This window comes from Bos grunniens, chromosome 7 (assembly GCF_055505025.1).
Source record: "Bos grunniens cultivar Pamir isolate PY7600 chromosome 7, Bosgru_T2T1.0, whole genome shotgun sequence".
In the NCBI taxonomy this organism is placed as follows: Eukaryota; Metazoa; Chordata; class Mammalia; order Artiodactyla; family Bovidae; genus Bos; species Bos grunniens.
Genome location: NC_141171.1, coordinates 92,179,364 through 92,323,542, shown reverse-complemented (window position 1 = coordinate 92,323,542; position 144,179 = coordinate 92,179,364). Strand labels below are relative to the sequence as shown.

Here is a 144,179-nt window from a genome sequence, read left to right as displayed (position 1 = left end):
TCTATGGGGAAAGATAGGGTTATAAATAAACAGAAATTTAAAATATATATGGAAGGACTCTATATTATTATATAGAAAATTGTCCACTATTTTTTCAATTCAGCTGTACCCACTAAATATATAAAGTCCTATTTCAAGCAAACATTCACATATCTGAGTATTAGAATTCTAAAACTCACACAATACCGTAAGTGTTAATTATGAGATAAGAATTTGGGGTTCTGAGAATCTTGACCCACAGAATTAAATACACAGGTACAAATTGGTTGCGTCATCTTTAGCATGAGCTGCCTATCATTTCCATGCAGTTCAACTCTTAGATCTTCTGTTTTCATGCTTTGGTTCCTTAAAACTTACCTGTAACTCTTGCGGTGAAAAATAAGCCAATTTTAATGCCATTTCTGTTTAAAACTGCAAATGACTTATACCTGATAACAGAATCTAGGTGCTATAGCTCAAGATATGATATAAAAGCCCAAATGAATACTTTTCATTTTGGAGGAGAAAGAAAAATTTTGAGGATGTTAGGTGTTAAAAGTATGCAAGGACATAGAATTGAGAGCATTAAATTTTTTAATTCAAATATTAATTTAGTAACTGATTTTTATATACAAATTAATTCACTGATATTTTATTATTGTGTTTTAGATCCATTCTTATTAAAACCAATCAGATCGGATCAGTCTCTCAGTCATGTCCGACTCTTTGCAACCCCATGAATAGCAGCACGCCAGGCCTCCCTGTCCCTCACCAACTCCCGGAGTTCACTCAGACTCACGTCCATCAAGTCAGTGATGCCATCCAGCCATCTCATCCTCTGTCGTCCCCTTCTCTTCTTGCCCCCAATCCCTCCCAGCATTTGAGTCTTTTCCAGTGAGTCAACTCTTTGCATGAGGTGGCCAAAGTACTGGAGCTTCAGCTTTAGCATCATTCCTTCCAAAGAAATCCCAGGGCTGATCTCCGTCAGAATGGACAGGTTGGATCTCCTTGCAGTCCAAGGGACTCTCAAGAGTCTTCTCCAACACCACAGTTCAAAAGCATCAATTCTTCGGCGCTCAGCCTTCTTCACAGTCCAACTCTCACATCCATACATGACCACAGGAAAAACCATAGCCTTGACTAGATGGACCTTTGTTGGCAAAGTAATGTATCTGCTTTTGAATATGCTATCTAGGTTGGTCATAACTTTCCTTCCAAGGAGTAAGCGTCTTTTAATTTCATGGCTGCAGTCACCATCTGCAGTGATTGTGGAGCCCAGAAAAAGAAAGTCTGACACTGTTTCCACTGTTTCCCCGTTTATTTCCCATGAAGTGGTGGGACCGGATGCCATGATCTTTGTTTTCTGAATGTTGAGTTTTAAGCCAACTTTTTCACTCTCCTCTTTCACTTTCATCAAGAGGGTCCTTAGTTCCTCTTCACTTTCTGCCTTAAGGGTGGTGTCATCTGCATATCTGAGGTTATTGATATTTCTCCCGGCAATCTTGATTCCAGCTTGTGCTTCTTCCAGCCCAGTGTTTCTCATGATGTACTCTGCATAGAAGTTAAATAAGCAGGGTGACAATATACAGCCTTGACATACTCCTTTTCCTATTTGGAACCAGTCTGTTGTTCCATGTCCAGTTCTAACTGTTGCTTCCTGACCTGCATACAAATTTCTCAAGAGGCAGATCAGGTGGTCTGGTATTCCCATCTCTTTCAGAATTTTCCACAGTTTATTGTGATCCACACAGTCAAAGGCTTTGGCATAGTCGATACAGCAGAAATAGATGTTTTTCTGGAACTCTCTTGCTTTTTCCATGATCCACCAATAGCGCTCACCTATGTTTTCAATCTCTGATTATATAGACTCACTAGAAATTTGCAATTGTAAAAGTATAAGATCTTGTTTAAGTCCAAGAAGATTTCTATTTTTCAAAGGATTGGGTTTCTTTTTCCCATTTAAAAATGGAAAATAATGCCTTATGTTTTATTTTCTCATGCTCCTCTAAACTAATAATCATCTAGGACAGGAATGAGTGTGATCTATAAAAATTAAATTGTACCCCTGAAAACCAGTCAGTGGCAATTAGTATCTCACTGTTTCATAAAGTTATATTTCTTTTTCTCCATTTTTTTTTTTTTTTAACCCTTCAGCTGTCAAAGCCCTGGTTTCCGCAGCAGAGCCCCGCCCATGATGCTTAATGGTGGTGGCGCTGGGCCACCCCGCCCCTGTCCAAAGTTACATTTCTGTGAATTCTTGCCAGAGTGAAAATTTCACATTATTGCTTTTTGCAATTATATGACCGATTTCTAAGTACCCTCAATAAGGCATCTATAATCTGTCTGCTTGGCAGTAAGGGGTGGGAGGTGGGAGGGAGGTTCAAGAGAGAGAGGACATATGTATACCTATGGCTGATTCATGTTGATATATGGCAGAAACCAACACAATATTGTAAAGCAGTTATCCCCCAAGTAAAAATAAAATTTTTTAAAATGTCAACTATATTGTCAAATAAAAAAACAGAATTGTTATTAAACCTTTCCTGTGTCTCAAATTGAAATTATTTGCTTTAAAAAGAATAATTAAAGAGACTCAGAACAGAAAATTGGTTACCAGGTAAGAGGGAAGGCAATGAAGGTATGATTATAAAGGGACAGCATGAGAAGTTCCTTTGTGATGAATAAACAGTTCTGCATCTTGACAGCAGGGGTGCTTATGAAATCAGTACATGTGGTAATGTGCCATAGAACTATATATAAAAACATGCAAGAATGACAAAATTCAAAAATTCAAAATCTATTTCTGGTCTAGTTAATAGAATTGTGCCATCCATTTCTGGTTGTGATAATATATGGTGGTTAATAGAAGATGTCAGGGTTGGGGAAAGCTTGGCAATGGAAACTGAGGACTTTTCTGCAATTTCATATGAGCCTAAATTAATCTCCCAATTGAATTTTTTAAAAGTAAACAAATAAGCTTAAAGTGAGGCAACTTTTATTGATTTTGTTTTTAGTAAACCGTCACCTAATACCTAACAAAAAATGAATTTATGTATCAAGCAGAAATGAATACATAAATGAATCATGTATATTTTTGAAGTTGACTTCCTACATTTTGATTTTAGTGATCTTATAATTTCATACGTGTTTATATTCAGTGTTCGCTATCACATTATGAGAGAAGATAGCATTTCCCATGTTCCCACTACTTTATCCATCTACATGTATGAGACCACTTCAGATGTGAAGCCATTTTCCCTAAAGAAAATAAAGAAGCACCTTGTTCGGCTGCTAAGTCGTGTCCGACCTGAGGCTCCATTCGATGCTTTTTCAAAAGCCCCCTGACTACTTTCACAGCACCTTGGTGCACAATGACGTAATTTATGGGAAATCATTCCTGTCAAAATTCAACGGTGTCTTTTCTATGTACATTAAGACAATGAATAGGTAACACCTATTGTGTACTTGTTATGTTAACAAGAACAATGCTCAAATCTTTATAAATTGCCTCATTTGACATCCATTCTAACCCAATGGGCTTCCCTTGTGGCTTAGCTGGTAAAGATTCATTTTGATATTTGGCAAAACTAATACAATTATGTAAAGGTTAAAAATAAAATAAAATTTAAAAAAAAAAAAAAAGAATCTGCCTGCAATGCCCAAGACCTGGGTTCGATCCCTGGGTTGGGAAAAACCCCTGGAGAAGGGAAAGGCTACTCACTCCAGTATTCTGGCCCGGAGAATTCCATGGACCGTACAGAATATGGGGTCGTAAAGAGTCGGACACGACTGAGCGACTTTCACTCACTTTCACTCACTCACTCTAACACAGTGAGGTAGATTATCATCATTCTGGTTTTACTGCTGCTGCTAAGTCACTTCAGTCGTGTCCGACTCTGTGTGACCCCATAGACGGCAGCCCACCAGGCTCCCCCGTCCCTGGGATTCTCCAGGCAAGAACACTGGAGTGGGTTGCCATTTCCTTCTCCAATGCATGCAAGTGAAAAGTGAAAGGGAAGTCGCTCAGTCGTGCCTGACTCTTAGCGACCCCATGGACTGCAGCCTGCCAGGCTCCTCCATCCACGGGATTTTCCAGGCAAGAGTACTGGAGTGGGGTGCCATTGCCTTCTCCTATCAACCTAAATTTGTCAGAGGCGGCTTTCTTTCTAAACGTGGTACTGATGAATACTGGCTTGAAAATTGTGTTTACTATTAATTTGTATCTATGTAAGTGTACACTTTGATCTTAAGACTACACTGTCAATTCTGAGACGCCCTCATCTGCTCAGGCTAGGCCAATACCCAATACATACACTTTTCAAAGTTCTCTAGATTTAACACTCAATTTAACTTATCAAATTCTCCCCAGTCATCAAGGCACATAATACACCAGCCCAGTTTGCAGCTCATACTCTCAGAAGAAAGTGCCAATGGCAGTGCCAGCTCCCAGAGACAGGATATACTGCATATACTAGTTGAAATTTCTGCTTTTGCGCTAAGGGATTAATGGGATTTGCATATTTGTCACGATTTATAAAAAGCAATTTATTAATCCAGGCTTCAGGAGGTTAGTGATATTCCAGTTTAGTGTTGCATGATTAAGGCAGGTTTTGAAGCACAAAACAAAAGAAACAAAGACTGCCCCAAACTTCCAATGTATAGATTCTCAAAACTATAAAAGATGGTGATGATGATAATGGGGATGATACACAAAAGACAAATTTACTTTTGGTGAGGAATTTATTGATTCACCTATAGAGTCTGTATGAATTAGGTTTTGGTGGCTGATTTGAAAGAATATCATCAAACATGCGGCAACTAATTAAATTGCGCTGTTTCTTGATAGTATTTAACCTTAATCCATCTTTCAAAGGTTAACTTTTCATAAGTTTAGCTCTTTAAAGTTTCCTGAAAGCAGACCCATGTGATTTACATTCCCACAGTAAGGACCCAGTGAAATATGCAATAAATTGATGTTTGGAGACAAGAAGTGCAACTGATTTAAAAACAAACACTATAATAAATCAAAACCATTCAAATAAAACTGAATCATTTGTTTTCCTTCAAATTGTCACTTATATTAAGTAAATTTTTATTCACATTTCTATTCTTATATGTTTATACATGTTATGTATGATATATTCGATAAATTTAAATAATACTTTATATATATCTGTATATGCATTCAACTGTCTCATCAAAATACTCAAACTTTTAGTAGTTTCAACAGACAAAATTGGCCATTATACTTATTTTTAAGAAGATTTTGAGATTTTTCCAAATTTATGTTTTTTTTACCTTTTATATAAATCAGCATAAAGGGGATAAGTAAGCAGAAAATAATTGTCATACAAATTATTTAACTGAGGTCTAAACTTTTAAACAAATCTGTTATCTCGTCATTTTATATCAAGCCCCATTAAAAACAGTGCTACTATCTAATTACCTCCTACCTCAATTGTTAAAGTATAAGTGCATACAGAAATATACATGGAAGAAGTAAAATGCACTCAGAATCTCAGCATAGTGAGATACTTGCTATTAACTTGTGGGCATGTATATAATGGCCCCAAACTGGAAATAACCTAAATATCTATTAACTAGTGAATGGACAGATAAAATGTGGTATATCAATATAATGGAATATTATTTAGCAATAGAAAAGAGAAACAGTGACAACTTGAAGTCATGATTGAATGTCAACCACAATAAAAGACAACATACATGAGTCTATTTATAGGAAAGGTCCAGAAAAGGGAATTTTATAAAGATAGAAATTACATTATCAATTGCTAGAGGCTGGGAATGGGAAGGACAATTAACAGTAAATGGGCATAAGGTATCTGATTGGGGGTATGAACTAAAATGGATTTATGGTCATGGTTGCACTTCTCAATAAAGTTACTAAAACTCTTGAATTGTATACTTGAAATGGGTGAACTTTACAATATGGAAAAATAAGCCCACTAAAGGTTGTTAAAAAAACATATGTTGGCATAACACTTTCCCAATTTTTTTCTAATTCATATAATAAAAAGGATCCTAATCTATGCTCTGACTTAGAATCTTTTTTAATTGAGCTTAAATAATAGGCATTTTTAAATTCAGCAAGGAGTTATATCATTTTTGACAGGCTATAATAATTTATTGTATGCTTACGACTGAGTGACTGATCTGATTTGATCTGATATTGTAATTATGAATTGTTCTAATTTTTATTTATATACATATGTGTGTGTGTATGTATATGTGTATGTACCTTTATACATTTGATTTGATTTTTTTTACATAGACTAAATTATAACTAGAAATTTGGGGTTTTGAGTCCAAAAATTTTATATATAAGTACATAATCAAGTATATGTATAAATCTATTTCTATCTCTTTAAAATCTATTTACATGTAATTCTCAGAAATACTGTATCAATTTATACTTTCATCTTAAATAATGGGAATACTCATTTACCCTTACCATTCACAGCAATGTTACTAATCCAAGTCAATATTAAAAAAATATATAAAACATTATTAATTCGTAGTATCTACATGGTAAGGTTAACATCTCTTCATCTATTACACATTCATTTGTATTTCTTTTTTGTGACTTGCCTATTCATTTACCTTGCTTGTTTTTTCAATTGACTTGTTCGTGTTTAATCTTAATTGATAAAACTTATTTACTTATTAACATTACTAACTTGTCTTTCTTATACTTTGCAAATATTTCAAATAAATTTTTCTGTGGTTTAAAATATTTTATGCTTCTTCGTCATATAAAACCTTTGCTTTTTTGTAATCAAATCTATAAAATTATCTTTATTGGTTTCTCCTTTTCATGCTATGGTCATGAAATCTTCTCCTCCTCAAGATTATAAAATTATTCACCTAAGTTTTTTTCAGTACTTCTTTGATTTTAATTTTAAAATTAAATATTTAAATCATTTGTAATTCCATTTGGTATTCATAGTATGCTAAATATGGCACTTTCTTTTCAACCTTATGACTCCTCAGTTGCACCAACAATAGTGACTTTATAAACTATTCCTTCCCTAGTCTAGTTTGAAGTTGGTCAATACCACTCAGGAGTACTAGCAATGGATTTCAGCTAATTTTGAAAAAATACACATATTTGTTACAAGTATTTGGCATAGTATTCTCATTCCTGACAATTTTACAGTCTTTAGCTATTGTTGCTATTTAGTCGCTCATTCATGTCCAACTATTTGTGACTCTGTGGACTGCAGCCTGCCAGTCCCCTCTGTCCATAGGATTTCCTAAGCAAGAATATTGGAGTGGGTTGCCATTTCCTTCTCCAGGGATCTTCCCAACTGAGAGATTGGACCCACATTTCCTGCATGCATTTCCTGCGTTGCAGGCAGATTCTTAACTGCTGAGCCACCAGGGAAGCACCTTTAGTTATTACACATCACCAGATCAATTAAAATTGGGATAAGATCTGTTTCCTACTTGAAGATGAATTAGGAACATTGTCCTTACAGATGCATATTGACACAGTCAGCTATCTGAAAGGACACACATCTTGCCCACTTTTGTTTGTCTGTCTGTTACTTCCAATAAAATTCTGTTTCATCATTGACTTCAAGTGAATTCTCTTCATTTACCTCTCCTTTCTGGATAAAGTATTTAAATTAAAATGAAACTTAAAAATTCCTATAAATTATATATATTATATAGTTTATATAATAATATATATTATATATATATTCCAATATAAAACTGTAAATAGAAAATAAAATATTAGAATCACAGCACCAAAATATAGCATTTAGAGTGTGCACATGTTTCTATGATTTAAAATGCATCATAAAATACATATAGATATTTGGAGGTAAATTTTAAAGAAAACTTTGAAGAAAGCACTTTCTTTTCAGCCCAGTGTAGGATGGACACTTGGCTTGAAATAATAAATATTGCTATCTATGGAGTGTTTTCCATTTGCTAGGAACTGTTTTAAGTAATTTATAAATATTGAGTGCTTTTATGTAGGAGACCTGTGTTCGATCCCTGGGTTGGGAAGATCACCTGGAGAAGGGAAAGGCTACCTACTCCAGTAATCTGGCCTGGCGAATTCCATGGACTGTATAGTTCACAGGGTCTCAAAGAGTCAGACACAACTGAGTGACTTTCACTTTGATTCTCACAGATTTAAGTTTCAACTTTCATACAAAAGGGCAAATTATAGACCATCTTCTTCACAGAATAACTATGAGGATCAAATGAAAATATAGGATATACTGTTAACATATCAAAGCACAATGAAAAATGAGTTTTTATAAACATTACAAATTTCCCGTTCATTTTAACTATTCACATAGGAACCACAAAGTGACTCTAGACTCTGCTTATGTACACTTCATGGAATCATTCAACCATCATTTAGTCAAATAATAAATATATAACAAGCAGTTGTTATGAGTCAGTCTTTGTAAGTGTTGGGAACACACTGATGAAGAAGATAGTGGAGTTTCCTACTTTCAAGGATTGTTCAAGAGTTTGGAGGTAGCTAAGAAGGATTTTGCAGAAAATAAGCAACATTTTAGGAGATGTAGAGTTCCAAGATGATGCTAACAAAATTAGTCCAAAGGAAGTATAATTTTCTGTACTTTACACTGTGAAAATCAATTCAGCTGAAGAAACATTTCATGAAATCCTTTTCGGAATTAAAACCACACCATGTTAGAAGGCAGAGTAATTTTAAACATATGAAATCAATTATTATTTTAATGCTCTTACTTTTCAAATCATTATTGATGGAAGTTATATCAATCTAGAAAAAGTGATTCTTAAGAACAAAACTCAGATTGAGTACTATAGAATACACAGTGTATAATTCATTTTATTATTTTGGGCCTGGGTTTTTAAAAGCTAGTATTCCCTGGTGGCTCAGACAGTAAAAATTCTGCCTGCAATGCAGGAGACCTAGGTTTGATTCCTGGGTTGGGAAGATAACCCTGAGAAGGAAGTGGCAACCCAATCCAGTATTCTTGCCTGGAGAATTCCAGGGACAGAGAAGCCTGGCAGGCTACAGTCCATGGGGTCGCAAAGAGTCGCAAAGAGATGACTGAGTGACTAATACACACACATTTGAAAACTAAGGTTTTGAGACTTACAACAAACCCAGGATAGCAGCAACTAAGTAAAAACTTTCGCTTTCCAATTTCTGAAGGGAGCGTACAACAGAGTATCACCAAATATACAATTTAGCATATTGTCAATACCTGAGAATTAAATACTAGAGTTAATTAATCTTAATAATTAGCCAGTAAAATCAGTAGCTGCTGCTGCTGCTGCTGCTAAGTCGCTTCAGTCGTGTCCTACTCTGCACGACCCCATAGACGGCAGCCCACCGGGTTCCCCCATCCCTGGGATTCTCCAGACAAGAACACTGGAGTGGGTTGCCATTTCCTTCTCCAATGCATGATGGTCTATCAAATTGGATAAACTGAAAGGATTTGTTATGCCAGGAGTTTTTTTTTTTTTTTTTCTAATCATGAGATCAATAAGCCAAGACATTAATGTAAGCCCAGTCTTTAGCTTTACTTTCGCTCTTATCTCTTGGGTTAGGCTGTGTCCCAAAGCCAATGGGACCAGAAAAGGAATAAGGTCAAAATAGAAACCTTGCTCCAAGGTGGATTGTAAGATGTGAGCTACTTTTAAATATGAATATATTGTTAAGAGAGATCCTGATGATGATGAGAGCTTCCTCTCAGCCCTTGATGGGCTTCCTTATAGTCTTTTTTCAATAATGTTTTTTTTTATGTACTTATTCATTTTCCCCCAGATACAGTAATATCTTGGCATCAGAGCCTCATAAACAAAGCTAAGTTGTGAATTTCTAAATTTTAATATGAAACACATTCCACTAACTCACCTAAAACCACCCCAAATCCCAAATATGCCATTATTTGAGTCAGATAGGCTGAGCCAATTTCTTGCAAGATGCCAAATTTCTGCATCTATCCTTTTCATATTCTTTGACCCTCAAATCTGAGTAAATTATTTCCTTCATTTGATATCCTAGTATTTTTCACTTTCTGTGGTCTTGACTTTTGACATTTTCTACTAGAATGCCAATGCCTCTGAATATGAATAGTGTCTTTTTATTACCATTGTATTAATATCTTACAGTAGGGCTGTATATCAATACAATGGGTTTCCAGTAAATGTTTCATAAAAATTTTGAAAAAATATATTTCTAGTACTCAGACCAGTTGTTTAGTAGCCAAAATGACAAATAAGTTGAATCTGATAAAGTAAGTAAGAGATTTCAATATAGGAAGAATAACTTTTGAAATGTTAGAGTTGTATGTACTTAATTTTTATAAACTTTTGCATTCACATGATGTATGGAATTCTGTTTAATGAATTACAGTGTTTCCATCTTAAAGGTCCAAAGTCCAATAAATATGATATTTATTAAAACACTTAGATTGTTGTTGGCACTAATAGTCACTCCTCTACATGTACACACACCAGTGGAAACCTAGTATTCACAATCTCCAACCATTTTAATGATGCTAAAAGTTTTAGGAGGAAGCTTTTCAGAGACGGAGCATGTAGAAACTTTATTCCTGTCTCTAATCAAAAGAAGGATTCACTTCCAAACGCTGTCCATCTGGTTCCTTTCATGAACTCTAAATTTACATGATAAAAAAGCAGAAATATAATTAATATATTTTTTTCAATAAGAGACAGCTTTAGGCATACTTCAGCAATGACTTGTGAAAGGTTTGACACATCTAATTTTGAAACCTATGTCTCCACCCTGGGAGAAGAGGAAGGAGAAGGCCTTCTCCTCCTGCAGCCTTTCGCTTATAAGATCTTTTTAGTGATCGATAGTTGCAAACCATGGGAAGACAGTTTCCATTTTGCTCTTGAAACATGTATCAAGCCCTGTTGCCAACACATAGTCTTTCCTGTCTTGCATTTTACTGATTCTAAATCAGCACAGGAGCTATCTTCTTGCAGCACTGCTGCATTTGAATCTCCTCTCTCAAATCTAATCTGCAGTTGCTGGACCTGGAAATCTGCATCCCCAAAAAAGGGCTAAGACTGCAGTAATATTAGGCCCTTGAAGTAGAGTGATGAAAACAGAAACTTCTATAGTGGAGGGAGAAGAAACTGTGGGAGAATCCCACAATATGCTTTCTAAAGTGCAAAGTCTGGTGGGGAAACAAGACCAGATTTTCACTCTTTAGAAGATCAAATGCATTGATTGGATTCACTCCAGAGGTCCAGGCCAACACTATCAGTGTGGGGCAGATTTTACAGAAAGAGAAAGTGTGTAGTTGTTGGAAACTCAGTATCTCTGAGTCATAAATACTACGTACACTAATCATTTTGTGCGACAAACCATTTAATTTCTGTACACATTTTCTATAAAATATTAGACGTGGGTTGACTCTGTCTAATGAAGTTCTTGTGATTAGTGCCTAAGCTGGCAGCTGGCAGGATCTTACATGAAGAAGGCCTATGGTTTGAGGGGTTTATTCTGGCTCTTTTTCCATAGATAATGGATGTCTATAAATTGAAAACTAATCATTCTTACTGTATAGCCCTTCCAAATCTCGCCAACATGGGTGCCCAAATACCAGGAATTTCAGAGATGTGTTTTTTACTGTGATTCTGTTGGAAATTTTCACATAAACATATAAGGCACATAACGAACCCGATTCTTTTTCATTGGGTGGTATAGAATGGTACAAAATGTATGAAGATAATAGTATTGTTAGAATATGTTCATGAAAGTACTGTGAATACCATCTATTCACACAACCCTACACAACCCTCTCCAGTATTCTTGCCTGGAGAATCCCCGCGGACGGAGGAATCAGACAAGACTGAAGCGACTTAGCACAGCACAGAAAGAATTAATGTATAAAGAATAAGACATTGCTAAACACAAACTCATTTTGCATATTAGTAAAGCCATCTATTGAAGAAACGGAAGTTTGTTTTTTTTTAGTTTTTTCTAATGGTGTTTTAAAATCTCTTTGAAAAATCAGATGTAGATTAATGTACACATTCATACCACTCCTCTGTCAACATGTGATCAGCCTTGTCTGTCTTGAAAGGCCTAATACAACTTTTTTTCCAAAATTGCCCAAACATAAACATTACTTTAAATTCTCTCTCTCTCTCTCTCTCTCTCTCTCTCTCTATATATATATATATATATATATATTCTTGGTTCCCATTCCATACATATTGGAACTGAATCCCCAGGGAAGGGTTTGGAAATCTGTGTTTTTTTTAAAAGAGAATCTCAAGTGATGTTCCCAGATATGTTTGGAAACCATAATCCCAAACTATTACCTGAACCTAAGCCCTTTTTGCAATATCTATGGGCGGTCAGAATTCCATATATTGATTAAACCATATTTACTTTTCTATTTCTCATTTTGAAGGCAATGTAGAGAGCTAATTTATTCTAGGTAAGTAAGTGACAATCTATGTTAATGATAAAGTTGAAGACCATCACAAACTCTGAATAATCTAAATTATTTGTGCAAATCACAGGAAGAATAATTAGGGAATATTTCAACTCACTATGTATTTTTTAGTATATGTTCTAAGGACTTGCATTTCCACAGTTAACCAAATTACTTGAAAAATGATAGATTAGATTGATGGTTTGTCATCATATTTTAATAGCTCTTACTATACTTCTGGAATAGTTTTATAATCTTATGTTAATTACTAACTATCCTATTCTTAGAAGAAAAGAACTAAGAAAATGAGAATGAAGAATCATCTAGCAGTTTTGGCATTTAGTCAGAATCAGTCTGATTTTGATCCAATCTGACCTTATGATGGAAATACATTTATTTACCCTAATAAACAGATTTTTAGAAGTGGTAAGGTGGAATTTCCTCTTTTGATAAGCTATTTCCCAAATTAACTTCGAAATATAAAATTTTCCAATGTTGACTATATTTACTTTCAAAAAATTCTCAGTATTTACCACATGATGGAATTATTTACGGCTCAAATTATTGGTTAATTGAATAGATAATTGCAAATCTGTGGTAGGGGGCAAATGAGTCAGACTTGGTGTTTATCTCCCTGGAACTGATAATAATGATGAAATCAGGTTGGAGTGTAGGGTTTATTCCAGACTTGCAAAAGCCCAGACACTAGAAAGAAAATGGTACTCTCACCCGATTCCCAGGTCTATGGATGGACACGGCTGCAGATGCAGGAGGAAGCATCACTTGGAGGCTGACCTAACTCCCTGCTCCCAGTGAGGGACATTTCTCCTTGGACCGGGCATCCTTGCTTATCACACATTCGTGTGGTTGTCTCAGTCTTCCAGGTCATTAGTTACCAGAATAAGCAGCCCTACCACACTGTGCCCATTCCACCATCCAGGGCTTCCTCGTTTACATGCTCTCATCTCAGGGACCTCTAATCCACGATGGTCACCCTTTTCAGACCTGGCTTCAGAGGGACATAGCCTGTGCAGTTCCACAGGAGCTCTACTGAGACATGCTGGATGCTTGGTTTAGTGCTTCATTGTCACCATATTGGAATTCTTAGTGATTTTAAAACAAGGACTTTTGCATTTTGCTCAGGCCCTGCTAGTTTTGTAACCCACTGTGATGACCCATGGCAGTCTTACATCTTTATGATTTGCAGTTATTTCTGCTTGAAATTGTTAATTCAACTTGAAATACTGGTCCAGTTTATTGAGATCTTAGCAAAAATTTCACCTTCTCATAGATGCTTTTAACCACCATTTCTAAAAATAGTCTCTCACTTACCTTCACCCATGTCACTGCTTATTATCGTTACAGCAACCATGATAATACGGAACTATCTTATTTGTTTACTTATTTGTCTAATATCTGTATACTCTTTTCAGGGAGAAACCTTATTTTCTTTCTTGCTTGCTGTCTTTTATAAGTGAAGTAACATTAGCTTTTTAACATTTTAAGTTTCATGCATACAACATTATATTTCTACTTCTGTATATCCTATAGCATGCTCACCTCCAAAATTTAATTTCCATACATCATTGTACAGCTGATTCCCTTTACCTATTTCATCCCCCTCAACCCCTTCCATTCTGGTAAGCACTACTGTTCTCTGTATCTACATGTTTGTTTTTGTCTGTTTTTTAATTTTATTTCACATTTGACTGAAATCACACAGTATTTCTCTTTTTCATTTGACTTATTTCACAGCATAATACCCTCAGTGTTCATCTGTATTGTTGCAAATGGCAAGCTTTCCTCTTTTTTACACTTTCAAAATTGGCCTTATTCAATATTTTACCTCCATGTCTTACAATGTTGAGTCAATATTTATTGAATGAATAAGTAAATTAATGCATGAAATTCAGTGAATATAAGCATAGAAAGCAGGAGGGAGAGTGTTATAAAACAAAGTTGGTGAAATAAGGAAGGACCATGAGTTGCTAATGCTTGTTTTTGTCCTCTGAAAGGAGGAGAGATGTAAATTGAGGTGTAGAATATTTTTCAGTATAAGAAAATTTGATATTGCATTTCCGTTTAAAACTGACTTTCCTGAAAAAATGTGTTTCTCATTACAAGACATCATGTACACAAATATTTTACTTAAAGGAAAAAAAAAATAAGAATAAGTGAAAAAAAAAAAAAAAGAATAAGTGATGCTTTTTAGTTTTTTGGACTTTAAAATATTTTAATACTCTCCTTAAAAGTGAAACAAACACTATATACCAACTATTTAGATAAAATAGACTAATTATCTTCAGTTTGGTACAGGTGACATCACCCTTATGGCAGAAAGTAAGAAAAAACTAAAGAGCCTCTTGATAAGTGTGAAAGAGGAGAGTGAAAAAGTTGGCTTAAAACTCAACATTCAGAAAGCTAAGATCATGGCATCTGCTCCCATCAGATCAGTTCAGTCAGTTCAGTTCAGTCTCTCAGTCGTGTCCGACTCTTTGCGACCCCATGAATCGCAGAACGCCAGGCCACCCTGTCCATCACCAACTCCCGGAGTTTACCCAAACTCATGTCCATCGAGTCGGTGATGCCAACCAGCCATTTCATCCTGTGTCATCCTCTTCTTCCCCTGCCCCTAATCCCTCCCAGCATCAGGGTCTTTTCCAATGAGTCAACTCTTCACATGAGGTGGCCAAAGTACTGGAGTTTCAGCTTTAACATCAGTCCTTCCAAAGAAATCCCAAGGCTGATCTTCAGAATGGACTGGTTGGCTCTCCTTGCAGTCCAAGGGACTCTCAAGAGTCTTCTCCAACACCACAGTTCAAAAGCATCAGTTCTTTGGCACTCAGCTTTCTTCACAGTCCAACTCTCACATCCATACATGACTACTGGAAAAACCATAGCTTTGACTAGATGGACCTTTGTTGGCAAAGTAATGTCTCTGCTTTTTAACATGCTATCTAGGTTGATCATAACTCTCCTTCCAACCTGGTCCCATCACTCCATGGCAAATAGATGGGGAAACAATGGAAACAGTGAGAGATTTTATTTTGGGGGGCTCCAAAATCACTGCAGATGGTGACTGCAGCCATGAAATTAGAAGACTCTTACTCCTTGGAAGAAAAGCTATGACCAAACTAGACAGCATATTAAAAAGCAGAGACATTACTTTGCCAACAAAGTCTGTCTAGGAAAAGCTATGGTTTTTCCAGTAGTCATGTATGAATGTGAGAGTTAGACTATAAAGAAAGCTGAGCACCAAAAAATTGATGCTTTTGAACTGTGGTGTTGGAAAAGACTCTTGAGAGTCCCTTGGACTGCAAGGAGATCAAGCCAGTCCATCCTAAAGGAAATCAGTCCTGAATATTCATTGGAAGGACTGATGTTCAGGCTGAAACTCCAGTACTTTGGCCACCTGATGTAAAGAACTGACTCATTTGAAAAGACCCTGAAGCTGGGAAAGATTGAGGGTGGGAGGAGAAGGGGATGACAGAGGATGAGATGACTGGATGGCATCACTGACTCAATGGACATGAGCTTGAGTAAATTTTGGGAGTTAGTGATGGCCAGGGAGGCCTAACGTGATTCAGTCCTCGGGGTTGTAAAGAGTCAGACACGACTGACCAACTGAACTGAACTGGTGCTACTTAAAAAATGTGCTGCCGTTTTGTCAATATTCCTATCTTTTTTTCTAAGGGAGTATAAAGAGGAAGGAGAAATAACACCTAAATTAAAATCTTAAGGGTTACTTTGTGTATTATAAATGTTTAGGTCATTCATCACAAAAGAGTGACAGTGAAAAATTGTTTTTCTTGAGAACATCATTTTTTTTCTGGGCATATATTCTTTTCACTGAAAAAATTATACATTCAGTTAAAATGATCTTATAATCAAGTGAGTAGGTGTATAGAAATGTCAAATAGGAATGATAATATTTCCCTCCTACCTGCCTTCACAGGATGCTGTGAGAATTGATATGAAAATGTCTTTGAAGTGTTTTGAACTGCTTAGAAGAAAGATATGATCCAAATACAGAGCTGTTTTTGGAAGTATGATTCCAATGGTCCCTATGATAAATCCTCTGACTTTGGAGTTAGAAGAGAGAGTTACCTTCTTGTCCTAAGTCTTCTATATAAATTTGAAGCCCAGAGAGCTAAATATCTTTGGTGCCACTAACTATATAAGACCTTATTTTTCAAGCAAAATTAAACATAGATTGAGTGAACATTTAGCATTCATTTCATAGTTTTGGGCATTGAAAGTGATGTCTTGGTAACAGTGCATTCGTTTGATGGGCAGTCACAACAAGATACCACCCGAATTTATTAACAGCAGAACTTTGAACAACAGAAATTTATTTTTTCACAGTTCTGGAGGCTAGAAGTCCAGGATCAAGGTGTTAGCAGGGTGGGTTTATTCTGAGGCCTCTCTCCTTGGCTTTTCTTGTGTTTCGTACCTGTTTATATCTCAATTTCCTTTTTTTATAAGGACACTGATCATAATTAAGTAGAGCCCATCTACTTATAATGATCTCATTTCAAGTGCCTTTTTAAGGTCCTATCTCCAAACACAATCACATTCTGAGGTACTTGGGGTTGGCACTTTAACATATAAATTTGGAGGGGACATAATTCACCCTGTAACACTCAGATACTTGTGTTTGGACCTAGCATGAAGTTACCGACTAGTCATTCCACACATCCACATTTATATGCTTTCAATACTTCCACTGCTGTTTTCAGACGTTCTAATCTTCCTTCTCGGAGAAGGCAATGGCAACCCACTCAGGTGTTCTTGCCTGGAGAATCCCAGGGATGGGGAAGCCTGGTGGGCTACCGTCTATGGGGTCGCACAGAGTCGGACACGACTGAAGCGACTTAGAAGCAGCAGTCTTTCTTCTAGTTCTGAAAACATGTCCAACCCCTGCTCTCCTTGTTTCTTTTTTGTTTTCTTTTTTAAGTTTTACTCTTTAGAAGATGTTTCTCTCTCTCTTTCCTTTCTCTTCTCTGTATTTGTTTGGTTGCTTCAGGTCTTCCTTGAATCGCTCAGGTTCTCTATTGCTTCGCGCAGGATCTCTGTTGCTTCGTGTGGGATCTTTCCTTGTGGCACACAGGATGTTTGGTGTGGTGCAGGGGCTCAGTAGTTTGTGGTGCGCAGGCCCTAGAACACGTGGGCTTCAGTAGCTGCAGTAGGTGACTGTATCTTTTCTAACTCCAAAGTCATAGGATTTATCATAGGGACCATTGGAATCACACTTCCGACCAGGGAAGGAAGCGGTTTTTCCCTGCATTGCAAGGCGGATTATTAACCACTGGACCATCAGAAAAGTTCTTCTCCTCAGGTCTTTGCACTTGCCCTTGCCTGGTAGGTTCTTTGTAAATCTCATATCACTATGTGTCAGGTCTTGGCTTAATGTCATCTTCACAAAGTTGTCTTTTTTGGCCACATTATATAAAATTATCCTAGTGATACTTGTTATTTTATCTTATTTATTTTCTGAATATTCTGTAAGGAAAAAAAAAAAAGCTGCCCTGGGGACTGATAAGACGTTTAAACCTAGACCTCAATTTCAATGTCATTAAAAACTGATCTCCCTTTTACAGCTGAATCATGTTCTCCTGCTGAGTATGATCCCACAGAACATTCCCATCAGCAAGGTCTTCACACAACCCATAGAATAGCCACCTTCCCCCTCTCTTATATGAGTGACCTAGAGCTTTTGAAAGCCAGTTACAGCTTTATCCTTGCCTTAATATGCCTTCTCTATAGATAAGGTTTATTGAGATATCCACTCATAGAACTGTTCCTTTCCAGAGCTCCAACGCTGTGATCCTTCTTTCTAATGCCCTTGCTAAGATACACTACACATTTCCTAAGGTATGTGTTCTCTCTCCTTGCAACCAGTTGCAGATACTTGTTCAACTACAGGTGTTGCTGATCGTCTTTGGCTGGTCCATTCTCTCGATGATTACTGTCTGTCTCCTCCAGGAGGGGGTAAGCTACAGGAGGGAACATTTCTGGGCTTGCCTCATCATTTCTTCATTACTAGCAGCTTTCACAGAAATGCTCACTGTGCCCACACATTATAGGCACTCAGTTAGTGTTGGATGAACAAATGAATAAACCAACACCAGGATGTTTATGGCTATTTTATACCTTTTCAAGTACTTCTCTTTAGAATGTTTTAGGGCCTTCCTGGGGTCGCACAGAGTCGGACACGACTGAAGTGACTTAGCAGCAGTGATATTAGAGATATATAAGAAGGAACTTTGTCCCTAAGTAGGGAATGGAATGTCACAAATGGTATGTGATGAAGATTTTATTTTGCCCAAAGAATTATAAATTAAAATTACTATTATTATGGGAAGAGAATAAATATTATTGTGTTAGGTAATGAAAGTTAGGTTTGTGATGGATACATGGATAAATTGAGCTTTTAAAAAAATACACCACATAACAGTGTACCTTGAAAGTACATAGGTTCTAAGGAGGCAAAGTAATAAGTTAGACAAAATAGGTTCAAAATTGTGAGTCTCCAGAATTTTTGTTAGGTTTCAGTCATTGTTCACATTAAGTATTCACTCTTTGTACCTGCAATGGAAATCTATTTAAAATGTCAATTGTTTTCTTAGTCACTGTAACCTTATCTTATAAAAATGGTTTAAAGAGTATGTATACTTTGTAAAGCCATTTTTATGGGGAATGAATAGACAAATTGTATTAGATCTTTACACTTTAAGTCATTATGTAAAAAACATTGGGTAATTTGCGTGTCATATAGTTCTTGGTTTCAAAAATCGATTGCTTTAAAAAATCTGAATTATAGATAAACTATTTGTGGAAAAGAAGCAACCCACTTAAAACATCTGATCCCCAATTTAAAGATCTTTTAGATACTGGGTAAGTAGCCATATTGCATCAAGTATGAAATTGATATTTATAGAAAACCAATTTCACAAATAGTTTTAAGAGCTATGTTTTTGTAAATAATGTGCAGTGTGAGGACTGCAAAGATAGAATAAATTTATTTGCTTTGTATCTGACTTATATAGTTAATCCATGCAGTAAGTTACAGTTCTAAATTTCAAATCTACTGCTTCAATGCATTTAGATAATCCTACAGAAATAGACAGAAATAGTATTTTATGATTGGATTTTATTTTGCCCAAAGAATTGCAAATTTTTGAAAGATAATTATAAATAATGAAAGATGCATATTATTTTATCTATTCATATAAAATATTCCATTTCTATAAGTAATAACAATGTGTATCTAGATATTTCCAGTTCCACATAATCCTGTTTCATGCTTCACTCAAAACAAAATATTCTGGTTACTAAATTTAGCTATAATTCTATACGGAAACTATTGCTTAAGTAGTAAATAGTATTATATTTATGCTTTATAAGAATTGAACAAAGACTTACTTACGAAGCATCCTTTTAGAATTCACTATTTTTTTCCTTTTAATTTGTGAGATCAAATTATTTTAAGTGGCCAATAATTACAACCTGAATACTTTGTCAATTACATATCTCCTAATGTGGATGTCCAAATGTTTCATTTCTAAATATTTAAGATGAAAGCTTTAATGCTACTTTTCTGCGGTTTAAGTTTTTTTGACTTTTAATCTATGAGCTGTTGTATTTGATTTAACGTCTTTAACTCTTTTGAGTTCTGAGTTACACATGCACATCTCTGGCAAAACATAAGCTTAAATTCCATTGTTCTTATCAGAACGGAAATTTTATTTTGCGGAGTGTGAACAGCTGTGCTAAACACTCATTGTTAGAATTACATTGAGAACAAAAGTTTGAAGGTTTTTGCTACCTAATTAAAAAAAAAAGTCAAATGCTACCCTCAAAATGTGATGAGGCTAAGTAATTAGCCTCCAATTAAAATAAATAAATTTATATTAAAAAATTTAAAAAAATGTGACAAGGCAACAAAAGTAAGAAAAAAGAAAGAGTAGAGAGTAGATGTTATTGGAGAACAATCCATCACAAAGAATTGGAATATCCCACTGTGTGGGCTGTCTCTTAGCATAGTTTTGTTAATATATATCTCTACATACAGCATAATGTACTTAAGTGTTTGTTTATTTTTAATCATTTTTTCCCCAAGCTAGTTAGGTTACTGGTACTCCCATAGCTAAAAATTTGAAGGAGTAGAAGAAGGATTCTGTTGTGACTTTCACATAAAGAGACAAACTTCAGGCAGCATCAAGGGAACACTCAAGTGTTTCTGGCAGGAATTGACCTTGAATGAAATGTTCATGGTCTCTGAGCCCTCTTATTTTGAAATTAGCACAAAGAGCTCCTTAACCTGGGAGAGAGCAAAGTTATGGTGAAGGGAGAGCTTTAGAGATGTCTCTTCTCTTCGACGTCTCTCTAGACGATGAAGTCTATTATTTGTTTTCACCAAAATATTAGGCAAAAATGGTTATAAGAGGGAAACTTTGTTTTCTCTTGTTTCTCCAAGGTTAAGCATGGAGCATCCAAGACCTAAATCTGGGCAGAAGGTGTCAACTTTCCCCTTGATCCTGTTTTCCTTTCAGACCTCAGGTACTTTGGGGAAAGAATAGCCAGTAGCCTTTATACCTATGACTCAGAGTGTTTGTTAGAATTAAAGCCAAAAATATTTATTATGATCTATTTAATCCGATTAAAAATATTGGTTTCAGGTCTTACATTTAAATCTTTAATCCATTTTGAATTTATTTTTGTATGTGATGTGAGGTAATGTTCTAATCTCATTGTTTTACATTTAGCTGCCTTGTTTTCCTAGCACTGCTATTGAGAGTGTCTTTTTTTCATTGTATATCCTTACCTCCTGTGACATGGATTAATTGACCATAGGTTTTATTTCTGGGATCTCTGTTCTGTTTTTGAGATCTGATACCATAAAACTCCTCAGAGAGAACATAGGCAGAATATACTTTGACAAAATCATAGCAATTTTTTTTTTAGATCTGTCCCCTAAGGGAAAAAAAATAAAACAAAAATAAACAAATATGATCTAATTAAACTTAAAAGCTTTTGTACAACCAAAGGAAACCATTGACAAAACAAAAACACAACCTATTGAATGGGAGAAAACATTTACAAATGATACAATAAAGGGTTAAAATGTATCAACAGTTCACATAAATCAATTTTAAAAGCCCAATTTACAAAAATGAGCAGAAGACTTGAATAGGTGTTTTTTCAAATAAGACATATAGTGGGCAACAGACACATGAAATGATGCTCAACATAGCTAATTATTAAATTCAGATCAAAACCACAATGATGCATCACTTCACACCACTCAGAATGGCTGTTATTAAAAAATCTACATATAATAAATGTTGGAGAGGATGTGAAGAAAAAGGGAACCCTCCTATTTGGTGCTGGGAATGTAAATTAGTGTAGCAACAATGGAAAATAGTATGGAGGTTCCTCAAAAAATTAAAACAAGAACTGCTATATGATCCAGACATTCTAATCCTGTGTAAATGTTGAAAAAAAAATGAAAACGTTAATTCAAAATGATACTCGCACCCCCGTGCTCATAGCAGCACTATTTACACAGCCAAGATATGGAAACAACTCAAATGCCCATCAACAGACAAATGGATAGAGAAGATATGGTGTATATGGCCTTCCCTGGTGATTCAGATGGTATCTGAATCTGGTATGGAATGGAATGGTATGATGGTATGGAATCTGCCTGCAATGCAGGAGACTTGGATTTGATCTCTGGGTCAGAAGGATCCCCAGGAGAAGGGAATGGCTACCCACTCCAGTATTCTTACCTGGAGAATTCCATGGACAGAGGAACCTGGTGGGCTAAGTCCAAGGGGTCACAAGAGTCAGACATGACTTACCAACTAAACCACCACCATACACACACACACATACACACACACATACACACACATACACAATAGAATACTACTCATCCTCTTCCTTCTTGTGTATTGCCACCATTCTTGCAAATGGATTTTTAAATAAAATTAAATATGCATTTCTGAAGCATAATTCTTTAATCATTGGGGATATATAGGATGGTTTCTTAAAATGTTCATGCTTGTGATTTACAAAAGGAACTAGAGTATTAGTAAATAACATTTTCAACTACACATTTCATGATTCATGGATATTCATCCCAATATTAATCTATTTTATTAGACCTGATGAATCTGTGTACTTACTTGGTTTCTTTAGTTCAACAGGTTTTTTTTTTTTTTTTTTTAATCTGCTGGTAGCTCAGATGGTAAAGCGTTTGCCTACAATGCCGGAGACCAGGTGTTCAATCCCTGGGTCAGGAAGATCCCCTGGAGAAGGAAATGGCAACCCACTCCAGTATTCTTGCCTGGAAAATCCCATGGACTGAGGGAGTCCATGGGGTCGCAAAGAGTCGGACACGACTTCACTTTCACTTTTATTTGCTAGTCATACATAAATTGTTAAGCTATACTTTATGAAATGAAAAAAGCAATCTCCTTTAGACTTAATTCTCTGTATTGTATCATCAAAATTTACACATTCTTTCCAGTATTTATGTGACGTTTTGGGATGATTCTAAAATCAAGAATGTATAAGGAAGTTTGTCTATTGTGTCTTTCTGCTTCATCTAGTATTTTATAAGAAGTCTATTAGACAGTCGAAGAGCAAGTAAAATATTTTTGGCATCTATACTCAGATAAAGTCTGGATGAAAACCACATATTTGATAATGGCAGAGGAACTAAAAAGGCTCTTGATGAAAGTGAAAGAGGAGAGTGAAAAAGTTGGCTTAAAACTCAACATACAGAAAACTAAGATCATGGCATCTGGTCCCATCACTTCATGCGAATTAGATGGGGAAACTGGAAACAGTGTCAGACTTTATTTTTTGGGGCTCCAAAATCACTGCAGATGGTGATTGCAGTCATGAAATTAAAAGACGCTTACTCCTTGGAAGGAAAGTTATGACCAGCCTAGATAGCGTATTAAAAAGCAGAGACGTTACTTTGCCAACAAAGGTCCGTCTAGTCAAGGCTATGGTTTTTCCAGTGGTCATGTATGGATGTGAGAGTTGGACTGCGAAGAAAGCTGAGCACCGAATTGATGCTTTTGAACTGTGGTGTTGGAGAAGACTCTTGAGAATCCGTTGGACTGCAAGGAGATCCAACCAGTCCATTCTAAAGGAGATCAGTCCTGGGTGTTCTTTGGAAGGACTGATGTTCAAGCTGAAACTCCAATACTTTGGCCACCTCATGCGAAGAGTTGACTCATTGGAAAAGACTCTGATGCTGGGAGGGATTGGGGGCAGGAGGAGAAGGGGACAACAGAAGATGAGATGGCTGGTTGGCATCACCGACTCGATGAACATGAGTTTGGGTGAACTCCAGGAGTTAGTGATGGACAGGGAGGCCTGGCGTGCTGCAATTCATGGGGTCGCAAAGAGTCGGACACGACTGAGCGGCTGAACTGAACTGAACTACATTGAATCAGCATATTATGGAAAATTACAAAATGATATTTACTATTGCATTTGACCCTTGAACAACACAGGGGTTAGGGACACCCACTCTCTGAGTGAAAATCTTTATAACAACTTTACACTTGGCCCTGCTTATCCATGGTTCTATATCTGCAGAGCCAACCAACTTCAGATAGTGAAGTGCTATAGTAGGTACTTAGTAAAAAAAAAAAGTGCATGTAAGTGGACTCAGAGAGGACGAGTGAACTCCGGGAGTTGGTGATGGACAGGGAGGCCTGGCGTGCTGCGATTCATGGGGTTGCAAAGAGTCGGACACGACTGAGTGACTGAACTGAATGAACTGAACTGAAGTGGACTCATGGAGTTCTAAACCCCTTTAATTCAAGGGTCAACTGCATTGTTGTTATTACTCCTCTATTTTCCATTACTTTAGAGGAATCTGATTTAAATGGTATAAATCATTCACATGAAGTCTCAAGATGCCTTATATAGACTAGATGGCAGAACAGGATGAAGTTGGCTCAAATTTCTAAAAACCATTTATTTCACTTTATGACAATGGAACTAATCATCTCAAATTTATAGCTCTTGATTTGTGTAACAAGATACCTAATCATTCCTACTGAATTGTGGAGAAAGAGTAACAAATGGGATTTGGTAAATTTTGCAGAAATATGTGCAAGGAGGAAGAAAAAGGTTATTTTTAAATCATAAAACTTTTCATTGAGAAAGAGTCAAAGACACACAAAAGTCAGCACTATCTCCCCCTTACAAGATAGTGCCTGGAGGAAAAGCATATCCTTGAAATGGAAGAGTTGATTACATCTTAAGTAGTATTAGACTGTGCTAGTAGAGAAGGCGATGGCACCCCACTCCAGGACTTTTACCTGGAAAATCCCATGGACGGAGGAGCCTGGTAGGCTGCAGTCCATGGGGTCACTAGAGTCGGACACGACTGAGCGACTTCACTTTCACTTTTCACTTTCATGCATTGGAGAAGGAAATGGCAACCCACTCCAGTGTTCTTGCCTGGAGAATCCCAGGGACGGGGAAGCCTGGTGGGCTGTGGTCTATGGGGTCGCACAGAGTTGGACATGACTGAAGCAACTTAGCAGCAGCAGCAGCAGTAGCCTAAAAGGTGTTTGCCCAAGGACATTTTGGCCTTTTTTTTTTGCCATGATTTTCACAGGTTTCTGATGTACTCTTGAAAACTCAAAGTTTTGTTCAGTATTTGATATTTGTTGTTGACTGTGTAAAAGATAAAGCAAACCATTAAACTAATTTCCTTATAGCTTTACAATATTCTGTATTAAAGTGTGGTAATTCTACACACTATAGTACTGTATTATTGCCTTAATAGTAATATACTATTGCCTTAATTTCATTAAATGAATTTCCACTTTAAAATTTCATCTTTAGCCTTCTTCACTTTTCAGCCCACTCTTACACACTACTTTTCTTTCTGTAACAGCACCTGCCATGCCCCTTTCAGAGATTTTAAAAGATAAAAGTGATTAAGAGTAATTTGGAGCAGGTATAGAAATGACCTAGTGAAGTTAAGAATCAAACTCTAGTATTAGCTGACTTTTGCAGCCCTGGCAATGTGCAGGAAATCATTGTGTACCATAGACTTTTCTTTTATTAGTCAAATACCTTGAGTTTATTACTTATCTGCCCATCGCTTTGACCTTCTCTAATTATTTGTTCCCCTCTTCAGTGTATAGGATAAAATCTTATTTCTACTAAAATTGTACTATGTATGTTATTAGTTGTGCTTAGTTATGAGAGGGCTAAGTGAGAAGGTAAAAAGCAATACCAGTAGAGTAATAGTTTTATTAATAAACAAGACTCATAAACAATAACCTCTTTTTTGTTTGGAGAAAATTAGAAATTAAAAGACCAGCTCTCCACTCCAGCAACTGATGTGGAAAAGCTACGATCAGACTTGCCTTTAGAGTCTTTTCCAAACACCATAGAAGGAACTACTACCAAATAACTTAAGCAACTATCAAACGTATTTCTGTCCCTTTGCTTAACAATGCTCAGAATATCACCATAGGACAGGAAAAAGCTGTGTGGGTTAAGTCCTGATCCTAGTCCCTCTATGATGTTGAAGAGTCATGTACCTGATGGGTATCAATTTAGTCATTCTACAAGAAGCACTTTGCATTAAGAGCCCAATCAACACAATCCTTGAAAAATAATCAAATTTCTCCTTATTTAATTGGGAATATAATTTTTAAAAACACAGGAGAAAATAAAGGTCATCAATAGGTGAGTTAAAGCTTCAAGTGAAGAACTCTGCACTGGAGACAAATTATCAGACCTCATGACTTCCTTAGAACCTGCTTTTTTATCTCAACTAATGTGTGCTCAGAGGTTTTTGTCAGATGGGTAAAATTACAAAGAGCAACATTTACGTGACATAATAATTTTTTTCAGTTTCTTTTTTTTTTTTCATTTCTGATTTCTTATATAATTGCTCAACTCATAGGAAATCTGTAAATTAAGATATTACTGTATAGCATCAAAGGCCATCACCATAGAAACAAAATATATAGAGAGAAAAACTAATAATATTTAATTATGTATTTTAGTGTAGAAAGGCAATTTGTGCTTTCTATTAAAATATGTATAAACTTAGTAGTTAAATTTGATGATAAATGCTTCCTTAGCTGCCTCAGATACACCTTATTATAAAAATTATATGACCATCAATGGAGATGTCAAGTTGCTGAAAAATGCAAGTAGTCTAAATGTGTTTTTTATCACACTGAAAATTTGTCTAAGGAGTCATTTGAATGACATGAAGCTATTTGGAAGGATCATATATGTTTGTATTTAACAGTAAATAAAATATTGAAATGAAATTCAGTGAGTTCAGCATTTAACTGCATTTGAAATTAATGTTCTTACTCATGTAATTAAGTTAAAAAGATAGAAGATAAATGTATAGGGAGGAGCTGGAAAGGGAAAGACAAATGTAAATTTGTTTCAGAATATTTTATTTTCACAATGGTTATGGAATATTCCAAAGAGAATTATATCAATATGTTTATTCTATTACTTAGGAACTACAATTAATTCCACTAAAAAGTAATTTCCCTTTGTACCGTATTTTCCAATACATTGCTTTTTAATCTCAAAAATACATCTCATTTGTAAACTGAAACTGTGACAGAGCTTGCTTTTCTTTCATTGTGGCGGTTCAGAGACTTGAAATTACCCTGACGCGTCTGGCAACTAAGAGAAAAAGAAGTAAATGCAATCAAAGTTTCTTTTTTCCTGAGGTTTACTTTCCTGATGTATATTCTCTTTCTTCCAGTTCTTAGCTCGCTTCTAGCTGTAGAGGGGTGGCCATTTCCAATGAGTGGTCATTTGTGAAAGTACGTTGTTTTGTAAAAAGACAGTATTTGTTAGAACAGAGTCAGTAGGTGGGGTGAGATAACTTCATTTATTGGCATATTTATAGTTTTCAATGGAAAAGTATGGGCAGTTGTTCAATCTGCACTAGGAAATGAAGCATAATTAGAGGTCAAACAACATTTTCATTGATGTGAATATGAAGGAATCCAGAAAAGCCTCAGGTTATTTCTTTTTATGTTTTATTGCTATTTTACACTGTTAATATGTGTCTTTAGGTTTCTGACAGAAAGAGGACCCTTGCAGGGATCAGAAGGTAGTATTCCACAGGGGAAATGTATTTTATACTCAGCAATAGCAATTTACTTTGAGTTCTATGGAGAAAAAGGTTTACATATTGATTCAACTGACCAGCTAGCTTGTTTGTTTTTTTTTTTTTTGTATGAGACTAAAAACCTAACCAAGGAATTCAGCTTTTGACTGTAGTGGGTAAAGGGCTGTTACTAGGAACAAGTTAATTTTTTAAAGTGAATTCATTTAGGAAAAAAATAACCCTCATAGAAGCTCTTTATTCTACATGAGAATTAGTCATTGTGTTTTCTCTCATGATGTACTGTGGCAATAAGAACTCACGTACCGATTGCACTCAGCTTTGCTAATGTTCTATCACTCTGGGACCTGCAGATGTAACCTATAGAGATAGTGTGACTTTTACTGCCAAAATCAAGTTTTCCCTAAAAGCACACATCATGTTTCCGTCTTCTACACTTGGGTATTTCCTTTCTAGAAATGTACCCCTAATGAATATTAGAGATTTGAATATTACAGCAGTTAAAAATATATTGTTTCTTTTCAGATCGTTTCTATAGGGACAAAGAGAGTGTGTCAATTTTCCTTTTTTTTTTCTTAAAATTAATATTAGCTGAATCCCTGTGATCAGCATGCAGTCAAATAAACAAATCAATCAACAAGGAAATTAACTGTAAGACAAATGTGATGTAAACCATCACTATGAAAGGCCAAAGCAGAAATCATTTTATGCAGACTTCAAGCAACTTGATTTCTGAAGGATGGCTTTAATGGTGGCCTTAACTAAAATATATATTTTAACAAGGCATATTTATAGCACATAATAAATGTTTAAATTAGATTAATTAGTATGTATCGTGGAGGCTTTCTTACTGTTTAGAATTATTTGCCTTGCTAACATAGTAAATCTAGATGAGCTGAGCATTCAAATCATTCTAATAACAACACTTGGCATTTGTACAGTGTGTTATATTTTCTAAGTACTTTATAATTACAGTATTAATTAGTTAAGTGACAGAGTGATCTTGTGAAAAAGTCTGCACCGTTATCCCTTTTCACAAATGAGGAAGCTTAAAATGCAAAGGACAGTAATTCACATTGCAAGCAAAATCAGGTTACAACTAAAAAACATTTTAAATGACTTGTGCATATCTAATGCTGCATGATTTCTTGTTCTTTGGATGAAGAGGTAAAAGTTTCATCCCATATGCAGATTTTCAGAAAGCCCGCAGACTAAGGAAAGAATAGAAAAGAGAGTTCTTTAGTTCCCATTGCGTTCTGTCTCCTATACTAAACTTTCATTATATCCTTGAGGCTGAGCTGTTGCACCTAGAACCATGAACTTGGTGAACTTGGTAGCCTCCTGGAGGATCCTTAGTTGCCTACAGAGGAAGCATTGTCTGTTCTTTACCGAAGCATCAGTAGTGCTCCATGTAGGGCAAAGGGGAACAATAATTTCAAAGGCTAATGAGGCTGGGAAATTCACTTGTCTCTTTGGTTTATAATCTCAATGCAAATTAAGTAGGATTTCCAAAATATTATAGAATAATATTAGATTATCTTAAGCAACTTCAACAAGCATTAATTAATTGCTTATTTATGTTCTGGCTTCTAAAGGAATACCCTAAATTAGTAGAACAAAGTTTCTGTACTAAGTGACTTATAGTTTAGCAGAAGGATATAAACATGTCAACAAATTAAAGCAATATGAAACAAATAGTTGTTAGCCACTTGCCAACCATTAGGCATAATTTTAAGGCCACAACAGTGAACAAAACAGGTAAAAACCCCGGCCTTTATCTAGCAGATATTCCAGTGAGTTAATAAAAAAACTATTAAAGGTAGTGTGGTATCAGAGGGATAGAGTGTGCATAGATGAGACTCGCAAGAAAAAGGTAGCCAGTACTTACATATCTGTAGGACATTGATGAAGTGCCATTTGATTTAATATTGTTAAATGAGTAAATGTTATTTTGAGAGTTAGAGAAGACGATAGGACAACTGATGGGATTGGAGGATGGAGGCTGACCGAAGAGAGAAAGGGTTAGGTGTGGAGAAAATATACTAAAGAGAGAAAGTTTGGTGGACAAAGATTTGGACATATGAAAGTCTGATAGATTGCGAGTAATTAGGCAAGGCTGAAACTCAGGGCGTATAGGCAGTTGGGTTCAAAGATTAGTAGAAAAAGTACGCTCAGTCGTGTCTGACTGTCTGTGACCCCATAGACTGTAGCCCACCAGGCTTCTCCATCCATGGGATTTTCCAGGCAAGAGTACTGGAGTGGGTTGCCATTTCCTTCTCCAGGGGATCTTCCTGACCCAGGGATTGAACTCAGGTCTCCGGCATTTGTAGGCAGATGCTTTACCGTCTGAGCCACCAGTCAAGTCCCCAGAAAAAGTGTAGACCCACATAATCTGGAAAATTAAGAATGCTGTAATTACGGCTGTGTAGTATACTGGCAGACAAGATGGCCAAGAGAGATGGTGCTGGAGCTTCTTGGCTTGGTGGTAAAGGAGGATGAGAACATTAGTTCTAGGAGAGGTGAGAAGGATCAGAGGCTTCCATCTCTATTTGACTTCCCAAAGGAAGCTCTAACTAATTTGAAAAGTGAAAGTGAAGTCATTCAGTCGTGTCCGACTCTTTGTGATCCCATGAACTGTAGCCTATCAGGATCCTCAGTCCATGGGATTTTCCAGGCAAGAATACTAGAATGGGTTGCCATTTCCTTCTCCAGGGGATCTTCCCGACCCAGGGATCAAACCCGGGTCCCCTGCATTGTAGGCAGACGCTTTACCATCTGAGCCACCAGGGAAGTAATCAGATAATAAAATAGAAAACCAAACAATAGGCACCAGAACAAAAACTTGTCTCATATTTGACCCTTTATTTGATTGGTCCTCTATTATCTTCTCTGCCACCCCAACTACGTGTATTAAATGATCAACTGAGAGATTACTGAAGGCAAAACAAAACCAAACAAAATCCCCTTGAAATCCATATATTAACATAAACAAAAGATTCAAAATTAGGTAAAGGGGTTGCAAAAGAGTCAGACGTCACTTACTGCCTGAACCACAAGAGCAGCAGCAACAAATGTTATGTTACAACTACCTTATATGAAAGGGAAGCAAATGGCAGACTGTTTTCACAAGTTTCTTAGTCTTACAGAGAAAGGAGTTGATTTGTAGAAAAGTTGAGTGGTTTTCCAAGTCTTTGCAGTATATGGAGACTTCGCTTTATTCAGAAATGTAACAAACTTGGTTTGATGTTGTCACTATGGCTACCAGTATTGTTCCAGCAACTATGGAGCCTCTTTTCTTCTTATACTTATCTATTACCTAGTCAAAGTGACTAAGTTCACTTGCTGAATGACTTGTAGACAGGTTTCAAAACTTTTCTTAATAAAAGTACTGATGCTGAAAAGTACTCATACTGATGCTAACGGGAGATTAGCAGTCACATGAGTTTTTCTCTCCTTATGCATTACCTATTGGAAGAATTGTGAGGGAACTATTGGAAAGGGAAAAGCAAAACATTTGTGAGGAAATGAATTTCGAGGCATGCTCACCTAAGCATTTTCTGTATCAGTGTCCTCATGAGGAGGTAGAACTGTTTGAGTGTTTAACATTCTCTTAATCTGTAAAGTATCACATTTGCTTGTGAAAATCTGGTTCTACAAGTCCAGAAACTCCTGCCTATAAATAACATCAAAATCTATGGTACATGACTTAAAATACTCAAGTATTTTTCCCTCCCCAAGAATAATATAACAACAATAACTAGAACAAGAACATCATCATTATCAACAACAAACAACAAAGGGATTGATGAGCTATGACACGATATTTTCCTTCTCTGAAAATAGTTTTACGTATACCTTTGAGTGAGAAACAATTTGTCTGGATCTCACTTTTCTCTCATGTACAAAAGAAGGGTACCAACTAACCTTACTGTTTTAATAGTGCTCTTCAGAGTACTAGGTAATGCAGTTAGATGAGAGGAAATTATAATGTGAGTGTTGAATAAGAAGAAAATATTATTTTCAGATAATATGATTTTATGCCAAGAAAGGTCAAATTATTTTTTACCACAAAACTCTTAGAAACTTTAAGATAAAATATTGAGATTGCTCATTACAAAAGCAGTGGTGGTGTTTGAACTCTGATCTGGGAAGATCCCACATACTACGAAGAGTCTAAGCTTGTGTGCCACAGCTATTGAGTCTGTGCTCTGGAGACCAGGAGCCTCAACTGCTGAAGCCTGTGCACCTCAGGGCCTGTGCTGGACAACAAGAAAGAAGCCCCCACACTGAGAAGCCCAGGCACCACAACTGGAGAGTCGCCCCTCCTCAGCACAGCTAGAGAAAAGCCCAAGCAGCAACAAAGACCCAGCATAGTCAAAAGTAAATAAATAAAGTAATTTTTAAAAAGCAATACAAAACGTTCACGTCCTTTCTATAAAAATAAAATTTTTTTTTAAATCCCATTTTTAATAGCAACATAAAAGGTAAGTATGCTATGGGCTGAATTTTGACTCTCCAAATCCATACATGTGATTGTACTTCCCCAATGTGATTGTACTTGAAGCAAAGAGATAATAATGGTTGAGTGATATAATGATTAAGAGTGGGGACTTGATCCTTTAGATTTTGTGTTTTTAAAGAAGAGCAGCCAAAGAAGTTGTCACTCTGCTACTTGAGAACACAGCAGGAAGTTAGCCATCTGTCAGGCTGGAAGAAACCTCTCAGCCACAACAGAACCTTAATGGAGCCTTGGTCTTGGACTTTCCAGCCCCCAGAACTGTAAAAATGTAAATTTCAGTTGTTTAGGTCACTCAGTTTCTGGTATTTTTATAGCAACTTAAGCTAATGGATACAGATTTTGGTTCTGAGACGTATATGTGTGGGGGTGCTTCTGCATTAAATAATTTAAAATGTGGAAGTAACCTTGAAACTGTATAAAGTAGCTTTGAAACTATAATGAGAAGAAGCTGGAGGATTTTTGAGACACATGCTATAAAAATACTATAGACCCAATAATCCCACTACTGAGCATACACCCTGAGGAAACCATAATTGAAAGGCACACGCATCCCAATGTTCATCATAGAGCTATTTACAATAGCTAGGGTATGGAAGTAACCTAGGTGGGGGCTTCCCTTGTGGCTCAGCTGGTAAAGAATCCGCCTGCAATGCAGGAGACCTGGGTACAATCCCTGGGTTGGGAAGATCCCTGTGGAAGGGAAAGACTACCCACTCCAGTGTTCTGGCATGGAGAATTCCATAGATTGTATAGTCCATAGGGTCACAAAGAATTGGACACAACTGAGCAACTTTCACTTCACTTAGATGTCCACCAATAGATGAATGGATAAAGAAAGTTGTGGTCCATATACACGATGGGATATTACTTAGCTATAAAAAGGAACACATCTCAGTCAGTTCTAATGGGACAGATGAACCTAGAGCCTATTATACAGAGTGAAGTAATTCAGAAAGAGAAAAACAAATATATATTAACATGTATATATGGTATCTAGAAAGATGATATTGATGAACCTTTTTGCAGGGCAGCAAGGGAGACACAGATATAGAGAAGAGACTTGTGGACACAGTGGGGGAAAGAGAGGGTGGCACAAACTGAGAAAGTAGCATTGAAACGTAAATATTACCATATGTAAAATAGTAGCCAGTGGGAATTTGCTATATGATTCAGAGAGCTCAAATTCGGGGCTCTGTGACAACCTAGAGGGATGCGATGGCATGGGACGTGGGAGGGAGGTTCAAGAGGGAGGGGACATATGTATACCTATGACTGATTCATGTTGATATATGGCAGAAATCGAAACAATATTGTAAAGTAACTAACCTCCGATTAAAAATAAAGAAAACATTTAGCCCTGAACAATAATAAAATTATAATTTCAAAACTGAAAAAAAAAATCCCACATTACCCATAACAGATTTTTGATAGAAATATGACATTAAAGGTCATTTTGATGAATCTCAGATGGATATGAGGAACATGTTCCTGGAAACTTTTGGAAAGGCAATCCTTGTCACAAAGCAGTAAAGAAGTTTTGACAAGGATTTGGAGAAATTGGAATGCTTGTGCACTGTTGGTGTGAATGTAAAATGGTTCAGTTGAAAATAGTTTGTCCCCCTTCCACTCAGCAAATTAGAAATAGATTTACTGTAAGATCCAACAAGTCCAATGTTAATAATCTACACAGTAGAGTTGGAAGCAGGGTCTCAAAGACATATTTGCACACTCTTGTTCATTGCAGTACTATTCACAATAACCAAAAGGTGGAAGCAACTTAAGTCCAATGAACGAATAAATAAAATGTGGTATGTACATACAACAGAATATTATCTAGCCACCAAAAGGAAGGAAGTTCTGATCTATGCTTGAGGACATATACTAAGTAAAATAAACCAGGCAGAATAAGACAAATACTATATGATTCCACATAAAATGGAGACAGAAAGTAGAATGACAGTTGCCAAAGACCAGGAGGAGAGAGGAACAGAGAAGTATTTAATGAGCAGAGAGTTTCAGTTTTGAAAGATGAAGAGTTCTAGAGATTGAATGCACAATAATGTGAATATATTTACTACTGAGCTCTACATTTAAGAATGCTTAAGATGGTAAATTAATGTTATGTAATTTTACCACAATTTAAAAATTGTTTAAAAGGTTAAAAGAAGCAATGGTCCCACAAGATACTGACCCAGACTGCCCATGAGTGTCCAGGAGTCTCCAGTGGAGGCGTAGGGCAGCAATGGCCTGTGCAGAGTTGGGGACCTGAGTGTGGCAGTGCATGCATGCGACCTTTTGAAGGAGGTCCCATTATCTTCATTACCTCCACATAGTTTGGTCTCAGGTAAAATAACAGGGAGGGAGCACTGCATCAACAGAAAATTGGATTAAAGATTTACTGAGCATGGCCCCACCCATCAAACAAGACCCAGTTTCCCCCTCAGTCAGTCTCTCCCATCAGGAAGCTTCCCTAAGCCTCTTATCCTTCTCCATTAGTGGGCAGACAGAATGAAAATCACATTCACAGAAAACTAACCAGTCGGACCACATGGACCACAGCACTGTCTAACTCAATGAAACTATGAGCTATGCTGTGTAGGGCCATCCAAGACAGACGGGTCATGGTGGAGAGTTCTGACAAAACGTGGTCCACTGGAGAAGGGAATGGCAAACCACTTCAGTATCTTGCCTTGAGAACCCCATGAACAGTATGAAAAGGCAAAAAGATAGGACACTGAAAGAGGAACTTCCCAGTGCAGTAGCTGCCCAACATGCTACTGGAGATCAGTGGAGAAATAACTCCAGAAAGAATGAAAAGACAGAATCATAGCAAAAACAACACCCAGTTGTGGACGTGACTGGTAATGGAAGTAAAGTCTGATGCTGTAAAGAGCAATAGTGCATAGGAACCTGGAATGTCAGGTCCATGAATCAAGGCAAACTGGAAGTGGTCAAACAGGAGATGGCAAGAGTGAACGTCGACATTCTAGGAATCAGTGAACTAAAATGGACTGGAATGGGTGATTTTAACTCAGATGACCATTATATCTACTACTGTGGGCAAGAATCCCTTGGAAGAAATGGAGTAGCCATCATGGTCAACAAAAGAGTCTGAAATGCAGTAATTGGATGCAATCTCAAAATGACAGAACAATCTCTGTGCATTTCCAAGGCAAACGATTCAATATCACAGTAATCCAAGTCTATGCCCCAGTCAGTAATGCTGAAGAAGCTGAAGTTGAACGGTTCTATGAAGACCTACAAGACCTTCTACAACACACACAAAAAAGATGTCCTTTTCATCATAGGGGACTGGAATGCAAAGTAGGAAGTCAAGAAATACCTGGAGTAACAGGCAGATTTGGCCTTGGAGTACAGAGTGAAGCAGAGCAAAGGCTAATAGAGTTTTGCAAAGAGAACACACTGGTCATAGCAAAAACCCTCTTCCAACAACACAAGAGAAGACTCTACACATGGACATCACCAGATGGACCATACTGAAATCAGATTGACTATATTCTTTGCAACCAAAGGTGGAGAAGCTCTATAAAGGCAGCAAAAACGAGACAGGGAGCTGACTGTGGCTCAGATCATGAACTCCTTATTGCCAAATTCAAACTTACATTGAAGAAAGTAAGGAAAACCATTAGGCCATTTAGGTATGACCTAAATCAAATCATCTATGATTATACAGTGGAAGTGAGAAATAGATTCAAGGGATTAGATCTGATAGAGTGTCTAAAAAACTATGGACAGAGGTTTGTGACATTGTATAGAAGGCAGTGATCAAGACCATACCCAAGAAAAAGGAATGCAAAAAGGCAAAATGGTTGTCTGAGGAGGCCTTACAAATTGCCGTGTAAAGAAGAGAAGAGAAAAAAAAGGAGAAAAGGAAAGATATACCCATTTGAATGCAGGTTCCAAAGAACAGAAAGGAGAGATAAAAAAGCCTTCCTCAGTGATTAATGCAAAGAAATAGAGGAAAACAATAGAATGGAGATCTCTTCAAGAAAATTAGAGATACCAAGGAAACATTTCATGCAAAGATGGGCACAATAAAGGACAGAAATGGTATGGACCTAACAGAAGCAGAAGATATTAAGAAGTGGTGGCAAGAATACACAAAAGACATGTACAAAAAAGATCTTCATGACCCAGATAATCATGATGGTGTGATTGCTCACCTATAGCCAGACATCCAGAAATATGAAGTCAAGTGGGCCTTAGGAAACATCACAATGAATAAAGCTAGTGGAAGTGATGGAATTCCAGTTGAGCTATTTCAAATCCTAAAAGATGATGCTGTGAAGGTGCTGCCCTCAATATGCCAGCAAATTTGGAAAACTCAGCAGTGGCCATAGCACTGGAAAATGTCAGTTTTCATTCCAATCCCAAAATAAAGGCAATGCCAAAGAATGCTCAAACTACCGCACAATTGCACTCATCTCACACACTAGCAGAGTAATGCTCAAATTTTTCAAGCCAGGTTTCAACAGTATCTGAATCATGAACTTCCAGATGTTCAAGCTAGATTTGGAAAAGGCAGAGAAACCAGAGATCAAACCAGATGATCCACTGGATCATTGAAAAAGCAAAAGAGTTCCAGAAAAACATGTACTTCTGCTTTATTGACTATGCCAAAGCCTTTGACTGTGGATCACAATCAACTGTGGAAAATGCTGAAAGAGATGGGAATACCAGACCACCTGACCTGCCTCTTGAAAAATCTGTATGCAGGTCAAGAAACAACAGTTAGAACTGGGCAAGGAACAACAGACTGGTTCCATAAAGAGAAAGGAGTACGTCAAGGCTGTATATTGTCACCCTGCTTATTTAACTTATATGCAGAGTACATCGTGAGAAATGCTGGGCTAGATGAAACACAAGCTGGAATCAAGACTGTCGGGAGAAATATCAATAACCACAGATATGCAGATGACACCACCCTTATGGCAGAAAGTGAAGAAGAACTAAAGAGCCTCTTGATGAAAGTGAAAGAGGAGAGTGAAAAAGTTGGCTTAAAGCTCAACATTCAGAAAACTAAAATCATGGCATTTGGTTCCATCACTTCACGGCAAATAGATGGGGAAACAGTGGAAACAGTGGCTAAGTTTATGTTTTGGGGTTCTGATGGTGACTGCGGCCATGAAATTAAAAGACACTTACTCCTTCGAAGGAAAGTTATAATCAACCTGGAAAGCATATTAAAAAGCAGAGACATTACTTTGTCAACAAAGGTCCATCTAGTCAAGGTTATGGTTTTTCCAGTATTCATGGATGGATGTGAGAGTTGGACTAGTAAGAAAGCTGAGCACTGAAGAATTGTTGCTTTTGAACTGTGGTGTTGGAGAAGACTCTTGAGAGTCCCTTGGACTGCAAGGAGATCCAACCAGTCCATACTAAAGGAGATCAGTCCTGGGTGTTCATTGGAAGGACTGATGTTGAAGCTGCAACTCCAATACTTTGGCCACCTGATGCGAAGAGCTGACTCATTTGAAAAGACCATGATGCTGGGAAAGATTGAGGGCAGGAGGAGAAGGGGGTAACAGAGGATGAAATGGTTGGATGGCATCACTGACTCAATGGACATGAGTTTGGGTGAACTCTAGGAGTTGGTGATGGACAAGGAGGCCTGGCATGCTTCAGTCCATGGGACCGCAAAGAGTCGGACACGACTGAGTGACTGAACTGAACTGACCTGACCTGAGACGAGATAGCATGTTAAAAAGTAGAGACATTACTTTGCCAACAAAGGCCCATCTAGTCAAAGCTATGGTTTTTCCAGTAGTCATGTATGGATGTGAGAGTTGGACTATAAAGAAAGCTGAGTGCTGAAGAATCGACGCTCTTGAACTGTGGTGTTGGAGAAGACACTTGTGAGTCCCTTGGACAGCAAGGAGATCCAACCAGTCCATCCTAAAGGAAATCAGTCCTGTATATTCATTGGAAGGACTGATCCTGGAGTGGAAGCTCCAGTATTTGGCTACCTGATGCGAAGAGCTGACTCATTTGAAAAGACCCTGATGCTGGGAAAGATTGAGGACAGGAAGATAAGAGGACAAGAGAGGATGGGATAGTTGGATGGCTTCACCGACTCAATGGACATGAGTCTGAGTAAGCTCTGGGAGTTGGACAGGGAGGCCTGGCGTCTGCAGTCCATGGGGTCTCAACGAGTCGGACACAAATGCGTGACTGAACTGAATTGAAAAGGTTAAATAAATGAAAGTTGCAGAATAATAGTCATTTCTATAACATCATTTACACAAATAGATAAATAATAATTTGAAATTTTAGTTTGGGCACAAAACTAACTTAAGATAACAGAGTACTAGGAAAATTAATTCTGGTTTGATTTTTATCCTTGTATTTTGAAATTTTGTCCACAAGTTATATTATCTTTACTTTGAAAGAAGTATTTAAAAGGTAGAGTGATATAGATAGGTAGATAAATAGATAAGCAGATGGACAGATGGGTATATATTCAAGATGGATCATATGAAATTTCTGATATTTGATCAATTTTGATCCACAAATATGGCAGTCTCATACAATTCAATAATATACAGGAATTAGTAAAAGAAAACAAAGGTAAGTTAATATTTATAATCCTTTCCAGTTTTAGTTTTATGAAACCCTGGAGAGATAGCTCTAAAAATAGTCTTAATATAGTGTTAAAAACTTAAAGTTCTACTGAGTTTTTGATATTATAATCCAAATTGCTTTATTTGAAAGTTTGCTTGCAAGTATTGATGTTTGTGAAAAATTTAGCCTATTGAATTTCTAAGGTTAGAATTTAGGCTTTTACAGCATTGTCTATATATAATCCATTTATTCAGACTTAAATAATACGGACATATGTAGCATCTTAAAGAATATTTCTAGACAAGTCAACTTTCAACTTTGTTGATTGATTACCATAGAATGTTTTTCATGTATTAGTTATATCAAGAGAGAGTATTTTAATGTCACAGAAGTGGAATTTCCCTTTTTGAATCCACATCAACATAAAAGATAGAGAAGAGGAAAACCATGATTATGAATGAGAAGAAGCTTATAGTGTTTGATTCAAAAATCTTTCTTCCCCGGTGATGGAGGTCACATTCCTTAGGCAGATAATGTATACTAATAGTTGAAGCATAGAATAAATATCCTTTCTTACTAATGTATTACATTTTATTAGCTAGATCAATATTGCTGTAATTTCCACCCATTAGCATCTCATTGCTGTAAAGTATTATACATAAAAATATTTACATTAACACTGATCAAAATTGCAACAGCATGTATTAAAATATGAATGACATATAATCAGAATTTTCTGTTTCTACTGCCTCCAGTTATTTGTGACCCCAGATACGAAGTTCAAGTTTATACTTAATAGCACAATTATGTAAATCTGTAATTCTAACACTGAATTAAAGCTGGTAATGATCAATAATTATATTTATGTATGATGTGAAGTTAATACTGCCACCATAGATTAATGTAAACAACAAAATTATTTCTGCAGTTGAGAGCTAACAAATCATCATAAACAAAGAGAACTAAAACAATCCCTTCAGTGCCTAATTTCTCCAGCAGAGTAAACCGATTTTTTTATTCCCAATGAATGTAAGCCCCGATTAAAAAGAACACAACTCTGCCATAAATATCATGATGGCTGAGTATTTCACTACCTCCAGAAAAGTGAAGATATCCTGAAGTATCTTCATTGGGAAGACCACTGGGAAAAAGAAAAAAGTAGAAATTCAGTCTAGAAAAATATAGCCAGTCAGTTTAGCAAACAATTTGGAAAATATGTATCTCTTTCTGTACCTTATAGAGTACCAGGTCTTTCCATTAAAAAAGTAATCTTTGCAAATATATCAGAAAATTGTATATAGCTATTATGTCATTTGGCCCTTTCTTGAATAGTGCCATAGTTGAAAGAAACAAAAGCTTGAAATATCCCATATAGAATAAACTTCAATTTTCAACAATTAGGAATGCCTGAACAGAGGAAAAGACATGGGAATCACACTATACATCTTTGTGTTGCTTGGCACTGTGTAAATAGTAGAGATGAGCCTGACTGAGGCACAATGGAAAGAACTGAAGAATAGGTGCAGTCTTGTGAAATGATTATGCTCCTTGCTAAGACTAAAATCAATGTCATATTTTCTATTTCATCAACTAGGTTAAACTAGGAGGAATTTGCTATAGCAAGATAGGCATTTTCCATCTGTTTTATTTATCATCATTCACTGACTTTAGCTAACATTTAATATACTGTTGCCTTTTGACAGAGGATGAGATGGTTGGATGGCATCACCAACTTGATGGACATGAGTTTCAGCAAGCTCTGGGAGTTGGTGATGGCAATGACAGGGAAGTGTGGCATGCTGCTGTCTATGGAATTGCAAAGAGTTGTATACAACTGAGTGACTGAACTGAACTGAATTGAACTTCCTTTGCTCCAGCCACCGTTTTAGGTAGCTTGTATTCAAGAACTTATTATTTCTCATAATTACTCTATGAATTAGGTACTATTATCTTCATTTTACTTATGAGAAAACTGAGACACAGAAGGATCCAAATTCACATAGATAAAAAGTGGAAGGGGGTAGGATTTAAACCAGTTTAACCTGAAATTAAATCATGTTCTTTGCTTTATGTCACACTGCATAATCAAAATTATCAGTATTATCTAGTGGAACTCTGTTAAAATACAATTATCGTCTTCCTAATTCAGCACAAGATAGTGTATTAAACACCATTCCATTTCATTTCAAGGTTTCTCATATTTGTCATTATTGACATTTGGGGTTCACGTGATGCTTTGTTTTGGAGACTGTCTATGCACTGTAGAATGTACAGGATCATCCCTGGCTTCTTCCCAATAGAAGCTGCATGACAAAGGCAGCTTCCCACACACTTATGACAACCAAAATATTACATGGGAAGAAAAATCACTCCCCCATTTAGAACCACTGAATCTTAATCAAATCCTAACTCCTGCATAGAATAAAACACATTTTTCAGTATATTCTTTTCAATAACCTAGAACACTTGTCCAATAAAAGTCAGATAGCCCTAATCCACATCCCTGGAAGGAGCAAGACAGAACTTAGTTCTCAGAGGACACAGAACTCCAATGAGAACTTAAAAGAAAGGTGAAATACTAGGCTCAGAAAACTATCCAGAGACCAATGATTAAATCTGGGTTACAGATTACAGTATCGCAATATTGTGGCTTATAAGTGGCTTCCCTGTTGGCTCAGCAGTAAAAGAATCCACCTGCTATGTTGGAGCCACGGGAGATGTGGATTCGATCCCTGGGTCAGGAAGATCCCTTGGAGGTGGGCGTGGCAGCCCACTCCAATATTCTTGCCTGGAGAGTCTCAGGAACAAAGGAGCCTGGTGGGCAACAGTCCATAGGGTCACAAAGAGTTGGACACAATGAAAGTGACTTAGCACTCATGCATGCACCTTGTTTATAATAAATACATATTTGGTCATTCAGATGTTCAATCACATATTTTTCACATGAATTTGATCTTCGTCTGTAGTTCCTGGCTCCCAGCTCCCCAGGCTCTTGGAATTTCCTGAGTGATAAGGGGAAGATCTTTTGTACAATATTTAGTCTGTGGTCTTCAGTTCCTGAAAATGCTTCAGAGTCATAAAGGCAAAGGATTAGTATTCATAACAAATCCCTAACCACCATAACTTGGTTTACGTTAATGAGGTGACTTTTGGAAAGCACCTAAGTGTGGGGTGGGTTGCCAGGTGAACAAAGTACAGAGGGATAGAACTTTCAGCCCCATCCCTTAATTTCTGGGGAGGGAAGAAGGGGCTAGATGTTCAGTCAATGGCCAGTGACTAATGATCTAATCAATCATGCCTGTGTAGTGAAGCCTCTAAAAACCCAACAGGAGCTGGGAATTTCTGGGTTGGTGGAGGTGTAGAACAGTGGCACAGCCAGTAAGGGCCTGGAAGCTCTGTGCCGTTTCCCCACACCTTGCCCTGTACATCTCTTCCATCTGGCTGTTCCCTGAGTTATATTCTGTAATAAACCACTAATCTGGTAAGTGAACGGGTTCCCTGAGTTGAGTGTGACTCTAGCAAATTAATTGAGCTGAAGGGTTGAGTGGGGTTTTGGGACCCTCTAATGTATAGCCAGCTGGTCAAAAGTGCAGGTAGCAACATGGACTTGAGACTGGCATCTGAATGAGTGTGTGTTGGGGTGGGAGGGTCCCAGGGTAAGGGGAAAACCCGCAACCTGTGGAATCTAACTCTATCCTAGGTAATGTCAGAATTGAGTTAAATTTAGGACTCTCAGCTGGTGTCAGGATTGCTTGTTGGTGTGGGAAACACCCCTGACTCCTATGGTGGATATTGGGTTCCAGAACCCTATTAAAAAAAATCACAAGTCTGACTTTATGTAGAATTACCATACCATTACTCTAGAGTAGGCATTATATCCTCTCCTTGACAAGAAATAGGAATTAACTTAACAAGTGGGGCAGCATTGATTGTTAAATTGCCCCAGATGTGCAAAACGGAAGTTTGCAGAATGGTCTAATTTTGTCTTTCTGTTATTGAACACACAAAATGTAAGTTATTTTGAAAAAAAATCATTGTATTTCTAGACTTTGTATATTACTTCATTTTGGCCAAAGGATTGTAAAAATTGTGAATTGTTTACATGATTCTCTAGTAAACGTATAGTAGATTATAGTCTCTGTGGTCCATGAAAGGAGAAAGTATTTAAGGATTGACTAACAGAAGAAGAGACGGATATTAAAAATATTATTAACTTTTTTAGCTACACACTGGAATTTCACAAAAATGTAACAGTGGTTAAGTAGTGGTTAAATAGTTGAATTTGGAATGGCAGACAATTAGAAGAAGCAGCTGATAGGTGAAAGACTAAATTGTCTGTAAGGATATATGTGGTTATGTGACAAAATGCTTTGAACCAAATCTACAGGTAATTGATTATGAATAAAAAGTGACAGTTAAGAGAGAAACTGAGTCAAGGAGAAACTCTCCAATGCCACAATCAATCTATTACATTTTTCTTGATAGAAAAGCAAACACTATAGGAACCTCTAGAGTCACAATTCCATCAGTCACTTCATGAATGTTGTTTTCAATGAAACTTTTGCAGAATCCTGGAACATTATAGGAATATTTATTGTAATTACATGGATGTACTCACCAGTATTCAGGATCAGAAACATTTATACCATGGTATCTTGGTTGATAATCTGTATGAAGTTCAGACTAGGAATTGAACAATTAGTGATAGGCCAAGATTATTCTGCAACTAACAGATCAGTTTGAGAACTAGAAGATTAAAATTTGTTGAGAGGATAAAACCAGTGGCCGGGAGGAGCAACCCCACGCCCGAGGCCAGGGGCAGCGGCCGGGAGGACCAACCCCACGTCCAAGGAGCTATGGCTGCACGGGCACAGGATGGCCTAGAGAAGCTATCCTACGTTGAAGGTCAGGAAGGGTGGCAGTGAGGAGATACCCCTTGTCCAAGGTAAGGAGCAGTGGCTGTGCTTTGCTGGAGCAGCCATGAAGAGATACCCCATGCCCAAGGTAAGAGAAACCCAAGTAAGATGGTAGGTGTTGCAAGAGGGCATCAGAGGGCAGACACACTGAAACCATACTCACAGAAAACTAGTCAATCTAATCACACTAGGCCCACAGCCTTGTCTAACTCAATGAAACTAAGCCATGCCCATGGGGCAACCCAAGATGGGTGGGTCATGGTGGAGAGACCTGACAGAATGTGGTCCACTGGAGAAGGGAATGGCAAACCACTTCAGTATCTTGCCTTGAGAACCCCATGAATAGTATGAAAAGGCAAAATGATAGGATACTGAAAGAGGAACTCCCCAGGTCAGTAGGTGCCCAATATGCTACTGGAAATCAGTGGAGAAATAACTCCAGAAAGAATGAAGGGATGGAGCCAAAGCAAAAACAATACCCAGCTGTGGATGTGACTGGTGATAGAAGCAAGGTCCGATGCTGTAAAGAGCAGTACTGCATAGGAACCTGGAATGTCAGGTCCATGAATCAAGGCAAATTGGAAGTGGTCAAACAAGAGATGGCAAGAGTGAATGTCGACATTCTAGGAATCAGTGAACTAAAATGGACTGGAATGGGTGAATTTAACTGAGATGACCATTATATCTACTACTGCAGGCAGGAATCCCTCAGAAGAAATGGAGTAGCCATCGTGGTCAACAAAAGAGTCCGAAATGCAGTACCTGGATGCAATCTCAAAAACGACAGAATGATCTCTGTTCGTTTCCAAGGCAAACCATTCAACATCACAGTAATCCAAGTCTATGCCCCAACCAGTAACGCTGAAGAAGCTGAAGTTGAATGGTTCTATGAAGACCTTTTATAACTAACACCCAAAAAAGATGTCCTTTTCATTACAGGGGACTGGAATGCAAAAGTAGGAAGTCAAGAAACACTTGGAGTGACAGGCAAATTTGGCCTTGGAATATGGAATGAAGCACGGCAAAGACTAATAGAGTTTTGCCAAGAAAATGCACTGGTCATAACAAACACCCTCTTCAAACAACACAAGAGACGACTCTACACATGGACATCACCAGATGGTCAACACCGAAATCAGATTGATTATATTCTTTGCAGCCAAAGATGGAGAAGCTCTATACAGTCAGCAAAAACAAGACCAGGAGCTGACTGTGGCTCAGACCATGAACTCCTTATTGCCAAATTCAGACTTAAATTGAAGAAAGTAGGGAAAACCACTAGACCATTCAGGTATGACCTAAATCAAATCCCTTATGATTATACAGTAAAAGTGAGAAATAGATTTAAGGGTCTAGATCTGATAGATAGAGTGCCTGATGAACTATGGAATGAGGTTCGTGACATTGTACAGGAGACAGGGATCAAGACCATCCCCATGGAAAAGAAATGCAAAAAAGCAAAATGGCTGTCTGGGGAGGCCTTACAAATAGCTGTGAAAAGAACAGAAGCGAAAAGCAAAGGAGAAAAGGAAAGATATAAGCATCTGAATGCAGAGTTCCAAAGACTAGCAAGAAGAGATAAGAAAGCCTTCTTTAGCAATCAATGCAAAGAAATAGAGGAAAACAACAGAAGGGGAAAAACTAGAGATCTCTTCAACAAAATTAGAGATACCAAGAGAACATTTCATGCAAAGATGGGCTCGATAAAGGACAGAAATGGTATGGATCTAATAGAAGCAGAAGATACTAAGAGGAGATGGCAAGAATACACAGAAGAACTGTACAAAAAAGAGCTTCACAACCCAGATAATCACGATGGTGTGATCACTCACCTAGAGCCAGACATCCTGGAATGTGAAGTCAAGTGGGCCTTAGAAAGCATCACTACGAACAAAGCTAGTGGAGGTGATGGAATTCCAGTTAAGCCATTCCAAATCCTGAAAGATGATGCTGTGAAAGTGCTACACTCAATATGCCAGCAAATTTGGAAAACTCAGCAGTGGCCAAAGGACTGGAAAAGGTCAGTTTTCATTCCAATCCCAAAGAAAGGCAATGCCAAAGAATGCTCAAACTACCGCACAGTTGCACTCATCTCACATGCTAGTAAAGTAATGCTCAAAATTCTCCAAGCCAGGCTTCAGCAATATGTGAACCGTGAACTTCCTGATGTTCAAGCTGGTTTTAGAAAAGGCAGAGGAACCAGAGATCAAACTGCCAACATCTGCTGGATCATGGAAAAAGCAAGAGAGTTCCAGAAAAACATCTATTTCTGCTTTATTGACTATGCCAAAGCCTTTGACTGTGTGGACCACAATAAACTGGAAAATTCTGGAAGAGATGGGAATACCAGACCACCTGATCTGCCTCTTGAGAAATTTGTATGCAGGTCAGGAAGCAACAGTTAGAACTGGACATGGAATAACAGACTGGTTCCAAATAGGAAAAGGAGTACATCAAGGCTGTATATTGTTACCCTACTTATTTAACTTATATGTAGAGTACATCATGAGAAACGTTGGACTGGAAGAAGCACAAGCTGGAATCAAGATTGCCGGGAAAAATATCAATAACCTCAGATATGCAGATGACACCACCCTTATGGCAGAAAGTGAAGAGGAACTCAAAAGCCTCTTGATGAAAGTGAAAGTGGAGAGTGAAAAAGTTGGCTTAAAGCTCAACATTCAGAAAACGAAGATCATGGCATCTGGTCCCATCACTTCATGGGAAATAGATGGGGAAACAGTGGAAACAGTGTCAGACTTTATTTTGGGGGGCTCCAAAATCACTGCAGATGGTGACTGCAGCCATGAAATTAAAAGACATTTACTCCTTGGAAGGCAAGTTATGACTAACCTAGATAGCATATTGAAAAGCAGAGACATTACTTTGCCAACAAAGTTCCGTCTAGTCAAGGCTATGTATGGATGGTCATGGTCATGTATGGATGTGACAGTTGGACTGTGAAGAAGGCTGAGCACTGAAGAATTGATGCTTTTGAACTGTGGTGTTGGAGAAGACTCTTGAGAGTCCCTTGGACTGCAAGGAGATCCAACCAGTCCATTCTCAAGGAGATCAGTGCTGGGATTCTTTGGAAGGACTGATGCTAAAGCTGAAACTCCATTACTTTGGCCACCTCATTCGAAGAGTTGACTCATTGGAAAAGACTCTGATGCTGGGAGGGATTGGGGGCAGGAGGAGAAGGGGACGACAGAGGATGAGATGGCTGGATGGCATCACTGACTCGATGGACGTGAGTCTGAGTGCATTCCGGGAGTTGGTGATGGACAGGGAGGTCTGGCGTGCTGCAATTCATGGGGTCGCAGAGTCGGACACGACTGAGCGACTGAACTGAACTGATTCTAATCAAAGCATAATGAAGACCTATGTATTTGTGTGTGTGTGTGTGTTAGTCACTCAGTCTTCTCCGACTCTTTGTGACCCCATGGACTCTAGCCCACCAGGCTCTTCTGTCCATAGGCTTCTCCAGGCAAGAATATTGGAGTGGGTTGCCATTTCCTTCTCCAAGGTATTTGAGGACTTAAATTTAAAATCTTCACCAATCCCCAGTTGAGGAAAGCTTGGTAGTTAGCTCCCAAACCACAGGACATGTATACTTCAAGATTTTATAATTTCTGGTATGTCAGTTAATATCTATTACATTACATATTTATTGTTAAATTATTTATTTAGTTAATTCTCTGTAGTTAAGGTATGAATTTTGTCTTTGTTTATTCATCTTTGTATGGCCATTTTTAAGTACAGAATTAACCTTTTTTTTTTTAAGAAAGAGGAAATTTACTGAGTAAATCTGACTGATATATAAGGATTCCATTTTGGTACGTACAGAGAGCAGCAACCCAGAGAAGGAGGTAGACAATAAACAGGACAGGTACAGGGCTAGAAAGATAGATCCCTGGGTGAGATCTCTTTACCATGGCTGCACACCAGGAAGATGGGGCAAAAGTTATCCTCAAGTTGTGTTTTAGTAATAGATATTTGAAAAAAAGCCAGAACTAAGTTCGGTGGCCCAAAGACAAGTCATCAATCTGGGAGTCTACTGTGAGAGAGGAAGATAAGGTACTAACTACATCAATTGTCTTCCTCACAACAAGCCAACGTTAAATTGTATGTGTTAAAACAGGAACCGTTTACCATTCATCCTGAGTTGGGAACTTTCTTTGTTGATGGTTTGCCTCTTGGTTTGCCTCTTGCAATTCTCAGGAAATTACATTTCACTGGAGAATATGATGGGCTAGAATGTCCAAGATGGCCGATGGTGTAGACTGTTGGCTGGAGAGTCTCAGTACTTCATGGACTGTTATCAACAGTCGTTTAGACTGGCTCCTTACATGTCAGTCTTAGGGCAACATTGCCAGAAGCCAAAGACTTGAGGTCCAGGGTAGAGTAGTTTTACAACCTCAATCCTGTCATATTTTATTCATTAAAGCAAATCATAAAACTAGCCCAAATGCAATGGCTTGGGAAATAGACCCACTCTCCTTTGGGAGGAATTGAAAAGAATCTGTGGACATATAGCTGACCAGAGTCACTGAATCAACAGTGGGTGTTGAAATTAGAGACCCAAGAGCATTTTTTTTATCAGAATTAGAGAATAGAAAAGTCTAGAGTACTTTTCAAGGCAAAGTGTGAGTGCCTATAGTAAGTGAAGATATTTGAAATATTATTCCTGTGCATGTTTGGTATATGTTTAAATATGTCTGTGGGAAGAATTCACTTACAGAATGAGGCCTAAATAGGGATTTTTCAGCAGTAGAGTGATTTCATATATGTAACAGAATTATACACCGTCTATATATATATATAGAAAGTTGAAAGTGTTAGTTCTTCATTTCTTTTGCTATGTTGTTGCTGTTGTTGTTCAGTCGCTCAGTCATGTCCAACTCTTTGTGACCCATTGTCTGTAGCACATCAGGCTTCCCTGTCCTTCACCATCTCCAGATTACTCAAACTCATGTCCGTTGAGTCACTGATGCCATCCAACCATCTTGTCCTCTGTTGTCCCCTTCTCCTCCTGCCCTCAATCTTTCCCAGCATCAGGATATTTTCCAATGAGTCAGTTCTTCACATCAGGTGGCCAAAGTACTGGAGTTTCAGTTTCAGCATCAGTCCTTCCAATGAATATTCAGGACTGATTTCCTTTAGGATGGACTGATTTGATCTCCTTGCTGTCAAGGGATTTCAAGAGTCTTCTCCAACCCCACAGTTCAAAATTATCAATTCTTTGGCACTCAGCTTTCTTTATAGTCCAACTCTTATATCCATACATGACTACTGGAAAAACCATAGCTTTGACTAGATAGACCTTTGTTGGCAAAGTAATGTCTCTGCATTTTAATATGCTGTCTAGGTTAGTCATAACTTTTCTTCCAAGGAGCAAGCGTCTTTTAATTTCATGGCTACAGTCACCATCTGCAGTGATTTTGGAGCCCCCCAAAATAAAGTCTCTCATTGTTTCCCCATCTATTTGCCATGAAGTTTTGGGATCGGATGTCATGATCTTAGTTTTTTGAATGTTGAGTTTTAAGGCAACTTTTTCACTCTCCTCTTTCACTTTCATCAAGAGGCTCTTCAGCTCCTCTTCACTTTCTGCCATAAGGGTGATGTCATCTGCATATCTGATGTTATTGATATATCTCCAGGCAATCTTGATTCCAGCCTGTGTTTTATCCAGCCCAGCATTTCACATGATGTGCTATGCATATAAGTTAAATAAGCAGGGTAACGATACACAGCTTTGACATACTCCTTTCCCAATTTGGAAAATTGGAACTCCTTTCCCAGTTCATTGTTCCATGTCCAGTTCTAACTATTGCTTCTTGACCTGCATATAGATTTCTCAGGAGGCAGGTGAGGTGGTCTGGTATTCCCATCTCTTTTAACAATTTTCTGCAGTTTGTTGTGATCCACACAGTCAAAGGCTTTAGGGTAGTCAGTGAAGCTATAATAAGCTTTTAAGTGGTTTGTTTACAAAATAACCGAACTCCTACTGGACTTCCTGTCCTAAAGCTATATGAACTGGGAGTGTTTCCTCCCAAGTAATACTACATACTTTCACTGAGAAACAAACTTCAAAGGATTGATTTTTCAGGGTCATGAGCAAAAGCCAATTATGCATGGATTGCAAAATCCTAGGGTATTTTTTTCTTATGTGTTGGAGTCAATTTTATCTTGGATTTATCTAGTTATCTGGAGTAGGAAATGGCAATCCACTCAAGGATTCTTGACTGGAAGATTCCATAGGAAGAGGAGTCTGTCGAGTTACAGGTTCATGGCGTTGCAAAAAGTCGGACACAACTGAGTGACTGAGCATACATCTAGTTATATCTTAGATTTTTGTTTTGTAAGTGCTACTCAAGAGGGCAGAAAGGTGAGAATATAGAATTGTTCTTGTGGTGATCCCAAGAAGAGAATCATAGTTCTAAGACTTTCTTATTTTAAGTGTCAATCACAGATTTATATAACCACATGAATTGAATTAAGGTGTGGCCAGTTTGGTTTGGCATTTCCTATTGTCCACAACTGATTAGGCTTGTCTCCATGTGGTCATTAGATTACAATACAAAGATCACACATCCCACATACTACGTTTAATGAGTGGGAGTGATTATCTGAGTTCACTCTTCAGTTGTCTAGTGTATTCATAGGGTGGTCTAGATATTTTATCCAATGAGATCTTCACTTATTTTAGTTTTAATTTTTATTTAACTTCTTAATTATGGCAGATAATATCAGAAAAATATGGTTAAATTGTACTTCTGACCGAAGTACCCTTTTTCACTTACTGGAGAACAGCATAAACAATGCCTATACTTCCACTCAAGCTAAATTATGAGGTTCCCCCCATTGCGCAAAAGTGAGGTTTAGTTCTCTTTTGTATTTTTTTTTTTTTTTTTGAACAGCAAGCACACACCACTTCCTATATTTAATATGTATTACTACTTGCATCAGATTTAGGTTTAGTTTCATATCATACCTATTCTAAATAATCATAAGCTAAAAAGTTAATTTTTCTCTGGTGTCTAAAATTCCTTAAAGTAGGCAGAACAGGGCTGGTCTGGCAGCTCCAAAACTGTTTCAGATATTAAGTTCCTTTTAGATCATTCTTTATCACCCCTAGGATGTGCCCATGGATTCCAGGGTAGCTAGTGGAATTCCAGTTCATATGTATGTTCTAGAAGTCAGCATAAGAGATGAAGAGGTAAAGAATGACTCCCATTATTCAAGTATATAATACTGAATTTTCATCTTACTGACTCAGTCATATAGCTACATCTGCAAAGGAAGCTGGGAAATGCAGTCTTTAACTGAAAGCATGATAGCCCATCAAAAATTGGAATTCTATTGTTAAAAAACAAAGGAGGAATAAATATTGAGAGACAACAGTTTTTTTTTACAGTACTTCCTAAGAATTAATTGAATTAAAAAGAAATGAATATGTAGAGATTTTTGTTATATGCTTTGAGAATCACCACTTGGCAAGGTGTCCAAAATCACTTGACATCTCATTAATAGGTGCATTGTGTCATTTAAAGTGAAACTTGAATTTAGATCATCAGAAGATGCTATAACCTCTTCAAGTATAAATCTATCTTCAGTTTCTGCACTGATGACAATAGCTGCATCTTACCAACGAACCCCCATCTGATAGAAACATGTGTCTGATTTCTATTTTAGTCCTGGCATAGTAACTGTGAAAGACTTTGGTTGGCACTTAGTTATATTGCTAATATGTCACCTACTATTATTGCTGCTGAACCAGTTTTTCTGTCACATCTCTTATCTTGTACCATATCTGTAATCCCCATAAGTAAGCTAGAATTACATCCTTTTACAAAAATTTCCATCTTAATTCTATGCCTAAATATATACACACCCACTGACTTGTGCACTTCACAATTTCACTCAAATTCTAATACCATTATTTAAAAATTGTCAAACAATCAAGAAAGACTGAAAAGAAGGAAATCAACTAGAAAATTATATACTTGGCAGCACTATGTAAAAAATCATAAAATTGTACGTATTTATTACTTTAAAAATGAGATGATTATTTTGTTTGCTTCCTTTTGATTTCTTAGAACGTTAAATCTTAAAATTCTTACCTAACTCAAAATGTGTTAGCTAAAGCATTGCTGGTATCCAGAAATCAAAATGCAGGGTGGTTTAACAATTTTGTAACAAAATGTTTTTCACAGGTAATTATATTTATCACAGAACTTCCTAAGGCTATTTAATAATTATGATCATTTCAAGTTGTTATTGTTGTTTTTGAGTCATATTTCAGGTAGACAATCCCAATGGTCAAATCTAACTTTCTTTGTTGATTCTTCCATTTTCCATCCACCCCATTGGTCTGGGGTTGTATTCTGCTCCTACAGTATCCATTTTTTTTAAAGTGATAGCTTTCAGTAAAGTATAAAATGCATACAGTAAAGTAAAGTATCTTAAACGTCTATCATGAACTTGTGCAAAATGAGCACACCTATGAAACCAGCCCCAAGATTAAGAATTAGAACTTTACTAAACCCCAGATACCACTTGCACCTTTTTCTAGTCACTGCCCTCCCTCATGACTTTAGCACTAAAGATTGCAAATATCCATTTTTAAACTTTTTATACAAAAATGCAATTATGCAGAACATATAAAAATATGTCTTTAGACTCAGACTTTTGTGTGTGTGTCTGGGGTGCTTCTAACTTCATTTTCACTGCTGATTAATTTTCAGTTGTCTTTGCTTTAGAGCAGTCTTCTTAGGGTGTTCTTTGGTATAACTTTGTAATTATTCTGCATGGTATTCATAAGACTTCTCAAATTTAAGGGCTGATGTCTTTTATGTTTTGGAAAATTTGTAGCCAATGTCTCTTCAAAGATTCTTTGTCTCCCATTCCCACCCCCATTCTCTGCCCATCCCCTGCCCCTAATTTCTTGTTCTCTCTCTCTCTCTCCTCTCCTTCTAGGAGCCCAGTTATTTATATGCTAGAGTTTTTTCACTTTTCCCACATTCTTCTTATGCCTTTTCTAGTCTTTAATGTATCTTTCCTCCTCCCTGCTTTTATTTGTCATTTGGATATATTCTGCTAACCTGCACATTTTCTTTCTGTCGAACAGTTCTCTGCTGTCTCTAACATTCTGTTGATACTGTTTAATATGAATTTCAGATATTTTATTTTTCAGTCCTAGAAATTGTGGCCCCATTCTCTTGGCAGGTCTCATACTCTTTCATTTTATGAAGCTGATAAAATCCGCAACCTACTTTTCAGAGATTTTATGCTTTAGCTTTTAATCGCCTACTCTGTAAAGCCCCAGAATTTGGTCAGTCCTTTGAGGTAAAGCCCAGCCATATACTTTAGCCTCCCGTGTGAATCTTAATCAGAAGCTCTTTTGGTTTTTCTGTTTCCTGGAAGTGACACTCTATTAGTTCAAAACCTCAATTCTCAGTGTCCTGCTCAAGCCTAGCGTGGGCAAAAGCCCCATAGTAAAAGCAGCTGCGAAAGTCAGCTCATTCTTTCAAGGTTCTCCTCTCTCTGGAATTTTAGACCCTCCAGTTCTTGGTGCCTCAGCATCTCTCCAATGTCTTCAAACAAATGATTTATATGTTTTATCACTTTCTCCCAATTGTTCTCCATGAGACCTTTGAACTGCCAGAATCAACTTAATTCCACCTGACAGGACCTATTTTTTTAACTGACCTACTCACTTTATTTTAAATACTATATTATATGGATAGCTTGGAAGTTTACACTCTACCTTTGTTGTCTGTTATTGATAAGCTTTAACTATCAAAGATCTGAATGTATACTTATAGTATATAGGGAGTGGTGTATCACTTTATGAAATAAAACATATTAGAAAAAGATTGTCACAAAATATGTAATCCTAATAAATACACTTAAAATTCTTAAATGTCATCCAACTATGTATTCTATAAAATATTTAAAATTAGCTCTATAAGATATATACACATTCAGAAAAAATTTTCAAAGACTTAGAAAAGTTTATCTGGCAGAATTGGAAGAGGGGAAGAGGGTATATGCTGTGTGTTTTTTCCCCTCCTCATTTCTAAGATTATTTTTTAATGTTTATCTGATTTGAATTATGTACTTAATAAAGCATATGTTTTTAGAAATTATGATAGATCTTATATTTTCTAATTTCTGTCTATAGCTCTGTTTCTTTAAGAAAGCTCACAAATGCCTACTACTTCAAGCAATAGTTATATAGTGATGATTTCCAGCCCAAACAGCTCTGTTGGGCTCATGACCCTGTGCATAGAAAAGTCAACAAGTTATTGTGACTTAGATATCATATAGGTACTTCAGAATCAGCTTGCTGGAACAATTTCTACCCCTTGACTCTCACTACACCTGACATGTAGGATGCACATACTGTGTATCAGCTATCTGTGGTAGCTCAGTCAGGAAAGAATCTGCCTGCACTGCAGGAGACCCAGGTTCGATCCCTGGGTCAGGAAGATCCCCTGGAGAATAAAATGGCAACCCACTCCAGTATTCTTGCCTGGAAAATCCTGTGGACAAAGGAACCTGGGGTGCTATGGTCCATTGGGTAGCAAGAGTCAGGTAAGACTTAGTGACTATACCACCACTGCTGCTCTGTATTAACTGATTAAATGTCACCTCCTACTTCTGCTCCAATTCAACACCCTCTTTTTGCCAGCTGGTAGAGAATTCTTCTGGAGAAGGCAGTGGCAAACCACTCCAGTACTCTTGCCTGGAAAATCCCATGGACGGAGGACCCTGGTAGGCTGCAGTCCATGGGGTTGCAAAGAGTCGGACAGGACTGAGCGACTTCACTTTCACTTTTCCCTTTCATGCATTGGAGAAGGAAATGGCAACCCACTCCAGTGTTCTTGCCTAGAGAAACCCTGGGGTGGCGGAGCCTGGTGGGCTGCCGTCTATGGGGTCGCACAGAGTCAGACACGACTGAAGCGACTTAGCAGCAGCAGCAGCAGCAGCAGCATAATATCCTGAGCATAACTCTATCATAGCACTTATTATGCTATGGTAAATATTTGTCTCTCTTCTCTCTGAATACGAATTCCTTGAAATTAGACTCTGCTATTGCAGGGACAGTGTTTAATAAATATTTGAAGAAATGAAACTAGTGGATTATTTAACTGAAATTTTAGGTTTAAAACTAAGATTTGCAAACCAAAAGTATTTTGAAATATTTAATGAGAACTTTCAAAAGACATGAGATATACATATGTTTTCCATTCCTGCTATTTTTTAAACCAAAGTTCTTCAATAAATATTCATGAATAAGTGTCAGGTGTGGTCTTGAAAAGTGGTAATACAACAGTTAATAAAACAGAAAATGCCTGGTTCCTTCTGAAATTTATAGTCTAGTGATAAGAGTAAATAGAAAAATTAAAAATAAATGTAATAAGCTTGTAAACCATATAACAAATAATAAGTAGATAAGTGTCATAGATATAAAGAGATATTAGAGCAGGTTGAAGAGGATCAATAGTTTGGGGGGGAAGAAGTTCAATTTTCATCTTAAAATGTTTTTCCTAGGCCACATTACAAGCTTTGAGCAAAGACTTGAAAGAAAAATATTTGTTTAATGAATATCTGCAAGAAGAATGGTCTGGATAAAGAAAATAGCTAGAGCAATGGCCCCAAGCAATTAAGTGGAGATAGAGTGGAATGAACAGGTAAGAGGGAGAAGAATGGAAAATGGGAATGAGAGGAAGTGGGTTCTAGTTTATGTCGGGAATTTTAGGTTTTGTTGTAAGGATCTTGGCTTTTACTCTAACTTGAAATGGAGAGTCATTTCACTACTGAGTTTTAACAGTGATAGAACATGGTCATGACTACATTGTATTGTTCTGTTTTGCTGTAGTATTAATAAACTATCAGGAAGAGGGGTAACTATCATGCTGGGAGACCTGCCATGGTGATGAGAGAAGATAGAGCTCTGATGAGGATGGTAGCAGAGAGTTGAGAAGTAACAGGTGCTAGATCCTAGATAGTTGAAGGTGGAGCCAATGAGATTTGCAGATAGATTAAACATGGTTTTCGCCTAAATAACTGAAGGATACAGGTGTCATTGACTGGAGTCTAAAAGACTGTAGGTAGAACAGATTTGGGAGAGAAGATCAGATTTGGGCATATATTAGATTTGTCGATTAGAAATATACATGATTTGTGTCAGGTCATCAATTCAGGAGAGATATTTGAGCTGGAAATATAAGCATATAGATGCTATTTAAAGCCATGGAATAATGGGATAGCACCAAGGAATGAGGCATAGCCAGGCTCCTCCATCCGTGGGATTTTCCAGGCAAGAATACTGCAGTGGGTTGCCATTTCCTTCTCCAGAGGATCTTCCTGACCCAGAGATTGAACCTGGGTCTCCCACTTTGTAGGCAGACACTTTTGTTGTCTGAGCCACCAGGGAAGTCATAGATGGAAAAGAGTAGATCAAAGAAAGAGTTCTGGGAATCATTCATATTAAGAGGTTTAGGAGAAGAGGAGATAGAGTAAAGGAGATAGAGAAGGAGGCAATAGTCAAGAAGGATGAAAATCATAAGACTGTGACCTGTAACTCAGGTGAAGGAAATGTCTCAAGGAAGAGAGCAATCAGCTCTGGATTGCTGATAATCTAAGTAGAACAGGGACTCGGAATTGATCAGTGGGTGTACTACTGAAATTATGGAGTTGTGACCAAAGAGAGGAATTTGGCAGTAGTGGTGGTGGTCCAGATTAAAGTAACATTAATAAAGAATGGGAGTAGAGGAATTATATATAGAATAGAAAAGTCTTGAGTTTTGCAGAAGAGAGCAAAAAGATGAAAAACAAGTTTGTACTAAGATGTGACAAATACTATTACAATAATCAGCATATTATTTCCCATATGCTTATGAGAATGGTCTAGCAAAGAATGAGTGCTGTGTGTGCTCAGTCACTTCTGTGGCGTCTGACTCTGTGTGACTCAATGGACTGTAGCCCGCAAGGCTCCTCTGTCCATGGAATTCTCCAGGCAAGAATACTGAAGTGGGTTGCCTTGCTCTCCAATAGGGGATTGTCTTAACTCAGGGATCAAACTCTGGTCTCCTGCATGGTAGGTGGATTCTTTACTGGCTGAGCCACCAGTAGCTCACAGTGAGTAGTTGATGTTACAGGAGAAAGTGAGGGGCAGAATTTCTGGTGCTATGCCCTTGAAGAGGAATGAAAGATGGGAAATTGTATGAAATTCAGACTTTCACTGTGGAAAGAGTTTGGAAATTGCATGAATAACATCAGGCAGGAAGGAAGAGTATTCAAGTTTATGTACTGGGGAATGTGAATGGTGGATTCTTTGGAAGTTCTTTGCTTCAATTTTTTTTTTTTTCAGTGAAGGAAAAAAAATGATCAGCTGAGTTAGGACAGGGAAGAGGATGTTGAGGTCTAAAGAGTGAGAAGATGTCAAATACTTGTCTAGGAGCATACAAGTGTGAGTGGACTGGAGACATATTTAATGACATCATTAATGGTCCACTTGTAAGCTATGAACAGCAATGTAAAGTGAGACTAGTCAGCATGATGCGGAATTTTTCTCTAGCTAGTTTCAACTCTACAGATGTGGGAACAGAGGAAGAATAAATCTGGTTTTAACCAAAATCAAGAGAGTGGCACAGGAATTATAGGTATATGCAAGGAAATAATTATAATGCTTGACCATGGAGTTTTGTTTAAAAAAAAATCAAACAGAATTCTTATTTTTGTAAACTAAAATAATATTCTCTGGAAATGGAATGATGATAATAATGTATTCATTAATAATAATACACCAAATAAAAGTTTAATTTGAAATTTGAAGTTCAAATGTATTTATGAAATTTCATCATCTCTTCTTTAGAACTTCAACAATACATCACCATTGACATTTCAGCATTTGATTATTTAGTGTGAATTCACTGAATGGAAGAATTATTAACTACCAGGGTAAGTAAAGTAATTAAATTTAAAACAAGGTCTATGACTGTCTAGTCATTGGAGTTATCTCTTCTAGATCAGATAATATTTAAGGAAATCAATGGAATAGGAAAGAATAACAAATAACAAACTGAAGAACATTAAATTCACTTTAAAATTTCATTTTCAGAATGGTTATTAGAACTATATACAAATATATCTGTTATTTAACTTACCATTGAAATTATACTGAAAATCTAGAGAAAAGTGAAAACTGCATATTCAGTAAAGTACCATATCTCTCAAACAAGTACAAAATAGCTTTTTAATGATCGTTGTCCTGAAAGAGGTAACACAAATGAATGTGCATATTCCTTTTGCAACTGTATTTTTTGTTGTCCATGAGGGATGGCCCATTATTTGAAGCAAAACATTTAATTTTATTTGCTTTATAAGATGGTACCCGAAGTACTTCTTTCCCATATGGTTGGTTAGAAATTCTTTTCTCTTTAAAGTAGCATTCTTTGGGCATTAAACAAAGTCAATTCAAAATAATTCTGTTGAAAGTCTCTTAACCTGATGTTTATGAATATCTTCATATTGTTTGCAAAGATTCTGGACTTGTGTTTGTTGATTTATACACAAACTAGTTGGTGGAGGTCCCTAACTTATAAGGTCCCCAAAGGGATATTTGGCTCACAATAATAGTAGTGATAACTGATCCAGATACATGACAAAGGCGGTACATTTATTCCTATGCTCTAAAGAGGAATAATTCTAGTGCATACTTGAACCCATTGCACAGAGTAAAAATTTGTATGTAGTAATTCTGTTTTGTAAACTGAGTTACAAAAGGGAAAAGTGGATATACCCAAATCACCAAGGCAGCAATGTCAAACACAAAAGCCACATGTAAAAAATTCTCTCTCCAATGGACTAACCAGGAGCATGCATTTTTTCAACTGTGAGCAATTGGCTACTGATAACCTCTTTTATTAACAAATCAAGCAGCTGTTCAGATCTACAGAAAAGCCCCCATGTTGTCCCTAAATACTCCAGTACAAAATCAGTGTAAACCAATTAAGTTACAGAATGGGAAAAGCATCAGATTTATAACTGATGATTCATTTAACCTCATCCCACTCTTTTAGCTTTCAGTAATCATCAACCTCCAGAAAATGATAAGCTTTTACATTAAACATGAATAAATATTCCAGAGTGAATTCTGCTATTTAAAGAAAAACACACATTTTAGGAACTTTTTTTTTTTCTGTCTGGCTATGTAAACTTTATTTGTTTTTTAAACTTGAAAAATACTTTTAAATAGTGACTGGAAATAATCTATGCCCCAGAAGATGTTATTATTTATGTTAGGAAATGCTGTTTGCACATAAAATATTGTCCAATTATCAACAGAAAAAATGGTAAAGATATCAATATTTTCAAACTATATGTTATAAATGGACCAAACTATCAAAATGTACTTAGAGCATGTAATATTTGTAAAAAGAAAGCTAAATTAGAATTTAAGGAGATGTGGCAAATTTAACATGTAAAATTACATATTATTTATATTTTTCATATAAATGGAATAAAGCTTATGACTTACCCCAGCTTTTACAACTGTAGTTTAGAAATATTTCAGTTCAAAACTCATTATGCAAGAGTTTATATGATTGTATCCATATTTTTATAGTCTCTTACTTATTTGATAGTATCAAAATTATAGCTAATATTAATCTTAAAATCATAGCAATTTTAGAACTTCAAAGAACTCCCAAGGTCCTTGGGTCCAACTCTTTTATTTTACTTCCTCAATAAAAACTCATTAGGAAAATAATCCTATTTTTCACATTCGTTGCTAAAGGGAACACAGATTTCTATGCTCTGTCACCCTGCCCAGCTCTCTCAATGAAAGGAATGACCTTGAATTGAACTGTAGAAAGTAAAAGGAAGAAAAGTTTACTGAAAAAGTTTAGTAAGGATACAGAAGATTAATGCATATATTTGTGTTGGACACCCTTCCCTGTGCTGCATATTCAAAGTGATGGGATCATGTTATTTATTATATTTTTCAGATCATTTGCAATGTTAATTTATATGAGTTTGATATCGCTTTTGTCTCTTAGTTGTGTGTTATTCTGAGAAACCCCTGGGGAAGCAAAGGATTTATATGCTTTGTGTACACGTTCTGCAGACTAAGCGCTCTGGCATAATTATTTTTGGCACTCACTAACTGATTAAAACATCCAATTTAACTCATGATCAGTAAGATTAAACCTTTTTAATATACCTCAAAAGTAAATTATCATTTACCACTCAAACATCCCTTTCTGCACATGTCCCCAGTAAAGCCATTCTTTTTTTTTTTCCATTAATGTACCTTTTAACGAGGATTCCCTTTTATTTCTTCCTTTGGGCAAAACTGCCTTATCCTTTATAGAGAGGTAGGAACAAAGATGAGATGGAAGCTGACTAGATAAGTACATGGGTTTCTAATGTCATACCAATTTCAAGTCTTTATTTTTGTTGTATTCCATATAGAATTTGCTGTTCAAGAAAACATACCCCTGATTTGAGTTTATTTGATGTAAAGACAAACAGGAACAGTTAGAAGAAAATAGTACTAAAAAAAATAGTGTTCGAAAAAAATTATTTACATGACTCAGAAAAAAAAAAAACCTGTCATCTTTTATTTAATATGAAATTAGTTACTTTTAAAAACTTAAGTGTTATATTTCAGTCTTGCAGTGAAACCCACTTAATGGAATTCTCAAAACACATTTCAATATTAGAATGATTTGCAGGGGAAAAAATCTTCCCAAGGATTAAAAAAGCATGATATAATCCTAAATTAGAATAATTGCAATTTGCAGGTTCTCTAACCTGCTGAGGACCCTTGCAGTGGTTCATCAGTATAATGAGAGCAGAGGAAAATAAAATGTAATAGATAACATGCATTGGCTAAACCAGCGCCTCATGGAGCTTTGAAGGAGTCACAGGTGTAAGCATCTCACACACTGAGGGAGGTGGAGGAACATCAGATTAGTGGAATCCTCCTGTGTGGATGCAAGGGTGTTACTGTGTACAAATGTCGTGGTTACTGCCTTTTATGCATAGGATTAACATAAAATGAAACAAGAATTATGGAGTAGGGCTTTAGATAGAAAATAGGTCAAGTCGATGCAGTAAATATCCTGTCAGAATTTTGATCCAGATTTACAAATACTTCACCAGATTGCTAATAAGCCTGTAGCCCGGCATGTAAATATTTGAACAGTATGAAAAATGCTTCAGAGTTAAACAACACTATTATGCCCCAGATAGGTTGAACTACTGAAATGTTGTCATAAACTAGGCAGAAGGGACACTTTTCTGGAATGCATGATAGACAGACCCCAAACACTGCCAAAACTATTTCCCTAAATTGTCAGGAAGTCAAAATCTCAAAATGGACTAAATCTAGCAGTTGGTTACGCGAATGCTAAGAGCTAGCAGAAGCAAGCTGACAAAAGCTTTGTGTAGATTTCCCATTCTTGGATCTGTAAGTGTTGGAGTCCTCTGGAAATACCAAGGGAAGAAATGGCCACTCTTAATATCTTTAAAACTACCATATCCATAGAGTAGACTTCACTTCAAGATATATTCTAGACATGGGAATATCTTAAGGGGCACTAATATATGTGATTTTTTAAATTAGGTGTGTTTGTGCCAGCCCTCTGGACCTTGGGGTTTACACATAAACTTAAGCTCAGTGGGCTAACATTTTCTCCATTTCCTCATTCCACATGAAATTAGAGAATAATTTATTGTTGAGGAATAAGATGTGACTCCCTTGGTTAGTGTATTAGTTTCAACAGTTATTAAAACTTGTGTAAGACATTTCTATTGTACTTAAACATAATTTATGGTCTTCATTTTTTTCCCCTTAACTTTTTGGCCAAATACAAGACTAAAAGACTTCAAACTTTTTTTTTTAAGTGAAATCAGTAATAAGAAATATTCTATTTTCTCTTTTCTGGTTCTACCTTCTATTCTACCAAATAATATATTTACTCAATGCTAATTGATGAAATAATAAGCATCTTTTCCTAATAAGAAGCAAGTTCAATTACTGTGTATACCATCTGCAAAAAGGCATTATTATGTCACTTTCCAAGAGTGTGATTTATTTTTAACTAAGAATGAAAACTTTCAACATGGGAGGGGTAAGTTTGTTGTGCTTAAATTTTTGTAAATTGGCAACTTTTGGCACAGGTGCCAAAGAAAGAACAAGAATAAATGTCTCAAGCTTTGGTTGTTAGGGTCTAATTATAAGCGTTGTGGTGTAGAATTCATGGATTATTCATGTGTAATTACAGATAGCTATTGTGCTCCTTTAAATCATCCCTATGGCCCATTATGGTCCATAACAACTGAAATAGCAATTGTCATAGTAAGGTTTGGGTTCTGTCACAGAGTGTGGACTCTAATCAATAATGATGAATGGTAAAATTTTACATCAAGCAGTCCAAAGTCTGGTTGGCCCCCTCCATAAATCTGGACAAACACCAAGCAGAGCAGCTGCAGGGTCTGGAAATTTAAAAGCCAACACTCGCCTTACCCCCTACGTGCATTTACCTCTGTAAAAGTTTAAAAAAAAAAAAATAGGGAGGAAAGAAAAAAGGAAATGCTCAATATATCAATTCTAATAATTCACATGCTGTTTGAAGAATTTCCCTCTATTTAAAATAGGAGTGAACCCTAGGTTGTTTTCAAGGTCAATTTCAGGTGAAAAGGGGGTCATTTAGAGGTCACTCCGGCTCCCATGCAGGTCAATAAATGCCTCTTCACTTCCACAGCAGACAAGCCGCTCACACCCAATCAATCCACCAAGGCTGCTGCTGCACCCAGTGTAATGAACAGTGAATAAATGTAGCCTATCATCACAAAACATGCTTTTTAAGTACCTTTCCTTTTCATGTAAAACCTCTCGCTGTCAAATTCTACATTCACTCATCCAGCAGTGAGTAGCAAAAGTGAGAAATCAGACTCTCATTGGGGTTGGTAAAAGGTCACAGCTGACAGACAAGGAGGTTAAACTGCCGAGTTAAAATACTGTTCATTACCCACTGCAGCTTTTTGCTAACTACACTTCTTTGTGTTAGAGTCAAGCAGTACATCAATATGCCCCTCCTCCTAATTTATTAGCAATTGTTGAATTGTATGGGGTGGGTGCTAAAAGGGAAATTGATGTCGTATGGGTGGCATATATGTATGTATAAATTCTTTGGCTTTTGCAAACTTCAAATTCCTTATCTATTTTCATACTTAATACCCTATCCAGCATTGTGTCTACTTGAGATGTACCCTAATTATTAGGGAAACATGAACCTAAGATCAGAAGAGACTGAGGAATCTGAATTCCAAAGGCCCAGGGTCAGTTGTTTGGAGACTTTTTGAATTAAGAATTTTTTCTTAAAAGAATGATATAGAAGGCATGTTTACTTTTCTCAATCAAAATTTTGCTATTGAAACCTTTAATTTACACTAAAAGATGCAAAACAATGCATGTTAAATATACACACTGTTTTAAAATTCAGTTTATTAAAAATCATGAGGTAGCTTTATGCTGAGGGGGTTAGCACCTATCAAGCACATTATCAGTTCAGAATATAATCCGTTATTTTTTTTAGGGAAGTGTGTAATACCTGCATTTTTTCATTATCTCTCATGTAGTCAAAGGAGCCTTTAATAGCAGTGAGTAATCACAGGGATGTAAGTGCAAACAGTACTTTTTCTGGGTTCAGTTGACTAAACGAAATGGTTTGGTGTGAAATCTGAATGGATTAGAACAATTTTCCAAAAATGAAATTTCATTCTTTGATTAATTAGTACGTAGGTGGAATTCCCTTTACTGAAACACAGCGGCTTTGTATTTAAAGATTCCAGTATGAAAACAAGACGTAGAGTATTCCAATACAAAATCACAAATCATGAATAAAATAAAGGTTTATTTACATGCTCTCTACAACAATAATTTGACTCAACAAAATTACCATTATCTATTTACATCTTTAAAAAATGCATTCTGAAATATATTCTGGAAAATTATATCTTTTTCTCCCCCTCCTGTATGCCTTCTCTCTCAGTGGGACTGAAAATAAAATGTTATGACTTAAATCACAAGAGGCTAACATCATTTTTAGCAACAAGGGCTGCATAATTTCAAGACTATGAGTGAGTGGCTGACTTTAACTAAAATGTTTCAGTTCTCTGCGTATATAGGTACATAAATAATTCAGAATTAATCCCTGCAGAGGGGACAATGGGAATCGTAAATTATCCATGTGCCGTCCTCAACATTAGAGGCAATGAACCTATAGTAACAAACTATGAGTGTTACTCATTACATACATTTCACAGACACCTTAACCTTTTGAATATTAATTTCCCTCTGCAGCTTGTAGCTAGGCAGTATCATTTTTTTCATTTTCCTTCCCATTCCTCTTGCCTTCATTTCCTTCTCTCCTTTTCTTTTTTGCAAAATCTCTCAAATCATATTTAAGCCACAGCTACTGAGCAGATGCATTGGAATACATTGATTTGTTACAAAAGGTTGTTTTTTATTTTTTTAACTGCATGATTTCTGTAAAAATCCCTTAATATTACATGTAGCCTCTTTGAAGAATGTAAGGTGAGGTGTCACAGTCAGGCTGTCCTTATGAAGATAAACGGTGCAAATCTGTGCCAGTCTGACTTTACTGGGGTTGACAGTGTCCCTTGAATTTCACAAAAATATGTACACTAATTTTTTAAACTAGGAAGATATTGCAGAATTTTCATCTGAAGATGAAAATAAAGTTTTTTTAAAAAAGTACAATAGTTCCTAGTTATAAAATTATTAGGTCTTTAACTGTTAAATTAGGGAGCTTATTTTTATTTTTTTAAAAAGACTTAATGGGCTATAACAATGGGTAGTCTCGTTTTTGTCTCTAAATTACTCTCTCAGTTTAAAATACTCTGATAAGCTTTGTAACTCTAATTTTGAGTGATATACAGAGTATAAATGAGTTCTTTCTAGTTTAATTCATTATGCCCCATTCTTATTAGATAAGATAAATTGAAATGTTGATTATGAAAAGATTTTTGCATAAATTTATGCACTAGGTACAAACTTGCATATGAGGATGTACATAAATATACACATACATTATGTGTGTGTATTATACATTTTATATATATAAATTATATCAACAGAATTATAAATCTTAGCAATAAATTAAACAACACATATTATGAAGTGGTCCCACAGACATGGTTGGATTGAAATTCAGCAAAATTGTTTCAGCACCAGTTTTTTCCGATATTTCATTATGTTCTTCCCAAGCATGGTTGCATGTCTCTCTCCTTCATCTCTTTCAGGTCTTTACCTTTCTATACCTTCCATTAGTGCCCAATTTAAGATTATAAATCTACCAATACCAAGATCATGTTTTATTTCCTTTATCCATATCTGAAGGTCTTTAAACTCTGACATATATAGTGTGTTGGTTTATATACTTCTTATCCAGGTTGGAAGTTCTTTGAGGGCAGGGAGTTTTGTTAATTTTGTTCACTGCTATATCCTGAATGCCTTAGATATAGTAGGAGCTCGATAAATATGTTGAAGAAATGAAACACATTTGAAGAGCTATTTGAGAATCACTATAGTCCCAACATGGCTATCAACATTAATAGAACTAATTATGACCCTAAATGTAAGACAACACTGTCTTTTTTATTTTTCTGTGGCATCCCTCCTGCCTACCCAAGTATACTAAGTTTTGGCATACATTGCTTTCAGACTCTTTCAGCACCTGCTTTATTAAAGTTAAAAATTTTCAGTAAAAGTCTGATATCATTCATTTACAATTACATTGTACTTGTCAGTGTGTCCCATGAAATGTATTTGCATTTAAGCCTTATCTTATATGATACAACTAATGGATTAATTTTTTGATTAAAGAAATTTCCAGTATAGACAATTGTTAGGTGAAATACTTCTTTTCCTCCATTTTGGCTTTGTCAATTCTCATTTTATTGATCTTCAATTCACACTATTTAAACTTCTATTCTTCTCACTTACATATAAGAACAATTCTGTCTATTGTTCATTTAAATAAGTGGGAAATTGCCTTACCATGAATTGAGGTGGGGCTACAGGACACACATACAAACACACACACACACACACACACACACACACACACACACTCTTTCTCACAGAGGGAAAAGCCAATTCTTAGCATTTTGAATTTGGTAACAAATCATATTTCCTTATTAAAAAGCAGACATTGAAACCAAGCATCCAAAGTGTTCTTTGAAATTACTGAGGACTGGGTTTAGCTTTTACTTAGGTAATGGTATTTGTAGTTGTGAAGTAAATCAAAGAAGAAACTTCACCTTAAAAACTTGGGCTATCTGCCCCCAATTTTACTCCAGAAGAGAATTTTGTGGAACTGAGTTATATTTTATTCCATAATTTTGGCATCAATAATATTGATGTAAAATTAAGATATTACAATTCATAAAAGTAACACATGGATACTTTCATAATCCAATTTTTTTGAACAAGCCATCACTGAAGCTACATTATCTGATCAAACTGGTATTCTCCATACTTAGGATTTTGAAAGCCAAGACCTGGTAAGTAAATGGCAGCCTTTCTAAGCCATGTTGTGAGTATGATATTGGAATATGTCTTTTGGTACATATCCTTTTTGTTTTGTAACTGAATCTTCGTCTGTACAGTTAGCAGAAGTGATCATCATTTAGTGAAGAATGACAGCGTTGTCAGGAACATATCTCAGTACTTAATCACAGTTGTGTAAGATGTATAACATTGCAATTTTCTATGAATGAACTTAGGATCTACTTCAGTTCTTCATTTGGAAGATAATGCTAACCATTCAGTGTTCTTTACCCATACCTGTTGGTAGAAATCTGTATTTCTGAGGCTTATGCAGTCACCAAACTTGGGGGTGGGGATAAGCATCTTGATCATGACCATTGCCATCTCCTAAACTGGCATCACAGGGGGATCTATCTACCTAAAGAGTTTGGCTTTTGGACCAAACACAGCCTACCTGTATCCCTCCCCCGTGAACCTACATGGCTTCTCTTACAGAGTTGTTTTAATAGCCTCTTTGATACACAAGACATTGCAATTTTTGCCTCTCTCTAGGACCACAGGAAACTTCAAGTTGTTCCTCTGACTTACTGGAGCATAAATCATGTTAGGATCATATGAGTACGCACCCCACTGAACCACATTTACTCACTCCCCACTGCACCATCCCTGCTGGTTGAGAGGGTAACACTAGGGTGATACAGCTTTTCTGATCATTATAGTACATGTAAGCAGTAAGCACCAGTCTTTGTCCTTTGATTTTCCCAAATCCATTTGAATATGGTTCTCCACTTGCCTTCCTCTTCTCTTATTACTCCCTTAAGAAACAGGAGACTGGATCCTGATTGCAAAATTGACTTTTAGGATTGAATTACTTAAGATATTTGTGAAAATTCCCCATGGTTCCATACAAGTTTTTAGAAAAGACTATCGTAGAATTGGCATGTTTACACATCTAATCAGCTATTAAGCTGAGTTATCACTATAACAATGTGTTAACCCACAATGAGATATGTAACGTGTGAAACAGTTACTTTACTTTGAGCAGAAGAAAATAGAGCCCGTTTTCTTTACATAGGAAGTATGAGGGAAAGACATAACTCTTTTGTGACTTATTTCAGTATACCCTTGAAGATTTTAAAGTGGGAAAACCAATTCAGAAGAGTTCAGAAGAGTTACAACTTTCTGGGGAATCAGGTTTCCTTTGGTCCAGAGGAAACTAGTTTTCTCAATTTTTAATTCTCTTAGGGGAAGTCATTTTAAAGATAGTCAGACTATGATTTAGCAGATAGATAACTTCTTGTGAAACATGAATAATGATTTTATAAAATTATCCTTCTCCTTCTTAGTATTCTTCTATAAAATTATCTTATTCATCTATAAAAGTCTCCCTATTCCTCTATAAAATTATCCTTATCCTTTCTTCAGGGGAAGAAAGGAATTAGTGAAGGAAGGTCCTTGTTATTCACCTTTATCATTTTTCCTTCTCGAGCTCCAAATACATGGTTATAGGTTCTGGGTGTCCGTCTTTAATAACTTTCTTTAAAAGTTAAGTTGGGATCAAAAAGAGAAAACAGGTATAGGCAAACCTCCCATTTAGTGACATTCCATAAATAAAAGATTCATTAACATGGTTAAAACATCTTCACAATGTATTTGAACCAAGTGAACCTATTCATTCAGACAACTCTTGAAGGTGGACCTAAAGGAGTAAAAAATTACCATGTGGTCAAAGTATTAAACTTTTAATTCACATTTAAATCAACTACAGTTCTGTGAATTGGGCAACCTGAGTAAGTTTGAATATATAATGGGAACCATGTTGCCAAAAGTGTGGATTGAATGCACCTGCTTTCTTGCCATTTACAGTACTTTGCACATAGTACATGCTAAATAAACACTAGCTGAACTACTTTAGAAAGCTACCCCTCTCCACACCCGTAAGTGTCCACAGAGGATTTCGTCTTGCAGAATTTTAGGGAGAAATTCTACATACCATTCTTGGCAATATAGTCTATTGACTTAAAGCACAGTGATGTAGTAATAAATAATGTAATAATCCACAAATACCTGGCAGAGAGTTAATGTAACTAGCTATGCATTGGTTTTTCTGAAAACTATATGCATAGATGCAAGAAGGTGTCTAATGAGATCTTGAAGGTACTAAGCATCTAACGATGAAAGTGGTGCCACAGAGATGAAAAAGTGTCTTTTAAAAATGCAGAGGCTGATGACATCAATGAAGTGTTTACTTACCTCTCAATTTTGATACACATTATTGCTGTTCTTATTTACAGGCTAGATAATAGCCGCCATCAACTATTTAAAATGTAAATGTTCATCCTATGAAAATATTTGAATCATTCTACTGTAGGAAAATATATATATGAATCAACTTTAATTTAAATAGACAAATAATGGTTAAGGAAACATTGATTGCAGCCATGATGAATACCATAGGAACTGATAAAAGTATCATTTTCTTTGGATATATAATTGCTATATAAAACTCTACTTAAAAATACAAATTATTTAGTAATGCAGATGCAAAGAAAATCTAGGTGATGTTTTCTTCAAAGTATTAGTAAATTCTTAAAATGTTGGAAATGATAATGTTACATATAATATTAGAATAATATACTATGTGATAATGGATTATAAAAATTTCATAGTTAAAATAGCAAATATATGCATTTTTTAAAACAAACTTTTTAAAAAACAAGCTATTCTAATTTTAAAATTTTTATACTTGTGACATACAATTAGGATAGTTCTAGAAATAATATTATACTTAACACCCATTTTTTTCCTTGTCCTACTTTTACCCTTGTAATTTTTTGATCAAACATGATCAAACAGAAAGCCCAAGGCTATTGCTTCTCTGAGATGGTTTTCTGGGAATGACCTTATAATATTTTCAGACACATTTTGCTGCCAACATTTGGTAATATAGTGTAGATAAATGACTAGGACTTTATTGTAGGGATTGGCCAAAAAATATTGGAAAAATGTTAAAATTTAGAGGCCCCCAAAATTTAATTCCTTCATTTGTCATGTATATGTATGTTTATGCATATAAGCACACACATATATGGTCACATATGTGACTCCAAGAAAACAAACTTCCAGACATCAAGTACTATAATATATAAATGTACAAACATATATATGCACACATATATGCACACACATATATATAATTCATTGATTCCTAGGTAAAAAGGTCCTGTATGCATTATATGTTCCTCAAAGTAATCAAAGCCCTGAAATTCTCTATAAATTTAACACTAATAATAACCCACCATTGTTAGTGTTACAGGATATCCACGTTATAAATTTTTCTAGGGTCTGATTTCTGAAGGGCTCCGCATGTTCTTTTGAATGTTCTTTAAAGCTCATGGACAGATTGAATGACTGAACAGTATCTTAAAAGTTGATGAGTAAACTAGGAAGAATGTGGTGAAGCAAAGATACTCATCTACTCAACAGTTTCCAAAACCAGTCTTGATTCAGAAAGTTGGAAAGTAGCAGACACACTGACTATTTGGGTATTTCTTCAGGGTGTCATTCAGTAGACAGAAGAAACCAAGGCTAATCTATTGAGTTATTGAAGACCCCAACATTACATGAAATTTCAAGAAAAAAACTTGGATTAGAACAAACCCTTCAGGCTTAAATTAGGTAACTGTAATAGCCCATTTCCTTCATGGAGTTAGACTACAAGTTCCTTTATAGCTATAACTTTGTCTTCTTAATGGTTATAGCCCTGGCATCCAGGACATAGTAGGCATTCAATTCATATCCACTGAATTGATGAATGAATGATTGAAAAAAATGCACATGAAAAACTTTTTCAGTTTATCATCACCTTTCAATACTTTATGATTTTGCCTAGTGAAACATATTCTACTATACAATACAATGTGAGAATAAAATGAATAAAGGTATAATAAAATACAACATTTGTAAATGTTAATCATTAAAATAAGTCTTTGCCTTAGAGGCAAGTGTGAGTCAAATTTGTTGTATCATTTCACAATGTTATAATTCACAATGCTGTAATGACTGTCAAATGTTTCATTTATTAGGGGTAACACTTTTCTATTTTTCTTAATCTTTCTTCAAATTTATGTTAAAATTAAACAAAGAGTATATTTTTATTCAAAGAAAACTCTGAGTGAATAGAAAACTATTGTGTGAATATTTTGATGAAAGAGAATTAAAAAATCTATGCTTGAATGTTTGTGGCTATGTTAAATGAGCACAAGTTAATTGTGTGCTTAAAATGCATAAATCAAGTAAGCCCACTTGACTGGGACTTACAGATTACATAGTTTTCCTTCTTAGAGGAAAAAAAATCTTTATGAGCCACAGTCCAATTATTCAATTTTGCTTCCTAATTATGGAAACTACTCATTTCTTGGCCTCAAGCAGTAGATGATACATCTCTGAAGGGTGATACAAAATCTGTCACCATCTATGGCTCATTTTATTCAATGTAAATATTTTTTGAAAACAAAAATAAATAGTTTAGAGATTCCTGCCTTCACAGTGGTTGAAATATGCATCATTCCTGCTATATGAACCCTGGTTCATATCCTTCTTTAGATAAGATTGTGGGGTATGCTTTTCTCCTCTGGGACAGTGAAAAACACAGAAAGACAGCAATTGGAACAAGACTATAGACATGTTTTCTCATAATAAAAGCTGGTGTTTAAGCTATCAATGAAATTAGAATTAAATTGGGCCAATAGCTCATATTTTTAGAACTCTCATTTGAGAAATTGCATCCATTTCTCTCCTCTATGCCACAAAAAGATATTGCAAGTAACAAATTGAAATAGAGCTTCTTCCATACCTTCTCAAGTGTCCTCTGAAGGAGCTGAAGATTTAGACTCAAATTAAACTCCTCAAAAAAATGTGTTCTAATGGCCTTAAAGACCATAGAAAGGAGTAGGTGGTACATATGGAAAGTTTTCCATGCAATCACGGAATTCTGTACTGAATATAGTTGGTCTTAAAATTATAAACAAGTTTCATAGCAACCATTGCTTATAGGATGTAGAGCTCCCATACGCAATTATTTAATATAACTTTGTGATAATAAAGATTTGAAGAAAAATTTCACTTCAATATTTACCCAGAATAGCTGGCCCTCAAATTTATTTATGGAGTAGCTGTTCTTGCCATTTTTGTTTCTTTTTCCAGTAGTCCTCATGAAAAGTTAGGGGCTTACTAACTAACCTCGTGAAAATATATACTGGTATACTTTAAAAACAGTAATCACAAGTGATGAGAATCATACTTTTGTAACTATATAGACTACTTAAGTATTTCCCCCTGGTAGCTCAGATGGTAAAAAATCTGCCTGCAATGAGGGAGACCCAGGTTCAGTCCCTGGGTTGGAATGATCCCCTGGGGAAGGGAATGGAAACCCAGTGCAGTATTCTTGCCTGGAAAATCCCATGGACAGAGGAACCTGGCAAGCCATAATCCAAGGGGTTGCAAAAAGCCAGACATGACTGAATGACTAACACTTTCACTTTCAGACTACTTAAGTAATATGAATTTGAGAGAAATTTGTGACAGTGAATTTTTCTTTATTGATGGATAATATTGAAAAGAACTGAAAATATTTAAATTTCTAGAATTTTTATCATACTGCATATATTAGTAAAAAAAACATTATTTTGTGAAAGCAAGAAGGACGGTATTTCAAGAGTCATGTTTAATTTGAAACCAGGAATCATTTGATAGACAGAAATTTTGAAGTAAAACTATCAATATTTAAAAAATTGGAACGCAGAAATTGATTCCTAACTGGACCTTTTAAAAACCAGTAGAGCCATTTTTCCTTCCAAAACCTGAGATACCACCAAACTAAAGAGAAGATATAGGTAAATACTAGTCTAATAATTGTATTGCCTTATAATGAAGCATTCTACAAACTAGCAATTGAAGATATTTAAGGGCTAGACTGTTAACTTGTCAGGTGACATGTTTTGTAGAGTATTGAGTACAATGACTTATACAATAATAAGCATCAAATGACTAGGAAAATCTTAAATAAGAGGGTATGTATATGCAAGTTAAATCATGTAGCATAATCCTACCCACTAAATGTTAGTTGAATTAGACTTTTAATGTTTTATCATTAGGAATATTTTAGGTCATTTGAAGTCTTATAAAACTGATAGAATGACAATTAGATTTCCTGGATAAAGTTCCCTGGTTATTTCCTTCAACTCTATACTTTAGGCAAAACAAAACTTATTCACTGGCGGGGTGTCATGATAATGAGAAAGATAGTTTTATTAACACCAGCTGAATCATATAATAAATGGATCCATTCCAGTCCCTTGTTATTCTTGTGTCTTGCCTTCATTTTATATAAAAAATTTATTACTACTTAACATATTCTGTCTCCCCCCACTCAATTGTATACTCCATGGGAAGAATAACTTCATCAGATTTGATCATTTCTGAATCCTCAGAACCTGGTATATGGTAGAATTTAAATAAATATTTGTGGAGTGGAATAATTGACATTGACATTCCTATAGATACATTTATGAAGATACATAATCATATATGAGCAGAAAAGACAGTAATATGTATTACTCCCAATGTTTGCCATAGGATTTTTCTCATATTTCTTCATGGGGGTTTATATTTATCAACACATGTGAATGACTTAATAAATTTTTTTTAACAAAGAAACATAGATCTATTCATAGGAAAATCATAGACTAGCTGTGTAAAAACTAGAGTGAGAGATAGAAAAGATGTCTCAAACTAACAGTGTTTTATTTTTGATAGAATTTTGGTTTACTAATATTGATGTATGATCAAAATTATAGGCTGTGTGGCCCCTGGATGTGGGAGCTCTGTAAAGACCAGCAAGATAACTTTAAAACAAAAAACAGAGCCAAGGATTATATTTAGTGTAGGTATTCCATGTGAGGATAAGATATTTGTTTAGATTTGATGAGAGAAATACCTAAAGAGACAGAAGGGTTTGGAATGCTAGGTGGTAAGATTTATTTTAAGTACTTATAATGTACAAAAGAGTACTTTCACATTTTAACTTATGTGAACTATATCATTGACATATAACACTCATTTGTAAATAACCACATACTCTATATTAGTAAATATCTTTCCAATAGATTAATTTCTGGTACTTTTTTGAATGATTATGTTTTCTTTGCCAATATTTATAATGCCATCAGACAATCTTGTTTGAACTTTGACAATAAGGACTGGAATTCTGTAAATTTAGTTCATGACCGTGACTAAAGTCACATATTTACATCTCACTTCATTTAATAATTAATAGAAATAGAACTTCTGTTACCTCAAAAAATGTTGATTCCTTAGGAATTCCTTTAGAATTGGTTTCACAAAATAGATGCCTTGGCTAATACTAAAGGTGTAGTGATGATTTTACTGTATGGGAGTTTTCAGTCTTTTGAAACTGTTGTTTGTTTAAAGAGCTTTCAAAGTGTCCAGAAAATGCTAAGATAGTCTCCTAAAACATTAAAGTTCAATTACTGTTCTATGAAAGAAGACATTATACTCATTTTTTTCACTAAATTTACCTGATTTTTATATCAAATTAATCAGATATGTTGCTGTCATGAAGATATATCCAAAATTATATACTGAAGGCAGTGATCATACAGGAGACAGACAGAGAATTCGGTATCTTCTATTGAAGTTGAGCATAAAGATATTCGAAATGGTAATTATCATTTCTTTCCTTTAATTGTCTGAGCACCTAGACTGAAAGTGATATTTTTCCTTTAGTTATTTTGACAAATAATTCTTTCATTTTGAACAAAGTTCTTACATAAGCAAATTTGTAAAGCCTTCTATAAACCATAATTCAATTCTAATTTAGCCTTATACATAACTGGGGACAGATGCCAATTTAGAATGCATATCATCATGATGCATCCATTTGATCCGTAATTTTAAAATCCAATGTATAATTAATATAATTGTTCTAGATTTTTGTTTTCTTATGCTGTATAAGTGTCCTAAAGTTCCATGGAACTCAAGCACCCACCCCTTTTGTCAACATACACATTCTATGTTAAAATATCTGTATGATTTCTTTCATTCACAGATTAATGTTGTCATTATTTGTTCAGATACTATTTATGCCCAACTTAGAATTTGCATTTCATACATAGCTACTTGGGCATCAATTTCAACCTTCAGAACTGTTAGCAGAAATACAGAGATCTTTGAAAACACTGGAAACAGCAAAGTGATCAGAGCGTTCTGTGCTGATTTTCAGTATTTGACACAAATTTAGCTGACAGTTACTTTAATTAAATAATTAAAAAAAAAACTAGAGTAGAAAGTTATTCACCAGGAGGTAAGTGAAGACTACTAGGAATCAGCTAATAACTTGTTCTTACTTTAGACCAAACCTAGGTCAGAAAGGTAAGCATCTAGCTATTATACGGCCAACTTTATATCATTCAAGTCAAGCTTGAAAAAGCAGGTTTCAGATGTTGACTTTTGCTTTCCCCAGATATATGTGATCTTTGGAGGAGAAAAGGACAGCTTTAGGCCCTTGGTGCTGGCATTTTCATGTCTTTCTCAATACCGCAACCATGCTGTGTCCTTTGGAGGTGTTCTTTTACTGGACTGTTCCCCAATGAAACTGGGTCTTGAAGTGTCAATGGTATCAAGCGAGATCATAGGGTACCCCTCTAAATCTGCCTCTGGTTGATGTCAGTGCTGCTAGCCCTGCGGATTCTGGTCATAGCTGCCAACTTTCTCTTTGAAACTTCTTCCTTTTCATTATGTTTAGGTGCCTCTCAAGTCACCGAGCTTTGGTCCAGACTCAAAATCAAATTTCTTTTTTCTCGTCTCTCCCTGACTGATCTCAGAGATATTACAAAGCACATTAAATCTCCAAAGAGAGACAGCACTTAAAAGTGCTATTTCACTTTTGTGTTAACTCACAAAAGTCAGTATCTCTGACTGATCACATATGAAAGAACCCTTAAAAAGGACAGTATCACATTAAAAAAAAATTAAAGCATTTTAAACTGCGCTTTGGGGTCTATCTTCTTTCAGACACTTCAACTTGATACAATGGTGGGGGTAGGTGGGTGGAAACTTGGTCTAAAAAATAATGATTAGCAAATTTGGGAAAGTCTTTGTTTGACTGGATACTTTTTGCTTTGTCAGGACTCCTGCCAGTGTATGAATTTCACCTCTCATTTGACCGATTCAAATTTCTCTACACGACCTTCTGTTTTTGAAATATTGGTTTCTTTTTTTACCCCTTGGATAAAAGTAGTCGTAATAATAACAATGAATGTAGGCAAAGAATTCTGTTTTTATAAATATAAAATTGGGTACTGTTTTAGAAAAGGTATGCCATCTTAAAAAAAGTTAAGAAAGCTAAAACTTAAATGATGGGGAAGATTTTATTAAGGAAAGAAAAATTAACCATGTTTGATAGTCCATGGGTATGATTTCATAGCTGTGATTATGACTTCCTTTGCTCTCAGAGAAAAGGGTATTAACTTTAACATATTTACGAAAAATCTTGGATATCTTGTCAAGTAGGTAGAATAAAGCTCAGAAAAATCAATCTGATCTAAACTTCCCCAAATAGTATTTGTTTGTAACACTTATATTGTAAAACTGGAATCTGTGTATCTTTAACTAGCTCTTATAGAATAACATGGAATACCCAAGAAAGGTATGTGATTAATAACTTTTTTATTCTATCAAGGGAAAACTGAGTAATTCTCAGTCTCCTATACCATTAAGAATCTTCAATGGCTGGAAAATCACATGTAGATTTGATATTTATAAAATATTACCTATGACAAATCTTCCAAACTAGGCATGAAAAATTGAAGAACATTTTATCTGATTTTTAACTTTCCGAGGTGCATGGTGTATGTGTGTATGTGTGTGTGATTTTTATTTTCTGGCCTTTGTGAAGGTGAGCATACTTCAAAATAGAGGAAATGTGGAGACTAGATTTTGGAGTAACTGTACATTTACGTGGGAAAACACTGCTAAAGTATTATTGCCTCACAACTAAGATTGTACTAAGTATCATCTTCCACAAGGAAAAGGTCAACCGTAACTATGAAATAGTCTTTCGTCAACAGTTTTCATAACTAGTATCAAACTGATGGTTTTTTTCTTCCCTTGAGTGTTAAGCAACTGCTGGAAACCTTTATACTTTAAATCTTGAGGCAAGATGCATATAAATATTTTTATCATACAGAATAAGTAACTTTTAAACTTTTTATGCTACTGGATGTAATATATATTATATGTGAGTCTAAGAACATTCATGGAGCTTACTACACTTTTATATATTTATACAGTGTGAGGGTTTAATTAATGATTCAGTTTGCTCCAATTCAGAGTAGTTGACGTTTTGATTTTCATATATTAAAACTTTCTAAATTCCAAGGGTACACCTCATTGATGGGCTTTCCAAATTTTTAGATAAGGTAAATTCAGTATCAAAATCTATCTATATTCTTCTTTTTTTAAAAAAATATATTTGACAGAGAAAATAACAGGGCACAAATATTAGTATGTAATGTTATAGATCAATTATAACATCAGTGCCCACTAAATAAATAGTTAACCTCATTGGATAAATAATTTATACAGCTTATAAGTGGAAAAAGTTGTTTACGTAGTATACTATTTAAAACATATGGAGCTTACCTATATGCTGACCATAATGTGGGAAAAGAAATAAATAGCTCTAAAGTTATACAATTCAAAACTGGAAGACTGTGTTAAGACTTCAATCTGAAAGATTCATGAAATAAAAAGTAGTTTTAGAGAGGATTGTCCTCTTGGTTATTTTAAAAAAAGAATATATCTTACATATAAGTCTTCTTGAATTAAATGTTTCATAAAATAAGTATTTAATTTTTGAAAAAGTAATAGTTGCCTTTTTTGTCCTCTTGGTTATTTTAAAAAAACAGTATATCTTACATATAAGTCTTCTTGAATTAAATGTTTCATAAAATAAGGATTTTAAGTTTTGAAAAAGTAAGAGTTACTCTTTTTCATAACCTCAGATGTAATGTGAGCTTATGTTTTTAGCAAAATAGCTATTCTCACCAAAACCTACTTTGAAAGAGATAACATTTTTTGAGCAATTGTTACTTGCCAGAAATTGTTTATACACTGACAAGTATCAACTTATTTAATACTCACAATGATTCTGTGTGGTAAATACCATAGGAAATCATTTTGAAAATAAAGAAATTGGAGTATAAATTTGTAAAAAAAATTCACAATTATACAACTCACATAGGTTGCATTCAGAACTTAGGCCCTTAACCAATGATCTCTGTGTGTATGTGTGTGTGTCTTAGTTGCTCAGTCGTGTCCAGCTCTTTGTGAACTTTTGGACTGTAGCCTGTCAGGTTTCTCTGTCCATACAATTTTCCAGTCAAGAATACTGGAGTGGGCTGCCATTTCCTTCTCCAGGGGATCTTCCCAACCCAGGGATCGAACCTAGGTCTCCTGCAATGCCGGCAGATTCTTTACTGCCTGAGCCACCAAGAAAGCCCCAACCAATAATCTATATTGCCCATCAAATGTTTCCAGAAACTCTCCTATCTGTCCTGGGTGTCTGTTTCCTTTAGTTTGTGTTGCTTCTCCAGAGAATAAGTATTGAGATGAACTTGAAAAACTTAGTTTATCATCTAGGATTTCTATTATATTTTCTAAACAAGATACAGGCAAATGAAAACTGATTTTATAATTTGTTTTGTTTTGTAGTTTCATCAAGATTTTTGCTCCTAGGTTGACATTAATTTAAACAACTGAATTAGAGGCAAACATACCCTAGAGAGAAAAGAAAGATTGGCAGCACACACTTCATGACTCAGTGTATCTGTTCCCTAGGGAAGTTTTTTAAAGTATTTTTTTTTAACATATCCCTGGAAAACATATTAGAAAATATTTTAGTTGGGAAGCTATGACAAAATATATGAAATACTGGGGCGATCAACTGAAATTATTACTTAAACTCTTAAATAATCCAGATGGCACAGTGGTAAAAAATCTGCCTGGCATTGCAAGGGACATGAGGGACGTGGGTTCGATTCCTGGGTTGGGAAGATCCCCTGGAGAAGGAAATGGCAGCCACTGCAGTATTCTTGCCTGGAAAAGTGTGTGGACAGAGGAGCCTGGCAGGCTACAGTCCGTGTACTCACAAAGAGTCAGACACAACTGAATGAATGAGCACACTTGCTCTTAATATTTATTGTCATATAAGCATAGTGTTATTATGCTCTATAAATAAAGAGGGAAAAAGCATTATTTTATTATTTCAGTTTAGAAGTCTACAAAGGAAGATGTTAGTCTTCACTAGAACTAAAGATGAATATCAACTCTAGCAGGGGAAGTGCTGAAATGAACAAGTTTTTCATCAGGTAGTGTATTAAGTTTTATGCAATAAACTAATTAAAAAAAAAAAAAAAAGCAATTTACACAGATGCCCCGTCAAACACTACAGGGAAAGTGCAGATGGGGCACTATCAAGTAGCATAATGCTCTAGTACTCATTTATAAAATCTGCATAATTCTTCCAAACATCTGAAGCCCTGTAAAGAAACACATGCTAAATTAAAAAATATATATTGCTCTAAATTCAAACACTCTTTTACAGGCTGTAATATATTTGGGTGGGTGAAGTGCTATATGTGGGTAGTATTTGCCTCACATTTAGTAAAGTTTAGAAATGGAAACAAATGTATGCATACAGGGAATTCCCTTGAATAAGCCATGTATGTGCCCAATATTCTGATGTACACTGTATTTCCAGTAGATTGCTATTACTAACTGGATAAACATAGGATATCTTGAGTAGGTGAACAATTCACTTGGTTAAAGAGGAGCACAAAATTCAGAAAACTTTATCTATATGGTAGGAGAGATTTATTTTCTCCTTTTAAATTATTTTATTTTCAAGCTTCAAAAGCCTCATTTTATTTAATTCATACTGATGTTACTTGTGTTATAATGTTTTTTTGGCCTGATGTGGGAAGCAAAAGTACCTAAATTTAATAATCACTACTAACTGCATGAATGCATTTTCCTCTAATGATATTAGTGGGCAAATTTATATTGTTTTGCTTTTTTGCTTATCTTTTAAAGATCTATTTTTGAAAATGACTCTAGTGCCCTGAGCTGTGTATAGAAGAAACATTAACTAAATGCCTGACTCCTCTTTCTCTGACTTATGCCTTATCATCTTTCCTGCCAAGATTCTTGATGTTCCTCTGTGATTTTATTCCTTTGCTTTTTTTGTTTGTTTGTTTTCTTAGTGGTATAAGTCAACACAAAGAAAGAAAGAAGTGAAGTTGGGGGTTAGGGTTGGGGGCTAGGAATGAAAAGCCTCCTTGAGCATTGTTTTACTTTTACCCAATCTCTCCACTACCTATATTTAAGATATATCATATGCAATCTCATTGCCTTTGACTTTATTGGTTTCGTTTTCATATGGGTTGAAATAATTAATACAGAGCCATTGAGTGATGCGAATGTACTCTTCATTGCATTGTTGAACATGCTAAATAATTTAAACGCACAGAGGACTCTCTAGTGCCTGGTGGGGGAGGTAAAACCATACCCATTTGGAGGGGGCAGGGGGTTGAGGGTCTTTGCTTTTTTGTTTCTATTGAATGCTTTTCGGCTGTACAGCTGGAAAGGGCATTCCTATAGGACTTTAAAGGCAAAGTAGAAAAATGACATAAAAGCCTTGCTTGGATTTGATTGATGCACTCTCATATTTGAAGTTCACTCAGAGCTTTGTGCTAGAAGGCCTGGGTCACTCTATCCAGCACTCTAATGAGACTGTGTGTGAACACTTCCAGCTTTGTAGGCCTTGCTTTAATCAGAGATTGGAAAACACTCCTGACTGATAGGCTCCAGAATCAGATCTAAACAGAAAATAACATGCTCGATTTGGCCTCTGAAGGTGGGTTGAGCAAATCTTTGTGATATATTGGAGCATTTGCTGAGTGCAAGTGCACGTGGGGTGGTTCCTATTTCTGTCGGCAAATACAAATTTTTCACTCAGCAGGCGTAATCAGAGCTAACTCGAGAGGAGAAATAACAAAAACTCAACAGCCCTTAGCAACTCAGCATGGCATAGAGGGATTTAAGACTTTAGCATTTTATCTCCATCAGTATGAAAATGTATGAGGAAATCTGAACTTTGAAAGTGCAAATAAACACATTTAACACATTGCAAGCCACCAATTTTACTGGGTCTTTTGGGTACTTTCAATTCTTCTTCTTTTTTTTAAATCAATTCTTTATCAATTTCACTTTAGATTTTCAAATTTCATAAAACGTGTTTCCTCTTCTGTACCATTTAACTAGCTGACTTATATGGATGAGCAAAGAATAATGCAAGTAGCACCTCCCAATGGGTTACTAATACAAAATGAGATTCTGAATTCTAAAATTTTGTGCTGAATAGCAAAAGATAGTGTCATTCACTGATGGGAAACATTCTCCTCAGGCTTCATGAGAACTACTAGAAATCCCCAACAACCACCATATATGGACACCTGAGTCAGAGATCCTCTTGGGATTCACTTACTGAACTTTCTTATAAATAATGCAGTCGTGAAAATAATCCATAAAGGTTAAGTGGCATAGAGTGTTATTTTCACAAGCTGCATGAAGCATGCATACTCACTGCTTTGTTTACACAATTTTGATATTTCTAACTTCCTTGTTTATTAAATGTGATTTCCTAGAAGCAGTACAATATCAAAACCTATGATTAATATTGAACCTCATGTCCCTTTATCATTATGTCCAAATAATGACATCCTTCTTAGAGCACTATATACTGATATTGTTCGAGCATCTATGGTGCTAAAGTTCTATTAGTAAGGTAACCACATATTTTGTCATTCAAATTTATACATTTTCAGAATGAAAGAGAACTATTATTAGTAAAGCCAGAGAACAGACATACTGTGGATTGTGCCAGGAAAACCAGAACCTATGGTATCCTGCCTATAGGAAAGTAAAAGTGAAGTTGCTCAGTTGTGTCCAACTCTTTGAGACTCCATGGACTGTAGCCCACCAGGCTCCTCCATCCATGGAATTTTCCAGGCAAGAGTACTGGAGTGGGTTGCCATTTCCTTCTCCAGGGCATCTTCCTGACCCCGGGATCAAACCCAGGTCTCCCACATTGCAGGCAGACGCTTTACCGTCTGAGCCACCAGGGAAGATTTTGTTAAATAACATGGAAATCTTAACAAATCTTGGAATGGCAACTTTTCCATACCATAAATTTTACCTAGCATTTTTTGCATGGCTGGTAGTCTCAGTCAACTTGATTTTTAACAACAGGCTAAATATGTTTGATGTTTTATAGATTTTTTTTTTTTCGCAATTACAATTTTAGATGTACTTGGGTTTGAGAATATTAAAGAAATATTATGAACTGGCAAATATATGCAGCATCTTTTTTCTCTTAATATTTGGCTTGATGCCTGGAAGGACTCCTAGAAGGACTACTGGAAGGACTAGAGGGATATAAGTAGTTAAAGGGATAAGGGCACTGAAATTATTTTCTTCATCAGAAAAGAAGGCATTAGACATCCAAATCAAAGATAGGAAATTAACAGAATGCCACACTCCACATCTTGACTCACGCCCTAACCCTGTCTCATGTACTCTCTTCCTTAATCACTGGGGATGTTTACTATGGAAAAAAAAATCTGCCAGATCACAGGATTACACTTTTAAAAAAACTAGGGATGCACTCCTGTCAAAACTATAAGTTCTGTGATCAATTATTCTAGGTAAATTTCTACTTTTGCTATTGTCTAGATATTCTCAAGTTTTCCTCGGTCTGTTTTTCAGAATGCAGGTGAATTATTTGGTGAAAATTAGATTCCTCTCTTTGTCTCTCTCTTTCTGCAGCAATGCTTAAAACTAATAATCCTGAAATGAGGGAATCTAATAAGCCAGCTAATCCTTTTGACTTTTATATTAAATAACTTGCATGTTTGCATATATCTCATAAAATAATAGTTTATTGAATGAGTAAGGAAATAGGACTAAATTAAAAGGTATAATGCAAACATTTCCATATATACCTATATGAATAATTATACAAGCACAAATGTGTAAATATTTGTTTCTAAAGTGCTTTTGATTCAATACTGCCATTTTTTTAAGGTTGGAAGAAGGATTACTCATTATCAAGTATTTTCTCTGTGGTTCATCAGTTGGCAAGTATTTATGATTCTAAGTATGCCACAATTGTTCTTATTTTGGGGACGTCTTTGCTTTACATAATTTAATGAAAAATAGATGTAATTCTCTCTTAACTCAGAAATTTCTAGTAAAACTGAAGTGGTTACAAAAAATCATATTCTCGCTAAAGTAAGCAAATTTGATTGCATGTCAAAATATTATCCTGGTGTTTAAGATTATGGAGAATATATAGGTGAATAAACTTGTTTATGCCATGTGCTTCCTTATGGTATCATCTCAGCATATTTGGGGTTATAGTCAGTTGGCTCATATAAGCACATTAAATGTAGCAGTGAGATCATTTGGTGTAATTAATATATTGTTTATAACCTTGATTACTTTTTTCCGTTTCTATCACATCTAATCCAAGACAAACCTCCATCCACTCTACCTTCTAACTAGCTGCCAGACAGGGCTGCTTTTCTCTGTAATTCCTATCACTGATTTAGGTTAGACCACAGTTATCCTTCCCACATGAATTGTTTGCCTATAATTTTGTTGTTTTTCAGTCCATTTTCCACATTGTGAGGACAAGCTTTCTAAAATGCAAATCATTTTAGATCATTCCCCTGCTTGCAAGTGTTTGACAGCTCTCCACTACTCCCAGGTAAAGCTGGGCTCATTTGTAGCTAACAAATTTGTTAATCTACCATTCTCCCATCATTCCCTCCCTTGCACTCTCTTGTTCATTTTCCCCAAGTATTCCTTTCAACCCCACCCCCTTTCCTTCTATAATTATTTAATTATTTTCATCCATTCAGGACAGTTTCGGCACTTCCCTTCAAAATCTTTTTTGATTTCTGAAATCTGGATAAGTTGTTCTTCCTAGTGAAAGTGAAAGTCTCTCATTCGTGTCTGACTCTTTTCAACCTCACGGATTATACAGTCCATGGAATTCTCCAGGCCAGGATACTGGAGTGGGAAGCCATTCCTTTCTCCATGCGATCTTCTCAATCCAGGGATCAAACCCAGGTCTCCCTCATTGCAGGTGGATTCTTTACCAGCTGAGCCACCAGGGAAGCCCAAGAATACTGGAGTACCAATAATAGCCTACTCTTGCTTTATCATACTTGTCCATTTACTTATCTGAAACCCTATTATATTGTAAGCTTCATAATAGTGGTTGTCTTTCTTGTCTGGTTTGTAGTAAGTCAGAGTTAGGTATATTGTGTGGTATATCAGTATGTTTTTGTTTACTGAGTCAATGGATTGGTTAATCAAAGCATGAGCCTCTGTGAGAACAACCTAATATTAAAGACATATACATTCCTATCTTGTTAACTACATTTTCTAACACAGTTCTATGTAGATACCTGGTTTCAATTATATGAAGTACTTAAAAAATTCATCATTTGATTTCAAATCTTTTACAATTGGTTTTTGTTATTTTCCACCTTTGTAAGTATATTCTTACTCTTTTTCTTTCTTTCTCTCATTCTGGTCCTATCTATGTTTCAAAGTAAAATATATCATTAGTAGGACACAGAGCAAACAGCATGTTATTTTCATGAAATGTTGAAAATGAATTATAAAACCCTTGAAGGAAGAATGTAGACATGGATTTCCATGCTATATTGCTAGTTATTAGCAGAGACATTTACACTGATGCATTCTTCTGAGTAAGGAAAACATCAAACTTCATGAAAGGTTATTGATTCTTCTCTGTCAAGTGAATATAATACTTAACTATTAATTTTCTATTAAACTATTTTTAAAATCAGGTATCATACTTTATCTTCTCCCACTTGTACTTCTAGGTCTGAATCTTATTTTATGTGTCTGAATCATATTTAGACATATACTGATAATTTAGTTGTAACATCTTCCTCCCTGCAATTGTGACACAATAAAGTTAAAAGAAGAATGCATTTAATATATAATAAAAAATGAAACTCACAAAATGAAAATACATATCACATATATGATTTTTTATTTTAATCATTTTCAAATTCCTAAAATACAAAATGGAAATGGAAGAAATAAAACAAGAATACATTTACTTGTCTTATAAAACTTAAAGTTAGAATTAGAGTACGTTTAAGTCAATTTGGGAAAATTTTTGAAAATCCAAGATTTACGGGAATTAAGTCACCTGAAACATAAAACAAATATTGGAAAATACACTTGATTGGAAAGATCAAGCACCAAACAAATCAAAGGACTTGAGCCAGGTCTTGTTTATGTTGGATATAGTTTCCAAGTGTATCATGTTTACTCACAGTCTCAATCCCCTTTGTATCAGCGTCCAGGTGAGCTAGTGGTGCATTGGCTGGTGCTAGCGCCAGTGCAGGAGACAGAAGAGATATGGGTTCGATCCCTGGGTTTGGAAGATCCCTGGAGTAGGAAACGGCAACCCACTCCAGTATTCTTTCTTGGAAAATCCCAAGCACAGAGAATACTCTGGAGGGGTATAGTCCATAGGGTCGCAAACAGTCGGACATGACTGAAGCAACTGAGCACTGAGCATCTACTTTTTTATTTGACTTGAGGGATTAAAATATTTTGGTAAAGCTTAATTAATACTCCCAAGGGATTTAGAAGCATTTTTTTTTTTTTTAACATGACAATTTTTCTTTCTTTGATGGGACCACAAATGGTTAACTGAACACCTCTTCTGAGTAACCAGATGGTTCTAGTCCTGACAGTACAAGGGGAAATCGGCATTTTTGTGGCCAGTTCATCTTCCCATCCCAACTGCCTGACTCCAAAGCTGCAAACTCTGAGCTCCGGGAAAGTGTGACCACTGTGTTGTCACGCTCAAAATTTGCACTGTTGCCTGTGGGCCAGACCAGAAACCTCAAGATAGAATTTTACTGGGTAGCCCAATAGTTGGCTTTTGTGATATGAAACTGTAGAAACTTACACTTACTATATTTAATCCATATTCCCTCTGCTCTATTATTTGTTTATAAATAAAAATGTTTAAGTAACAATTGCTATCCACACCTGTGCGAGATACCTCTTAGCCTTAAACAAACCTCTGGGGAATAACACTACTGGAATCAGAAGAGAAATTAAAAAATCTAGTCACCCAGTTCTAGGAAATCCCTTGGAAAGCAAAAAATATATCCACATTTTAATATACCAGGGGAAATAATCTTATTAAATAACATTCCTCTGTTTGTATAAGTAATTTTAGGAAAAGTCAAATTTTGATCAGTTACATCACCCTTATATAGTTTATTCACTAAAATCAAGTGTTTCTTTCTACTTCACTTATAGTTGTCAAAGTCTGACACAATGAAAAACATTCCAGAAGTGTTTTTTGAAGTGTTTCGTATTTCTTTTAGTTTTTTGTAAAGAAATAATATTCTTATTGTATTAATAAGAACATAGTTGGGAAATGTCTCCAGCTATTTCAGTTTTAAACTAAAAGTTCAAGGGGTTTTCAAGGGTGACTAATTGTGATTGAACTATCCCCGTTTTGTTTTTTTTTTTTCAAAAAAGTTTGATTCTTCAGTAAATGATATAAACATCATATCAGAGATTGCTCATGTGGGTTAATGAAATAGTTTATTATAAACAGAACTTGCTCCTTGGTTGTAAAGAAGCAGAGTTGAGATCAGAGAAAATTAATTTTGTTTTTCAATACTTTGGTTAATCCCCTTTTATTGCTTTTTTTTCATTTTGGAAAATGCAGTTTGTTCTTTTAAATCAATAAGACTTATCTACTGTTTTGTAATGTAATACAGAAAAAATAAGCTAATAACAAATGAGAGGGCTGCTTATATTTTTTTAACTAAAATTCTACTAAATATGTCTACTAAAATAGTCTACATGCTAGCAAGATACATTTTAAGATTTGTTAAGCTCAGGCAAATTGTGGAAAGCAAACAGATTATGGTTATGGAGGATAAAGATATATGAATTAAAATAGAATTTATAATCATTAAACTAGAGAGAAGAGAAACTGAAATAAGTTCTTTTCTTTTCAAAGGAAATAATCTGTGTTTTTTTAATCAGAGAAGAAAAATACAAAGGTCTAACTACCATGTAAATTCATTTTAAATGTCATGTCTTATTAGAACCTAATAATCAGAATGCCTATTTCCCTTTTTCGCTTGAGCCATCAAATTTGTCAAAATTTTATGATAATTCATTCCATCATTCCTTAGACATTTAAATGACAGACTGTCGTAGTAAAGGGAGGGAAGTCTCTGTAATCCTACTTCTCTTGTTAAAACTGCCTCCAGAGGGGTCTTTAAAATATTCCATATCTTGGCATGAGCAGCTACTGAATTTCTCAAGTCTGCTTATGATTCCCTGCCTTTTTGGAAAATGGCAATAAGTTGGCCACCTACCATTCTTGACCTTTTGACTTCCTAGCCATGGCTGACCAAGTCCTAGTCTGGCTTGTGGAAGCTCTAGTGTCAGTCTCATCCTCTCCCATAGAGTCTGAAGCTGTCTCCTGAACGCGTAAGCTCCCCCTCTAGTGTTCGCTGCTTATCAAATTATTCCTCTAACAAATAAGACAGAGAACTGCCAGATTTTTGGCTCCTCATACAAGGACATAGCTTGGAGTAACATTTTATGAATGTTTGTAATGGTACAAAGAGGAATATGTAAGTATAAATTCTACATTAAAAAAAAAAAGTTCTTTCCTTTTGAGCATCTGGAAAGCATCCTAGCTGTTTGGCTATGGAATTCTAGAAAATGCTGATTGTGCTGCCTTGCAGGGGAATGCATTGCTGAGGAGGATGAGCTGGGATGCTGTAAGATGACCTGGTTAAACAAAAATCATCCTTTGTGTTGGAAATTTGAAGCCTGGTTATAAATAAGTGACTTTCTATTGAAAACTGACACCGAGGAACTCCTTAGTTTTGCAGACTAATTACCAATCAAGTAGCACGATTGAGTAGTATGGACAGTTAGCGGCCTCAGGATTTTATTTTTCCAAGAATTTTGAGAAAGACCAGTAAAGAATTAAATCCTCTCTGTTGGCCATTACAAGGAACCTGGGTAAATAAGGTCCTAAATACTAAAAGGCTTAACCTCCCTATAGCTGACACAGAACTACAGAAAAAAAGTACAATGGATATTGGTGATAGTTTAAAGAGTGTTGGGCTCAAAGGTTAAAAGTTCAGCCACTTTGTTAAAAGTAGTGTTGAAGCTTCAGTGAGACATAATCCAGAATTTATCATGCAGTGAAACTAAGAGAAAGGAAAAACAAAGAAAGATCAAGCAAAAGAAGGAAAAAAGTAAAAAATAAAAATCTGAAAAAGTCCTGAGAGGCAAAAGCTCCAGTTGGTCACCAAACTGAAATCTACAAGGCTATGATATTTTAACTATAGTACATAATTTTTTAAACTAAAACAAACAACAACAACAACAAAAACCCCAGAAAACATGCACAACATTTTTCAAAGAAGGCAAAAGGAGTTTTACTATTTAAGTGATTGCATCAAAATTTGTTTCAAAGGATGGAATATGTCTTAGAATAGGTTATATAATTTATTTAAGATTCAGATGGGAAATAATATGACCACATTAAATTAGCTTTGGCTTTAATCTTCTAAATTTAGGGTAATTATTTAAGTCCTCAGCCAACATTTTTCTTTATATCAGTGATTCTATAAACATGGTTAGCTAATTTTATTCTTGTGTTATAAATTAATATATATTTCTTAATAACAATCCTAAAACTTTTAAAAATGATAATTAAAAAGGGTAATCTCCTATACTCAAGGGAGAAACTTCCTTTTAAAGTGTTTTGTTTTATATTATTTCATAATAAAAATGATCACTAGTATCATCATTATCACTAAGCAGATATCAAGTCCCTACAATTTATATAAATAATACATTCTGTAAGAACCCAAATTACATTTCTTTTGGTGTTGAATTACTCTATTTTGGTTTAATAAAGATGTTAAAATATCTTCTAAAGTAAACCATTCCTTAAAAATATTCCTTATTTTGTTGCTATTGTTTTGGTCTCTACTTGGTCATTTAAAACTGGGTTGCTTAATACAGCAAAAGAAGAATAATGCCTTCAAGCCCTGCAATGTTAGACCCTCTCAATGTTTTCCTCTTTCCAATTTTCCCAGTTCTGTTTTATGAAATCCTACTTTAGCGCTCTCTTTTAAAGCTGACTTAAGGGCCTTAAAAAGATCATCATTCATGAACTGGTGGGGTCAGGTGACAAGGGCCTGTCTTTGATGCACAGGAGGCCCTTTGAAGGTTTAAAGGACTAATATCGTTCATAGGTCCATTCAGTATTGAACTTCTTGGATGAGACTGACAACAAATAGGATGATCATTTCCACTGAGCGGAGAGTTTTGCAAGGTGGACAACTCTCTGCTCTGAACTGGACTGAGATCACACGCACTTCTCTCTGAGCAGTTGTTTGATAGGAGTATCCCTTCGTCTCATGTCTCATGCTAGGTTGCTTTATGAGACACACAGCGTGAATTCAAGGCCAGGACAAATATAAATACCACTTCCTGAGTTTTTTTTTTTTTTTTTTTAGATGGTGCTCTGAGCCATTGGCTCAGGCAAACTTGAAACCATCAATAAAATTCCAGAGTAAAAAGAATGCCACGCATAAGAGTAAAATTGAACTTTATGAAATTTTCATAATTCAAGTCTCTAGTTGTACAAAATTTACATAAAAATTTCTAGCATGAAGGAGGCCATGAGTTATATCAGCTTGACTAATTTAATTGCTAAAGATTATGCAGCTTTGCAAAGGACAAATGAAGGGGCTTGTATCCATCAAAGTGATTACAGGAAAATAAACACACAGAAAAATAAGACAACAACAAAAATAAAAGCCCAAAATAAATTTAACTACACAGAACCCGAAGGCCCTTGTAATTAAGGGTGATTTATAATGGGATTATAAAATACAGGAACCATAAGGGATTTTAGAGATGACCTCATCTATTTTTCTCATTTGCCAACTCTCAGGCCCAGGAAAATGTAGAAAAATAAGTTGCTTATGTACTATCATGTGGCTACAAAGTGGAGAACAAAGGCTGGGATCTTCATCTCTGGGTTTCAATGGCAGTTGCTCTGTTCACCAAGTGAGCTTCAGCCATGCCCTGAAGGTAGGTAGGGAGGCTTTTACTGAAACACAAAGAGACATTTTTGAAAAGTTTGGAATAGATGTGACTTATTCAAGGAGATAGTAAACAGAGAAGAAAGAAGCTGAATGCTTGATCAGGGTAGAAAAGGTACTTTTTACATTCTTCAGACTCATGATCTTTACTGAAAGAATTAGTAAGATATAATTTTTTGTTGAAACCAGTAATTAAGGAACAAATGATGGCTGACTGAAGACCATATACTTCTTTTTACTGAATATATTGGAAAAGTTTATCAGGATGTTTACTTTCTTAGTAGTTCTCTGTAATAAATGTGTAGTCGTAGGTCCTAACAAATGCATAAACGTGATTCTTATGGATTACAGTGAAAACTTTGATCAAGTTTATTTTCAGAAGAAATTAAATATTAGTTCATTAGTTAATTAACAGCAATTTCAATGGTGAGGAGATAAGAGTAAACTGTTCGATGGCTTTTAAACAAAAATAGAAAATTAAAAAGAGAGAAAAAAAGGTGGAAGTTTTGAAAACAATGAAAAAAGTCTAGATTTAGTTAAACGAAGATGGTCATAAGAAGTATAGATTGATACCTTTCAGAGTTAGAAGTCAGTAAGGAAATAAATGTTTATTTGTAGGGAGGAGTGGCTAAAAAATGTGGTTTAATGTTCTCATTGTGCTGCTGAACTAACATGAATTAAATGAACTACATGAAGTAAATAATAAACAGAAGTATTGTTGGCATTTACATTTAAAACACGACTCATGGATTACAGGTTGTTCTTTAGTATGAGAACAAAGAACCTGTACATTAAACATGAGTCAGATTGCCCAGAATCAAATTTAATTAGTGGAAGTAGCTAGTCCACCTGGTAAATAAGTCATTGTGGACATGTTAGAACTTGATTATTTTGATCATCCTGTAAAACTTCGATTGATTTTAAGAACTCGATTTATTAACTATCTCCATCTGGAGGAGCTCTCTGATACTCCTGTTCTCTATGGCTCCCTTCTTCCTTGCTTTGCTATAATTCTGTGGTGTATTTACTTTTCTGCACTCTGCCTCCTTTGTTGATCTTTTCATCTTACTCAGTGAAAAAATACCCAAGAGCTGTGATTATATCTCTCTTTTCTGCATTTACAGTGCTCTGTTCTCAGTGTCTGGCACACAGTACACACTCAATAGAAAACAGTTTCACAAATGAAATTGTTGATTAAGGATGAGAGAAAATGAAAGAATGAAAGGAAACTTTAGCTTCAAGTCTGCATTCTATAGACTACTCATTATTTTGTGGATATAGCAGCAAGGTTTCTGTGAGAATAAACATATTTTTTTCCAAGGTGAAGGGTCATATTGCAAACAAGAGCCACACCGTGGTAATTGTGACTCAATGTCAACTCTAAAATTATAAAATAATTGTAAAACTACTTTGCTCTAGAATGTTAAAATTGTATCTCCTTTAACAAGTGTCTCTCCAAATGCTACATGATAATAACTCAAGCACAGTAATCTCATCATAGTTTCAGTACTATATTATCCAACTCATGCCATCTATTCAGTGAGTATTTAAGGATGCTCTAGCAGAGTAGTAGCAATTACACTTTCTTCTCCTTGTGAAGTTTACATACAAGGATAAGAGGCAGTTGATAAACAATCAATGTGGCAAAAGTGCAATGGAAGGAAAGAATAACAGAATATAGGATTTATGGCAGAAAGTGAAGAGGAACTAAGAAGCCTTTTGATGAAGGTGAAAGAGGAGAGTGAAAAAGTTGGCTTAAAACTCAACATTCAGAAAACGAAGATCATGGCATCTGGTCCCATCACTTCATGGGAAATAGATGGGGAAACAGTGGAAACAGTGCCAGACTTTATTTTTTTGGGCTCCAAAATCACTGCAGATGATGATTGCAGCCATGAAATTAAAAGATGCTTACTCCTTGAAAGGAAAGTTGTGACCAACCTAGATAGCATATTAAAAAGCAGAGACATTACTTTACCAACAAAGATCCGTCTAGTCAAGGCTACAGTTTTTCCAGTGGTTATGTATGGATGTGAGAGTTGGACTGTGAAGAAAGCTGAGCACCGAAGAATTGATGCTTTTGAACTGTGGTGTTGGAGAAGACTCTTGAGAGTCCCTTGGACTGCAAGGAGATCCAACCAGTCCATCTTAAAGGAGATCAGCCCTGGGATTTCTTTGGAAGGAATGATGCTAAAGCTGAAACTCCAGTACTTTGGCCACCTCATGCGAAGAGTTGACTCATTGGAAAAGACTGTGATGCTGGGAGGGATTGGGGGCAGGAGGAGAAGGGGACGACAGAGGATGAGATGGCTGCATGGCATCACTGACTCGATGGACGTGAATCTGAGTGAACTCTGGGAGTTGGTGATGGACAGGGAGGCCTGGTGTGCTGCGATTCATGGGGTCACAAAGAGTTGGACACGACTGAGCGACTGAACTGAACTGAATGCTAAAAAAATTTGTGTGTTTCTTATATATAGGTTAGGCTGTGCTTGCAGGTCACCAAGGCTCTGCCTTTGTGGTGTAATAGTGTATGCAATTGTTCTTCCTTAACTTTTTCTAGAGATTCAGACCAGGGATACTATGGTTGAAGGTTGAATTTTCAATGTTTTCATATCTAAATTGAATGCTCCCCACATTGCAATGACTTAAGTATCCTGTTGTTGATTATCCTCTAGACATATTCAGCCCAACTTAGTTTGTAGCAGAATTGCTACTTTAATAACATTTAAGAGATATTGGGGGAAATGCCCAGGATATACTATAAAATATAACTCTTTGAGAAATAATAGGTAAAACTGAAGAAAATAGAAAAAGGGGTATAGGAGTTCCCCAGAAATCATTAGGAAAAGTAGAGCCAATGATCTATTATAAAACTTATACCTTCAGCAAGGCATAAGGTAAATTGGACAATAATTCAAACAATACTATGTGCACATGTGTACAAATTGACCTAATGGAAGGAGTAAAAAGTGATACCAGTTGAAAATAAGTCATTCTACTTCCAGTAAATTTTATAAACCTTTGACTGGAAATATGGTAGATGGCATTTAAGTAGGAATAAAAAGAAAGAGAACCAGCCATGACATGATTACAGAGGCATAGTGTTTCGAGATGAAATAGATCTTAGAAGGACATGTATATAAACTTTTTAACTTTACCATCGAAACTGAATTGAGGGAACTATTAACGGCAGACCATCTTGAAAGAGAGGAGGTCAATAATTCTACACACTGTAGATATTAACATAAGCTCAGCTCCTTTGCTGACTTCTCTTATACTTGTGATCACATTTTATGAATGCGAACTTCTTGATAGTAGGCACCATCTCTCACATACCACTGAAATCCTGTTGCTTAGAACAGAGCCTGGTATAATGGTTCTATTATAACTGCTTGATCACTGCCTTGCTTGTTGAGTAGATAAGCAAATGAATGATGAATAACTATATGACTGACTTTCCGCAAACTATGATAAATCAAAAAGCCAAATAACAGAGCATTTGATAAAACTTGGCTTAATTTTGGAAACTTTTCTCTCTCAGATTTTTAAGAAATAATGAAAAGAATTGCCAGTACAATCTTAATTCCAAATAAAATAGAGTCAAAATTACTAAGAGCAAAGCATGTACCAAACCACTTTCGTGTATTAGATTGATTCCCATGGCAACCTCCTGAGATATGTATTATCCTCAATGAGAAAAAAGGAATAGCCAGGTCTAGGGAAATTATATAAATTGCCTAAGTAACACAGCTGGTAAACAGCAGAGCTAGATTTGAAGGCAACTCTGGATGCCCGCACAGCAAATGCCCTGCCTTTCTGTTCTTCCAGTCTCCCTTTCAGTGAAATAAGACTTGAAGAAGTGGTGTTTAGACACCTATGAGGGTGTAATCTCGGCTTAGAACTTACAACAACTATGGGTAGGTACACTGAATGCAATTTAACCTATACCCTAAACTTTAGGAAAACTGGGAAGGGAAGGCCTGATTCTATGGTCATTCCTTTTAAAATGGAAGATGGCTCCAGTGTTATAAAAAAAACTCTGAGACATGAAACTAACAGTAAAATCTCTTAACCACCTTCTTCTAAGTCCAGGCTTTGTCACTTCCTAGTGTATGATCTTGGGAACTTCTCTGCTTCTCATTTTCCTGATTTGTAAAATAGTAATGGCAGGAATACTCTTCTTTATAAAGTCGGAGAACTACACAAGGTACAATTGCAAAGAAAAATGTTTAGAATAATGGGGGCACAGTAGACATTTAATAAATGTTGAAGAAATGCAACCATCGCAATGGTTTTGTGATAAAAGATGCAAGATCAAGTGAATAGCAGCCTAGAAGGGAGGAAATGAATACAGTATGGAATGACATAGAGACTGTCATACAGGGTGAAGTAAGTCAGAAAGAGGAAACCAAATGTATATTAACACATACGTGTGGAATCAAGAAAATCATATAGATGATTTTATTTGCAAAGCAGAAATAGACACATAGACAGCGAAAAAAATGTATGGACACCAAGGGGGAACGAGGGGAGTGGGATGAATTGGGAGATTGGCATTGACACGCATACACTATTGATACTGTGTATAAAATAGCTGAGCTTCCCATGTGGCGCTAGTGGTAAAAAATCCACCTGACATTTCAAGAGATGTAAGAGATGAAGTTTCAATTCCTGCATCAGGAAGATCCCCGGGAGGGCATGGCAACCCACTCCAGTATTCTTGCCTGAAACACCTCATGGACAGAGGAGCCTGGTGGGCTGCAATCCATGCAGTCACAAAGAATCGGACATGACTGAGCATCTGAGCACACACACGCACATACACAAAATAGATAACTAATGAGAAGCTACTGTACAGCTCAGGGAAGTCTACTCAGTGCTCCGGGAAATCCAAAAAAAGAGAGATTTATGTTTGCTGCTGCTGCTGCTGCAAAGTCACTTTAGTCCTGTCCGACTCTGTGTGACCCCATAGACGGCTGCCCACCAGGCTCCCCTGTCCCTGGGATTCTCCAGGCAAGAACACTGGAGTGGGTTGCCATTTCCTTCTCCAATGCATGAAAGTGAAAAGTGAAAGAAGTTGCTCAGTCGTGTCTGACCCTTAGCGACCCCATGGACTGCAGCCCTCCAGGCTCCTCTGTCCATGGGACTCTCCAGGCAAGAGTACTGGAGTGGGGTGCCATTGCCTTCTCCAGAGATGTATGTTTACATATAGCTAATTCACTTTGCTGTATAGTTGAAACTAACACAACATTGTAAAGCAACTAGACTCCAATAAGGGGCTTCCCTGGAAACTCAGATGGTAAAGAATTTGCCTGCAATGCAGGAGACCTGGGTTTGATCCCTGGGTAGGGAAGATCCGCTGGAGAAGGGAATGGCAACCCACTCCAGTATTCTTCCCTGGAATTTCCAGGGACAGAGGAGCCTGGCGGGCTGCAGTCCATGGGATGGCAAAGAGTCTAACACTTTCACTTTCACATACTCTAATAAAAAATAATTTAAAAAATGACAGCATTGGATGACGTTTAGTGGAATCAGTTGCAAATAAAAAATCAGTTCTCTTTTAGGGAGAAGATTGAAGTAGCAGTTTAAATTCTGAAGAATAAAGTGAGTCTGCAAAAGTTGAATGCGGTCTGCACTGACTGCTGGTGGCATGAGTGGTGTGTTCTGCGTGACCACAGGCTTTTCAAAAAGTAAACACTTTGGGAATCAAAAGGAAGTTAAAATCTGGGGAAAACTGACTAAACTATCCAGGATTAAATGGAATAGAAATAAACGTAAATGCCTGAATTTAGGCTCAAAATAATAAGATGTTTGCCATTACCTTGGAGACAGATTTGTTTATTGACTGAAAATTATCTTGATTCCCTTTATAATATGTATGCGTGCTTAGTTGCTCAGTCGTGTCTGACTCTTTGGGGCCCTATGGTCTGTGGCCCACCAGGCACCTCTGTCCATGGGGATTCTCCAGGCAAGAGTACTGGAGTGAGTTGCCATGCCCTCCTTCAGGGGATTGTCCCAACCCAGGAACTGAAGGCAGGTCTCCTGCATTGCAGGTGGATTCTTTACCGTCTGAGGCACCAGGGAAGCCCTTTATAAGACTTATCACTATTACTGCATATTTTCTTGTGCATTTGTCTATAAGTTACTAGAATGTGTGTTTCCAGATAGTAGGGAGCTCGTGCATCTCGTCCACAGATGCCCACAATGTGCTTTAGCACAGTGACTGTCAGGTGGACGGTACACAGCAGCAACATGTTAAAATGACCTTTTAAAATAAATCCCCTTCACCTTAGCTTTTTGGGGAAAGTTTCTTAACTCATCTAAGCCCCTGAGTCTTCATCTCTGAAAGTGTTATAATGAATGAGATGATGCACTAATACATAAAATACTTGTCTTGGTGTAGCTTCTCTTATATTCTAATTTTACTCTTTCTGTCTAGTGATGTTGTATAGTAATACATCCTATACTTTGTATATATGAAATGACACAGGTCTGGTCTTCTATAAATACCATGCATCATAGACTACATAATATTTTATACATTTTATCTTTGTCAGAAACTCCAAAATTATTTTGCAATGAAAATTGCTATCTGCAGTATATCTTTATTGAAATATTGATAAAAATCAAAGAAATTAAATCATATTGAATTCAATAGGCATTTATTGAACTTTATTACATTATATAAAGATAATACCATCTCTAGATTCAAAGACTGAGTGTGATCTAGCTTGCTGGACTTAAATAGCTATATTGCAAGGAATATATAAAAATGTAAAGAAGATCTGGAGTCAGCATTATTCTCAGTATGTGATTTTTTTTGTGTGCATAGTTGATATTGAACTCTTGGAGGCATCAATTTTAATACTAATAATTGCATGCTGAAGAGTTTTCTTTGGTTAGACCAAAGCACTACAATGCAGTAAAGCAAATCACAAAGGGTTATTTAGCTGTTCTATTTTCTTTAACTTCAAATGAAAACAATTATATTTGAGACATGTACTGAAGAAATGGGTGAATCATAAGGTCAAATTATCCTTAAGACAGAATCAAATGACCATTGAAATCTCTTATGAAAGACATTTGGCTCAGGAAAATTGTTTTCTTTTACTTGAGACTCAGCATTTATACATTTGCTGTTTTAAAAATTACTTCCAAAGATTATCTCTCTATTATAATGGAATTGTTGTGCAAATATGGCTCAATACATAAAATGAGAGCTATTATGGTGTCCTTTATGGTTCCATCACGACCCTTAAAGAGGCCTCTTAGGTCTCTGCACAGTCTGCCCTCTGGTGCCCCAGGTCTGTGCTGCCATAGTCACATTTTCCAGCTTATCAGTCCTGAAATAAAAAGCATATTCTGAGCTCAAAAAGAGACTTGATAGAGGCAGCTTAAATTCAATTTAAGAAAATCAAATACTATCAAAGGCTGATTTTGAAAGAAGCTTTATACCATTAAAAGGCAAAACCCAAAATAAAATATCTTAAAAATGCCAGTTGAGCACTGTTCTAATTATCAGGGAAAAAAGCTATGATATTGTAGAAAGATTTTTAATATATCACACTAAACTTTCTGCAAGAATTATAAAGTGATTTTAGAATTTTGAGAGCTGAGTGTCTTTTGGAAACTTAATCTGTATAATAAACACACCTAGTAACAAATGCAGTCTTCATTATTTTAGATTCCTTCTTAAAGAAAAAGTTACAGCCAAACATACTTTTTCTTCTCATAGATATTTTTAAACATTAAGCAGAGATTCAAATACATACTGACCCTCTGATACCTACAAAATATTTTTTGGGCTTGGTTACCAAAATTCTTACACTTTAAATAATCATAGGAAATAAAGTCCAGGAAAGAAAAATCATATGTTGAAATTATAAAATATAGTTTAGAGTTCAAAAATTAAATGATGAAATTTATTTTTTAATTTAAACAAGCTGCTAGATTTTATGAAAGACATCTTTGTCTTCCAAATTAATGTTTAAAATGTGATCAGTCTAGTCTTATTTTAACCTGAAATGATCAAAATCGGGCTATTTAATACTTTATTAATTGTAATCCGTTAAAGAAGATGATTAAGTTCAGAATCTACTTTTGAATATGTGACAGTAGCTGTCATTTTTGTGGTATTTACTGTTTATCATAAATGTCTTTTCACACAGAGAATTTTATTTATTTATTTATATGACTATATAAAAAGCAGAGCAAAGTTTTGTGTATTGCAGAGTAGCTGGCATTCTTTTACGTTAAAAAAAGAAGTATAGCATTGGAGAACCCACAGATATGAAAACTATATATTAATTAAAATATTATAAATTAATTTGTTAAGGGGAAAGTAGACTTATGGTTGGTTTTAATGATTAGCTATATTGAATCTCTTGCACAATACCACACATGTCTTTGATGATATCAACCTCAGAAATACATCATTTTAAGTAGCAAAGGCAGCAATTATAAAAGGATGTCAGGTTAAAAAACTGAGCAATTAGACAAGAATTTTAGTAAGGCATGATTCAGTGTAGGTATGATTTTTAATATTAATTTTTATTATATCTCTTTATAATAAAATATTTTAATCTCTCTCAAGATCTCTCTAGTTTAACTAAGTCCTCCCACCAGATATGCAAACTAGAGCCACACTAGTCATTTTGGAATTGTGAAAAAAAGGAGGTAATAACGTGTTGTGTTAAACTCTACTGTTCCAATTCATTTCAATGAGAATCAGTCAATAAAAAGTCCTTGTTTCAGCAAAGGCGAGAGAAGAAACAAAAGGACTTAATGAAATGATCTGTTTACAAAATGCTAAGTGAGGGTTGAGGAAAACAGCATTAAATCCAATTTTGGTTTCCTAATGTAATTTAGGAAATCTCATACGCTCCCAGATTTTGCTTGTCATTTTTCTTTTTTTGTAAATGGACTGAGGCATGTAGTCTTTTTTTTTTCTTAATGTTAAATTTTTTAAAAAGCCGTTTAACTTTCTTTCTCTTCAACTTTACTACTGTATTTCTAAATAGCCCAGAAGAGATAAATCAACGCCTGAACTGTAACCTTACACTTATATACTTGTTAAATGACTTTTTTACAGTCTGTTATTGCTAGAAATTGGATTGCTTTTAAACTAATGCTGTCTGGCGGGCAAAAGTGAGTGAAACCGCAAAGCCTGGAGGAACACTAATTACTTGTTTTAATTAGCACCAACTTTCACTAGAGTATAATCTCCCTACAGGCCACTTTTCCGTAGGTGTGAAAAAAAAAAAATCATGTAGGAACAAACTGATAATCTCTTACTTGCCCCTAAATGAGAGCAGAACTCTGCTTCTCGTATAGACGGACCATTCTGTACAAGCCTCCAAACCCGCCGGGAACGGGGCCTACCAGGATAGGCTACCCGATTCAAAGATCTTTAGCAATCAGTTGCACAATAGAGCCCCTTATTTTATGCTGCTACATCATAAAAGTGGTCCTTTTGTTACATTTCCATCCTGAAAAGGGTCTTAATCCCTTTCTTTTCAGACAGTCTATGGCAAATTCCATGGGGACATCCCATTCGCCACAAGGACTGAAATGACCCACTCGGAAAGCAGCATGCAAAGCTTTGAGCCTTTCTTCCCCCTGCCACTCTCCAGAGAACATTAAATCGTACTTTTCATTCCCCTCACCATAGGGGGAACCCCCTTAATGATGACAGAGAAAGAAAAATTCCTTCACACTATCCTATGATACCATTCTGCTGTCAGGCAGGCGTTTCCCTGGCCGGAGAATCAAACATGGCTTCCAGCAGGTGGATGGTGCTCAAGGTCACAGGCAGCCAAATGCAGAGGTTACACGCGGAGGAAGCGCAGGTTCCCACAGCAAATTAAGTCATCTGTGAAGCCTTCTCATTTCCCAGCGACTAAATTTACGACTAGTCTAAAGGGTCATCATTGCCTGCATGCACATGTGCTTTAATGAAAGTATCTGAGAGTTTAGAAGAGAGGGAGCATCCCAATTAAACAGGCATACAGGAGCTACACATTCAAAGAAAATGAGTGAAATATTCAAATGTGCTTATGTAACTCTTGTTATGGATGGAATAGATAAAACTTCATTTTATTAATTTAAAAGTGAAGGCTTTGATAGTACATTAAATGTGGGCATATTTCTAAAAGTAAGTGTGGGGGTATTGGGAAATAGCATTTTTCCTTGATAGGAAAAATTATTTTAACTTTTCCTTTAAAGATAGTGAAAAAATACAATATTATAGTTGAGTAAAGCTATTATAAATCTTGCTTACTATGCTGTGGATTCCCATAGCATTTGAAATATGCATTTCATTTAAAAAAAGTGTAGCTGACTTAAAATGATTTTTTTAAAACATAAAAGTAGGCAGCAGTAAATTAGTAGGCTCCATTGGGTTTAATAACCTGTACTTGATTAATTCAAATTAAAATAAAGTTTTTTTTCATAGATTTTTGCCAGTATTTAATTTTTTATTATTTAAAATACTTTTAAAATAAGGTAGTCCTTGTTCAGAAGATGAAATTGAATAGAATCTATTCCATTTTACACAAATGACTAAGAGAATTGTCTAGTAAACTTATACAATTGTTGAAATTTTCAACTGTAAATGGTGATATCATTATAAACATTCCTTTGATCTGATTATGCTACTTTTTAAAAAACAGACATTTGTTAAATATTATTTGTCAATTTTCTGGATTAATAATTAAGGAATAACTTAATTTAAAAGTCCTCCACCCCTTTAGAGGTAAAATTTCTTGCAAAGTTATTTGTATATAATCACATAGCGAATTTTATATATATATATATATAATTTCAAATGGTAATATCATATACACATTGATTTGTCTCATGCTCAAAGATTTTAAAACTTCTGAATTATAAAAGCTACCTTAAAAATTAGAACCACACTCAAAATCAAGCACACCAACTCTAGAATACAATAGATATTTTTATTCTGCCATTGTTATACCATTCAGGTGGTGATATTTTTCTATGCTTATTTAAAATGTCAAGGGGAATAAAACCCTCTAACACGCTTATGCTGTAACTTTCCTTTGTTACTGCAGAATAGTTATCTCCAGGAACTTTATTTTAGCTTGCATAAAAATACCTTTAGTTACTGTTTTGTAAAAAAAAGTGAAAATTCACAAAGCATTTCTCCCAAATCACAGAATCCTGGGCCTGCAGCTTGTTTTCTTCAATGGCAGGTTTATGGTGGGTTGTATCAGAATTCATTTTGGGGAGGGCTGGCGGACGCTGTGCATGAGATGGCAAAAGGAGGTCTGAATGAGTAAAAATAAACACCCAGAATAAAGGCACAGTTGAAAGGGGCTTTGTGAGCAAGGGTGTTTCAGGAGTGGAGAATGAGTGAGGGTGGGGCTGTCCCACTCTTTGTTTCCTGGCACAGCGGTGTGTCTGGGGACCTGCATTGTGCCATGAATGAACTGACCATCTCTCAAACAGGCTAATAGTCACCCCTGTAAGCACATTTAAATCATCAAGCCTAAATATTTGGAGTTATTTGGGGTTCTTTTTTCATTAATTAGTGGCTACCTACCTCCCTGTCTCAATTTTTTGTATGCTGTTTCTCCTTAATACTTACAAGACACATTCTGAAATCCATGGCCAAAAGCTATGCATGGGAAAGGATGCTGCTTAAGTCTGAAGACAAATGGTTTATCTGTAAGATTTATAGGCAACGTAGAGCACGTACACATCAAGTGAGATGCAAACTCAAACACAATTTATCCCTGTCTTCAAGTTTTAATTTCTAAGCAGACTGTACTGTTCAGTGCAATTTAACTTTATTTGCTCTTCTGTGGGAAAGGATACCCACATTTGAAGAGGTATCTTTCAGGATCTACATGCCACAGAAGAAAGCTGACCAAATACAGGTTGGAAAAAGGAAAAAAAAGGAAACATATTTTTTATCCTGTCGCTAAATATCAAGGTATTTATGTTTTATAATCCTGAAGATTCTCTAGGTAGGTGTCTTGATGGGAAATAAAACTTGAAAGTCCACGAGGGACTCAATCACAATTTCCAAGTGTCATTTAAATTCCATTATTAACTTTTTCAGTATTGTGACTGGTGATTAGCCTCTTAGGGAAATACCATTAATAAAATGACTTAATTACTGAAAATTCAAGCAGAGAACTTACTTGTACTTCTTTATTATTTATATTACTGTATGTACATATATATATATATAAATAGCTGGTACCTTATTTGATAAGGCCTATGTAAAGGGTAATTTTTCTTCTAAGGTAATAAGTGATAAAACTATAAGGAATTTTTATTATTAACCTTTAAGGCAAATACTTATTCCTGACTCAAAACACAGTCAACTATTATATATAAAGCAAAACTTTAAAGGTGCAGATATATTTACTATTTTGATAATTTAATTCTTTTTATCTTTGGAAACATTTGTGTTCAATTTTGAAACATAAATGCCAAAACAAAAATAATCTTTTATTTGAGAAGATGTGGTAATATAAGTAAATATTTTAATTAGAAGTACTTATAACTTTACCAGTACTAGCATTCTGGTTACACATCTATGTTCAAACTGTGAAAATTAATTAGGCTGATGTTTATTATTTGTTCCCTTTTGGTATGTATATTTTATTTCAGTGAGTATTCTATTTAAAATTTTAAATAATTACCAGAATCATGACTCCAGAAGTTACCTTACAAATCGTTTAATATTTTCTTTTTTTCAATGGAGCTTATTTTCTTTTTTCAATGGAGAATTTTAAACCCAGATGTAGTCTTGACAAGGTCAAAACCTCTGACTACCCTTTTATGGAATATTTAAAAAGATTGTAAATAATAAACATAAAAGAACTCTGTTAACAAAAATGCAAATTGTAGTTATAAAGAGTTTTGTCTTATAAGGGTTAATTAGTTGCATGAGACAAGTTTGCTTACTTCTAAACATTCAAAATATAAAAATAAAGAAGTTAGATATATTCATAAATAAGTGTGTTAATTCTTCTGATTGAAATACAAAGAACTATGAAGTATCTTTGATAAATGCTTACTATGTATCAGTTATTACCTTAAAAGTTTTCCCTCAATAATCATTTGTCTTTCCCAACAGCCCTATGAAATAGTTACAATTATTCCCACTTCAGAGGTGGAGAAACTAAAGCTTTAAAAATGTCAGAAGCCTAAAGCTATTGTTTTCTAAATTTATTTTATACTGAAGCACAGTTGATTTACAATGTTGTGTTAGTTTAGGTATACAACATAGTGATTCCATTATATATACACATATATCCCTTCTTTTTCAGATTCTTTTTCCATATATGTTACTTCAGAGTACTAAATAGGGTTCCCTGGGTTATACAGTAGATCCTTGTTGATTATCTGTCTTACATATAGAAGTGTGTATATGTTTATCCCAAACTCCTAATTTATCCCTCGCTTCCACCTTTCCCCTTTGGTAACCATATGGTTATTTTTTAAGTTTGTGAGTCTGTTTCTGTTTTGTAAATAAGTTTATTTGTATCTTTTTTTTTAGATTGCACTTACATGTGATATCATACATTTGTCGTTTTCTATCTGACTTCATTCTCTTAGTATGACAATCTCTAGGTCCATCTATGTCGCTGTAAATGGAATTATTTCATTCTTTTTCTGGCTGAGTAATATTTCACTGTATATATGTACCACGTCTTTTTTTTATCCATTCCTCTGTCAATGGATGTCCTGGCTATTGCAAATAGTGCTATAGTGGACACTGGGGTGCCTGTATCATTTCAAATTACAGTTTTCTGTGGATTTATTCATTAGTATGTGTTGAAGAATGGATTAGCATGATGGCAGTCTGACTCTGGAATCAATGCTCTTATTCACTGCTGCTGCTGCTGCTGCTAAGTCGCTTCAGTCGTGTCCGACTCTGTGCGACCCCACAGACGGCAGCCCACCAGGCTCCCCCGTCCCTGGGATTCTCCAGGCAAGAACACTGGAGTGGGTTGCCATTTCCTTTTCCAACGCATGAAAGTGAAGAGTGAAAGTGAAGTCGCTCGGTCATGTCCGACTCTTAGTGACCCTGTGGACTGCAACCCACCAGGCTCCTCCGTCCATGGGATTTTCCAGGCAAGAGTACCGGAGTGGGGTGCCATTGCCTTCTCCAGCTCTTATTCACTACTTGAGGCTAAAATACCCTGTAGGTCTTCCCAAGAGTATGCAAGCAAAGGTGGAGCTCTTAACTCCTCCAGATGAAGTACATGACATCACTGAATACGAATTAAACAATGATAGAGCTCACAGTGTTTGTTTCCAGCTTGTTAATTTACAACTTAAAATGGATTTTCATATAGAAATGCTGTTATAAATATACATCCCAGATTATAAATATCAGTTTAATTTATGATTACAATTTACTGTGATAAGTTTGTGATCAAACTGCCATGCCTTATGTTTTATGAAGTATTCATTATTTACTATCCATTTATTGAGTATGTACTCTATGCCACATCAGAATATTGTACCATGATTATTAGTCACACATATTCTAACAGAAGAAATGTGGAATTTTTAAATGGACTGTTATAAGTCCTATAATAAATATACTTTCATAGTATTCTACAAATATAGTAGAGATTAGCTTTGTTCTGATTGGTAGATTTGGGAAAGATTTCAAATAACAAATGTTCAGTTCAGTTCAGCTCATGTCCGACTCTTTGCAGCCCCATGGACTGCAGCATTCCAGGCCTCCCTGTCCATCACCAACTCTACTGATATCTAATTTGGAACCTAAAAGGTGAATAGGATTTTATAGAGACCCAAAAGATGAATAGAATTTGATGGGTAGAGAGGAAGAGATGTTTCTCCTGGAATGTTTCAGAGAGCATTGTGTGTTCTATGGAATATACATTATTATGTCTTATGTACTTTGTATTGTTTAAGGTAAATATAAAATAAAATTATGTATTTTTAATGAATTATAACTGTTAAAATTTTAAAAATTATTTTTATGACCCTCAAGGATAGGGCTTATAATTTCTGATTCTTGTTTATCCAAACTCAATTAGCACAATGTTGGAGAATGTTATTATTGTTGAGATTTTATACATGGTTACACATTCTTTAACAATTTTAAATGGAGAGGTGGGGTCATTTTCCTATTCCTTTCTATCTGGGTGGCCATGTGATTACTATGAACATCAGGGTATGCAGGAAATAATGCTATAGGACTTCTGAGGCTAGTTCATAAAAGGACATGGTGCTTTTTTTGTTTGCTAGAACAAAACAAGATAGCTCTTGGAGCCATGAGCTACCATGTAAAATATTTACTAGAAACCATATATTTTGAGAATTACTAAAGGGAAAGAGATACCTCTATTAAAATAGGGAAAAAAAGCTTAATTAATGAAAGCCTCCATGTTAAAGAAGGCCCAATCAAGTTTCTGAACTGCACCCTGCCTTCCTTTATCTGTCCCCACCAAGGTGCTGGCAATTTGAATGGAGTCATCTCAGACTCTAATTGCCAGCCCGTTCTCCATGCATGCCACATTAGGAAAAATAGCAACCATCCAACAGGATTCATCCAAATTCCTGATCCCCAAAATTATAAGGAATAATAAAGCAGTTGTTATTTTAAGCCATTAAGGTATGAGATTATTTGTTACCCAATGCCACATAGCCGTAACAAACTAGAATGAACATTTAAAAATTATTTTACATATACTAACATTACTTGACTTTTTAGATATCTCTAGTTACATTCTCGGCTTCTCTGATAGCTCAGTTGGTAAAGAATCCACTTGCAATGCAGGAGACCCCAGTTAGATCCCTGGGTTGGGAAGATCCCCTGGAGAAGGGAGTGGCTACCCACTCCTGTATTCTGGCCTGGAAAATTCCATGGACTGCATAGTGCATGGGGTCGCAACGAGTCAGACGTGACTGAGCGACTTTCACTTTCACTTACATTCTAATAATTTCCTATACTAGAATTCTTGAATGAATGAATATAAAATGAAGTTAAGGATAGAACTTTAACATTAAATAAACATGCAAAATAATTATTATAATAAATTGTGATAAATACTATGAAGTAACTTTAGAAAGTGTTATTAAAAAACAAATAAATGTTAGGAGAATCTACTTCACATTAGTTGCTCAGAAAAAATTTCTCTTCAGAAGTGAGAGGAATGATGGGAAAGAACATGCAGGAGAAAATTAAAAGAATAAACTTTCCAGGAAGAAAGAACAACTATGTTGCAAGTCAATGAAGCAGGGAAAAGCTTGAATATTCTAAAAACTAAAAGAAAAAGAACCACTATTGTTGAAACATAAAAGCAAATAGGAAGATAAAATAACTTCGGTGATGTGGCTCAAGATTCAATATAATAGAGGAAAATTTCTTTTAAAGAGTTTGGATTTAATCCCAAATTCAAGGGTAGTTCTGTAAATTCTTTAGAGGTATTGCTGCTAAGTCGCTTCAGTCGTGTCCGACTCTGTGCGACCCCAGAGACGGCAGCCCACCAGGCTCCCCCGTCCCTAGGATTCTCCAGGCAAGAACACTGGAGTGGGTTGCCATTTCCTTCTCCAATGCATGAAAGTGAAAAGTGAAAGTGAAGTTGCTCAGTCGTGTCCGACTCCTAGCAATCCCATGGACTGCAGCCGACCAGGCTCCTCTGTTCATGGGATTTTCCAGGCAAGAGTACTGGAGTGGGGTGCCATTGCCTTCTCTGTTAGAGGTATTAGTTATTATTATTTCTGTTCATGTTGTACAATATTTATCAGATATCTTTCTACTGGAACATTATAATATTGATATAGCATTGAATTTATAGTAATTTTTCTTTGTAGAAAATGCTTTTGGACTTTTCTCAAAATAAAAGCATGTTCTTGGCAGAAAGAATAATGCTATTTCTCCCTATTTGTCCCCAAATGGTAACTCCTAGGCAGCTTCTACAAGCTACAGTGGCATAGGTTGTTAAGTGGAGGAAGAAAAAAGACTCAGGGAGGATATAGAGTGGAGATTCCATATGTTCCCAACATTGGAGAAAAGTACATTTCCAATGGCCATAGTGAGGGTAAGATATTACTTATGGCAGTTGTGAAATAGTCCATATATTTCATTGATGACATGATATAACACATAATAATAAAGTGTTAGTTATCATTATTATATTTGAGGTGTAAAATTATGTCAATGAAACATTTCTTCTGAAATGATGTAAAGGATGCTTGTCAAGTCTAGATTCACAACTTGAATATTCAGTAGTTCCCATTATAGGCAGTAGCAATTTAGTTATAGAGGCTAGCTTTTCATTTATAAGCTATGTGTAAAACACCAGGCTGTCACTGAATAGGGCCATTTGAGAGCAAGCTATTTTAGTACTTTTATAAAAAAAGTAAATTTTATTCCTTAAAAAGGGAGTTTTTCTGATTTCTCACATGTCTTTCTCTATACTGAGAACATTTAGGATTACTTCACATAAACTTGGATAGTTAATAAGATCTAGTAAGATCAAACCAATACAGACTTTTATTCGTCTTTTTTCTGTCTCACCTTAAACACGCCAGAGGTATAAGAATATAGCCAGTTATTCCCCAAACTAGCTTCCTTTCTCTGTCTCTTCCCTACATGCATCCAAATGCAGAGGACTCCCAGGGGAAAAGTAAACCATGAGAAGGAGGGAGCCTGGTTCCCTAAATCACCATGTGATAGCTCTTTAGCCAAACACTGACTTTGAGCTGTTATGTCAACAGCAAAGAGACAGCTTGCCCATTAAGCCATTTGTTGAGATTTTTGGACTGTATGTGTTAGCTATTGGAGTAACTTGATTAATATAACCACACATACTCCAGACACCCCAGGAAATGCCATTCTCTCAAGAGATAAGCTTAATATATATATTTTTAAAGTCACTTAAAATTTGCATCTTTCCTTCCAAAGAATTTCTCCCCTTTAGTTGTCTGTTTCTTTTAATAGTATCACTGTATCATTGGCTCTGTCTTGTCTCTCATATGTAATTAGTTGCCATCTCCTGTAAAGTTTGAAGTCTCAATGATCCTTATACCTAGCTCTTCTTCTGCTAATATAGCTGAAGAATAATATATATCTTCAGCCTTTTTCTTTGATCATTAAGCAATTCAACTACAATGTATTTTGTTCTCAATATGCGCTTAGCATCATGCTAGGGATTATATCAGACTCCAGCCAGGAGGAAAAAAAATAGCACCCAGTAATGTAAACAGGGAAAACTCAATATGAAGGGTTAACTAGCAAAAAACAAACAAAACAAAACACACACACACACAAATCAAAACGTCTCTAAGGCTAGAGAAAAAGCATGTGCAAAAGCAACTACTTTATCTAGGTATAAGAGAGGGTGAGCAAGAGGGAACTAATAACTTAGAAGAATAATTCTTCTAAATGCAGAGATTTAGAGCTCCTGGGAGAAAGCATGATTGCCACAGAAACACACAGCCTTCCAGTGCTTAGGAAATCTGCAGAAGTGAGAAGTGGGTCCAGTTGTTCCCTAAGAATCACCCATATGAGTGTTGAGAAATTTGCTTAAGGGTGGTATGGGATGTACCTCGTACTTAGTGTCGCCTTAAGTGAGTGAAAAACTTGCTGGAAGAAGCAGTCAGGCCAGAGAGAGTCCCGGCAAAAGGTTTATCAGGAGGGTGTGACTGGGCTGGTCCCTAAGAAAGGTTTGGTTTTTACTTGTTCTTCTTGTGCCTTCTCTTAACAAAGCTTTGTTTCATGTCAGATGGCAAAGAAGAAACATTTACAAAGTCCAGCCATAGTATTACCAAGCGAGGCAAAGACGAATGGATTTGGAGCTAAGAAGCGTTACTGTGATAACTGGCACAGGGCCTACTCAGAAAAACGACCAAGTCCCCATATTTCATTAGTTCATGAAATATTGGTACTGAGATAAAAAGTAAATGTAGTAAATGCTAAGGTGTGTGTGTGTGGTGTGTGTGTGTGCTTAGTCACTCAGTCACGTCTGACTCTTTGCAGCCCCGTTGACTGTAGCCCACCAGGCCCCTCTGTCCGTGGACTTTTCCAGGCAAGAATACTGGAGCAGGTTGCCATTTCCTTGGAGAAGGCAATGGCACCCCACTCCAGTACACTTGCCTGGAAAATCCCATGGACAGAGGACCCTGGTGGGCCACAGTCCATGGGGTCACTAAGAGTCGGACACGACTGAGCGACTTCACTTTCACTTTTCACTTTTATGCACTGGAGAAGGAAATGGCAACCCACTCCAGTGTTCTTGCCTGGAGAATCCCAGGGACAGGGGAGCCTGGTGGGCTGCCATCTATGGGGTTGCACAGAGTCGGACACAACTGAAGCGACTTAGCAGCAGCAGCAGCAGCAGCAGCCATTTCCTACTCCAGGAGATCTTCCCAGCCCAGAGATTGAAACCATGTCTTTTGCGTCTCCTGCATCGGCAGCCAAATTCTTCATCACTGCACCACCTGGCTAAGATAGAGGTATATAAAATGTTCCTGGGAACACAGAAAAGGTCACTTAATCAATCATAAGGAATTGGAAGAATGATGATGAAAGAGTTGATGCTTTGGCTGAGTTTCAAAGAATGAGTAGGTATTAGCTAGCTGGGGTGTGGGTGAAGAGGAGAGAACTTTTCAGATAGGGTGAAAAAGCAAGGGTAAAGGCTAAAAGTGAGCTAGAGCATTACTTATATGATGAATTATAAATTATATAAATTGTAAATTATGACAAAATATGACCTGTTCCTTGGTAAGTATAGGTTAGGTCACTTTGGGTTTTTTTTTATGTTTTCTGAGATACTTGAGTTTTATTCTGAAGTTATTGGAGAGTCACTGGTGGATTAGAAAGAATTGATGGGGGTAGAGATGGGGTCAAGATCGGAATCAAAATACAAAAATTCCATTGGCAGGGTGAACCTGATGTAAGTTCTACAAGGACTGATATCTCTATTCACTGGTGAAGCCCAAGGCCTATAATAGTGTCTGGGACATAGCCACATCTCAAAAACTATTTGCTAAATAAATGAATGGATGAGAGAGTGATAGTTCATTTTAAAGATGGTAGCTAATTTGACTTGAGTGAGAAGTAACTGAGTATTAAAGTTTAGGTGCGAGGTGAATAAAAGTCTTTAGCTCATGAGCGTTCTGTGAAGAAATCTGGCTTTGGGAACTGTCAAGATACAGGTTGCTGTTGTTCAGTCATGCAGTTATCTGATTGTTTACAATCCCGTGGAATGCAGCCCGCCAGGCTTCCCTGTCCTCCACCATCCAAAAAATACAGGTAGGATTTGAAATTCTGAGGCTAGATAAAATCATTTAGGGAAAGTGTAATGGAGTGCTAAGAAAAGAAGAAATGACAGAATTTAGGAAACATTAATTATTGTAGGAGTAGAGAAAAAGAAGCTGGAAATAAGAGTGAGAAATAGCTAAAGATTTTTGGACACGATTTTGAGAGAGAGGAAAAGAGACAAGGAAGATCAAGAAAGAAGCAGGAGGCAATAGTTTCAAATGCAGAGCAAGAGTCAAATAACATAAAAAATAATGTTAATATCTTTTAATCTGACTCTTTCCCTAAACCTATAAGATTTCTCTCTGTTGAGCCTTCCTAAAGTCTAGTTCTAATCATGTAACTCTTTCTCTAAAAGCTGCCACTGATTTCTCATTGCCCTCAAGTCAATTTCGAGAACAATCTATGAAGCCCAACCCTCAGGACAGGTGTGACACCTATTTTGAACCCCTCCGCATTTCACTGGGACTTATCACATTCAGCATTCTTACTAACATATGTGTACTTTTCACATCTATAATCATTCTCAATGGGACTGTAAGTTTTCTGAGAACAGGAATCGTGTCTTAATCATGTTTCTGCAGATGCAGTGTGATGCTTAATCTTTTAAAAGTAAAATGCATTAAGCATTCACTGTATTCTGAACACTGAACTAGATTGCCTCTCTTTATTATATTATTAGCATTAAAGCTTATAAGTTAGGTATAATATTACCATTTTGTCTGCTTAGTGGACTTAAAATTCCTCTTCAGATTACTATCATGTATAAAACTATGATTTCAAACCAGGACGGTATGATGGATAAGACAGTGAAATGCTTTCTTTCCACACTGCACTGCATTGTAGATGGAAGCACACCAACAAATATTTATTTAATTAAATTGCTTTGAGTTGAAATCGACCTTGGAAATGGTTTTCAATTGTATTAGTAGAGCTCTTTGCTTTATCTTATTGCCTATTATTTTAATTTTATGATTTGGATAATGACATTGAAAGCAGAGGCGGGGGACAGAAAGATAACAAGTCATGGATGACAGGATTAAGATTTTGAATGATACTGACAGGTTGAAATGATGGGTTCAAGTACATGAGTTGAAACTCAACAGGAAGGATTCTGGAGGATGCATTGGTGTCAGGGAGGCACAGAGGTGAAAGAGCAGTTAGGATGGTTTTAAGCGGTCCAGGAGATAAGAAATGAGGACTTGAACTCTGTTAATGGGAATAGATGTGAGTGACACGGCACATTTAGAATCTACATACCTTGACAAGTGAATGGATGCATGAATGAGGAAGAAAAATTCAAACAGGACTTTAAATATTTGAGCCTGAGTAACCCAGGAAGGGTGAAGACATTGGCAGAGACAGAAAGGTCAGAAGGAGGAGCTGGATTGGGGGTGGAAGGAGAGGAAGCAAGTGATTTCGACTTCAGGTAGTCATAAACCATTTTGTTTTTGAAATTTGAAACACTGTTGATTCATCTTAACTCTTTATTTTAGGCAAGGTCTGGTAGCTATTGCTGAGTTTGAAAGCTACCCAGTATTGAGCAAATACTTTGTGTCAGGAACAAAGCAGCGTGTTGTATGTGGATCATCTTCCTTACTTGTCTTAACTTGCCTTGAAAGTCCATTACAGCTGCGGAGACTGAAGCTGGCAACTAGAAAAGACAACTTAAAATAACCAGAGACATTTCTTCAAGACATGCCAAAAAATATGTGGAAACCACTAAGGTTCATATTAAATTCATTATTAAAGCTTACATTAAACAAAGCTAATTCATTTTGTAACATTTCCACCTAATAGGAACCATTAAGTAAGCCTGATGTTCACTTCACTGGACTTGTGTGACTCTGTTTCCCATTTTGTTCTAACTTTGGCATTTATTCCGGGATGAATCTATCTGTTCTTGACTTCCTTACTTAGAATGAGCTCTAGCATCCGAACTAAAATGCTGAGTTTGATCTATCTGCCCACCCTTAGCTGGCCTTATCCCAGTTCAGTTCAGTTCAGTTCAGTCGCTTAGTCGTGTCCGACTCTTTGAGACCCCATGAATCGCAGCACGCCAGGCCTCCCTGTCCATCACCAACTCCCAGAGTTCACTCAGATTCATGTCCATCGAGTCAGTGATGCCACCAGCCATCTCATCCTCTGTCGTCCCCTTCTCCTCCTGCCCCCAATCCCTCCCAGCATCAGAGTCTTTTCCAATGAGTCAACTCTTTGCATGAGGTGGCCAAAGTACTGGAGTTTCAGCTTTAGCATCAGTCCTTCCAAAGAAATCCCAGGGCTGATCTCCTTGAGAATGGACTGGTTGGATCTCCTTGCAGTCCAAGGGTCAAGAGTCAAGAGTCTTCTCCAGCACCACAGGCAAAGGCATCAATTCTTCGGCGCTCAGTTTTCTTCACAGTCCAACTCTCACATCCATATATGACCACTGGAGAAACCATAGCCTTGACTAGATGGACCTTTGTTGGCAAAGTAATGTCTCTGCTTTTCAATATGCTATCTAGGTTGGTCATAACTTTTCTTCCAAAGAGTAAGCGTCTTTTAATTTCATGGCTGCAGTCACCATCTGCAGTGATTTTGGAGCCCCCCAAAATAAAGTCTGACACTGTTTCCACTGTTTCCCCATCTATTTCCCATGAAGTGGTGGGACCGGATGCCATGATCTTCGTTTTCTGAATGTTGAGCTTTAAGCCAACTTTTTCACTCTCCTCTTTCACCTTCATCAAGAGGCTTTTTAGTTCTTCTTCACTTTCTGCCATATGGGTGGTGTCATCTGCATATCTGAGGTTACTGATATTTCTCCCGGCAATCTTGATTCCAGCTTGTGCTTCTTCCAGCCCAGCGTTTCTCATGATGTACTCTGCATATAAGTTAAATAAGCAGGGTGACAATATACAGCCTTGAAGTACTCCTTTTCCTATTTGGAACCAGTCTGTTGTTCCATGTCCAGTTCTAACTGTTGTTTCCTGATCTGCATACAGATTTCTCAAGAGGCAGGTCAGGTGGTCTGGTATTCCCATCTCTTTCAGAATTTTCCACAGTTGATTGTGATCCACACAGTCAAAGGCTTTGGCATAGTCAATAAAGCAGAAATAGATGTTTTTCTGGAACTCTCTTGCTTTTTCCATGATCCAGCGGATGTTGGCAATTTGGTTCCTCTGCCTTTTCTAAAACCAGCTTGAACATCTGGAAGTTCACAGTTCATGTATTGCTGAAGTCTGGCTTGGAGAATTTTGAGTACTACTTTACTAGCGTGTGAGATGAGTGCAATTGTGCAGTAGTTTGAGCATTCTTTGGCATTGCCTTTCTTTGGGATTGGAATGAAAACTGACCTTTTCCAGTCCTGTGGCCACTGCTGAGTTTTCCAAATTTGCTAGCAAATTGAGTGCAGCACTTTCACAGCATCATCTTTCAGGATTTGGAATAGCTCAACTGGAATTCCATCACCTCCACTAGCTTTGTTCGTAGTGATGCTTTCTAAGGCCCACTTGACTTCACATTCCAGGATGTCTGGCTCTAGGTGAGTGATCACACCATCGTGATTATCTGGATCGTGAAGATCTTTTTTGTACAGTTCTTCTGTGTATTCTTGCCACCTGTTCTTAATATCTTCTGCTTCTGTTAGGTCCATACCATTTCTGTCCTTTATCGAGCCCATCTTTACATGAAATGTTCCCTTGGTATCTCTAATTTTCTTGAAGAGATCTCTACTCTTTCTCATTCTGTTGTTTTCCTCTATTTCTTTGCATTGATCACTGAGGAAGGCTTTCTTATCTCTTCTTGCTATTCTTTGGAACTCTGCATTCAGATGCTTATACCACCCCTGTGCAAAAAGAAGCTTGGCTATCATTTAACAGATATGTTTTCTGGAAACTCTCATACTCTCCTTGGACTTCCTTGGATTACTGTTTGAACTTCTTCAGAAAGTTTGAATGAATGTTTCATGAGAGAATAAGAGGAAAGGTATTCCAGATAACAGAAACAGTATGTGCAAAGCACAATACAGGAAAATTGTGCAGTAAACAAAACAAAACAAAACCAGACAAAGGTAACTGTCTTTGTGGCACATTTTATACTCTTTGTATGAGTCTTCACATTTGAGGTTGAAAATGAAGACCAAAAGATGACAAATTCTATGTTTCAGTTTCATCTCCCCAGACCAAGTAGTTCTCCCTTTTTGCTCAATTTTGCATATCATGCATAGCTTAACTTTCCGTTTTCTAGTTTTGTCCATAAAACTTCACCTCATTTTTAACTTTCTCCTTTCTCTTTCTCTTCTGAAAACCTCAATGGTTTTGGTCATAGAAGTCTATGATATTTTTGATTTGTAAATGTTAGGTCATCCAAACCAACTATATAGTTTCTTGAGATGTTCCCTGTTTGTTTCTTCCCTGATTTTTCTTTTTGTTTTGCTTAATTTTTCTGCCCTTAAAAATCTTCTTTTGTAGAGTTGAAGAATGGCATTTTAGATACCAGATCATGCCTACACTTTTGCCAATATTTTATTTTATACATGGCTTTCCTAAAAATCTAAAATATGTGTCTGTCTAAGAATTTTCAGTAAACAATTTTTACACTTTTATGAACTCCTAGATGACGTATGGCTGGTGTTTGATGCCACATTTTATAATTTTATTACCTTAATTAAGAAAAGAGTTAAGAACAGCACCTGGATATGAGGAGTACTTATTAGATCTTAGCTACTATTAGTTTTGAGTACTTATAAAAAATTACTCTCCATTGTTCCAATTAACAGTTTCCATTAAAATAATTTATAGTAAGTAATTGTAAATCTAGTTACAGATGTAGATATGGAGGTAGAAACAGATGAAGTGACTTGCCAAAGATTAAACAACTAGAAAGGGGTGAAGTTGAATTCTGTATCTCTGCTCTTAACCTATTGTGGTTTGAATGCAGGGCTAAAAGAAGCCTGGAATCTGCAATAATTTGTGATATTGCTACATTAACCCTGGATTTTGTTACACTGACCTCTGAATTTTTCAGGAAAAAAGTCATGTGCAGTAAACCAGTTCATTTGGGCTTTCTGTTGCACACTGCTAGACTTAATTCCAACTATGCTGCTCCTGCTAAGTCACTTCAGTCATGTCCAACTCTTTGTGACCCTATTGACTGTAGCCCACCAGGCTCCTCTGTCCATGGGATTTTCTAGGCAAGAATACTGGAGTGGGTTGCCATGCCCTCCTCCAAATCTTCCTGACCCAGGGATCAAACCCACATCTCTTGCGTCTCCTGCATTGGTAGGTGGTTTCTTTACCACTGGCACCCCCTGGAAAGCCCAGTTTCAGCTACATGCTATCTTAATTTATTCTAAGGTCACTACTACTTTCAGATCATTGTGCAATTCTTCAAATCCAAGTCAATTTCAGAGTTACAATTCTTATTGCTCCTTATATGTTCTGTCAGAAAAATTATCAGCAACAGTAGTCAAGACTTTTACATTCACAGGAAGTTTAAGTTTAATGGAATTGGTGACCCACAGATAATTAACTAGGTGAAGGCCCCACAGCTACCATCAGTATCCCCCCTCTATCATTTATTTCCTGTATTAGGAGATCATCATTCCCATGCTCAGACCTTCAGTGGTGCACTTCTACCAGGCCAGCGCTAGAATCTCTCTTTTTATTTTCAACCAGCCTCAAGCATGCTTCTATCTTCATGACCTTCTCTCTTCCATGATCATAAATTTTAATGGAAATACATATCTTTGTATATAACAGTACTAGATTATGCCCGATGCCTCTTGTTGCTAAATCCATGATTTTAAGAACAAAACTTTTTAAAGAACTGGTGGATGTCTTTTGTGCTTCCCAGGTGGCTTAGAGGTAAAGAACCTGCCTGCCAATGCAGGAGATATAAGAAGTGCAGGTTCCGTCCCTGAGGAGGGTAGATCCCCTGGAGGAGGGCATGGCAACACACTCCAGTGTTCTTGCTTGGAGAATCCCATGGACAGAGGAGCCTGGTGGGCTACATCCATGGGGTCACAAAGAGTGGGACACAACTGAAGTGACTTAGCAGCAGCAGCACGCACAGACCTCTTTCATTTGACACAGACATTTATCTCACCAATTCTCCTGGGGCTGTCTAATAGAATATGGTAGGAGTCAAGTTTTGCTTTTCAATATTAGCTCTTCAGATCAGATCAGATCAGATCAGTCTAATTGTTAATTGTTTAGTATGACATATCATAAGTAAAAACTAGGATGAAATAATGAAGAAATTAGTAAAGTTTAACAAATTTAGAAGTACAGTTGACTCTAATAACAGAAGGCAATGGCACCCCATTCCACTACTCTTGCCTGGAAAATCCCATAGGTGGAGGAGCCTGGTGGGCTGCAGTCCACGGGATTGCTAAGAGTCAGACACGACTGAGCGACTTCACTTTCACTTTTCACTTTCATGCACTGGAGAAGGAAATGGCAACCCACTCCAGTGTTCTTGCCTGGAGAATCCCAGGGACAGGGGAGCCTGGTGGGCTGCCGTCTATGGGGTCGCACAGAGTTAGACACAACTGAAGTGACTTAGCAGTTAGCAGACTCTAATAAAATATTTTCTATTTGTTTTATCTGGCACTGCTATTAGACAATATTTAGCTGTAGTTTAGAAATTCATCCATAGCTCTTAACATTGTATGTAATTTCAATGACCTGGCTAGATACGGGAATTAACATTAACAAATTTTAATAATTTGTTTTTTAAATTAATTTTGGTTTTATTTACTCTCCTGAAAACTGGGCATTAGGAAACAAAAACTAGAAATTTACTGGAAACTGGAACTAGGAAATCCATAATCAGTGCTTGAGCATGAGGAGGAAAATGAAGAACTACATGGTGTAAAGTTTAGGCTAGAATAACCAGATAGAATGTCTTTGAAAACTGCTCCATCTCTTGGTATTTCATTGTAAGCAGACAACCACAAGGATGATTTGATTTAAACTAGAATCTTCTCAGATATACTCTGAGGTGTAACACTAACACACTAAAATATATATCACAAAACATCCTTTGCCTTTCAAACTTAATGGCTGTCATAATGACCATCTGCTGACTGTAGGTTTCGAGCGTCCAGTGACCTCTGACATTTATGACAAATTATGTACCAAAGTGCTAGGGACACCTTGTTAAAATGAAGCCAGAGGCCCTCAAGTTCTCAACCCCTCTTGTCTTTAAAAGCATGAGTTAAATGGTGGCAAGAGGCAGCTTGGACAGAAAACAGGCATGGCAAGAGCTAAAATAATGAAATCCTAATCTTCTACCCTTTGACTTGTGCAGCTAGCTTCACCACAACGTGCTTTCAACCATTAAACTAACCTTAGGAAGTGCCAAACCAGTTAAAATTGACTGAAAATTTGCACATCACCACACAAGATTTGTTTGATTCTTATTTGAAAATTGCACGGAGGACTGTCACCGACTATAGTATTTTAACCAACTAAATATGTTTCTCAGTCACCTCTGGTGCACAGTAAAATTGATGTCATGTAAAAAGCAGTGTGAAGAACAATTTTCAAAGTCACAAACTTCATCTGTCTGCAAACACAGTAGCGCTAGTTGAATTAAGCAGAGTACACTATGTTGTAAAGGTCTTTAAAATGTATATGAAAATAAACTTCACTTTCTGATCCCAATTCCAGAGATACATGCTAATTTTACTTATACGGGATAAAACAAGGTTAGTAACTATTTATTAGAAAAATCTCTATGTCTAAGCTTTAGTAAACAGTAACTATTTTACTACTATTGTCATAAAGTCATGAAAGTAATATACAAAAATAAGAAGAAATGCAATTTATTTATAGAAAAGCAATGCAAGCATATTTGTGGTCTTGTGACACAAGGTAATGGTCTGAGGACAAGACTTACTTTAATTTAACCTAGTTATTGTTAAGCTTTTTGAGGTAAACTGTACAAAATGAATGTATATAACAACACATAATGGGATGTCATAGGAATGTTGACTTACTGTGAAATATTCAGACATTTCTCAAGCAAACCTTTAGGAAAATGGGACTCAGTGTTAAATTTATCAGCTGTGTTCTTTTGACTGATTAATATAAAACAGACTGTGTGCTCTTTGGCATTAAAAAAATATAAACTGATAAAGAAAACTACAGAAAATGAAAGCTTATACTAATGATGTAAAAATCTATACTGTACCCTAAAGCTTATCTAAAAAGCAGCTTATCTATGTTTTATAAAAAAAAAATGAGTAGGTTTTCACAACTTTGTTTTATTGGAGATGTTACAGTTTTGAAACTTATTGTAGATAAAGTGCTGATTTGTCTAAAGGAGAATTTATGACCTCTAGAAAACTAACTTATGATGGAATGTAATTTTTTGTGTGTGGCATTAGAAGGTTTTCATTTAACATGTTTGAAATTCCAAATTGGATTATTTCATAAAGAAAATGAATTCTAGAAATATACAATCACCATGGTTCTTCTGCATTTTAGAAACTGTGTCAGGCAATTGTTTCTCTTACTTTTGGTCTTGACTACTTTCAAAGGACTTGGGCCACAGATACAGATATTGCACCATTCTCTCCTGTTAGATAATTATAAATCATGGTTTCCTATATAAAATATGCACATAATATCACTTCATGGCAAATATATGGGGAGACAATGGAAACAGTGAGAATTAAAAGACACTTGTTCCTTGGGAGAAAAGCTATGACCAATCTAGACAGCATATTAAAAAGCAGAAACATTCCTTTGCTAACAAAGGTCCATTTAGTCAAAGCTATTGTTTCTCCAGTAGTCATGTATAGATGTGAGAGTTGGACTATATAGAAAGCTGAGAGCCAAAGAATTGATGCTTTTGAATTGTTTTGTTGGAGAAGACTCTTAAGAGTCCCTTGGACTGCAAGGAAATCAAACCAGTCTATCCTAAAGGAAATCATTCCTGAATATTCATTGGAAGGACTGATGCTGAAACTCTAATACTTTGGCCACCTGATGCAAAGAGCTGACTCACTGGAAAAGACCCTGATGCTGAGAAAGATTGAAGTCAGGAAGAGAAGGGGACGACAGAGGATGAGATGGTTGGATGGCATCACCGACTGGATGGACATGAGTTTAAGTAAGCTCCGGAAGATGGTGAGGGACAGGGAGGCCTGGCATGCTGCAGTCCATGGGGTCACAAAAAGTTGGACATAACTGAGCGACTGAGCTGAAATATATTAATATGTCTATATATATATGTGTGTGTACATATATATATATTGTATTTATAACTTTATCATCTTTCATTTGAATATTTTAGTTAGCTTTTCAGAGACAAAATTTGGTCTTAAGCAAAGTTTGAATGTGTTTCTAGTTCCTTTCTGCCTTTGCATTTCAGGAGATTCTTTCACCCTTATCCAGTGCCTTTGCTTATCTTTTTTGCCCCCATAAGGACCCCGGTTTCTCTTTTCCCACACTTCTCCTCAAAAGTGGCAGCCATGTTGCAGTCCCTAGAATATGGCAGAAATTAGATTTCTCTTCTGATAATTAACAAAATGGTACCAATGAACACAGTATTACTGGAAGATTTTTTTCTTTGAAAGGTTAGATCCAGAACCTTAGAGATCAAATTACCCAATGATTTTTTCTTATAAATAGATTTTAAATTAATTTTTAAAATTAATTAATGGAACCCCTTTTATGTTTCCATCCAGTCCCATCACTTCATGGCAAATAGATGGAGAAACAGTGTCAGACTTTACTTTCTTGGGCTCCAAAATCACTGCAGATGGTGAGTGTAGCTGTGAAATTAAAAGACGCTTGCTCCTTGGAAGAAAAACTATGACCAACCTAGGCAGCACATTAAAAAGCTGTCTTTTTAATGTTAAAAAGAGACATTACCTTGCCAACAAAGGCCCATCTGGTCAAAGCTATAGTTTTTCCAGTAGTCATGTATGGATGTGAGAGTTGGACTATAAGGAAAGCTGAGCAGCGAAGAACAGATGCTTCTGAATTGTGATGTTGAAAAAGACTCTTGAGAGTCCCTTGGACAGCAAGGAGATCAAACTAGTCAATACTAATGGAAATCAGTCCTGAATATTCATTGGAAGGACTGATGCTGAAACTGAAACTCCAATACTTTGGTCACCTGATACAAAGAACTGATTCACTGAAAAAGACCCTGATGCTGGGAAAGATTGAAGGCAGGAGGAGAAGGGGATGACAGAGGATGAGATGGTTGGATGGCATCATCGACTCAATGGACATGAGTCTGAGCAAGCTCTGGGAGTTGGTGACAGACAGGGAAGCCTGGTGTACTGCAGTCCATGGGGTCACAAAGAGTTGGATGTGACTGAATGACTGAACTGAACTGACTGGAGATATTTCTGTGAAGATATCACTTATTTGAATTGGAAGTGAGAGGCCAAGAGCCCTAATTGGTCATCTTGACTTTCTCCTCCCAAACTTCTCTGGAGTTTACTGTGTCTTGTAAAGAACTCCATGAGTAGTAGACTTTGAAAAGTCTTACATAATCAGACTACACAGACACAAAACTAAGTCCAAGAAAAGTGAAGTGGCTCTAGCTTTTTTTTATGTCTGAAATGTCCTTCCTTAGTCAATGTCTATTTAAAAACCCTTTTCATGGGACTACTACTCTGTCATGACCTAACTGACATCTCCCGGAAAAGATCATCATACACTAATTTTTTTTTTCACCAAGCTCTTTGTCTTTAAATAATACTCTATTGCAATCCTTTGTGTAGTCCATGGTAGCAGAGAAAACTTAACTCATTTTTATCTCTAGTACCTACCAATCAGTGTCTGACTATAGTAATTACTGGTTTAATGTTAACAGAAATCATTGTTTTCTTTAGAGTTGACAGGAGTTATTCTATGGTTTTATACTAGCAGAAAAAATAACAAGCTAAGCTAGCATGACCAGTTCTCCAATTGCTATAGCAAGACTATCTACTATGTGATTTTGAGACTCTTTTCTAATAAGAATGTATATTAAGACTTCGGTCTCACTATTCAACTCAAAACAAATGAAAATCATAAGAATTTTAGACAGAAAATAAAATACAATGGTTATGCTAAGGCAGTTTTTTTGTATCATGCTTTGTAGCTAAATTTGTCTAACATTTCTGATTGCCACAATTACCTTTTGCCACTGCATTTATACTTTCTGCATGCATTCATACATGGTTTCCTATATATATAGATTTCCTGATCTTCATCTTGGCTGGTGGGTGAAGATGTTTGCCTTCTCCTCACTTGCTGCAATAGGCTGCTTCTCATTTCACAGCGAGTAGGTCTCTTCCACCCATACTCAGGGCTTTCACTCTGTATCCATTAACTCAGTGTCACAGAGAAGAAATTGTGATGTTCTAGGATGGTCTGAAATGGAATGGTTTACTATAAAGCATAAATATTCATTGTTCATGGGTTCTAATAGAAGGTACAGTGTCTGTTTTCTACATGTTCAGGAATAAATTTACTTGTCAAGCCATAGATCAAACACCTATTCCCATTTAAGTATACCAAAAATACTCACATTTACATCCTGAACCTCTGCGGTCTCTGGTTAAAACGGATAAAATCTGTTATCCTCATGTAACATTTTGCACTTGTTCCTAATCAAATGCCTCCTCACCTACTCAAAGACATCGCTCCAGCAATTCTCCCTGTTTCCTGCATCTTCCTTTTCTTTTCAGTGTACAAACACAATATAACATTCTCCACTTTTACAACAAATCCCTCTCTTGAGCTCTCTCACTGATTATCACTGTCTACTTACCACCCTGGCACTTTTCTCCTATGCCTTACAGCAAAACTCCCAGAAATAGATTCTATATGCATCTCAATTTCCTCCCTTTCTTTCCTCCTATTTTCTCTTGAATCAATGCCAGTCAGTCTTTTTGTTATTCTGAAATTCAAAATTATCTTGCCAAAGGATAGGAGACAGGGGCATTTATAATCCTGAGTCCTGTCTTCTCATTACTGAGAATTGCCTGTGGGGTCCTTGATTCCATACACTACCACAAGGGCTGAGTGAGTTTTTTCATTTTGGGAAAAAAAAAAAAATCTTGAGGCAGTGAAGCAGGAAAACTTGGGAGTTTGTTAGCATGGACTGAAACCGTCTACCCCAGTTTCAGCAGAGCCTAGGGACTGGCCAAGGGCACATGCTCCACAGGACCCACAAAATGTCTGCTTTGATCTTTTCCCTGTTTGTTCCATGTATTCTCTTTTTAGGAATCCTCCTCATTTTCCTAACCTTTAAATTACTCCCCAGCACTTTCTCTTTTTTAAACTAGGTTTACTACTTACCTGAGCGTACGTGGTCCAATTATTTTGAAATCATGTGTGTAATGTTTAAGTTTTTATTTACCTTTTTCCTAAATTCTAGACCAATACATGAGGTATCTTCACAATACCTCTCCCTGAATGTTAGTTCAAAACCAAACTCTTGACCTAAATTTACCACGAAACTGAGTAATTCTCCTCTGAGGAATCTACCCACAAGAAATAAAGACATAGTTTTTATAAACCTTGTGTGTGAATATTCAAAACTGCATTATTTTTATTTAAAAATCCAACTGGTAACATATCTATTTAATCAAATGCTATTCAGCAATTAAAAGAGGTGAAGTATTGATACGTGCTTTAACATGGATGAATCTCAAAACATTGCACTAAATAAAATGAAACAGACTAAAAAACCTGAATATTGTGTGATTCTGTTTATATGGAATATCCAGAATAGGCAACCCTACCAAAGTAGAAAGTAATTTTTACCACATTCAGACTAAGAATGTTCTAATCACAGGGTCTTTGAGTTTGCTTTCCCTGGAACTAGAAAACTTTTCTTCCAAATATATTGTTCATTTCATTTCTTTTAGCTTTTGCCCAAATGACAGATGTTCATAGGGGCCTTTTCTGATCAACCAAACTATAACAGCTCTTGCAATCCACCATTCTCAGTTCTCATTTGGCTTTACTTAATTTTTTAGCTCTTATCACAAATGGGCATAAACTGTGTTTGTTTTGTCTATATCTATCAACAAAGTAGAGACAGGGAATTCATCTCTTGACATGTCTGTGTGCAAAGGGACTAGAATAGCACTTGGCAGATACTAAGTGATCAAGAAATTCAGTCATCCGTCCATCTGTCAATCAATTTGTTCATTCTTCCATTCAACATTTTTCCCTTTAAAGATTCTAGATCTAAATCACATGTAGTGATGCTGTCAATGTATCAAATAGTGTATTTTTAGAAGGAAAGTGGAAAAAGAGAAGCCAGGGTATGGTGAAGTTAACAGAGACAAATTGACAGACAGAAATAGATATGTGTCTGTAGACTAATAATAGCAGGATAAGTTGGATAGAAGCATAGTTGCTGCCTGTGTGTCCCTGAGTGACAAGCCCACCCACCGAACTGGAGTTCAGGAGAAAGGTTAAGTCGAGAGACAGGACTTGGGACTCATCTGCCTAGGGGTGATAGTTAAAACTGATGTATCCTTAGTTCCTGTCAGCAGCTGCTCCTACACACTCGGGAACTCTCCATTAACATTTAAACTGACTGTCAAGTCCATAATTTTGTCCTTTCTCATCCATCAGTTGCCTTCTTCCTTTTAAAATGTTGAAGTCCTCCCTGTCCACTGGTACATTTTCCACTGCCAACCACCAGTTCTCCAGTATTTTCTATTTTCAAAAAGATTTCGCTTTATTATCTAGCCTGACTCCATCTTATTTTTCCTCCTTTCCTCTCCTTCCTTAGTGTATTATTTCATTTCAGCCATCTTCAATGGGAGAACTCTTGACTGCCTTCTGTGGTCAAATTCACCTTTCTTCACTTCTGATTAGTTGCCTTCATGTCTCAATGTCTAATAACCTGCTCAGTGGGGAGCATGATTTCCCTGCAATAGAATTTTGCTAGAATTGAACTTCTGTTTCTTTAAAACTACTTAGAGTTTGTACTTGCTTGAAAAAGCTTGAACCTGAGAGAATGTAAGCAAGCTGAAAAATATTATTTATAGGACTTTATAAAATATAAGAAAGTACAGGTAATTGTGGGCATGGACACAAATTCATCTTTTAATAAATGAATATGTTTTGAATCTTACCTCTCTAAAAGAAACAAGGTTCAATGTAACTGCATATCTATTGAATTTATAGTCTTATTGAAATAAGAAAAGAAAACTTCATGGAAGAGTGGTCATGAAAAGGTAAGGAGTAGGTTATAACTTAATAAAAAATTAAAGATAAGTCATGGAGAATTAAGAGAAAAGGAAAAATGTCCATTTAGGAGAGGTAAGAATAATCAGAGAAATGTAGCAGAGATAAAAGTTCTGTATTTCTCATTGTAGAAGTGTGCTCTTACCAAAGCATGGCAGTTTTAAATTATAATAAAAGGAAAAAATACATAGAAAACCCCATGTTCCAATTGTTAAAAACATATAAGTAGTATAGAATATTAATTTCATTCATGTGAGAAAAAAAAAGCATTTCAAATAATTGTCACAATGTGAAATATCACTTATATAACTGTCTAGACTTTTGGTAAATGCTTTTGATATGTACCCAAGAATATCTAAACAACTCATGTAAAGTTAGGAAGAAAATCATCAGGAATAATATAGGGTTAGTATAGAACTTCTCCATCTTTGGCAGCAAATAATCAACGTGATTTGGATATTGACTAGATCACATAGTGGATATTAAAACAAGTTCTCAGTGAATCCCTAAGCTGATGCTCTTTCTAATGTAGTATATTGCCTCCCTCTATATTTGAATCGAAAGGAGAATATACTTACATGTTTAGTTGTCTTGATATCTCAAAATATAGCCTGTGATTATACTTCAAATCCACTATAGGTTGCTGGTGTTAATTGGGCTAAAATTTCTGAATTTGTGCATCTGCAGTTAAAAGGCAAATATTGGGGAAATGATCAAATAGGCTTATCTTTGGATATCAAATTTCCTAGCCCAAAGTAATCTAGAAGATCAAAATCTATCAAGGACAAAAGGAAAGAAGAGAGGTGGAAGAAAAGGTCTGGAGTATTGGTTCTCCCTGGAAAGCAAAGCTCAAAAAGGACTCCCTCCTGCCAGGGCTCTTTGTATGGTTGGTGATGGGGAGGAGAGGGCATTGAGATCCTTAGCCAAAGAAACAGAGACCAAAATGGGAAAGGAAGTGTGAACCCATCAAAAGAAAATTTCTTGAATTGATTACAGTGCCTTGAATTTGGTGCTTCATGCTGCTGCTTTATACTGGGGCATTAAACCAAAATTTAACTCTTTATATATATATTAGCATACTTCATTGGTTCAAACATGCATATGTTTTCACATTTTAAACTCTGTGAAATCAGAATGTGTATTGCATTTTGTGTAATAAGAGAGCATTGCATCTTAGTTAATTGGCAGCATTTTTATTTCTTAGTAGTGGTGTATCTTACGATTGATGGTATATTAGATTTGATGAAGGATCGTAAGTGAGGTTCATGTGAAATGTGTGTGAGTCTATTCTTACGTCTCCCACTGATGCTCAGCATCACTTCCACTGCAAATCCTATTCTGATCTAGATTTTATTAGTCTTTATTACAAGACTAATATCTTATAAATGTATCATTCAAGCTCCTTATCTGTTCTCTTCCTCTATGAAGATGATGTGATGTTAATTGAGAAAAAGAGTTTAAATATTCCATTTATATGAGCAGTATATATAAAAGCTATGAAATCTTCATGGCATTTAAAATAGAATTTTTAAAATCTCACAGGATTCAGAATACTTTTACTTTTTAATGAATTTTCAAATTTTGCAAGATGTTTGATTTTTGGAACCTTCTGTAGTCTAAAGAAATATTTTAACTAAGTAGTTGCTCTGAGATACAAGGACTGAGTTCAATCTAAAAGGAAGTCTTCTGTCTAATAAATTAAGTGCTGGTTAAACCCTGAAAGCAAAAGCTCTGAGCTGTATGTTTCTAGCTGGATTCTCAGTTTTTGTTTTGTTTTTTTAATAAGGCATAGTTTCCCATGCAGTAACATATGGTTTTAATATTTGAGCATTCTCAGCCATTTTCCCCATATGTTTGTTGTAATTGACTAACCACACATGGCCAAATTCTGTCCTTAGATGAGCACAGAGAACACTCTCTGGGGTCGAGGAAAATAAGCACATTTCATACAGCAACCTATGGTCCTCAAACCAGGCTCCTATCAGTCTTTGCACAATAATGAATAGTGCAAATGAATGATTATTAATGCATTTTAGAAGTGACTCTGAATGCAGAAGCTCCCTTGCTCTGAAAATCTCTGAGACGAGCTGTTTGACAAAGGAGTTGTTGAAAGACTTGGGAAAAGCTGTGTGCAATGATGCACATGCTTTGAGTCAGGGGATGGGGAGCATCAAAACGATTAGTAATGTGACATGTCAGAACTACCCAAGGCATGTTTCACTTATTCATTCCACAATTTAGCACTTATCTAGGCACGAAGTATACATTGTTCTCAGGGAGTTCCCATTCTAGGAGCATAGTACCTACAATAAACAAGCAAATTAATAAGCCAGGGGGTTATATAAGTACAATAAAAATGATAAAACGGAATAATATTAGAGTGGTGGGAATAGTTTTACAAGGGTGTTTAGAGAAAGTCTTCTCTTGGAAGAAGTGATATTTGACCTGAGGCCACACTGATGAGAAAGAGGCAACCATGTGAAATCAGCAGTGGAAATAAAGATACAATAGACAGGAGCCTTGGCAGGCTCTAAGACTCGTACAACCTCATGGTCTGGAGGGAGGTGGGATGGGAAGTATGGGCAAGGACCAGACCATGCAGGTTCAGGTAGACCACGGAAAGTTTTGTGAATATTAGTTTAAGCACACTGGAGTGTTTTAAGCAAAAGAGTGAAGCAAATTGATTTATTTATACATATATATTTAAATATCCTATTAGATTTGCTTTGCCATCAAATGACCACCACAAAAATAACTATTTATGCAGCAGTGGAAAATATAGAGAATTCAACCATTTGGTAGGAATGACATTTATAACATTGGCAAGGATATTTCAAGACATTAAAAATCTGAGACATGATTTCGGTTTTCTCTAATATAGTGATTTCCATAGGCATAAGGTCCTTGAATTCTTATATACAATCTAAGAAGAAATCTTCCTGCGAGCTTTAAAGGGAAAGTAAAACAGAATGATCCACATGTGAACCTCACACAATTAATATAAACATCTATGACAATAATTAGGAAAATTGAATGAAAGGTGTGATACTAAAGCTTTTTGATGGGTAAGGATTTTTGAAAAAAAATGATGTATTTGGAAAATTGAAGTTTGGCAGATACATATAAAGTAAATTTTTCACTAACCCTGTGTAACTTCAACTTGGATCATTTTTTAATTCATTTTAAATGTGATGTACTGATACTTATATGTCAGTAATAAGGGTATTATAACTTTTGAATGATGTTTAATTTTCAAAATAGCAAAGGGAAAATTTTTAATATATGACAATGAAATTACCCAGCATCTGATCTTCCCTTTTTTGTTCTCTAAGATGATGACAAAGTAAAATCACAGAAAATAAAACTACATCTTTGGAAACAATTAACAAATGTTGTTCTGAGCCATGAAAATTTGGGGTTGTTGTGTTACCACAGCATACATTAGACTATCTTACTAGTGTAGCCAATAAATAGACATTTCCTCTATTTACCTCCAAATTAAGTTAGAAAATCCATGTCTTCTCAACATCTCTAGACAAAGTTCCATCATCCTACATTTATCTGTTTAAAGATTTTTGTATCAAAATGAACTTGGTCTGGTATTAGTGAGTGAAAATCTCTCAGTCATGTCTGACTCTTTGTGACCCCATGGACTGTAGCCTGCCAGGCTCCTCTGTCCATGAAATTTTCCAGGCAAGAATACCGGAATGGTATATATATATATATGTATACACACACACACACACACACATATATATATATAAAATAAATGTTCTTTATCTATTCTTCTGTCGATGGACATTTAGGCTGTTTCCATGTCTTGGCTATTGTCAGTGGTACTACTTTGAAAATAGAGGTGCATTTTTTTTAATGTAGTTTTTTCTGGGTATAAACCCAGGAGTGGGATTGCTAGATCATATGGCAACTCTATTTTTCTTTTTTTTGAGAAATTCTGTTTTCCATAGCAGTTTCACCAGTTTCCATTCCTACCAAAAGGGATGGTGGGTCTTGACACCCTTTCTAGTATTTCTTACAGGTAGACTTTTTAGTGATGGTCATTCTGGGGCCATGTGAGGTGGTATCTCATTGAAGATACCTCATTCATGAAGGTACATTATTCAATGAAGGTATCTCATTGAAGATTTGTATTTCTCTAATAATTAGTGATGTTGAGCATCTTTTCAAGTATCTATTGGCCATCTGTTTGTCTTCTTTGGAGAAATGTCTCTTTAGGTCCTCTACATGTTGAATGTCATGATAATCATACTATGAACATTTGTGTCCGAGTTTTTTTTTGGTACGTGTACATTTGTGCAAATGTTTTCAGTTCTCTTGGGTGTATACCTAAAGGTGGAATATCTGTGGCATATGTTTAACTTTTTGAGAAATTGCCAAAATTTTTAACAGCTATATCATTTTATATGCCCACCAGCAATGTATGTGATTCCAACTTCTCCACATCCTCACCAACACTTGTTACATTTTCTCTATTGTTTTCAGTGAACATCCTTGTTGTTTGAAGTGGTATTTCACTATGGTTTTGACTTACCTTTCTCTAATGATGAATGATGCTGTGCATTTTCTTATGTGTTCATTGGCCATTTGTATATTTTCATTAGAAAAATGTCTATTCACATCATTTGCCCATTTTGTAATTGAGTTATTTCTTTGTTTTGTTGTGAGCTATTTTTATATTCTGGATACTAAATGCTTATCAGATATATAATTTATAGATATTTATATATATATATATTATATATAATCAATTCTGTGATTGTCTTTTCATTTTATTGATAGTGTCTTCTGAAGCACAATGTTTTTATATTGAGATAAATTCTAGGTTATCTATTTTTTGTTTTGTAGCTTTTACTTTTGGTGTCATACCCAAGAAATCTTTGATAAATCTGAGCTCATGTGAATTTATATGTTTAAGTCCTTCTAAGGTTTTCAGAGTTATTAGCTCTTATGTTTATGTTTGTGATCCTTTCTGTCTTAATTTTTGTGTATTGTGTGAGGGGTCCAAATTCATTCTTTTGCATGTGGATATTCAGGTTTCCCAAAATTCTTTGTTGAAAATATTATAATCCTATAACCCCCCCACTGAACACTCTTGGTTATACAGAAATCAGTTTACCATAGATGAACGGGTTCATTTCTCAACACTTAATTATTTTCCCTTGATCTGTACATCTAGCTTCATGCCGGTAAACATTGAATTGATTATTATAACTTTATAGTAAGTTTTAAAATAGGAAAATATGGGTCCTTCAGCGTTATTCTTGTTTCTCAAAATTACTTTTGTTATCTAGAGTCCCTCGGATTATAAATTTTAAAATGAGTTTTTCTTTTCCTGTAAAAATAAGCACCTGGACTTTTCATCGGTATTGTGTGTGTGTGTGTGTGTGTGTGTGTGTGAAAGTCGCTCAGTCATGTCCGACTCTTTGCAACCCCATGGACTATACAGTCCATGGAATTCTCCAGGCCAGAATACTGGAGTAGGTAGCCTTTCCCTTCTCCAGGGGATCTTCCCAACCCAGGGATCGAACTCAGGTCTCCCTCATTGCAGGTGGATTCTTTATCATCTAAGCCACTAGGGAAGCCCTTCATTGGTATTGGTTTTGGTGAATTCTATACATCAGTTGGGGATTACTTCCATCTTAATTATTTCCATCTTTAATCTTTAATCCACTAACAGAGGATATCTTTCCATTTATTTAACTCGTTTAATTTATTTAAATATGTTTTCTAGTTTTCAGCATACAAGTCTTGCACTTCTTTGGTTAAATATTTTCCTAAATATATTATTCTTTTTGATGTTATTGAAAATAGAATTATTTTCTTAATTTCGTTTTCAGGTTGTTCATGGATAATATGAAAGTGAAAGTGGTAAAGAAAGGGAATGGCAACCCACTGCAAGATTCTCGCCTGGAAAATTCCATAGACAGAGGAGTCTGGCAGGCTACAGTTTATGGGGTCATACGCAAAGAGTGGGACACAACTGAGCAACTAAAACTTTGACTTTTCATTATATTCTGTAAATTTGCTGACCTCATTTCCAGGCTGTGACTATGTGTCTATGTGTGTATTACTTAGCATTTTGCATATATGTAAGATAACGCCACCTGCACGTAGATAGTTTTACTTCTTCCTTTCCAATCTGAATCATTTTATTTCTTTATCTTGCCTAACTTCCTTGGCTAAAAGTCCTATACAGCGTTGTAGAAGAATAGAAAGACCTGATACCCTTGTCTGGTTCCTTACCTTAGGACGCTTTCAGTCTTTCACCACTACATTTGATGTTAGTTGTGGATTTTTCAGAGAAGTCCTTTATCAGGTTGAGGATTTTTTTTTTTTTCCGCTCCTAGATTGTAAGTGTTTTTATTATGAAAGTGTGTTGTATTTTGGCAAATGCTTTTTCTATGTCTATTGAGATGATCTTTTTTTTTTATTAGTGTGATATATGATGTTGATTTTAATATGCTCAACAAGTCTTGCATTCCTGGAATGTGTCCAACTTGGTAGTGATATATCATCCTTTTTATATACTCCTGAATTCCATTTGTTAGCATTTTATCTTTATTCATAAAAATATTGACATAATTTTCTTTTCTTATGTTATCTTTTCTGACTCTAGAATCAGGGTAATACTGGCTTCATAGAATGAATTAAGAAGCATTCATTTCTATTTTTTGGAAGAGTTTGGAAAGGGTTGGTATCAATTATTTTTATTTTGATTGGAGGAAAATCGCTTTTCAATGTTGGGTTGGTTTCTGTCATACAACACTGTGTATCAGCCATGATTGTACATACGTCACCTCCCTTCCCTCCTCCTACCCTATCCCTCTACATAACACAGGGAGCACAGCCTGGCACTCTGTGATGGCATTAATTCTTTTTTAAACATCTGGTGTAATACAGCAATGAAGACATCTGGCCCTGGGCTTTTCTTTGTTATAAATTTTTATATTAGTAGCTCAGTTTCTTTCCAGATTTTCTCTTTCTTCTTGAATTAGTTTTGGTAGGTTGTATGTTTCTAAGAATCTGTGCCTTTCATCCAGGTTACATAATTTGTTGAAATATAAGTATTCATATTATCCAATTATAATTCCTTTTACTTCTGTAAAGTGAGAAGTAATGTCATTACTACAATTCCTAATTTGAGTAGTCTTCTCTCTTTTTTTCCTGGTCAATCTATTTGTAGATTTCTCTATTTGTTTTTACTGACTTCTGTATCTTTGAATTACCCATTTTAGCTATTTCTGCTCAAGTCTTTATTTCCTTCCTTCTTCCTGTTTGGAGTTTAGTTTTCTTCACTTTTTCCAATTGCTTATGATATATGATTGATTTACAATTGACATTAAAGTAGGCATTTGATGTAGATCTGGATTTAGGTCATTTTTTCTTTAAAGACTACTTTTACTGTATCCCACAAGTTTTGCTATCTGGTATTTTCATTTTCATTCCTGTCAAGTATTTTCTAATTTCTCTTATGATTTCTTCTTTGCTTATTTGTTATTTAGGAGTATGTTGTTTAACTTCCACATACTTGTAAATTTTCCAGTTTAAATGACCATCCTATTAGTTATCAAGGATGCTAAAAAGGCTTTTACAGAACAGATGTTTTCAAAGTGCGCAAAGCAGTATGATCTATGAAGCTAGTATCTAGAGCCCTGGCAAGACCCTATCCAAGCCCACTGCAGCCATCCCGCACCCACTTTATTGTGTTCCTATATCCCCTGTGAAAGTAAAGAAGGTGTTATTTGAAGAGAAGGAAAAAAGCGAAGATGTGTCAACTCTCATTTCTCTGTCAGATGTTTACTACAGGCAGGAGAACACATTCTCAAATGTCTCTATCTCCATTCCAACAGGTTATATCTTTACTTAGCCATTCCCCCCCCACCTTCCCAGCTCCATTCCCTGCTGTTTGGACCTGGTGGATGAAGAGAATAAAACATAAGTGCTGACGATTTTAAAAGGATGGCGTGATTGAGGTGAAAAAGTTTGGTTAAGTCTTTTTTCTCCCTCATGGTATGTGTTATAGACTTTCCTTCTTCAACTAGTAGAGACCATGAGAAGTAGGTAAGTGTCCCATTTCTAAAGATTTTCAAAATATCAAGTTCCAAATTAATTTTTAATTTTCTTTCTTTCATCCTTTAACATTGAAATAGAGAGCTCTGCCCTTATTTTCCTTAAGAAAAGCAATTCATGAGAACATCAGCTTTGCAAAGCAACTGGTCATTATTTCTGTGATCTCTTCAAATGTATGTTCTTTCCACTAACATGGATAGTTCAATATTTTGCTATCACAAAGCAGCATAAATAACCCCGATGATGCTTCTATTGAAAAACTCCCCAGAGTACAAATACAAAACCTAATTAATTTAGCAAACCTTTTAGGGTGCCACACATGCCCTGAGCCTATAGTTAATAAATTACTCAGAATCTGTACTTTCCTACCCTAATATTTTAGACTCATATGAGTTGTATATATATTTTTAAAAGAAACTACTGTCTTAGTGAAGTAAAAAATGAATGGCAACTTAGAATACCTTATAATCTATTATGCAAAAATTTTTATTAATTCTTTTATAATAGCTTCTGGGCAATACGATTCCATGCTCAGCCCTTGCAACATGGTTCCCGCAAAAAACAGTGAAGTGACATCTTTGATATTTGACCTAAGGAAAGGGGTAAGGCTCATGAAAAGTGTCATCACTTAACATACTTTTGTAGGCTAAGCTCCTTGTACAGATAAAATGAATTCAATATACAACCTTGTTATTCAGTTTTTATAGAAAATCTTAGAGGCCAGTAATTTCCACAGTCTACACAAATTGCTGTTATTGATGAGTCTGGATACACCTATGATATAAGACTTGAAAGGGTCGATGAAAAATTTCGTGAAGAGGGCACAAACACTGCCCCACGATTGAACTAAATCAAAAGTTGATGTGTTTCTACTTGCTAGTAATGATTGCAAAGTCTTCGTGTATGCCTCACATAACAGACGTACTGAGTTGATCCTGTAAACAGGCAGAAAGCCTGTATGGTGCTTTGAACACAATAGGCAATAGCTGAATACTGTGGTTGACTACAAAAGAAATGGAAGTACAAGGACATATAACACCAGCAAATTTCTTTTTCTAAGTTTAAAAGCAAATTTCTTTTTTTTTAAGTCTCTTTGGCCACTAAGAGACAAACACAAATCTCCATCACTCTTGCTATCCCAGGCTTTAAAATAGTGCTTTCATGTATTGTAAAGATAGAATCAGATTTTTAAAAATCTGCATTTAAGAGGGAAACAACCAGGCAAAATCCCTAGAATAGAAATGACCACAGTAGTTTGGGAAAAGTGTAATATTCAGACAAGCCAGTGGGTGAAAAGGCAGCAGTAGGGATATTTTTTGAGAATGATGGAAGTCCTTTTTAGTATCGTTATGTCTGGGCCAAATAAGAGAGTGACTGAAAGTTAATCCAAGTGCGGCACTAGTGACGACAATTTTGGTAGATTGATAGAAGTGGCAAGAGAAGAGAAAGAAGACCAGTACACATCGGAGGTCAGCAGGTTGAAGGAGTTGACTCGCAATGATTTCTGCTTTTCCCGCTGAGTGGGAGTAAAGGTTATCTCCTGGGAGTGAGGTATTGGTGTCAGGGTAAGTGTCTTGGAGAGATGAGACTGAATTTGAAATAGTTGCTGTAAAGCATGGCTGAGAGAGCTGTCCAGGCAGCCCTGGGACCTCACTGGGGCTGCAGACCATGATCACAGAAGGTCATACGTGATTTAGTGGGGAACCAGGTACCGCTGTGAAGTTGCCTCTTACACTCTGGGTTTCTTTTGAAGATAAGGGCCATATCATAGGTTTTTAACCTCAGCAGGTATTATTATACATGAATTCTATGAATATATAATGATGTACAATTATTTACTGAATAACGAAATACTGATGTATATCACAAGATGTCAATGGCAACTACTGATTTATTCGTGTATCAGCAGATACATAAACTTCCCCATTTTTTGACTGTGCTAACAATGGCCCCAAACTCTCACACTATGGTTCTCTTTGTCTGTGGCCCATATTTTCTCAGTCAAGTGATGGTGATCATAGTGATCAAGTGATGGTGATATATCATCTACCAAATTTACCAACTGCAAAATGTTTCCAATGGCAATTCTTGATATTATGGTTGTATTAGAGAAGATCCCCAAAAGAGAATAGCCTGCTTGTGTTTTTCTTAATCCTTATTTCCACACTGTTTTCCATCACAGAAATACACTTTTCCTTAATGGTAAGCAGTTAGATTTATTGTCGATTCAAAAATTCATATCTTTAATGCTAGATCAACAGTACTAGAACTCATGCTAACCAAACAGGAAAGCTTCCTATTTCCTTTGTACCATAAAATTCTAGACAGAGTTAATTCACAGATAAAACTTAAATTAAACCTCTAAACTAGTTCTGTAAAAGACAATGATGAAAAACGTTACCTCCCATTATCTCTGTCTTCTCAATTCTTTGTGATGACTTTTGTTCCCGTGTACATGGTTAGAAGTGAGAAGTGATGATTATAAGAAAAAGAAGAATAGAATAGCCTAGGCCTGTAATCTACATCGACTAATATGAAGGAATCAAGTTGGATGTGTGATGGCCAGTCTCAGCCATGTCTTAGGACAGCTAGAAAAAGATACATTTCACATCAATTCTAAATGATTTCTGTGCTTTTCCATTCATTTTAGCTGTACCAAAGAAGGGGGCAGGCTGAGACTCAGGAAGATCACATAGCTGATGGCTTTCAAAATGAGACTATATGGGATGTATTAGAACATCAGGTCTTCATTCTAAATTGTGCAGACACTAGTATTCACTTAAAAAGTATGCCAGAAAAAAAATTGCCTGATCACAGTCATGTTTTAAGATCTTTAATGCTTGTCTATGATTAGGGGTAAAATAGCTTTACTTTTTTTTTTTTTTTTAGAAATTCTAGCTTTTCTGTGAAGATCAGCCTCTTCCCTAAGCTGCATCAACTTCAAATATTCTGCTGGCAGTGTCTGCACAAGAGACTGCTAGGCTTCAGTCTGTACAGGCCCTGGGATTCTACAGGGTCTAGAATCCTATGGTGCATGTCTATTCATTTCAAATAGTTTTCAAAAATAGAAAAAAAAAAAAAAAGTGAGAGGATGAATGCTTAATATTAAGTGAAAGGGATCTTGTGCCACAAAGCACACATTCTGCGTCTGTTGTATAGAATCATAATTTTGAGGTTGAAATTTATATTCTTAATGTAATTTCAAAGTGGAACATAGCTTTTAAAACAGTAAAACAATAAAGGTGGCCAAGCATAGCTTACAGATATGACTGTGCTGATAATGCCTGCACCAGAGTGTCAGGGTTCTCCATGCATAGGTTACTTTTAAAGCCAGCCAAGATGCCAAGGTAAGTATTAAAACACTTGAACCATACTCTGAGAAAATAAGGAGCAAGCAAGAGAGATGCCTGTGAGTTTTGCATCAACACTTCTAATATTGAGACTTAAATTCTCATTTTGTTCCTACCTGGGTTCTCCAGGCACTCTGTATAATGTTAATTATATCTTAACAACTCCAGGATATCATTAAGAATATGTGAAATCCTAATTTACATTATTTTCAATTTGCATTTATTCTTATATCTTTAGGACTTGAATAATAATAAAAGGTAAAAAATAAAAAATATCAAACAAAAATTTTCCTATGAATCTCAATGATGAACATGAAATATGTATTTGGTATTATCCTGTACCCACTTAATAGAATTCGGTGTGTATATAGCTACATGTGTTTTTCTTTCCAACAAATAAGACAGAAGACCATTAATGGATTTATAGTTTCAAACAAGGCCTCTTGGGTTACAAAGTGCAAATGAAAATTTTAGTAACCAGTCCTCTAGCACAATGCTCACCTTACATGTGAGAGGTGATTTTGGAAATCAGTCCCGTCGACTTTCATTTTCCTTATCTGGACAATATTTTCAAGTGCATCAACTTCTAATACAGGTTATTAAACATGTGACAAATCTGAATATCCATTGTGCATTGAGTTTCCTATTTTAACATTTTTATACATGTAAACAAAGAGAGGTAGAGTACTTTTATTTTAGGATCAATTACACCGTATTGATAAAGGAAAATGAAATTCACCTTATCGTTAATAAAACCGTTCCTTCAGTAGGAAATGTCACTCTTTTTATGGAAGGTTCAAGCTTTTCCTCAACAGTATATATCATGTGTCTTTCAGGAAACAGCAAATAAATTTCAAAAGAAAGAGAAACAGTTTAACCATAACTTTTGCTATAGTTTTCTGCCTCCCCTTACCCAAAATAACAAAATTATTTGAACTTGCCAGAGTTTGCTGTGATTAATTGCATTTCTGGTGTGTGTGCCACACTTCATTTTATGATTAAGATTTCTGACTCAAGAAATTGTCAGCAAAAGACAGTATATCAAAGTTTAAATATCAGTAATAAAACAGTACAGGGGATATTCTGTGACTACTTAGAACTGAAAGCATTTTATTGAAAAAGGTTTGTTTTCTTTGGCAGCCTTCCATGACCTCCTACTGTTGACAAAACTAGCAGCCAGTCCTGTTTGAAGTGTAACTGCGGCAGAAGCCGCTGCTTCAGAGCACTTACAGGATTTATCTCTAAATTAATATTTTCATCGAACACACTCGTGATATTCCATACCTAATCTTTAAATTATAGGAAAAATGCTAGAAGGGTGTTCTGCAAGTCACAGGCTGAAGTCGGGGGGAAATTTATGTCTCTCTCCAGTCGACATTTGTGACTGACCTACAGCACACCAGGGCTGCTATTTCCTTTTCCTGATTCATGATAAGTGCAGCTGCCTCCAAATAAGCCCCCCGAGCCCATTAATGCGCAGTCCAGTCCTTTACGGTAAATATGCACATCTCTAGTCTCACTTTATAATGTTCAGCTGTGATGAAGTGGAATAGAAAAATCACGTTGCCTTGTCTTACTTGAAATTGCCAAGCGCCTTGCCACCAAAATGTGGGTGCCCCAAAGTCCATCTTACTTCTGGCTCTAATTAAGGTGATGCTTTCCGCTCTAGTTTACTCACACACACACAGACACAAAAATTAGCAAAATTGTTTCCTCCTTGCAACCTGGGTTTTAAGGTCCTGGACTGTGATGCCTTCCATTTTTCGCTGCCAGCACCACAGCTAATTAACAAAATTGCATCAAGATTGATATGAAGGTAAATATTAAAGGCACAAAAGGGAAGGGAAAGCAAATTATGTAAAATGTCAGAAAAGCCAAGACATTCATCTTCCCTGCTGCAATTTGTTTTTCATTAATAAAATATACATTGTTTTCCGCTCGGAAAAGTTATTAGTGGCAACACAGTCTGCATGAAGCTTTGTCTCTTCCGAAATGAAGTCTTTGTTTAGACATCGGTGATGGGGGTTTTGTGCCATTGTCTAATCTGTCAGATTAGATGAGCAAGTGTATTTAGGGGTGCAAAGATGTGCAGCCACACCTGCTGTGCAAAGCTGTGAATTCACAACTCTTCTGACTATTAAAATGTGTTATGCTGGGAGCTCTTTTGTTGTAACAGAACTGTTGGTGGTTGCATGTTTGAAGTGGCGCAAGTGTCAGGCCTTATTACAATCATAATAATCACTCCAAAAATAACCTCATATTTTGACCATTTAATGTTAATGTGGACCAAATTAAAGGCTAAGCACCTAACAGATTTGGAGATGTTAAATTGATTTTGCACACAAATTTTTCCAAGCAAAAACAAAAGTCCATTAATGCAATAATATTCACGGTCCAGGAAAAACTATAGTCATCTGAAGAAGAGTTTTGAAATAATACAGGAAGGAGACAAAGGAGATACAGGAAAATATGAAGCCAATATTGTGGCAATAAAATTATTGTCAGGAGAATGCTATGAAATGTGATCCTTAAAGAATGCTAATTACCATTTCTTTATTTGTTGATTTTTGTGCCCTTCATATACATACCATGATATTTTAATCTCTCAGCTAAATATCAGATTATACCTAAGCAGAGATAATGCTTTCTATTTATCCCTAATTACAAGGCCAGTATTTAAAAAGGTTCTGCTATTTTACTGTGCTAATGTAGCTACATTAAATAATCTTTTATAACAAAACAAAACAAGATAATATTAACAGCCTCACTAACTCACCATGCAGTTTCTAAAACCTACTTTTCAACCTAATTTTTTTTTTTGGTATCATGGTTTTTTTTTTTTCCCCCTTTGGCGTATCAGTGTTCTTTAAAGAATGTTGGAGTGTTTCAGAAATCTGTGGGAATTTCTTCACTCTAAGTTACCAAAGTACTAGCTGAAGAATAAGAAAATATATTTTTTCAAGATTCTAAAAAATTAGAAAAGGGAATGGAAAAAAGAAAAGAACAAAATGATAAGCCAAAGAGCCTCGGTTGTCACTTCTGGAACACTAAGCAGCTTGTGGCAGGTTTAATAGACCCTAATCTAGAGAGGCCTTTTTAGAGACCTTAGACCTGTATGGCCTCATTAATTCAAGCGGTACGTGACAGTTCAGAGGTGTCCTAAACCAGCCATTACCTGCATAAACAGGCTTGGATGCCAGCGTGGCACGCACACTGTCCTCAGATCAGAATTCGTCATCCTCGATAGCGATGATGAGAGGAAACCTCTGAAACAGAACATTTTTTTCTCTGTATAAATACTAATGAAATCTGATCATGAGGTATAGGTTCATTCCTTTCCAAAACAGACTTTAAAATATTTTTTAACGCTAACCAAGAAGAAGATAATGAAAACTTAACAGAGAAAAGATACTGGTTAAAAATAATTGAAAGATACTGGCCTCCTTCAACTCTCCAAAAACTGTCATTTTATGGAGACGCGGGCATTACAATTAGGTTGTTCTCATTTGACAATCATCACCATGCTGAGACCGGATTTCATATGTGTAACATCTGGATTGTCCTGCAGCTGCAGCAGGGTGACAGCTTCACACATTCCTTGAAAAGAGGCGTCCACACACTGACAGTCACTCATCATTCAGAAAAAGAAAGGAAAAAAAAATGAGATGAAAGAAAGATTTTCTTCCTGACTCTTAATTTAGGTTAATCTATGTAAAACACATTATCTAATAACAACCAGCATAAGAATAGTTTTCTGATACAATTGGAAATTGCCACTGGTCCAAATTTATAACAAGAATTATTTACCTTGTGATAGAAAAGGGAAAAAGTTTTATTGAAGGCTAAACTTTTTATAGGAAAGGAAATTATGAGCAATTGAAGATTTGAGTTGACTTTGTAATAATCTTAAATTACTTCTTTCTTAGTCCTTATATAAATGTTCAATAAAGACTTTGAATGAGAGAATGCTGAAATAATATGTAAACCTAGCATTTTGATTAAATCAGCACCAAACTAATTTCTAGCCATTACTTTTTGAAAGAGTTCTTCTCAATAACAGGAGTGTTCCTCTTAAAGCTTCATAACGTAGTAAAACTATATATAAATATATGGAAATCAATACATACATATGTATTTTTCTTTTTCAGCTGAATTTTTCTACAAACCTTTCATGTTTACTATTACACTTTGTCTTCCTAACAACATTGGTGTTTTAATCACTTGCAATTTCCTCAGAACCTTGTGCCCTTGTTTTTCAGGCCAGTTTTATTCTGGATAGGCAAAATACTGACTGTGTTTAAAACTTTCCTGCATAGCTGACATTTTTTAAAAAGGCAGATAGACAAAGATTGGCTTCCACTTCCTGAAATTAATGAAAGTCACTCTATGCAATGGATCTTTAGGAGAGAAAATACATTATTTTATGGAAGATATTAAAAAATGTTATGCAGACTTCTCTTGCTCTGCAGTATATCCAGTCCAGCTACAAAGATTCAATACTCTGACTTATATTTTTACGTGCTGGATTAGTCTTTATATTTGTTTTGATAGAAAAGCAGGCAACAGCCTATTTCATGGACAATAAATTCAAGATAGTAATGATGAGATAGTACTGCCTCAGCTAAGTGCACCCAGATTGGAGGGTCACATATTTGACCTCGATCTAGTATGGTCCTTAATGAATCTATATACTTGATTAGAGTTACTGTCTTTTTATGGCTCAAAATAGCTTTGCATGGAAAACTAGCTCATTTTAAGTAGAGTTGAAAGAATCATTTTGCTTCTAACACATCTCTTAAAACTTTTCCAAAGACTTTTAAATGCTTGCTTTAAAATTCTAACCTTCCAGAAAACTGTCCTCCCCCTTGCCAATTCTGGTTTTGTTTCACAGCCTGTATTGCATATGGAAAAAATCCTTCCCTGCCATCTTTTAATGGTATGAAAAATCTATTTCTCAAGTAACCAGTGTAATTGCTGAGATATTGCATTGAAATCCTAGTCTTGCAATTATTTCAAGATTATTCAGGTCTTCCTTACTTAGCCCATTTCACAGAGCAGAACTGAAGAACTGATGTTGGCATGTCACGTTGGGAGATTTGTTTCAGTAAGGGTAAAAAAGCAATCAACAGGAAGGATTAGAACTCGGAACCATTAAATGTCTTTTGTTCTATTTTGTGTGTACTTTGTCCCCTTTATTCATTTATTTTTATTAGTATTCTGTCAGCGTCAAAGTAATTGGGGTTTTTACAGGGTCCAATTCCGGATATCACCATTAATGTTCTGGTTTGCATGCAGTGCACCTTCTTTATTATGCAATGGTCTTTTACAGTCTCCCTGCTTCCGCGGAGGAGCTCTCGCCTTATCTGTGCTTCCAACACCATCTATCTGTCTCTCTGCTTCTCTCACTGCATCGCTCACTCTTAATTCAGGGAAGTGATTTCTTACTTCTTGTCACTCTCTTTCATTCTCCCACTCACTCTCCATCTATCAGGACTCGTTCCCTGATTCCATGAATGCTCCGAACTCATGTATCTCCCTCACTCCCTTCCTCTTTCAGAAACACAGTCAAGATTCTTGCTTTCCACCTTTTTTTTTTTTGACGCAGCTTTCTAAAAGTCTTCTTTTCCTTCTTTATCTTTTTCTACCTTTTAAGGCTAGAAGTATAGACAAAACTAGACAGTAACGTACCAATTTCACATCACTAAGTGCACTCCTGAAGAAAGAAACAAATCTCTTCTAAAAGTTTCTATAAGTATGAAATGGTATGCTTCCATGATCTTACTCATCAACAAATGTAGTGAATATTTTAAATCAAGGATATTTGGAGTTGAACTGATTAGGTCTTAGGTGTGAGTTGTTGTCTCTAACAATGACAAAAAATGAAAATACAAATAAACAAGTTGTTCATGCTTTCAGTTTTTCCTAGTGTTGAGCGCACATCTAAATCTGCAAAGAGCATAAGTGTTTCAATTTTAAGTCTTTTAATATACCACTTCCTATGCTATATTGCTTTCATATTGTTACTCCTCCACATTCTAAACTGTGTTGGTCACTCATTCTTTTTATTATATGATCTTGGTTGGGTGTATTTATACCAACATTACAGTGCCAGAATAGTTAAGTAATTCTAATGATATCAGAAATTGTATGTGGAATTCAGTAGCTTCAATGATTTTTTTTTAAATAGCATTAATGTATTCCTAAGACCTTCACAATGGATATAGTAGATAAGTTAATCAGTTTTTCCTAAGTTTTATGGTAAAGCAAAAATGCAACTTAAAAAGAGACAACTGTACCTGCTTTAGAATTTCTTTCTCACTTGGGTTACAAATAAGTAAATTTTAAGTCACATGCCTTCGAAAGTAAACATCACAGAAATGATCATTTTAATATACACTTTAATTCCATATAATTTCAGTTTTGAATAGGAATTCTTCAGTAACCCCGTTAAATGAACACTGCCTTAAAAAAATACCTATATTGTCACAGAGTTTTCCAAACACTAATGAAATACTAATACAAGTAAAAAAGTCTAGAAAAGACCAATAAACTTTAGGGAAAAATAAATGTCAGAGTCAAAAATAAATTGAGGACACTAGAGCAATCTCTACTATCTCTTAACATAATTTGTAAATTAATTTTTTTCCTCAGTAAGTTAATGACACAAGGGCTCTTCCAATAATTACTAGGGGAAAAAAAAAACCCTGAATGACACAAATATAATTCAAAAGGAAATAAATTGATTTTTTTTTTTTTTTTGCTCCATGTAATTGTCACGTAAGTAGGCCATAAGCTATGATGTAGGCAACACCCACAGCTTATTGGAAGCAAGCATGCATTTCCATAGTCCATTTTCACATACCCTAATAAACAGAATAAAATATTTAACATGATGGTAAAGATCAGTTTTCTCCCACCTCTTCTTGACAATAATTCTGTAGCTCAATATCCTGTACATTTTTGATTGAGAGGATGAAGTCTTTTTTTCCAGTGGTATTAATCTATTTTGCTGTCTTAGCAGGGATACATTAACCAGACCGAACTCTGGACACGTTTTTATTTCTTACCATAGAAAAAGACAGCCAGATAGCTCATTAAAATATATCAGTGAATAATAACTTCTTCCTTTAAATTAACTAATATCTAAGTTTAATGAAGCTCCGTTTATAGTGATTTTGTGGTTCAAGTGCTCTTCTCTCTGCCTAATTATGTGCATGGCTTTCAGACAACAAGGCGTGTCTTTAACATTAGATAAGAACCTGAGCTTTTATCTCAATCAATAGTCTTTAGCCTTTGAACTCGTGTCAGAGGAAGACCAGTCCGTCATGTTCAGTTCTACCTGATCTCTTTTTCTTCTTGATGCTGCTGCCATTTACAAAAGAAACACACACACACTCACACTCACGCACGCTCACACACCCCCATGCACACACCTAAGACATAAGCAGGCAAAGTGTTTAGATTATTTGCCTGTCGGTGTGTGTATGTGCATGCGCACAAGCATGTGTGGACAGGACCCTTTATAGCTGTAAAGATGTGTGACTGTAATGATGATGTTAAAATTTTCTTGTTTCCTTTCACTGGGCTTTGTGTATCTCAAAGGAGCCCCATATGGTGCTCTTTGTCCGTGTCATTACCTCGTTACAGCCACTGTCTGCCAGCCAAAGGTAGAGCGCACGCTGCAGCTGTAGACAGCGATACAACTGGAATTGTCTAAGGTCAACAGTGCCGTAATTACTTTAAAATGTCAGCGTACAATAAAATACAACAGTTCATCTGGCAGAAAGCAAATTAGCTTTGACCATAGCGTAATTACCCTTTTCTCAGCACCATTAGAAGAGATCAAATCTCCACATTCAGTGTTTGAGGAAAGGCCATCAGAGTACACTCTACCTGACAAGGATGCACATTTGCCATTTTGAGATGTAATTAATTGTCCCTATAATAGAAATTTTTATATTTGACTCTGGAATTGAAATGTGTAATAACCTGGCTTCTTCATTTTAACCATTTTGATGCTGGAAAGACAGGGTATGTTTTGCCAACTTCAAATAGGTCGTATCGGCATCATCCAGAACATATTTTTTCATTTTGATAACAATTAGCTCTACAGCAGGAGTGATTTTTCTGAAGTCACTTCCACACATATTAAGAATGGTCCTAAAATCTAGATACTACATCAGAGGAACCAAATTAAGAAATTAAAATCATTAAACTCTTCCTTTTATAGCTTCTTTTTCTTCTTCACATGCATATTTCCTAGCTGGCCGGGATAATGTGAAGTGAAGTGGCTTTTTGACTGACTTATTAAAGGTTGATTTCTGGCAGTGATCTTCATCTATACTTCCATCTCACACACAAGGGCAATCTTGGTAAAAGAATGCCCCTCCCCCATCTCCCACAGGATTAATGTGCCATTATGCCAAGACATCCTCTTTTTTTTCAAAGACACTCATCATTAATGGTGGAGGGTACAAATGCACCAATGATATAGTAATTTGATTAACTCAGAAACAAACAGCAAGGAGCTGACCAGTGACAGTCCCTGTAGGGCAAAGACTTCACTGCTTGTTGACTTTCATTAATATTTAAGGGCGCCAAAGATGCTTTAAGCTGATTTGAAATGACTTAAGGTGTCTGAGCAGAATTTCTCCTTGTGCTGGGCTGTAGAGACACATGAAAAACAGCTGTTTT

The 144,179-nt window shown here is 36.1% G+C and overlaps 1 long non-coding RNA gene across 2 annotated transcripts; it reads left to right on the top strand.

The window, feature by feature from the left end:
- The first annotated feature begins 42,000 nt into the window (after window positions 1–42,000).
- Window positions 42,001–130,647, top strand: LOC147369966 (uncharacterized). 2 transcript variants are annotated; one of them, XR_015168248.1, is made up of 5 exons: window positions 42,001–42,173; window positions 55,168–55,307; window positions 57,494–57,579; window positions 73,826–73,943; window positions 129,903–130,647. It is a non-coding gene; the product is annotated as an uncharacterized LOC147369966 (long non-coding RNA). The 2 variants fall into 2 exon arrangements; XR_015168247.1 differs by lacking the exon at window positions 73,826–73,943.
- Window positions 130,648–144,179: the final 13,532 nt, after the last annotated feature.